This window comes from Alosa sapidissima, chromosome 4 (genome assembly GCF_018492685.1).
Source record: "Alosa sapidissima isolate fAloSap1 chromosome 4, fAloSap1.pri, whole genome shotgun sequence".
Taxonomy (NCBI): Eukaryota; Metazoa; Chordata; class Actinopteri; order Clupeiformes; family Clupeidae; genus Alosa; species Alosa sapidissima.
Genome location: NC_055960.1, coordinates 11,544,912 through 11,689,090, shown reverse-complemented (window position 1 = coordinate 11,689,090; position 144,179 = coordinate 11,544,912). Strand labels below are relative to the sequence as shown.

The window sequence follows — 144,179 nt, the reverse complement described above, 5'->3', positions numbered from 1 at the left end:
TGATATTGAAGTATTTTTTTTTTAAGCGGACAATTTCGATAATTGTAGGCACAATTTCTTGTTAAAGAGATCAATCATCAGCCTAAAAATGTTTTATAATGTTGTATTGTTTATGTGGTCCACTTTTGCACACTACCTTGCAGAATATCTTTGCTTTTTGGCACCAAACCCTATGCTATAATACCAGCAATGTGAGGTTTATGGACAAAACACCAAATTTGACCTTTTCTGAATTTGACCTTTGGTTTGGGTCCTTCAAAACCTTCAAAAAAATGGAGACATGTTTTTTTTTTACTCTTAAGAACCCCTAGAACAAAGATATAATACTCTCTTAAAATGAACATGCGAATCCCACAAGCCCCCAAATTAGACAAATAGGCCCCCCTACTATAAATGTGTGTGTGTGTGTGTGTGCGCGTGTGTGTGCGCGTGTGCGGCGTGTGTGTGTGTGTGTGTGTGTGTGTGTGTGTGTGCGCGCGCGTGTGCGGCGCGCGCGCGTGTGTGTGTGTGTGTGTGTGTGTGTGTGTGTGTCGTTGTGTGTGTGTGTGCGCGCGCGTGTGCGGCGTGTGTGTGCGTGTGTGTGTGAGCGTGTGTGTGTGCGCACGCCCAGGATTCTCTTTAGCCCGATACCTGTGAGTACAGCCACTTTGTGAAAAGTCTGCCATTTAGACGTTGTCAATGAAGCCTGTTAACCAATCCAGAAAAGACAAGTGAATGCTCAACTGGAGCAGAGAATGGGATGATTGTGTTAGATCTCACAATAAGGTGCCTGATTAGGGGATACTGTTCCAAAGACACCAAGTCCAACCTCAGGCATACAAAACAGAAATCCATTTTCTTCAACCCAATAAGATACAAAGTGCAAAATACTATTCTGTATTTGAAATACGTATTTAAATACACGTATCAGAAATACTGCCCATCCCTGGTAGTTAGTCATAAAAGTACAGAGAGAAACAAATTTATCTTTTTTTAAATGGTTGTCCAGCATGGATTTTGCAAATGCATTGTACTAAATCGTTTGAAAGGAAACAAAAACATTTTGTCGTGAGTGACAGTTGATAAGAACACAATAAAGTATACTTTATCTTTTCACAATCAGATCTCTGGCAAGCATCAGATCTGACAGCCACACAAATCTTCCACCTTCACTATGGCAAATCCAGCTTTACACCTTAGTGTTCGACAAAACCCATAAGACCACAGTGTCGCACAGCCCCCCCCCTCCCAGATTTAGTACACTTAAATGGCAAGGTTGCTGATTCCATCTCCCTTCGCCAAAGCTGTGATCGGAATATGTTAGCGCTAATTATCACCCCCCAGGTTTCATCAGCTGCAGGTAGCGCAGCTGAGAGGCTGCTGGAGACTCGGGCACAGAGGCCTCTTTTGACAGCCGTGACAGAGATAGGAACATGGGGACCACCAACAGCAGGAGGGTCGGAAAGAGTCACCCAGCTGGACTTTAATTTGAGCAATCTGATTAAATTCCTCATTTAATTACTCTGCTCTCTGTGGGGCTGTTGAGGATTGCTGCATGGATGTGGTCTTTCTGTGAGTGTGCACTCAGCCATCTGCCACGCGCATCTTTTGCATGCCTTCATTGTCTTTCTCTCTCTTTCACTATGTCTCTCTATCACTCTCTCTCTCTTTTTGTCTCTTTCATTGTGTCTCTCTCTCTCTCTCTATCGCTCTCTCTCCCTAACACACACACTTACAGCATTTACAGCATACATACATTCACTCACCACAAACAAACACACACACACACATACACACACACACACTCACACACACACACTTACAGCACTTACAGCATACATACATTCACTCACCACTGACACACACACACACACACACACACACACACATCAATCTACTCATATCCAGAGCTGATGCCCTGCAGCCCTCCCGTGAGACATCCCAAAATGAGATACAATGACCTGCATATTTTCCACACAAAAAAATGCTACACGTGCCCAGCAGTTCCAGTCTCCAGACAAATGGTGTGATATTGCATGGTGTGCCCTGGCAGACTGTTTGTGATGTTCAAAGCACAGCCTCGTGATTCAGGGTGAGGTTTATGATTCAATGAGCCATTCCTTGTTTCTTTGATTTGGTTTAGACTTCTCCCGTGGGAGTACAGTGTCCGACCTTCTTCTCTGGGTTACAGTGAGCTAGGCCGTCCTTAATAGTATCTGGTTAAGCACTCTGTGACCCGGTAAGCAATTTAGCTTTCAGTTCTCTGTCATTTTTCACCATTCATCCAAATCAGTCACGGTTACGACTTGAAACGATCCATCAGACAACCAAAAGAGAGATCCCTTCCCTGAAAGTTCCCACCGTGATTTTCAAAAACACAGGTCGATAGTCCTGTGGTTAACCAATCAAAATGTATAAGTCATGGGCTCAGCATTCGCCAGGCAAAAGAGTGACCATCCAATTTGTTATTACAGTAGTGCACTGTCCAAAAGCTAGCAGCTATGATGGTATTAGTGCCAATGGCATGGGCAGCTTGCACATCTATAAAAGCACAAATAATCAGCATATTCTGCCATCCAGACAATCCAGTCATTTTTAGGAAAGACCTTGAATATTTCAGGAAAACAATGGCAAACTATATTCTCCACGGCTGTGTTCTGTACGGCTTCATAGTAGAAGAGTCCAATTGCTAAAATGCCTGCAGTCCAGACCTGTCACATTGGGTGCATCATGGAATGAAAAACACACTTACCACCACAATTACGGCCATACGGTTGAGCACCTGAAATCCTATATCAGGCAAGAATGAGACAACATTTAATAAGTTCCAGCAACTAGACGTGGGTGTGTATGTATTCACAGGCTTATAGACCCTTTCAACTGCAGAAACAAACGTGCGCTAAGGCATTTCTGGAGTCACAGAAAACAAATGGTGACTTGGGGACAAACAAAAAATAAAAAAGACAAGGTTTATGTAAAGTCAACCACTAGATTCATTTTAATTTCAAAGTATCTGCATTGGTTCTGAACATTTCAACCGGAAATCCTCTAGGATCAGTAGGCCTATAGCCTATACACGGGTTTCCCGTTTACCAACAAAACTAGATGTGCGCGCAGCCGTGGGGCAGAAGACGCTTGGTGGCCGTCCACAACGTTATAAACTTAAAGGAGAATTCCGGTGTGATATTGACCTAAAGTGTATCGAAACATGATACCGAGTGTGAACGTACGTCTCATAGCCCATCTCGACTTGTCCCCTGCACTCCAAAATCTGGCGCTAGTTAGCCGATGCTACCAACATCTTTTTCAATAGTGGTGCTTCGGCATCGGGCTAGCCATGCAAATAAATCACTGTTTTACACCCATTTACGAGGCTCAATGTATCTCCACACTTCATTGGTAGACTTCCGAGGGCCCTGACATTTAAAACGAGACATTGAGAACTTTGAAAAAGCACTGGTAGTTTACTTACAAGACGATTTATACAGACAGTATCTTCACGAAGTTTAGCGTTTGCAGCCATCTTGAATTTAGTCACGATAAGTCGAGCAACGAGTAAGAATGAACAGCTATGATAAGGGATCAGATTCCAAAAATAATTCAGTGGAAATGCATGGATTCCAGTTTCTGCAAGTTCTCAATGTCTCTTTTTAAATGTCAGGGCCCTCGGAAGTCTACCAATGAAGTGTGGAGATACATCGAGCCTCGTAAATGGGTGTAAAACAGTGATTTATTTGCATGGCTAGCCCGATGCCGAAGCACCACTACTGAAAAAGTTGTTGGTAGCATCGGCTAACTAGCGCCAGATTTTGGAGTGCAGGGGACAAGTCGAGATGGGCTATGAGACATACGTTCACACTCGGTATCATGTTTCAATACACTTTAGGTCAATATCACACCGGAATTCTCCTTTAACCTCAATAGTCGGCTGCTGTAAGCTACAATCTGAATTTTTTGTATACCCCTGTTGTCTCAATGATATAATAACATCTCATTTCAGGCTATATTTCAGAGTTTGCTGTTCATTTGCATTATTAATATAACATCGTATTTTGTCAATTTTGGCGAAGACATGCATTCTGTTAGGGATAGTGAACATATTGAACATTCTCTAACCATTGTGATTTCGAATTGGTGCAGTTTTCAGCACAAAAACTCATTTTTTTTTCATGGAGAGCACTGATATGCTGTTCTATGGTGCTTTCTGCCTCTTAGTTGCGCACGCATGCATTTGTGACGTTGTATATATTTCAGTATATCTACTCATAGGCCTATACTAAGGCAATGATTGGATGGTGTTCAGTAAAGTAATGAGTGTTGGTACATTGAGGACTGAGTGTGAATAAGTGGTGAATAAGCGTGGCATTTTGATAGGTTGTGTTTGAAGAATGAAATCAGTTTACTTCCTGTTAGATTTTTGTGTGTGAGGTAGAAAATTGTCTGTGGTGTGGTATTTTGCAAAATGTGTTTTAGGAAATTGAAAACTGAGTCAAACACTGAGAATTAGTGTATAGTTTTACAGATTTGGTGTGGGGTTATGGCATTTGAAAGACATGTTTAGAAAAGTGTGTGACAAGCAAAGATTTAGTGTGTAAGCAGTAGAAAAAATGTAAAATGTAATGTAAAAAGCCTGCATACTAGGTTGCAGCGCCCCCTATGGATGGAATTGCATGAAGTCCTTTGTGCATTCAAAGACTGTGGCGGAGATTAAGCTCTCAAATGTCATTAACTCCGGACCTTCAGATCACAAGATATTGGCACAAAATTGTGTTGGCTGCTGCATTTTGATGAGCCATTTGACAGCCATTTTGTTAGTGAGCCAAAGGAAGCTTTATGACAAGTTAGCAAATGTGACCAACCTGTAGGCCTAGTTTGGATTCAGTGTCTTGCATAAGGATTCTTCATCATCAAGGTCAGTAGGGGCTGGGCTCAAACTAGCAGACTTCAACACCCCCACTACCTCAAAATAAATGTCAAGGAAAACTAAATGAACTTGACCAGTGCAGATAGCAAAAATAAAACATCAAGTTTTATTTTTAGAGCGCATTTAACATGTACATAGTGCAACCCAAAGCGCTCCACAAACAAGACACAACAAGGCAAAAAATGCTGGACGGAACGGCGTAGTCGCCAGCGTACCCGTGACACCAAGACAGACAACAAAACAAATAAACAAATAAAAAGTAAAGAAAGAAAATATATTTAAAAAGGGGGAAAAGTGATGTTAAAATTAGTCCAATTTCCAAACCAGCTGAAAATGTCCAAGGGCAATGATGATCCGTGAAAACTGCGCACAGAGCTGTGTCTTCACAACCGATGCAATGCCAACAAAGTTCTTTAGCAACTGACCAACCCGGTGAATTCACTGGCAGTCTGGAGATTAACGTTAACGTTAGGCCTTGTAGACTGCAGTCTGGAGCACAGTTAGGCCTTGTAGACTGCATCACTGGAAGCAGTCTAAAGTAGTGGGCCATCGTGTAAATCCGCAATTCGGTGGACTTTTAACAGCGACTGTTTGTTGCTCTGTGAGATTGCAGCTCTTCACCGTTAACGTTTGTCTGCAGTTGGCATGGCAGCTCGCAGGTCAGCAACAGCTCGGCGGCCACGGCAAATCTTTCGCAGAGTAGCTAGGTCCAGCTGTCCCGAGAGATCCCCTCGACCAGACAGTGAAGTGCAGCACCGCTCACAGATGGATGGAAGGATGTCCGATGCCCAGCTAGGGCAAAAGCTAGCCATAGCAAGCTCCCAATGGACAAACGTCAACTACATCAGCTGACTTAGAAGCAGTAAAAAGGACTAAGAGACTATCAAAAATAACGTAAATAAATAGGGGAAACATTTAACTAGACAAACCAATACAAAAAATAAACATGACATTACATAAAATTACATACCATAAAACTTCAAATAATAGCCGAGTCCCCTGTCTTTTTTTACCCTTAGAACCCGATTGACGCAAAGTGCGTCAAAAAACACACCCTTTCTTCTCTGTTAAATTGCTCTGGATCTGTCCATCGCAGCGAGATGAAACCTTTATTGCATGACAGAGCAGAAGTGGGGCTTTCCAAGGAGATTACACACTTGTCTGTACGATCAAGTATGGAAATAAAAAAATCATGAAATTAAATCAAATTGCATCATATTTACAGTCTATACTTCTCTGCGTTCACCTGCGCACCCATTACTCTCGTTTGAATTACTCGCGGACCCGTGATCGGATAGATTATGCCACGCATGTCAGATGAAAGAGGAGACTCAGAGCTATCATTTGATACCAAGTACATCCTTCTGGGTTATAAAACAAACGAAGCAAAATAATAACTTCATATAGCTGGACTTACCCCATGTTTTTGTCTGTTTTTGTGGCAAAGCATGTTTATAATCCAACGCTATCGTGTGTTTCTTTATGGCAAAGCATGTTCATAATCCGGTTTTGAGATCCTAGCAAATTCCTGCATGGCATCCAATTCAAGGCTCACATGCATCCCAATTTATTCAACAAAGAAACACCTTTTTTGCCTTTACTTTGTTCATGGCAATGCAGTAAAAAGTTTAGAATCATTATGAGTGCATAGGCTACACCATAGGCACGCAGGCTAACACACAACCTCGGGTCAAGTCAGGTCAGATCAGTTTGTGTCACAGATATGGAGCGCAAAAAAGGTCATTTTCCCTCACTAAATAAAAAATGGCATTTATTTCCGTAAATCACACACCACATATTTCTGTAAATTGCTCAGCCCCAGAGTATCCCTCCAAAATGGCAATTATATTGCCCGATTCAGGACAGCCCTACACACACATGAAATATACGTAGAGCTATGAGCTTGCTGTAGTGAGATAGGCCTACATGTCGAAATATAAGAATTTTTATAATACGCTTTATATATTTTAAAAATCAAAATAAAATCAATGCTAGTACTAATACATGACATGATCTGGATAGCCTGGACTCTGCTGAAAAAAACAATATATAATATGTGTGTGTGGCACTTACAATGACCAGAAAATCCTTATGAATAAAGGTAGTGAAAATGCCCTAAAAACAGCTTAGGGTTCTAAGGGTTAAACGCCTGGCGTGGCGTAAATAAATAGGGAAAACATTTAACTAGACAACCCAATACAAAAAATAAACATGACATTACATAAAATTACGAACATCACATACCGTAAAACTTCAAATAATAGCCGAGTCCCAAAGAGACGCCTGTCTCTTTTAAACGCCTGGCGTGGCTACAGGTTTGGGTTAAAGGCCGGTCTCCAGTAGAGGCCTGGTCGGTTTTTTAGTTTCGTGTTGTATTTAATCTTTTAAAAACCCGTCAGATCGTCTGTTTTAAGCCCAATTCACACCAAAGATTCACAATGACACGAAACTGTTACAGAAAGGTTAGGCTACACGGTGTGAATTAGATGTTGCACGTCATTGCAAGCCGTCGCAAAGCATTCATCATGTCTGGTCACAGTTGCAAGGTTTTAGAATGTTGCATCAAGTTGCTGGTTAATAGAATGTTGCAGCTCATCTCGTTGCGAATCTTGGGTGTGATTTGGGCTTAAGTATGGCGCAGACTGCGCACGTTATGATTAGATGGCAGTAAAGGACTGCGGTAGGGAAAAGCTAGAGTTCCAAATTGTATAACTTTTTTTCAATATGAACTATGCTTATATGTCCGACTTCGTCATCGTTCAATTCATCCCTTGTGTTTAAAATTTGCGGATAGGCCGATGGTAGCTTGTTTTTATGCTGGCAACAAAACCAAGGGTTTGCAAACGTTATTCCTTATTCTAAATGCCATGAAGATAAAGAGAAAGAAGTAAGAAAGGGTATTTACCTTGGACTAGGCTATATCAGAGCCCGTCTACGGATATTCTCTGGATACACCAATCCGCCGCGAACTTTATGGGCGCTGCCATCTTGCCTGTCGCCATTACTGCGTGCCTGCAGAGTGTGACGGTGTGACACTTGCCAGTGCCTTCTAATGGCTTTTCAATGAAAGCATCCTGTCAAGAGAATATCAAATAGGAGATCCTGCTCATGAAAAAATGTCAGGTGAAAGGGAACATTGGGTAGATGTCAGGCAGTGGCCAAAACTTACCAATGAAGGTAATTTATTGACAACATAATGTATTAAGACGTGTATTAATTAATGACAACATTAAGCCGAATGCTATCATTAGTAGCTGTGTTGCTAATATCACAAGCTTCAGAAGTTGCAAATAACTATTAGCCACGACCACTTGTAGCAGTTAAATACATGTTCTTACAGGTATTCAGGATTATTTTATTAATCGTATGTATTTCATCCACTTTTAACGCACATCTTGGTCCTCCACTTGACAAGGAACTCTGTGTAATCCATAAGCCTGTAAACATGGGCACTCAATGTGCAACAAAGGTTTGTGAATTTCACAAACGGTTTAATTCTAGGTCTGTATATTCTTACTGTTGTTAAAACAGCCGACCACACAACACGCTTTTCCTGGCATCACTGGACAGCATACGTACTAAATAAAAATTAAGAAAAAGAAGATTTCGCATCTACAGCTAACGTCTGCTACAGCCGCCTACAGGACCAACACATTACTTCGCTACTTCCTTAGCAGCAAGGCAACGCAGTAATGGCGGCGCTGCTTTACTTCCGTGTTTCGCCGGATTTGTGTATACTGAAATAGGTTAATGATGTAAAGTCAAGTGCGCTTCTATGGGACTGGTGTGTGCAGCGCACAGTTTTTATTGATAAGTCGGAGTGGCAAGTGCTGCGCATAGTTGCAGTGGAATGTGGCTGCCCAGGGCATTATAAAACTTCTCACTCTTAGACCTACTCATACACGGCGCTGAAATGGCGTATTTAGCTGTCTAAATTCGAATCATATGCTGGGGGAGAAATCGTCGGACATCCATGATTATTTTGTTATTCAGCACCCCTGGTCAAAAATATGTTCCCGTGCGCCTGGAAGTAGGCTATGATTTGAAATGTAGACTGTTGTCAAATTTGACAAATACAAAACGGGAGAAACTATATGGTTCATGCTCTCTCATGCTGTTTCATTCTTGCCGAAAAGGAGGCAGAATGAAACATTACGCACGTTCCACTTTTGCATAAATAATTCCTGAGCGGTTTTGGTCAGGGCTGATAATGCAACTATATTTGACAAAGGACCGATATAGGCTATTTGCTAGTGACAAAATATGAGCTTTCAGTGTGATACGATCTCTTTGTAAATTATGTTTAACTAAAACGTGTTTCATCTGTTCTGGCTATCCCCGCTATTTGGATACTGTATCTCAATGAACAACATCTCAACACTAAATGAATGATGATCCGTAATTGTCTTCAGATAGCCTAGTCATATAGGTAGACATTCAGTGTGTTTGAAATAATTAATTCGATAATATTTTTGTGTAAAGGGAATTAAAGGCCTTTCTCATATAGACGCCTGTCTCTAATACTAGCAATGCAGTTTGGCAATTTGGGAAAATAAAAGCCCGGGTTATTATTTGGAGTTTTACAGTAAAAACAAACAAAAACATGCTGTTCATTGACTTTAGTTCAGCATTCAACACGATAGTACCTCTCGCCTTGGTCACAAAGATGAAGGCCTTAGGACTGAACACCACCCTGTGTCTCTGGATATTTGACTTTCTCACCAACCGTTCACAAGTGGTTAGAGTGGGGGGTCTGACATCTGACACATTCACCATCAGCACTGGTGCTCCCCAAGGCTGTGTTTTGAGTCCACTGCTGTACAACATCTACACACATGACTGCAAAGCCAACAGTAGTCATACCTCGATCATCAAGTTTGCAGATGACACAGTGATCTTGGGCCTGATTAGTAACAACAATGAACAGCTCTACTTGGATCAGGTTGATGAGGTGGCACAGTGGTGTCAATCTAACAGCTTGACACTGAATGTCAATAAAACCAAAGAAATGGTAGTGGATTACAGAAGGCAGCAGCAGAACTACAGTTACACCCCACTAATGATCAGCGGGCAACCTGTAGAGAGAGTCACGAGTTTTAAATACCTTGGTGTCCACATTACTGAAGATTTAACATGGACTGTTAACACTCAATATGTTCTGAAGAAGTCCAGACAACGACTCTACTTCCTTCGTCAGCTAAGGAAATTCAAAGTTTCTACATCCATCATGAAGGCCTTCTACACTTCAGCGGTTGAGAGTGTTCTAACTGGTAGCATCATCACCTGGTATGGGAACTCCACAGTTAGAGATTGTAGTACTCTGCAGAGAGTAGTGCGCTCAGCTGAACGTACTATAAGAACTCAACTCCCTGCTCTACAAGATATCTATTCCAGAAGAGTACTCCTAAGAGCTCAAAAGATTCTGAAGGACTCTTCTCATCCTAACAATGGATTATTCCTACCGCTGAAATCAAGAAGACCCCTATGTAGTCACAAAGCCAGAACTGAGAGACTCAGGAGAAGTTTTTATCCCCAGGCCATCCGAACTCTGAACTCACACTATACGGACTTTGCACACATTCACTCCTCAGCACTCTCAAACATTTCCCAACCCTGAACTCACACTATACTGACTTTGCACTCATTCACTCCTCAGCACTCATGACCCCCCCCCCCCCCCTACATGACTTTTAGCACTTTTACATCCCTCTCCCTATGCTACAGACCTTTTATTTATTTTCTTATTTCATCACACGTCAAAACACACACACACACACACACACACACACACGCACACACATATCTGACTTTCTCCAACTTTTGCACATCTCCATAGAACTTTTTATTTATTATTTTTTATTTCTCCTCCATCTATCTACCCATCTCCTTGATTGCCTAGCCTCTCTGCCGTTTTATTTTTAAAAACGGAGGGGATATAGGCTATCAGTTTTTTCCTAATAGCCTACCCTACTACCTATCTCTTAGATTTCGCTAATGAGTGTTGTAGGCTAGGAGTTATTGACGGCACTAACTTTTACAAAAGACCAGAAAACAGTGTTAAGGCATTTGTGGAGAAGAAGGATGGTTCGTGTGTTTTCTACCTACACCTCATGGTAAGCTATTTCATTGCTCTGATTGGTTAGGTCAATGGAGCAGTATCAGACTCATATTCTGACTAGAATTGAGTATGACTACGTCAGGCTATAATAGATGTGTCTGGCCATAGGTTCTGGACAAGACATTTGTATTTATCTTGAATAGTTTTTCCTACAACATGGATTGTTATCACATTACTAATTCATGGTTACTAATTGCTTGTCAAGGTGAAAGGTAATAGTCTAAGGTAATCTGATCAATCATGACTACACACACACGCACACACACACACACACACACACACACACACACACACACACATTCATATCTTATTCCTGATGGCGTCATTCATAACAGGAACTCTTTTACCTCCCATGCCAATACCATTCCCTGTCCACTGATGTAAGCTGCCTGGTTCATCAGTGTATTATACCTTCGGTACTGTTCAGGGGGGCTCCATTCTCTAAAATATCAACTCAATAACACTGCAAGGATGAAGCACATTTAGGTCAGAAAAATGGTCTATCTGAACTTCAAATCTGTAAACAGCATGGGGGACAGGCAATCAGGGGAGACATCAGGATTAGAATGAATTGCTACATGCAGGTAATACAATAGGAACGTCTAGTTTTTATGTCCATAAGTTCTCATTAGCCTATGAAATGGTAAGATTTTCAAACCAATGGGAGAGGTTTAAAAGCATGATTAAAGGAACGTTCATGAAAAGTGTCTGGAAAATCTCTTGCTGTTTTTTTTTTTAAACAGCAGGTTATTTCTACACTTCAAAAGTGTTTCCATTGGATGACAAAAGACAATGGTTTTGCTAGCGGATTATGTTTTTATATGAGATGTTTGATGTTGTGGAGGTTATCATATAAAGTAGGCTGGAGTGATGAGTTATTAGAATGGTGAATGGGCCTTTCAAATGTTCTCGTTCATATGGATGAGGTTAGCGTATGCGTACAACACACAATAATACCACCCTTCGCTACTGATCCAAATCAGTGAAACATTTGATGTTCTGCTCTAATCAAAGATGTCTGGGCCTTTGTAGCACATGCATCTCTGTGCCCTGTAATATGGTGCCCTTTACCGTCTAACACAGACCGTCTGCAAAGATGATGAAAGGTACAACTGTGAAACACACATAGCAGTGAGAGCAAGCTTTCTGGTGTTAACACAAAGTTGGTTACTGTAAGTATTGAAATCCATGTCTTAATCTTTGAGAATAATAATTCTCAATGTCACTTTTCAATAATCATAGTATTTCACAATATAATAATACTTTTCAGCCTCTTATCTGAACATAGTTATTCGCCAGGTGGCTGATTTGAAATCCAAGAAGCCTCTTTGCGAAAAACATGGATTATGTCTTCAGAAGATTTGTTTAGGTGTGTTTGAGCCACATAATGAGTGTGAAATACCTTCATTCGTGATAACAAATGGGAGACAGTCTGCTGATAACATATAGATGGTCGTGATTATACAACTAATCAGAAACATCAGTGAGTCCTGGCATCCATGACAATGAGGAGACTCATGTAGCATTTTGACAAAGCAGGTGTCAAAACAGTGTGGTGTTTTCATTAATATGCAAGTAATACCTTATATCCCAAGAGTTACCTGTCAGAATAACCAGTCAGAGTCATTCCATGTGGCACGCAGATACTAATTACAGGATATCCACCAGCAATGGAAATGTTCATGAAATGAAACAGGAGCATGCTGGCACTTGGTAGTGTGCAAGTTGGGATAAAAAGCAGCGTGAACTGAATTTCAACGAGGGCACGGAAATAATGGTAAGAATAGTAAAAGCCTATGGTACTGGCTTGAGTGACTCGTTTAATAATAATGCATTTTTAGAGAGAAGTCAAAGATTTCCTATCCAGATAGAAAATGACATGATTATTGCATGCTGACTGTCTTCTTGGTTTAGTTTATAGCACTTTATGGTACATTAAAGACAAAACCTGAAAAACAGTGTTTTGTGAAGCTTTAGGTGTAGCTTTAGGTGTAAGCTTTTAAGTTAGCAAAGATGCTTGAAGACACACAACCCAATGCAACATATTAATTGGTATGCCTCTGCCTGCCATACCTCATATACCCTGGACATAACTCAACCTTGACCTTTGATTCCATGGCATTGAGCCCTTCATCATCTCAACGTAGCATTTATGATGAGAAAATATGTGCACAAAGTTGAAATCCCCAAACATAGATTGAAAATTTTTAACAGAGTTGCTTAAGCAATATTGCATGCAACGTTGACCTTTGATATTATGACCTCAAGTACATAATCAGTTCATTGAGCCCTTAGTAGTTAGCATGCCAGCTTTTATTAGGATCCCTTGACCTGCCCAGATGCACAGCATGGACGCACACAATGCTTAGACAGATGACCAAACAGTACGCCTCCCCCTCCTAATTGATAAAGAACTGGGGAGCACTCCGACCATAGGAACTCACAAACTCAGAGGGGGGCTTTCTGAAGTCATACCTGGCACAAAGCCAAGTGCTCCATTTTTATTTGCAAAACAATGAAGCAAGACCATGTTTGAAGTCTTAAGTTTTTTTGGCAGGAATTGAGTCGGCTGCTCAGACCATTTTGCTCCACCACTGCATCACTGATGGGCTTTTAGGAGTCCATTTTTACAGACTTCCTGATTTGTCTTGTAGAGCGCCCGAAAAGAGTCATAATTTGTATGGTGTGTAGGTGTGTACGCAGGTGGGGTTGAGGTACAGTAGGTGTTAGCCTCTAATTATGAGTTTATGAGTGTATTGCAGTGAGAATCCTTGTTGGTAGACAACACACTCCTGCTGGACATCTGAATTTCCCCTGTAGGGATGAATAAAAGTATCTATCTACCTATCAAATTTCAACTCTGTTATTTACCAGGGTGCCATCTCAATTTTTACCCTTCACATTGGGTGCACCCATCCACCCATTTTAGGATGTGCCTTGTACAGAGTGGTTGGCTGTTGAGCAATCCATTTTGAAACATTTTAATTAGACGAGCAACAGGGGACAGTCTCTGGCTCATTCTAGTGGGGATTCGTCCACAACTGGATGATTAAACTTGGAGAAAGTGTGGCTAGAATTCACATCAGCCCTTCCGCCAGAGTTGCCAAGCTGGGGCGAGTCCCATGAGCAGTCAAGCGATCATGTCCTATGGTTTGATTAGCAAGTGCTAAATAATTTACCAAACAAATACATGTAGGAACACAGTTCATCTCCCCCATGGCCTTGTGTAGGAGGAGGGAATGCAAGTTGTCTGGGTGGTGGTGGGTTGAAATCAATATTTAAGATGCCATGAATGGTGGATGCCTAAGGTCTAAGAAGGATGATCCTTTAAATGCTTTTGAAATTTACCCTTGTGCTAACTTGCTAAGCTAACCACGCTCAAGCATCCAGACAAGCACCCAGTGCTGCCCCCTGCATGCCTGGAGGCTTCCAAGGGTAGTCCTCTGTGAAGTTCATTGTAAGGTCATTGTGCACATCTCAGGTGCAGAACAAAAAACTGTCAAGAAATACTGAAACAGAGGGGCGCTGTGGCACAACTGGCTACAGTGGCAATACCACAATTTGGCCCAAGTACCCATCGGAACCCAGGTCATTTCCCAATTCCACCCCATCTCTCTCGCACTCATTCGCTTCCAGTCAGTCTCTCTCCACTGTCCTATCTAAAATAAAAATAAAAGTCTGCACACTTCTCGATTCTTTCCTTTTGTGTGTTATTTTGTCATGCTTGGCTTGGAATAACGTCTCAAATTCACCACTGTGAAGACACTACAGCTGATAATGTATCTCTTGTTGCAGTCTATATAGAATGCATGCAGTTTATGGATCACAGTAATGAAAACGCCATTTTTCAATTTCAGAAGTATACTCCTACTTTGTCTTTGGGAACATGCCTTGTAATAATGGTATATAGCCTTGCATGGATACTTCTTCAATATATGGACTGAAATGTATCCACTTTTGACTTGAGAGCAGAGCACGCTAACCCAACATCACACCTCCCACCATAACAGTCTCATCTCTGTTCCCATTCTGTAAATGATTCCAAGCTCAACATTGTCTATTAAAAGAGACATCAGAGGTGATACATTCTTTGCCGTGTGTAGTTCCAGGTCCTAAATGCCTTTGTAATGAATTCCTTGAACACTTCATTCATTAACACTGCAGACCTTCCTGGCCCTTTAGGAGTTGCAAAGTGCTGAAACAGGCACCGGTAATGTGCTCCAGTGCATTTGGGGAGAGTATTAGGTAGATTTGGCCTGTGGGCTATGGGAATGATGAGGGCCATTTATGAAGAGTTTTAATGCTGCAGATAGTGCAACTTCTGAAAAGACCAAATCAAATTCTCTCTCTCTCTCTCTCTCTCTCTCTTTTTTCTCTCTCTCTCAAAAAGGAAGAATGCTGACCTGGTTAAACACAAGTTATAACCTCAAGTTAGTTTAAAACTTATTGAGAGTGCAATAATATCCACAGTGATGATGAAGATGCATGGTCTGAGGGACTGAAAGTGGAGATGAATCAAAATTGAATACGGCAAATAATTATGCAGACACACCACTCTCACACCACAGAGATGGCTGCACGCACAGCACACAGAGGCAAATGAAATAACTTTCAGAACCCTTCAAAATGCTTAAAAGTTTAAAGATTAAATGTCAAACCAAGAACACAGGAGGGCATTTTCTCTGTTTCATCATTCATCTGCATGCTTTGATAACAGGGAGGCATAATGTGGTTTTCACAACTATTGATAATTGGAAATTAATGAACCTTAAGAAACCACATTTATAAACTATTATGAATGGATGAACCTTTCTACAGCAAAAGGGGACAAATTTGTACAGATGAACATATATGTTCTATTCACTCCCACAATCCATTTGTCAGAATGATCAGCATGCTTTCTTAAGAAATTAATACATTACACCATGCCTAACTCACAGAGTATCACAAAGCATTGCCTGTTACATACATCATTTTTCTGTACGCTTCAATGAGGCACACTGACACACATTTGCCAACATGAGCAGAACTGAGCATAACCCAATCATTTATTCTGGAGTTCTAAGGCATTGGTTGTTTGAGAAAAATACAGAAACTCTGTCATAACAGCATGTTGCAGGATGTGTAAGTATATTTACCATATGACTTTGTGGGATATGAAGTGGTTTTATTATTTCCTTGAGCGTCATTGTGAGTGCCAAATAATTTGCATTGAATTGAACAATTTTTTTATTTTTTTCATTATTTTAGGTCAGTGTGTTTTTTTCAATGTGTCTTTCATTTTGTACAGTATGCTCCTACTGCCTGTCGGCCGGGAAAGGCTTGAGTGACCTTTCCCACTGCTATGAATTTCACACAGATTTACACTTCTCTCCCTAGTCCACCAACACTTGCCGATTTCCAATACAGAAAAGGTCACAGCATGAGCCTTTGAGAGTTACACATTCTCACCCTGCAACTGTTTGTTGCTATATCAGATGTGGTCTGCGTAATCACAATTCATGGGATCTCAGAATCTCTGTAGAACCAATCTGAATGCATGTCAAACACGGCTACATTCCACAGAGCTCAACCGCGTTGCCGAGGGGAATACCTTATTTATAAGGCAAGGAGACAATGAATATGAGAATGAATCATGCAAATAAAATATCAAAATAATACATTGAACATCCAAATGCATCACCATTTTATTTCTCCAGGTTCTTCACAAAGAATATTTGATTAATTCATACTAATTCAAGGTCCTCTTTTAATCCAGTGCACACAGAAGTTTAGTGCCAGGAGTATTGTGTAACTCTTATGCAACGATAATGTCTTTTTCCTCTCACAAGTCTACCATTTCATGTTAAAGGTCCAAGTTTGTTATTGTTGTTGTGCAAAGTCATGGAAGATTTTAAGCAGTTCCCGTGTGACTATCTGGAGTACGCTGTGTGTGAGGATTACTTTCTCCTCTACCCTATTGTGGTGGAAACAAGCCAACCAGAAGCTTGATCGGTTTTTTTGGAACGCTGTGAAAAAAAATGGTTAAATCCGGAGAAGATATGAAGGAAAAGGAGCCAACACCCCAGTTTGAATCTCGTTAAGCCACAAATTCACTCCCAAAGCCAAGGCTGAAAATAAAACAACAGCCTTTTATCTCTGTATGCAAGGAGAGGTGGGACAGACCATAAAACAAGGTAAAGCAGAAACATATACACTAACAGTTTGCACTGGAGTGGGAGCAGAATTTTTTACAATTACTGCAGGGCTTTATGTTTTGTGAAAGAGGCAATGTGACCAATTAAAGTTATTTGTATCTCCCCAAAATAAAGTAGAGAATTGCAAATTGCACTGAAAGCAAACAAGAGAGTAGCATTTCAGCTAAGTAATGATTCATGAAAATAAACCTGGAGGCCAAACCAACACTCAGTTTACAACAGCAAAGTGTTATGATGTATGTAAGTGATCGCCACAACATCTCTCTCTCTCTCTCTAACTCTCTCTCTCTCTCTCTCTCTCCCTCCCTCTCTCTCCCTACATATGGGATGCTTACATTCTCAGCCTGATATGATAAAAATGCACAAGATGCAATCTCATTGCCCACAGCACATCACTCAAGGGGACAGTGCTGTGGCCTTTCTGGAAGCTAACGACCCACAGCTTTTAGCGTCCTGCAACCATCAGCATAATTAGGTTCAATGGCGGTGTATGACCCTCTTTTTTTACATGTCCTTGAAAGTAGTGACGCTTATTGGTATTGACAAATGAGAGAGGTGGATGGAAAGTGATGCAGTGGCTTGGATGCATGGCATCGAAGAGTCTCTTACACTTATGATTGTACTCCTTTTCTACGCCCTTCCTGGGGCCCTCCTAAATAAAATAATCTTTTTGATTGCCTTTCAAATCTGGCATGCTTGCCTGGTAATTGCAGGAGGGAAGAAGCATAATGTCCAATAGGATATTGATACTGTTCATTTACTAGGACTGCTTTGCAGCATGTTCTCCTTAGTGTGTGTGAGGTGTGAGTATCTGGAGGGGAGCCCACAGTTCAGGCGAGAGCTTAATCTAGCAAATCAGCCTAGGGCTTTCCGGGTAGAAGGTATTCATCTACTGCTACTCGGCCGACAAGGACAGCATTGGTGCAGTCCAGTTTTTAATTTTCTGGTGCATGTTCACCTCTACTTACAGATTCCTCGAGCAAAGTAAAAGGTATTCCTGGGCTGACCGCTACCCTGGCCTCTGAAATTCTGCACCTGAGGATCCACTTATCCTTGATTTGGTGCTCGTCAGGGACAACCCCAAGACCCTCATCCATATGTATTGGTTCATGCATGCAGCACTTTCACCAAACCATCATTTCAGGCCTCAGAATCTGCTTCCCATGAATATAATGCTAGGAGGGTGGCTTTGACTTGAAATGTGGTTAAGGAGTCAGTTGTAAGGGACTGTACAGAGTAACAATACAAAAGTAGCATGTTTTATCTAAAATGTCGGACATGAGAATAAAAGACAGAAACATTAAATGCAAATATGTGTGAATTTACACTAGGCTAAATATGTGTAATATTTCTATGTAATATTTCTATGTTGTATGTTTTGCATGTTATATGCACAATGTTTGTATGGCTCTCTATGGCTCTCATCTCCGATTGGTTGAATTAAACTGTTGCAGTCGTTCTAAATAATGGATTCTGAACCTAAGTTGGGTTTCCCATCTGGGTTCGGAAAGCAATAACATCTATTAACACCTCATGCACAAATAAGAGTGAGATCGCTTTGGGGAAGACAGTCACTCACAATGAATATTCACAGGTGGTAAAAAAAAAATCAACAACCACGCATTTACAAGACCGTAGCATACACAAGAAAGAAATCTTGCTTCTGTCTGATTAGCAGTGCTGCTGGTAGTTCGAGAAAATGCTCCTTTTCAACAAGGGATAGTTCATTAATTATATGAATGAGAAAGACATCTCTTGAACAAAATGAACTAAACATATAGTTTTACCAGTCACATAGGATAAGCACAGCAGTACAAGCCTGAAAGTAATTTGAAGATGGAAACAATGGATGGAGTGATAACATGGCCACTGTCTGGGGTTAGGGTCTGGTCAGTCATGGTTGAAATAATCACAAATTTGACTAAATCTCCATTTCATGGAAAATATATGTTCATTTGAATTTGATACCAGCAACATGTTTAAAAAAAAGTTGGGACGGGGGTAACAAAATGCTGGAAAAGTTGTGCAATGATAAAGAAAGCAAAAGGAGGAATGTTTTACGACTAATTAGGGTAACTGGCAACATGATTGGGTATGAAAAAGAGCATCCCAGAGAGGCAGGGTCTCTTAGAAGTAAAGATGTAGGGGTATTCATCACTCTGTGTAAACCTGTGTGGACAAATGATAAAACAATGTCATTTGAATGCTTCTTAACATGAAATTGTGAAGTATTTGGAGAGTTCATCATCTATATAATATCATTAAAATATTCAGAGAATCCAGAGAAATCTTTGCAAACTAGGGATAGAGCTGAAAATCAATATTGGATGGCAGTGGATGGCTCAATTCAAAACCCAACATCTATGACGGTGTGCATGTGCATTAGTGCCTACAACATGGGCATCTTGCACACTTGGCAAGATACAATCAATTCGGAATTATGTATACAGGTTTTGAGCAACATATACTGCCACCCAGGCAATGTGTTTTTCCAGGGAAAACCTTGAACATTTCTGGGAAACAATGGCAAAAAGAACATATTTCAACAGTATTTCTCCAGAGTGGAAGAGTCCAGGTGCTAAAATGCTTTGTCTGCAGTCCAGACCTGTCAAATTACTGTAGGTGCGAAGACAAAACATGATAAGAATACCTCATACTGTTGAGAAAGTGAAATCCTATATCGGGCAGGAATGGGACAACATTTAATTCTCAAAACTCTAACAACTGGTCTTCTCAGTTGCTAAACATTTACAGAATTTTGTTAAATGAAGAGGTGAAGCAGCACAGTGGTAAACATTCCCTGTCCCAACTTTTTTTTAAACATGTTGCTGATTTGCTGCTGAATATGGGTTGCTGATTTTGCTGCTAAATATGGGTTTATAAGACTTGTATGTCACATTCTGTTTTTATTTGCATTTTACACGTGTTGATGTAATTGATATTGATATAGTGAAATAATGAATTTGGCAAAAGTATCGGCATTCATCATTGGTTATTCCATGTTTAATACAAATTAGACTTTGATTTTTACTTGTCAATCAACAGAATAAAACAAATAAAAATGCTTCTGTAACTCTGAATGCGACTTCTGCATCTGTCAACAAGTAGTGTTGCCCACTCTTCCTAAGCAAACTGCTTCAGCCGTCTCAAGGTTGAAGGATGTGCTCTGCAGATTGCATGCTTCAGGTTTTTGCAGAGATATTCAATGGAGTTTAGGTCTAGACACATATAAAGCCATTTCAGAATAGTCCATGTTTGTTCCTTAACCATCGTGGGTGTTTTTAGCAGTGTGTTTGGGTCTTTAACCTGTTGGAGGAAGCGTGACCTGCGACTGGCACTAAGCTGTCTGACATTGAGCGGTACGCTCTGCTCCAGGATGCCTTGTAGTGTTGAGATTTCATTGAACCCCATTCAGATTTAAGGCCTCCTGGGCCAGAGGCAGCAAAGTAGCATCAAAACAACCGAGCCTCTTCCAATTTTCAAAATAGTCATGGCGTTCTTTTCTTGGGACACGTTCGCTTTTTCGTCTGTGGACAGAGAGCTGGTATGACTCGCCAAAAAAACACTTGCGTTTTATCAGTCCAAAGGACATTTCTCAAGTCTAACATTTTTTTTATGTTTTTCTTTCAACAGTGCAGTCCATCACTTGAATTCAAGAACACAATACATCTATAATACCAATTAATAAGTTGAAACAGGTAGTTTAAACATCACTATTATCCAGTAATTGAGCTTTGTTAAGGGTACCAACAAATCTGTCCAAGCCATTTTAGAATGTTTTGTCAAATAAAAAACAAATGATACATGAAAAAATTCAGCCATGATTGTAAAACACTGGTTATTCATACAGTTATGTAACCTGCTCGAAGACCACATATCCTTGCAGTTTTATAACAAATGACAGTTTTTTTTTTTTAATTTCAAATAAATTGTCCAAAAATGTACACCTCACTCACAAGTCATATCTGAACACATAGAAGCCTTAGTAACAACAACATGGGAAAAATAAACAAGTGTTTAAAGTGTTGAAAATAAACTAAGGTTAAAGGCTTAACAGCAAAATTCTAAACATATGCTGTTGTAAATATTCTGCCACATTGCAAGACACATTGCAAGAAAACAACTTTCACACATATTCACATTAAAAACATTCAGACATACTCACATGTTCATGGCATCCATCACAGTTGTATAACATGACGATGGATTACAATGCAGCTAGTAGTACCAATTGATTTCCATTGCAAACAACAGGGCAGGGAATGAACAAGAAAGTAGACAAAGGCTGATGGCTCTTCAAAGGCAAATGTTGAAATGGGTACTGGACAGCACTGGCAAAAGGTCAGATAGATATCAAAGAGGCAGCAGGATCCCCTCTCTCTACTCAATTGTCCAGATGGACCATTGAACCATTAGCCAGTCATTTCTCATTCCTTTTGTTGTGGTCACAGTCAACTGAAGCTTCCGGAGAGCTGGGATCTTCCAGATTATCACAGGTGCTGCTCGGAAGTCAAAACACGCATGCAAAAAAACAACCTGCTCAGTTGGCATCCAATGGTTATGGGCCGTCTACACTTGAGTTTGTATGCATGCAGAAACTATAATATGGATATGGAACCTCCACAGCCTGTGCATTGTATGGATCTTCCTACCTGAAACCTGAAAGTTGCTAGGCTGGTAATTGCCTACACAGGGCCACTCAGACAATGGCAGAAGTGCCGTTTGTCATGTTATGATTTATGTGCCATCAAAATGATTTTGGAAACGTTATGTTAAGGTCAAAAAAACTGTTAAGGGGTGGCTTTAAGTGCCACTGAAAGCCTTCTGTGTTCACCTTTCATATTTTGGCCTATTTAAGAGTCTGAGGCTGAAGGAATAGCCCAATTCAAAAATTCAAAAATGCACAGATGTCAATTCCTTTGCATTTATTCAGTCCTGAGATGCAGAAATATTTCTGCTTTCTTCAACAGAAAAACAACATGACAAATAATGAAAGCACAGTAAATTGGCAACAACCCATACTATTCAATGCAATGCCAAGCATTTTCATATCATGCCATATTATAGCAATATGCAAACATTTCAACACAGCAGCACAAAAAATAACTAATCAGTTGCCATATCAAATCAGCTAGGCTACCTAATGGTGTCAAATACATTTTTGAAAATATTCTTTCACTATATTTTCTCCAATTCATCTGTGTATTTTAGACAGGTGTCAATATTGCAAAGTGTGAAAACGTTTATTTTTTATAAAGTGAAAGTATGGCAAAGCAACCTGCTCCAAGCATATGGCTTCTGGCAGGTTTAAAATTGAAAGACAAGGTGATATTTCACTCCATAGTTCTTCCTTTTGGCAAATTCTGTGTGTGTTCCACTAGGTGTTGTTTACTTGTATCTCTTTGGGAAGGTAATTTGACTAGTTATTAACTCAGGCATTCCTTTCAAATGGAGGAGTAAAGCTACAGGCAATTTGCCCACACAACACTCAGTTAAAACATGCACTGCGTTTTATTTAACATCTGAGAAACATGATTGAGGTTGACCCCCTGGTATTAATGCATTGTATCGCGCATTGTGTGTCATGTAAATTAGAGTGTGTTGATTGTGAAGCAGACACCTATCATGTTCTGCACCACACTGCCAAGTGGCCTGCAGATAAGGCAACAAAACAGAGGTTTATTAAACCATAATAGTGGTAGGAGATATTTTGCAATTTAGACAAATGAGCAACCACTTTAAGCTATATGTCCTCATGTAGGCCTAAAATTGACAATACCAAGGTACTGCACCATCAAACAGACTACAGTATAACACCTTACAATTACGCTGTTGTCAAGCTATCAACATGTTCTTACACAGCTTGAAGTGTATGTGCCATTTATGGGTTTTTTTTTTATCGGTTTGCCTTCTTTGATCAGCCACTCTGGTTTTATGTCAAGCTAAAATTCGACTGAAGTTTTTCAGGTCCACTTGCAAGTCCTTCAAAGTCAGGATCCAAAGAGGAGACTCTGTCGACATGTCTTTGTTGTGACACTTCTGAGAGTTACGTTGGGATGAACCACATCAACCTGCTTAGATAAAAATGACAATTATTGGCTGAAAGAACAATAGGTTGTTTTTTTTGCTTTTGGGAGTCAAACAATAGGGCATAATCAACGTTTTTTTCAACATTCCTTTCCTTTCATATTGTTGTGTTTGTAGTTTTTGTTTGTCAGATGACGACCCAGTCCCTAAAATCAGGGTGAGGAAAAGTTGGCTTTCACATGCCAGCTTCAAAACAATTAGCAATTAGCACTTCTTTGTCAGTCTTCCAGGCAGCAAAACAACCTCATAAATGATTTGGTAATGTTTGGCAGAACATGCATCTAGACTTCATTTCACCACTGAAGCACTGTATTTCAATTTGAAAGAATGTTTTAATATTGATTAAATCATAGGCTATAATAATTTGTATCAGACAGCTTAACTTCGTGGACTGGAGTGTAGGACATCACTGATTGCATTAAGAGTCTTCTACAGTACAGGCTGAGAGACAAACATGTCTCTTAAATGAAGTGATATGTGTGAACAAAAGAAATGTTCTCAAAATGTATGTGATATGTGTGAACAAAAGAAATGTGTTATCCTTGACCTCTCTCTGCATTTGCATTCATCATTTGAATCTAATGTCTGACCTCTGGACCTAGCCTGCATAATTGTGTCTTGAAGGCTGTCTCTAGCTTATCAGTAAGGACATGAGCTTTTTTTTCTCAGAGATAGACTGTTCTTCCTTGTCTTAGCCATATCTGATCTTCACCAAGCTCTTTGAGATGTCCTTTCACTCAAGATACCAACCTTAATCTAATTTCAGACACTGAAGCCTTTATGGAAGGTAATGTGCTGACGCAGCATGTCTAACATGATTTATGAGCAGGGTTTAATTGGGTGTTTTGCTTACCTTTACAATATTGAGAGGTTGACTCATTTTAATTAGAGAGCAGGGATGAGAAACTAAACATGTCAGAATTCCCACACTTTGCGTCAGACAAGTCAGACATCTTTCAGGCATGTATGGATGCTGTATATCAAGGCACAGGCCTACCGTAAATAGTGATGAAAAATGTACAGTCAAAAAAAAAACACACACACGTTAGGTTTCCCCAGAGGATTATGCAACAATTAGCTATTTGGGTCATGGCGAACTCTATGAATATGTAACTTTTACAGTAGGGCCTCTCATTTTACAGTAAAATAATGGGTGCCTGGAAGATCACAGGCATGCGTCTGCCTCCATTCTGCACTCGTTTGCATACTGCATATCCGAGGGGATAACATGAAACAGAGGGATATAAAAAGGAATCAACGAACGGTTTCTCAGACAAAGATTCTTCTTAAACATGAGCATGAAACTAGAGAGTCAAATGAGAAGGTTCTCTTTGTTGGCTTCAGCAAGGTGATGTCAAAGCTTTGAATGGCCTGTTGAAACGTCAGTGTGTGTGTGTGCACAGTCTGCCTAGGTCAGTTTGAAATGGTCATCACATCAAATGCCCTTCATAGCCAGTCAATAGAGCACAGCAAACGCGGGGCTCTGGGAATCTGGGACTTAATGACCCTCCCACTCTCACTGAGGATCAGCAAGACTTGAAAATAGCCGCCTATGTTTTGCACAACTTTGTTCATTCTTTTCTCCCAAGCAATGGCCACTGACCACCAATGAACCTGTTAAATACCATTTCAAAACCTCAACGGAATTTCTTATACTACTGCGAAAATTCTGAAAGCAAAGGAGCAATGAAAGCGATATATTCTGCGTCACAGAAATGTTTGACATGATTGTGAATGCAGCAAGGAAGTAGGCCAGTAGAAGTATTGACATAGTTCACCCTGTATGGACATTTCAACTAAACCTGTGAAATGAAGCTTTTTAGTTCATGTTGTCGCATACTGTATTCAATCAGCTCAATTGGTCTCCACCAGAAATTCTTACTTGCAACATAAGAAGACATCTGGGTTTTAAAGGCATAAAGGAATCACATACCTGTCATGCTTCTTTCATGTACGACTGCTACAGTGCAGAGCCTTGCTGTTATTATTCTGTTTAGGCTAGAGAGAGAGAGAGAGAGAGAGAGAGAGAGAGAGAGAGAGAGAGATACACAAGCTGTCACTGAGGTGTTATTGACTGCACAGCAGTGTATAAAAAAGTTTTGCAGACTCTATCAAACCAGATGTCTTTTGAAACATGATGCTCGCAGCTTTTCACACCCACAAACCTTTAATTCTTTCATTTTTTATGAGAAAAGGTACTGTGCAGCTTTTTCTTTTTTTTGGTTAATAGATTCAGACTTTGGTGTGATGTTTTCCCTCCTACCATGAAAGACTGCCAATGGCCCAAACAGTTAGAAGCACTCTACTAGGGGAGATAGGACACAACCTGCATGTCGTATTCAATATATGAGTGTTTGAAAAAATACAGCTGCAGTTTGCAATCATTTATAACTACTTTTGGTATTAGGAATACTGGTGTGAGGTACAGTGTAACATCAGAATTGAACTATGACGAGACTGCGGGATAATGAAATAATAGGCATTTTCTTGCATCACATATTGGTTAAAAGGGCAGTCTAGTATGCAGAATATAATTATTTTTGCTCAAAGAGATGTATAAATAGCAATATTTATTCTCATGAACTTAGATGTGGACATCAAAGGACACCCAATATAATAATAAAACTTAAAAGACACTTCATATCCTCCACTTCAAAGACAGTGGGGGTTTATTAGCACTTCTCTATCCTCTTTGCATTAAGAGACTGAAACATTGAGCTGGTCAGCATTCATTTAAAAAAGAAAAAACAGCATTTTGGGAATTTTCTTCTTCTAAAAGATTCTTAAGCCCTGTAGCCTACTATGACTAACTATTAAAAATCTCAGTTTCTATGGCAGACACTGGATGAATTTCAACAGATTCAAACACCAGACACCTTCAACCTAGCTCAGCATGTACAAGGGCCGACACACTCTCCATGGCTACACCCTCAAACTTGTCATCACAAAGCACCACAATGTCTCAGTAGCCATTACTATTTCTGTGTATTCTTTGATATGCCTATGTCTATGTCTATGTCTATAATAATAATAATGATAATAATAATAATAATAATAATAATAACAACAATAACAATAACAATAATAATAATAATTATTATTATTATATTTATTATTATTATTATATTTATTATTATTATTATTATTATTATGTCCCCCACACTCAGAGGTATGGAAGTAGGAAAGCAAAATATTAATGATGAAGAACTCTCTTTCAGCAGGAGCTTTCACAGACCTCAAGTCAACTATCAGACGCAGTACCAGGGGCCTGTACTACGAAGCGGGGTTTCTGGCTTATCTGGGTAACTTCGAGAGTAACTTGATCACGTGTGGCGTAACTTCCCGATTAACCCGTACTACGAAAGGTGGATAGGTTTTAACCGATGGTATGCTGCCATGGCAATTTACGCTTCATCTCAAACCTGCTCCGACCAGGTTATGTTCTTGGTTAACCCGAGGTTTCCGTTAACCACACCCTTTATAAGTACCACCCCTCCACTAACAATTTCTCCCGAGACATGTCGGCGTACCTGGATGATCCATACGACATTGGAGCGCAAATCGTGAGGGACTCTCTTCGCAGGGCGAGGGGTTTTAGAGACCGCCAGAAAACATATATAGCCTACCCGGACGATATTCTCTATGAATATATAGATTGTCAGCCGAGGGAATTCGTTATCTTTGTCAGATGATCTAGGAAGACGTCTCATAGCAATGCCCGTACGTGGACATTCATGTATTCAATCGGTGATGCAAGAATACTGTATGTCCGAAAATAAATCGGACATAGGCCTACAGTATGCTGAACATCTGAGCAAGAATAGCCTAAAATAAATCGGACATAGCCTACAGTAGGCCTAATAAATAAAAATCACCATTTTAACAAACTTGTTGAATTGAATGTCATATTACTGTAGCCTACCCTGCACATAAAGGCTACACATTTCCACAGCACCAGAATCCGACCGAATGCCTCCCTCAACCCCCTCCATAATCGGCCTTCCACTATTATTTGCGATGGCCAACTCCTCTGCTACTGTAAAACACTCTGGTGCCTTTCCTCCTACAGTAGTGTTCGAAGACACTGTTTCTTGTTAGCTGTAAAACAGACGCCAAGTGAAGGCTATAAGCTAGGCCTACATGTTTTCATAATTAAGAAATATTAATGCAAGCTATAACTATATAAACCTACTATTCTGAATAATGTTTTTGTGTTTCATTTTCACCTGCTGCCATGTGCGTTTGGCAATGGTGTTGCATCTGAAATGTTCACAGGATTAGGCATACACTAAATCAGTCAATGGGGGCTACTTAAACATTCAATTATCCTTATTACTGTAATCTATATGCCCACTTCTGAATTGGGTTGCATTTGTAGGCCTTTCTATGAACTCAAATTAGGCTATTTAATTATTTCAACTCATTTCAGACATTCCGCAAGCTACTAATCCTCCGTAACACATATTTGAAGAATATGTGGGAATAAAACTTTACTTTTAGGCATTTAGGCTACCCGATCTGTAATACGTTGCCAACAGCCTTGCTTTGCTCACTGCCGACGTATTTGATTTTTGTCGTAGATTGGTTTTTAATTCCTCATAACTTGTCATAATAATTGTGCATTCCTCATCCGTAAAATAAGGTGATAGCGTCATCATTGAAAGTGGTGACTTGCGCTACAACCCGCCCCTTTTATGTGAACGCGCACAGGTTAACCCAGGCTCAACAAATCAACTTCATAATCAGCGTCGTAGTACCGATTAACACCACTTAAGATAACCAGGTTTTGTCAACCCTGGTTTAACAAAGTAACCCTGGGTTACATCTGGGTAGGTTAAGCTCCCTTCGTAATACAGGCCCCTGGTCATTTTAATTATAAACATTATGGATGACATTGCCCCATTACAATTCAAGTCACTGACAAACAGATACCATGGAAACCTACTGCAACAGTTAACCCTTAGAACCCTAAGCTGCTTTTAGTTGTTTTGGTCATTGGTCACTGGTCAAGTGCCACACACACATATTATATATTGTTTTTTTCAGCAGAGTCTAGGCTATCCAGATAATTTCATGTATTAGTACTAGCATTGATTTTATTTAGATTTTTAAAATATAAAAAGCGTATTATAAAAATTCTTATATTTCGACATGTATCTCACTACAGCATGCTCATAGCTCTATGTGCATTTCATGTGTGTGTAGGGCAGACTGTCCTGAATCGGGCAATATAATTGCCATGTTGGAGGGATACTCTGGGGCTGAGCAATTTACAGAAATATGTGTGTGATTTACGGAAATAAATGCCATTTTTTATTTAGTGATGAAAAATGACCTTTCTGCACTCCATATCTGTGACACAAACTGATCTGGGCCCACTTCCCCGATAACGACGGAGACACGCTCTTAAGAGGGTTTTCTACGATTCATCTTACGATCGTTCGTTTGGTTTTTCCGACTGTTTCCCGAACATGCTCGTAGCGTGAACGCACATGCACTGCTCTTAAGATGCTCTTGAGGGGAGCTGTCCACGTTAATAGTTCTGAAATATCCTCTGATTTGACGGTGATGTCAGGTGACTGCACGTCACAGCTATAGGCCTACCATTTAAACTTCGGATCTACACATTAATTCACATCAATACGAAAATAGAAACACTTTGACATCTGCATGTAAGCATCCGGTTATATACCACACAGAGACATACATAATTATAATTAGATTGTTGCACCATGCAATACTTTTTCGCGGTGCCACTTAATAACACGTTTGAAGATAAGAAAGAAGTCGAGTAAGAAAGAGAGGAAATGTGTAGGCTTAGATTTTGATGCAGTAGGCTACAGACTAAACCACATGTTGCTTTCTCTGCTTTTTACCTCATAGGCCTAATAAAATATAGCCTTCACTTAGCAAAGATAATGTCAAACTATTCTGGCAACGTCTCGTTTAATAACCTGATTGCATTTTTGTCCGCTTTTCATCACATTATTATGACCATTAAAGGAACCATATGTAAGATTGTGGCCAAAACTGGTACTGCAATCACTTTCAAAATACTGAAGAGCGGTGTATCCCCTCCCCCTCCCTCCTGACTCGAGGTTGCCAACCCTGATGGCGAAACAACACTACCCTGACTTCGTGATTAGTAGATAGGTGGAGGGTGGCGCATCAGGCCAAAACACAACATGACATGACAAAACACAACATCAACATCAGTTGAGGGCTGCAACTTCACTTTTTAAATGACAATATCCTGGCCGGACTACTGTTGTCAGTGATATAAGTATTTGAAATGAACATGATTTCTTATGTCTAGTGACATATCAGGGCCATTTTATGATTAATTGAAATATTTTTCTTACATACGGTTCCTTTAAATGTAGGCTATTTTGCACGCTAAAATCTGATTCATCACAGGTAAACACAATAAAGAATGGGAACGTAAATTGGATTATGTATTCTAAGTTGTAATTCCTCTGTATGTCCTGTTGGTGACCTCAGTGAGAAGTACTGTTAAGACGCTCTTAGCCGGTAACGAGTACTCTGGAGCACTCGTAGATCTACGAGTGTTTTCACGACGCTCTTAAGCTACGATGGTTTCGGGAAACAGTCGGCAAATCTTAAGACGTTCGTAAGAGGGACTTTACGACGCTCTTTGGCTTAAGATGCTTTCGGGGAAGTGGGCCTTGACCTGACTTGACCCGAGGTTGTGTGTTAGCCTGCGTGCCTATGGTGTATGCACTCATAATGATTCTTAACTTTTTACTGCATTGCCATGAACAAAGTAAAGGCAAAAAAGGTGTTTCTTTGTTGAACAAATTGGGATGCAGTGTGAGCCTTGAATTGGATGCCATGCAGGAATTTGCTAGGATTGTTGGATTAGGCGTTGGATTGTTGGATTAGGCGTTGGATTATAAACATGCTTTGCCACAAAAACAGACAAAAACGTGGGGTAAGTCCAGCTATATGAAGTTATTATTTTGCTGTCACTTTGTTTGTTTTATAACCCAGAAGGATGTACTTGGTATCAAATGATAGCTCTGAGTGTCCTCTTTCATCTGACATGCGTGGCATATCTATCCGATCAAAGGTCCGCGAGTAATTCAAACGAGATGGGTGTGCAGCTTGATTTGTGTACATGACGTTATTATTTTGCAGTCACTTTGTCTGTTTTTATAAGCCAGAAAGATCGATATACATGGTACCAATGGATAGCCCTAGACTAGATGAAACCAAAACTTATTGTGAGGGGAAGACGAAACCAAAACTTATTGTGATAAACAGAAGCAGCAACACCTGCAAATGTCAAACATTCAGTTGGAAAAATGCAGAAATGTATTTACAGCATAGGTAGACCCACATACATTGTATCCTGACTGTTGGTGCTGTTTATTGTCAGTTTGTAAAGTTTAGGAGTAGGAAGTAACGTTAGGAATCTCTGATCAATGTGATTGGTAAGGCTGAACCAATGATTTCAAAGTTAGTGCCTGTCGCGAAGCAAGTGTTGCAAACGTTTCCCAATCGAGAGTTACCAGACTCTATTCACTTTGTGAATGAGTTTGGATATTTCCAGGCTAGAGACCCCATCATGAAAATCACCTTTTCTTAACTACAAAATGCAATTCAGTTCAGCAATGCGCTTTCAGTTAGGTTCTGGGCCCATCATAGCATTGAAACAGCTGTTATCAAGGTTTTAAATGACAATTACCTCTTACAAATGCAAGCAAATCTTCATTCCTAGAATTACTGGGCCTTAGTGCAGCTTTTGCTACAGTTGATCGCAACAGTTTTCAACACAGACCAGTGCTTGGGCTGGGTTCTCAGGTACAGTTATCAACTGGCATACCTTTAGGAAAGGAGCTTCTCTATTGCCATCGGGGACTGTATTTCTACTCCAACATCCTTAACCTGTGGTGTCCCCTAATTGTTGATTTTAGGGCGACTTATATCCCCCCCCCCCCCACCATGTTCCCACTTGGACAAATTCTCCAGAACAACACTCAGATTTCTTATTGTAGCTACGCTGATGACACCCAAACCTACTTAGTCCTGTGGCCTAATGACTATGGTCCCCTTGATTCTCTCCGTCAATGCATCAACTACATCAACAACTGGATGTCTTAAAACTTTCTTCAGCTAAACAAGAACAAAGTAATCATATTTGGGGAAAAAAGGAAGAAAGGCTTATGGTTGCCACTCTTCTGGAAACCAAGCATCTTAAAGAAAAGGACACTGTTAAAAATATTGGTGTCATAATTCACATTGATCTAAACTTCAACAGCCAAATGAAAGCAATAACCAAATCATCTTTTTACCACCTTAAAAACATGGCCAGGCCAGCCACAGGGCAAGATCAGACAGGGGGTTTGCAGCTTGTAAAACTTAAGATGCACTGTGTTTGAATAAAAACGCAAATGACGTTGGGCACTTTACTGCTTCGACTTTAACTTCTTTCAATTCGAGCAGGCAAAAACGCAACAGGCACATAAACCACGAGGCACCCAGTGCGCTGAAGCCACAGGCAAAACACCTACAAAAACAACAAACAACAAAACAACAGAAAAAAAGATGCCTCTCACTGCAACAACAGTGTCCTGTCTGATCATGCCCTCAGAAGTCTAATGGCACGACGCGACTTTAAAAAATTATTCATTCCAGTAGGGTTGACTACTGCAATGGGCTTTTTACAGGATATCCCGAAAAGACAATTAAGCAACTCCAAGTGGTTCAAAATGCAGCATCGAGGGTCTTATGACCTCTCAGATCACATGAGAGACAATTGTTAGTAAAAACCCTCTGTCAGAACAAAACGTGGTGAAGCAACAGTTAGCCAACGTCCAGAAGACATAAAATATGCTCCAGTTATGCTACCAATTGTAAATTAAGATGTAAGACAGAACTATTCACAGTTGCTTTCTCCTAATCTGATAAAATGTATTTATTTATTTATTTTTTATCTATTGTTTTATTTGTCTCTCATGCTTTCATTTCTTATTGTTTGCTACCATCTGTTTTGTGACGGTGTAAAGCACATTGAATTGCCTTTGTGTATGAAAGCACTATATAGGCCTATATGAATAAAATGGCCTTGCCTTGCCTAAACAAAGATGCTGAACACTGTCTAATGAACTATCTAAGTGTGATGGATGGCTCTCAAATGTATTAAGTGATAGAATTGCCATAGCAAATTACATAATTTTTCTTCATTTAACTGAGTTATTCAACCATAGTGTGAACACTTACTTGAAAATTAGCACGTTTAGTGCTGACATAAGTAGTGGCGTAGAGTTTTTAAAAATTGGCCCAAAGGCCGGAGCAGATATCTGCTGTGAGAATATAGTTGTGGTGTCAAGGAGTATTGAGGACTGATACTTGAATAAGATTAAGCAGAATCTGTTGCAGAGAAAGAATGTGAGCAAACTTTACAGAGAAAGACTTCCATTTTTGCTTTTCTATAAAGATGAGATTACTGGGTGTCTGTGAAAATCATCTGAGACATTGTTTGTTACAACACAGTGTGGGAGGGAGGGGTCGAGAGTCACACACACACACACACACACATACCTAGCACATACACACACACACACACACACACACACCTTTCATCATTGAATTATGTCTTTTTGTCTGTCAAGTCAAGGTTAAAGGGTCAGACGCTTTTCTTTAGATTTAGACGTTGTACATTGAAGAGTGTTTTTAAAGTGGCACATAATTAGCAACAAACCAGCCTCACAGCTGAATCTTTGCGCATGGTGTCTGTCGTTAGATTTCTGAAAAGATGTTCTGCCTTTTCATTCCTCAGTGTTCCGTCATTATGATTTGATGGATTTCTTTTTCTTTTTCAAACAAAAATACATTTATCTCTGCATCAACATGATTCCTGTTTCGTTGATAATCAAACCCTGTGCACCTTTTTACAACTTGCTATGGTAAAAACACACGTTGTTATTGGCATCTCAGCATTTCCATACCAAATGGTTTGGGCCCCGGTTTCACCGGAATTTGGCAGAAATCCAGAATCGTCTGTGGCTTGCTGTCAGTGTCTGAATTAATAGATTCATCTAAACATTTACTCATATACATTTGGTTAATGACTACAGTAAACATATATGGGACTAGACCATCTGGCCTAATTAACATTTCATTTCCAACCATTAAGTGTCACAAGTGCTACATGTTTTGGCTTTGGGAAACCGAGATATTTGTGAATGTGGAGGCTGTTGTATGGAGTTTAAATAAAATCTTTATCACTTAGGAGTTTTCTCGATAAATACCAGCTGCATATGGTCACCGTCAGCCTTGCCAAGGGAATTCACGGACCATCAGACAAGCCCAGGTGCTGAAGCTCTATCTGTGAAGATGAACAGCTTGGGCCTGACCTGTTCAGCAGATGGAGAAGAACTCTCTCTGGGTAAACAGGAGAAACTAACAACAGCCATTACAATCTGGAGCCTCCTCTTACGAGGGCTTCGAGTGTGTAGGAAACAGGTGCAGATGAGCATCTCTGACAGAATCAAGACAAAGCCATCTCATCAGCTTCCTTTATGTTGCCATCATATTTCTCCTTATGCAGAGTTTCTTTACTCATCCATATGCATACCATGAGAAAAGACAAATGCAGGTGAATCACTGACGAGGCTGTGCAGTGTGCACTGGCCCCTTTTTAAGGGAATTCGGCCAATATAGCAAAAAGGAAGTCAAGACATTGCCCACTTCAGTCAAAATGTAACAGCAATCCAATAAACTGTAACCATAATGGCCAATTAAACGGAATTCTTAACCACATGTAAAAATCTAGCAATTAACACTGACCTTAGTTTAATTGAGCATATTTGTAATCTTCACAGTCAACAGTGAGAGAGGAAATATGTTATTTATTTGTAATGGTCCATAAAATAAAGTTGGGCAACTGTATTTAAGGAAAGTTTATGACTAAAGACAAAGCAACTGACCTTTCGACATTTGCGGCTGGCACAATGATTTCTGGCCCTAACGAAATAGTTTCACACATTGAGTTGTATTTCTCTTTTGTGTTTCTTGAACAAAATTTCACAGCTTGGTTTGACACATTTTCAGACTGCCCAGGCCAGTGATATGGGAGCATGCGGCACAGATGAAGTTGCTTCTGTTCTAATTGGAGTATTTCACTATTTCACAAATCTTTTTAATTTGAACTCACAAGGACAAGATTAAAGCTTTTTTTCAATTGTAAGTGCTAATCAAAAGCACTTGGGTTAAATAATCCCAATAGTCATGTTAACAGATTGAATAAGTAGGGGGTAGATTAACTTAATGAGCTTCCCAAATAAGCACACTGTGCACGGATTTCCAAGATTGCACTCTTTGATGTATAGTGAGTCATTAGAAACAGGTAGAGGGATACTTAAGCTCATTAAGTCATGGAGAGAGAAGCTTTTCTAAACTATTAATAAACCAGCTTTTTTTCTAAATAGGCCTAGTTGCGGAGCTTCATCAGCAGGTAGGTGTGAGAAGTCAGGTATGCTTGCCTTTCTTGTACTAAATCTTTCTGTCATAAATAAATTGTATTTCATGAAATTCTCAATGGTTATATAGACCGTTTGAACAGCATTAAAAAAAAAGTGTGTTCCTACAGCATTTCTGATAGCACAAAAAACAACATTGAGCTAATGGTACTTGGGGACAAAAAAACAAACAAAAAAATAAGGTGACATTTTATAGAGCATTTTGCTAAAGTCTGATGCAGTTTTTATTTCAAAGTATCTGTGTTTGGTTTGAAAATTTCACAGGACGCAAAGGCTCGACAGGAGCAAAGAGGAGGTCAGAGATGGAAACTCTAGCTTCAGAAGGCCAATTATGTGTTGGTTCTACCCAGAACTTCACTAGTTAGCTGATCTAACTGGTTGTAGAATTGTGCAAATTAGAACCAGCTGGTTTAGTGAATGTGTGGAACAAATACAGTATGTGGTAGGATTCTTCTTTCTGAAGCCCGAGGTTTTCACCTCTGAGTGAAATGCTGTGTGAAATGCACTTTTCTACTGCAAACTGATGCACTGCAGAATGAACCCTTCCACCCTGTGCCTCATGCTCTGCCTCTGGTGATTGGATCCATGGGCTCTTACGCAGATGGCCTCTTCTGTCCAAGAACAGCCGCTGTCCAAGGTCCTGAAGCCGGCTGGAAGACTGCAGTGCTGAGCCTCCCTGAAGTGAGAAAGGAAATGCTGGAGCGCAGATGACAGGACTCTTAGGCACAAGGAGTGTTGTTGACCACTGAGTCCCACCACAGCCGTGGCCAGAGAGGGAAAGCGATGGTTCGGAGTGTTCCGAGGGAACTCGGCAGGACTCAGCGACAGCTCTGAGAAGAGACACTGAGAAAAGTTCCCATTATCATCCCACAGGCGCTCAGGAAAAATGGTCCATAACAAACGAGTGTGTGACTTGCCCTGATATATGGGCTGCGTAAGGAGGTTATTTATCCGCCTAAGAGAATGGAGCACGGTGTGTCTTTTGTGTGGTCGTTCTTGGGGGTTCTGCAACGAAGCACTTAATTCACAATGTGCTGATTATACAAAACATAATGGTGCCATCGGGAAAAATCATTAATCATCCTTTTACAAAGCCAGAAATACCAGCGATCTGAATTACATTGAGTTATCTTAATCACCTTTAGCTAGCTGTCTTGTGTATTCCTGTATTTCCAGGTGAGGACCGCACTGCATTGTTGCAAGTAAATCTAAGCATTTGTGCAGCAGCAATTTATAGATTTTTATTTATCTCTGAACGTCGTCTCCCAACTTTACATACTCTTTTTGTTTCACTTGTTTCACAACGTTGTTTCTCTTCAGCTTGTTTTTGCAAAGTTTGGTAAGTAGCTGCATGAGCACAATACAATAAGACAATGTAATGAAAAAATGCTATCTAATCCCCTCAAAGTATCTTCCCAAAATATCTTCCATCTTCTCTTTGTGTTCTCTCTCTCACGGAAATGAACCAAGATGATACTATTCCACACTAATGCATATATAAAGCATGATTATGTGAAATGTTTTTGTTTTGGAAGACTTTAGTTTAAAGTGATCCTGGATAACAAAAGAATTATCTTATCAAAACAAATGCAAAAAAAGGGAGATTCATTAGTATGGTAAGCCTATTTCATGCATGATTATGTGACCGACTCAACATGTTGCCATGGTGCTTAGATACGTGATCATGTCTGAATGGATATTTATTTCATTTATTTTCCTTAATCAGGACGTTCTATAACAGGCATTCTCCACACTCTCAGGCAAGGTGTACTGGGGACAGAGTGCTTGAAGGGCATTCATGGCCACTGATAAAAGTGATGACCAGATGCCGCATTCCTAAAGCGGGATAAGACAGATTGAAGGGCAGGCAGATAGACAGGCACTCATGGACACGGATGGTCATTTCAGGGAAATTTAGATGACATGGTCAATAGGGCTGCCCCTCACCCATCGCTTGTCCTTTAAAAAAAGAAGAGTATGGTCAGGACAGTACAAGTAGAAGATTACTGGAAAAGATTGTTTTAATCTAAGCATTCCGTTTTTGGCTCCTTGTTGCATGACTACCTGGTGAATGGTGAATGCCACAGAGGCATGAGGCGGTAAGCCATCCATTGACATCAGCCTTCCTTAATACCCCAACTCTACACATCTCAAATACTTTTATTTCACAAAAATGATATCATTAAAGAGAATAAAAACATAAGGGAGAGAATCATACAGTGCTAACTCGTCAGGGCTCTTCCATTCGTAAGAGAGAGACACATGCATATGAAGCACTGTTGGTGATGCATATTGTTTTATTATACTGTTATGAATTAGAGCTGTTTTCTATGAGACTATTATGCAGAAAAGGCTGTATCCACCGCCGGCTCAACCTAATGTACAGTCAGCCTCCCAAACAGCTTTTCCTGCTGTGAGTTTGTGATTGATGGGATACAATATTATGGATGCATCACAATGCAGAACACCCATTTCAGAAGACCAGAATCTGTATTTTTTAAAATGTACTTTCAGGAAACGGGAGCTAAAAAACGCTTATGTGTGTGTGTGTGTGTGTGTGTGTGTGTGTGTGTGTGTACAAGACCTGCCATCAGCTCACATTCCATATCCTATGGCCACTTTATTCAGGTATAAATAACATGTATAACCTCAAAGCTTTCATCAACGTTCTCCTTGTCTTAAATAAAATGATTTGTTGTGAGGTGACTGTCCGCGGTGTGCTACCTGGCCCTCTCGCCTTTATTGACTGGTTGTCCTCAATGAACTGGAGCTCTGATTGATGCTAGGAAAGTGGCTGCTGTGTTGACTGAATGCGTGCCCTTTGCATTCAGCTGAACTAAGCCAAGGTTGAGCGAAACGCGCGCTGAATGCTGCTTCATCTGCCGATGGTCACGATTCAACAGCAGCTTTGTTCTCATAGAAGCCATGATACAGTTCCACGTTGTTGCCCAATGAAAGGAGTGGATGCTAAACAAACAGAGACAGACAAACACTCTGCTGCCATGTGATATCATCGGCACTGGATTCATATTGTACATCCAAGAAAATGCTGAAACATATTAACAGCTCAGCATTATTCATGCTGGGGGATTTCTGTTCCTCTGTACTTCATTTTGGCAATGGGATGCTTATGGGATTCCAGTTGTCACAGTAAGGGTTTATCAAGAGCAACAAAAAACAGAATCTGTCACATAGCCTATCTGGTCAAATTAAATGTTTATCTAAAAATATAAATAAATACTAATTGAGGAAGAACGAGCCAGCAATGGTCCCTGATTTGTATTCAAAACAGAATCTTATAATGACTCATAAACCACAAGCAATCATATCCACAAGCACGTCTTCAAAACCCAAGGGCATCTCAGAAGCAAATACAGTAACAGGAGGTCTCTCACTGCTTCCCTATTATTTTATTTCTATACTGGAACAGCAGCATGGAGAACAGGCAAAAATGAAAAGACCTTCGATGAAAAGGTCTCGCTGTAGATGTCATGTTGATGGTCTGCAGAATGCAAAAACAAATACACAGGGTCAGGTCCATGGTGGAAGGCCACAGGCTCTTCACATCTAAGGTACAGAGAGAAAGCTAAAGGAAGCATAAAACCTACCTAATCCTTGAATACTTAAGGACCTGGGAAACATCTAAGCCTCTAAATGCAGTGTGTTAAACATGAACACGATAAATTATTAATAAGGCAGACAAAAATATGATCTGATAAAAAAAAAAAATACAAATCCTTTCCCCCCAAACAAGGCTAATTCTCTACTGCATTCTCAAATGCATCTCCAAACATGCCTATAGACTTTCTGGCTCTCGGTTTCAGACAGAGAGGAGATTAATTTCAGTCTATTTAATTCAGCTGTTTTCAGGCAACGAGCGACTACAGTTTCCCCTCTGACTCCTCCTCACACCGATCACAGTACCTTTAAATAACAAACACTGCAAATGGAAATCAATGAGAATCATCCCCTGCCGAAATTATGCGCTGCCTCTGAAAGAGGGGGGGGGGGGGGGGGGGGGGGGGGAGAGAGCCCTGTGCACACTGCAATCACAATCTGCATTTAGACACATCATTGATTACACAGGCCTGTGGATAGTTGATACCACCGGGAATTGGGGGCCGGAAAAAACGAAGAGTGAGAGATGGAACAAACAAGATTAATAATAGCCTGGCAGTAGTAATCCCGTGGGCCGGGGTGCTAACTACTTTTGACAAAAAGGAAGGGTTCTTAGCTGCAAATGAATTGTCTATAGAGGTGATGCATGCTGGAGAGGAGGGTATATGGGGGCAATAATGAGCTGAGGGAACAGTGGGGCAGGAGCACGTGTTCTCTCTCTGGCTACATAGACCACACAGGGGAGACTGACATATGCAAATCAAATCAGCTTGTGACAGTCTCATCCACACCTTTACATTGTGTCTCAGTCAGGAGAGAGACATCCTCGGGGGACTGTTTTTTTTTTTAGATTAGATTAGATTGCGTATGTGATTGAAAAAGGAAAAAGGAAAGACAAATGCTCACATGGTCTGATTTCTGATGTCATGATGCAGACTGTCTGCTTTTACACAATAAAACAGATGTTAGGTTTAGATTGAGTCATTTCAATTTCACACATGCACACCAGTTTCCCACCACTGGCAGAACAAGACTGCAACCATCCATACAAGATCATGTGTACATAATGCATTTGCATTGTCGCCGCTCTGTTCACTGTGCATGCATCACGAACATCAGAGGGTAACTATACGGTGTAACAACTCAACAAATAGCTCAGCAGCTGCATGAAAATACTGCAAATGCAACCTGGACCCAGGAAGATGTATAATGCTTGACAAATCTGTCATGATAATTACATACGTAATTGGACCAGCCATACACAGGTGATTTGCAACATTACAAAATAATACAACTTGTTACATTACATTAACTTGTTACATTACATTGTTACATTAGGTTAAAGTAAAGCAGTACAATGCTTTGGCCATGTTTTTCATTCAACCATTGACTGCAAGGTCCTTCCCAAGATATAATGCTCCTGCATTCTCTGTAGATATTTGTATTTGTGTGCAGTTGAAATCAATGTCTTTGCATGGCTGACACAGTTATCACTCAAATACAGTTTTCTTTTTGTGAGGTACTCATTTTCATGTTGTGAAGGCTACTGTCTCTGACATTTCGACATAAAGGACAGCTCAAACCTTCCAGAGTCTCAGAGGGCAAGGCAAGACAAGTTTCAATCGAAGATTTCATATGTGATTTGATTTACGTGAACAAAAGCGAAAGAAACTTTAGAATTGTATGCCATTTGTTGTACATGTGTAAAAGTAAAATCATGCACCACTGTAAACCCAATGGGTTTTAACACTACAACTCCAAATGATTTAACAAATCCGAAATGGGCAAGTCAGATTAGTCACGATCATGTGTCAACCTTCCAAGCTAAACTGTTGTTTTTCTCTTGTTTTGCCCACCTCCAGGTCACTATATGTGAAGCCTTGGGGTCAGTACCAACAACTTTTCAGATTGAGCCACAAACGCAGATATAATGCAGTTACTCCATGCCGCCTTATTTTAAATCATGGTCTGTGACGTTGATCACCAATGATCATTGCAAAATCTGAAAATTACTTGTGCCCCCAAATGCACTCAAATCAAAATCTAATGAGACATTAATACTTTCTAATTGATTGAACATCATCATGTATTTATTTTACGAGACTATTTGGCCTATTGGCTGTGGAGTAAACAGACTCAGAGCGCCTGTGTTGTGGATTAAAATTAAGAGATCAAACCTCCGGCCAATTTAGCCATGCAAATGTGCACTCAGGAAGCAGATCAAACAGCATAAATCAAAATCCGACAGCACTCAGTGGCACGTTGGCTAGTTATGTCACATTTTAGCAAAAATAAGTCTCTATTCATGGGAAATACACATTTCATCCACACATGGAAAAAATCTGAATTTTGACCAATTTCATGTCTGACACATGATGTGAACTTCTGGGTACTCAGATTAGTCTGACACAGACCTTTTGTGCCAAGTGGTTGTTCTCTGGGTATTTCTCTTTGATAAAGGCATAGGCTCCAGTGGAGTGAATTTGTTGATCCATCCTGAAAAAAATTGCCTAGAATAATATAAATAGCGCAACATCTGTTCCTCCTGTTAGGTGTTTAGAGCTAATGTAAAGGACATTTATCCCCATTGGTCATTTAGCCGAAATGAACACCAGTTCATCATCCTCTATGGCTGAAATATATGGGCTACATCTGTATTGCTTTATGACGTTTGTGCTAGTTGCATGTGTAGAGTTCCGAGGCTATTTTTGTTTCCATGTTTAGAGGCTGCTGTAGATGTACTGCTATTGGTGTCTGCCTCGGACAGAAATGGCAGCTGGTGAGTTGTTCAAAACTCGACCTGTCAAACTCATTTAACTAAACATATGTTGTCAAGAACCTTATAGGCCCCACCACGGACCTCTACGTACACATTCAATTTAACTGCATGCAAATCATGCTTTTATATAAATACATGCTGTTTTTACAAATGTAACTTTATTCAATGCTTGTTACTGATTGTGCACAATGTTTCATAAGTATATTGGCTCTTTGTTGATGAGCAGCTTAAATTAAATTAATTTTGTTGAGAAGTTCAGGAGTTGCTATGCTATATGACATTAGGTAAAGTCAAGTGCTCAAGGCAAGAGATGCATATGTCATGCTGACGTCTTATCAAGAACAGAAGAGAAAGTCCACAAGGTTGACAATAAAATATACAACTACCACTTATGAAGAATCTTCTAAAGCTACACTTGATGCCAGGGGGAACAGTGTGAATCGTGTTATTTCGGTGTGATCCCACATTTTCAATTAGCATGCAGTTTGGATTACAAGCTAAACTCTATTGTACTGCATGCACAGCTGGCTTCATAACTTCAAACCGCTGAGAGTATATCTGTTCATACGGATCAATGTCCACTGTGGGTAATAATTTGAAGTTTCCAGAGGTTTGCCACTAATTAAATGGAAGTGCTGAGAATTATGAGCTCAAAAGGTGACTTCACGTGAAGTCTCACACAGGAAATGGAGCAGTTTCACAGAAAGCTTTCTGTAATTTTAATTATGCAACAGTCTGGATTGGCTTTGTTTGACTGCTAAGTAATGCAAAATGCTTTATTTATCTATGGAAATACCGCTCACACATGCAAACTAACTAACCCCTTGCAGGTGTGATTTCACAATGTTCTTGCTTAAAATGGAATGACTACTGGACCCATTGCAGGTAAAATATCTTTCCTGTTTCACTGCCTCTTGAGAAAAATATTATATATGAGAAATATTTTAGTTTCTTCTTGAAGAGCAAGTTGGTGAGGTAACTTAATGAATATTTTATCCTCTGTCCCAGTTTTACATTAATGCAAGTGCACTGTACACTTATCTAAAATGTGCATAAAATAGTACAATTAGCATACAGTATTTGTATCTTTAGCTCTTTAGTTTAGGGGCTCTATAGTGTGGATGTTTTTATTCTGTCTTTATTCTGACTGAAGTATTTCTGACACAACATTTCATTTCATTAGATAACTCATATATTTTGCTGCTCACCACACATTAGGCTATGCAGCCTCATATGTCTAATAAGTTCTTGGCTCCAAGTCTAGTAGGTTCTAAGTTCTATGTCTAACTTCCACGTTTAGCCAAGTTTAACTAAGTTCAAAGTCAGAGAGGTTCCATGTTGATAATGCCATGCTATGATCTTTTCAAAGTTCTCTTGAAAGATTGAAATATAGATCCATCAGAAGGCTCTATGACTTGAAATCTTTCCTGCCTTACTGAAGACACTCTTTGTAGAGAGGAGACTATGAACTATGAATATCTCTAGGCTAGCTGTCTGCATTTTGACAACTGGTCCAGCTGTTGATATCTCATATGTTGCTTTCTACCACTACCACAACTGATCGACTATCAAACCCGATCAAAACCACTAGTTTGACATACTTAGTATTTCAATTTTGGGGAAAACATATCTTTCTAGCAATTGGTATGACTGTTACTGTCTGGATCTAGTTCAGTAGTCACACTCACTCAAGGACACACTCAAAATACTCATGTTTTTGTAAGTTTACCAATTCTAAGATGGCTCAGTATTTGGGCTAAAACATCTATTGGTTTGATTGTCTTTGGCTACATATCCAGCACTAAACAAAAGCATTTTTGAAGGGAGGCATAAAATGGTATCAATCAAGGAAAGAAACACAGGTAAAGGGACTAATCCGCAACTGAAAGGCTGGAAGAGAGACAATGGGTGCTTTCGCTGTGCATTTTTCGAGCTGAGCCAGCACCACATCCCAAGTGACTGTCGCTTCCCAGAGCCCAGTAGATAAAAACTAGAGGCTCATTATCACTCCAAAGTTAATTAGACTCTTTCAAATGAAGCTTGGCATGGCAGACTGTGATGGGTAATTGTGTATACTGATTAACAGATATTGTGCATGCCAAAAACAAACACTGGATCATTGGTGTGTGTTCTCTTGTGCATATGTGTTTTGTGTGTGTATGTAATAATAAAAAAAAACATCTGATAAGAGGCCCTAACAAAAGAAAATTTGTCACATCATTAGCAGCTTGATTTAGATCAGGTAGCCTCTTACAACACCCTTTTCATGCGTTTAATTTGTAAATTAAATTGTGCATAGGGAATAGTTTACGCTGGGAACTGGGAATTGAATCAGCACTGTAGTTGTATGATCTGAGCTTTAAATAAAATAACATTACCGGTACATGTCGCAGTGAAGAACTCCACTGATGGCTCATCAAAAGGAATATGAGACATACAGTGTGTGATTGTGGTGTTTATTAAACAATAAAACTGGCAAGGGAACCTCATACCTGATATACAGTAATACACTGCTGCTTCCAGCTAATTGAATGTATTCACACAACCATACAAAGTGGAAAATTACTGGGCATGAACACCAACAGCACTGAGCTGCTGCTGCTGCTGCGATTCTAAAACAACTCACAGCGTAGACCTCTGGGAAACGGAGTTGCTCTGGTATGTCTGATATGCTGTTTACCATGTGTGGATGCAGACAGAGTACTAGACAGAGGTTGAGAAGTGCTGTCGGATATTTGTGCCCATGGGAGGCTGTGTTCACTTTGAAACTAGAGCAAGATTGTCCCTCGGAGTCATATTGGGTTTTGTCATTTTCAGGGCGATTTGTTTATTAAATGTCACTTCCCATTATTTTCTATGGCTTAATGATCTACGACAGCAATTAACATACTGAATTTAGGACAACAATGTATATGCAAAAAGGAATTATGTCTGCATGTGTGTTTTTGTTCGGTTGTGGCGGGTGTGCTTGCTAGTGTGTGGTCACAGTTCATTAAGGACTATGCAGACACGTTTTTTAAAAAGTGCGTCTCAACATACAAAAACAGAAGAAAAGCAGATGCACTGTGCAATTAATGCCACCTCCCTATCGCAACACAACGCTACAATGTGAGTTTGGGAAAAAAGCAATTGTGGGTGGTTTTCATAGCCCATATTCCCCAGGACATAGATCAAGGCATATTCAGCGGTTCTCTGTTCGCACAGAGAGCCAAAAAACAGTAATGAAGAGTTGATCAGACTGGCAGCATTTGCAGCGAGGGTTGGCTGTGGGTCACATCACACCATTCTAGTCAAACACACGCCTGCCTGGGCCTCAGCCACACAGACTGTGCCTCACACAGACCCACTCAACAGACATGAGCACTGGCAGAGGCTGAACCAGAGGGCAGGACACACACACACACACACACACACACACACACACACACACACACACACACACACACACACACACACACACACACACACACACACACACACACACACACACACACACACACACACACATACCCACACAAACACACCCCTGCATTCTCTTTGGGTTGAAGCTGTCACAGCCACCACCAGACAGAGTCTTGATGAGTCTGCAGGGAGGAGGAAGCTCACAGCCAAATTAACATAATGTGACAATAAATAAATTATTTTCTCATAAATCACATCCTATTCAGGGCATCACTGAATGCATCTACATAAATTGTTTTACACTGGTGATGATGGCCAAGTGCAAATAAAGCACCTAATGGGATATCTTTTTAAATAACAACAATGTCTAAACAAGTACAGTAGCCTGTGTGAGGTGCTCATTTTTGAGTCAGACATGTTAATTGTAGTATCATTCTAAACATCACAACAGTCGATAAACAATGAGAGCCGAATGTACTTTAAAACCAAATGGTTAGCATTTGGCATCTCTGCTGGAGAAACAAAATTATCTAATCTGCTGCCATGAAGGAAAGTTTTGGTAAAGTAGAAATGTAATGATTTGTGACACTGTCATAGCCAATGGCTCAGTTAGAGTCTTCTGCAGCTCAAAAGCAAGACAGACGGAGATGCAAACTTTGAGCATATGCTTTTTGTCACACCCTATCTCATCCTGAGCACCTTTCTTAGCCTGGATGGCACACTAACAGACTGGACCAATTGACAAAGGGATGTCTACTGTACTGTAGACCTGCGCCATAGACATGTGTTGATGGAAACAGACATCTAAGCGACTGCATGGACTGTTTGTGGCTCTGGGGATGTGGTAGTCCTTTGGAATTAAGGGGTTGTGAATACTTTAAAGGGAACTCTACTTATTATTCATGAGGTACATAGCACCAGGAGAATCAGTAAGAGGGCTCTCTCTCTCTCACACACACACATACACATACACACACACACACCATGCACAGACACACTCAATAAATGCACACACAATACACTGATGACGTAACCTATCGAAAATCAGACGTGTTACGGGGTTCTCATTCGACAGTCTATCAAATCCTCAAGCGAGCGGTGATGTAAGAAGACTGTAAGCTTGCTGTGTTGTGTTTTATTCATTCATTTCTTCTGACGGCTTTAAGAAACCATTTGGTTGTATTGATGTTGCCTCTTTTTTGACTGCACATCCATTACGAAGTGATTATATGCCAATATGTTCATTCAGCCGGGGTGGAGATAGATTCATCCCACACATCATTTCATTCTTTCTTCCAAAATATTTGATTTTATATACAGAAAACAATCAAAATCAATTAACAATATAAAATATGCAGAATCAGTATTACCGTATTCTAAACTGCAAAAGAACCTAAACATATTTTAAGGCCTGTTTGTATGTTAACACCATGAGTATTCACACAGCCTTTGGAATATGTTACATTCACCATAGCATTTATAAGTATATCTTTTCCATAAATATTCATTAATAGACAGATGACCTCTAATAAAACAATAACAATGTTAACAAAAAGCTGTGTGATTTCACCCCATTCCCAACCGGATTTTGATGGAGAAATGGAGAAACAGTTGGTTTTGTGGTGAATAAAACACTCCTTTTCTCCAGGCTGTCATGGCAGTATGTATATGATGTGGAAGGATAAAGGCAGTAAATAAAGGGCAAAAGGCCCATCCCTCAGTAGGAGGGAGTAGTGGACACAACGGTGTGCACAGTGTACCTGAAGAAAGGGGGAAAGGTTTCTGTTGAAATAGAGGCCACTCTCTCTTTCTTTTTTTCTTTCTCAGTCTCTCACCCTCTCCCTTGACTACAAGCCCTGGAGGTCTGCAGTCTGGGGAATTAGTCATTGTCTGACTGGAAGAGTGGGACGCAGACACATGACGGTGGCGGCAGCGAGGGGAGGGAGTAGCGGGTGAGAGGAAAGCCCCTGCCTGCAGCGCTGACTGATGGTGCTCACACTTGACTGAGCTTGCAACAAGACGTCCATGCCATGCCATTTCCTAATGCACACACACACACACACACACACACACACACACACACACACACACACACACACACACACACAGCTCTGTGTTTTGCCAACAAGTCACATAACTGTGCCTCCCTGGGGGAGTGACTGGGTCACGCTTGGTAAAGAGATTTAATTCTCTTGGAGGTTCCTCTCGTCCACATTTGTGGATTTCCCTCTCACTGGGTTCAAGTACACTCATGTCTGTATTTCAATGTGACACAACAAGTTAAGCATGAAGTTTTTTAAATATGTGATACTGATTTGCCGTGCATGTTTAAGCATGGATTTATTTACCATGCTGCATGCATTATAGAAAAACATTACATTGCCAATACCCAATGTGCTTGTATGAGAACCAGGAAATTTCGTTGACATGCGTCTGAAATCTACTTTTTGGAAATTCCTGTGCTGCATTTCACTGCCAATACAAGTGCAGATTCATGCCAACTTTTCCCAGCTACAGTGTATATGATCTTATGGACGATCACAGAAGTCTGTATGCAAATTATAGGATTTACCAAAGCCAAATCAAAGGATTACTGGTTGAATTGTTGAACCCCCCTCCTTTCCTTAATGTAAAATTTACCCACAGTGTGTTTAATATGATAATGCATGAATTCCATGTAGCTAAAATATTTATTCGGTAACACTTTACTTGAGAGTATCGACATAAGAGTGACATGACACTGTCATGAACACATGCCACTGTCATAGCACATGAACCCTAACCCAAATCCTAACCTCTAACCCTAACTTGTTATGACAAAAACTGAATGTCACTTAATAACAAACGTTATGTCATAAACATTTATGACTTGTTTATGACATGTTCATGAAAGTGTCATGTCACTCTTATGTCGATACTGTCTAGTAAAGTGTAACCCTTTATTCTTTCTTTCATTTGATTATTACTAGAGCAATTTTAAACAGTCAAAGCAACACATTACAAAATTTACAAAGCATTGTTAATTAGAGGAAATGACGCAGTGATTGTATGTTCTGCATGTTAACATGCTAAATAGACATCATCAACAATGCACTCTTTGATCCCCCCTTCTATTTTACACTCCAAAGGCAAATTACAAAATGGCCATCCTTATAGGGGCATTTAGCATTACATCTGAAATGTGGCCCTTTTTATGTAATTCTTTGGGCTGAATTATATTTGCAGAGAGATTCTACCTAAAGGTCATATTAATTCACTCTGAGAATTCGTTGATTAATGTTTCATCTATCTATTGGCTTTGGGTGACCTTTACAGCATATTCCTCCACTCAGACAGCCTATTTACTGTGGTATTTGATTAATCATTCTGATATACATCCCATGCAATAAAGAGACATACAGTACATACACTGAGTCTGCACATATGTGACAGTGTAACTAAAGACATCTATGGCAGGAAGGTAGGGGACCTAACTATTTTGTTTTTGTCAAAATCATTAGGCTTTACAAAAAGTACCAAATTACCGTTAGAGAGCCAAGTGTCCATGAATTCTAATTCCTGATGACCTGATGAAAAGAATATGGTGTCTTTAAATTATAAATTTAGTTTGACTTTTCAAACATAACTATATTGCCTTATCTTTAACGAAGAGAATATGCCCAACTGTGCTCCTTGTTGGTGCCCCCCCCCCCCCCCCAATTCCAATCCTCCCCCACCTTTCTTATGCAGCCCTTGCCACTTAATCTACTAAACCCCTCTTCTACTGCACTTTTTACCCCCCCCACTTTGCACAAATAGGCTGACACCAGACATAATTTCACTGCATTTCTTACTTCCAGTAACTATATGCATGTGACAATAAACTTCCTTGTATCCTTGTATCCTTGTAACTGTATTGCGCTCAGTAAGGGAAGCGACAGTAATCATCATCATCAGCAGCAGCAGCAGTTGTCTAAATGAGACACACACCAGCTCAGGGCTCTCCCATGCTCCACTCTGTTCCACGCCACATCCCTGAGTGTCGCACCGCATCCACGCTGACCCTCAGTGACCCCATGTCCACGCGTCACCTCTCCCATACACTGCTGTCAGCGCACACAAATCGTCAACACATCTCTACTGACAGTCACAGAGGCAACACGCCGCCACAGCAGGACACCACACACTGGCCTCGCTCTTCACACACCTCTGTCAACAGCCCTTCACTGAGCTGTCTCCCACAATGTTTCTGCCAGTCTCCCCTCCTGAACAACATGGGGGATTGTGATCAGCTTTTGAAGTGACTTCTCCACCGGAACAGTTCGCCCTGATGACTGTTGTGGACATACAACGTCCCAGGTTCCCCAGCAAAAGAGCTGTCTCACAGCGAGTGGATCTTGTTGTACGTCACTTATCCACAGGCGCAGGCATCCATTCAGACATCTTAGCATGGTAGCTGCTTTAGGATTGCTTGAGTCTTATGCCTCGAGCTAATCCTGAAGATACTTTGGAGATATATTAAGTCTGCCTCATAGGAAACATCTTGTGAAACTCAAGCGTCAGTGTTTGACCCATTTGCCTGGGTCCAGTTATCCAGTTACAACTTTTTTGATTTCACTGTCCACAGTGTCACATTCAGCCTGTAATTCACTAGCATCCTTTTCAGCATCCATCTCAAAACATTTTGTTCTAACTCAAGGCATGCTACTTCAAACATAGCTTATTAAAATGGCCACCTCTTAACATCCTGGTAAGTCCTTCAGCTCAGCCAAGCAACACTGTTCAGCTAGAATCCTAATTATAACCACCATAAAGACAGTGTACTTGTTACTCGCTTGTGACATCCATCTTCAGTGCATGCTGTGTCATTAATTAACTTCTTTGTGGAGAACACCTTATTAGCACTTGAATACCATTGTTGACTACAGCTGTTTTACTTCTCTCCTTCTAACACTGAGGCGATATATCAGGTCTTGGAAATGGGGATTGCATTACAGGGACACAAGCCCACCTAACTTCTATACACGATTTCATTGGTCTGATTAAGTTTCGATTTCTGGAGCTCACAAGCCAACGGAGAGTTGCTAGACTAGCCCTGGCAGCAAGGGGCGCGTCTAGATTTCTAGGCTAGATAAGGCTAGGCCTATATGAAAAATATAAATGTATGCATCTTAAAAACTTGCCCGTTTAATATAGGCCTATTTCATTCAGCTATTCAGGAATCATTCACACAAGGCTGTATAGTCACAGTGACCTATTGTTATAGACCTCCAAGGGTATGAGGTTTATGTATTAATACTTTGATGTTTTTTTTTTCACCTTACAATTTGGGTAGGCCTAAAACATGGATGCCATATGACTGCATAACAACTGCAGGACAACAGTGGCTGTCAGTGTTGCATTTTCTAAGAAATGGTTTCACCTTCACCTTGACTTTTAGGACTCACTTAGTAGTCTGCATTAGGGGTATGCATTTTTGTTCCCTAAGGTACCACTTTTGGCCCTGTAACTTGGATCAGAATTGAGCCCCAATGTACTAGGCTAATACGTACCATTTCTGGACCATTGATGTACAGTGGCCAATCAACAACTAAGCCTATTTATCATCCGACACAGATTGTCAACAAAGAAACATCACAAACAGAACAGCCTTTTAGAGCTTTTCATTGGGGTTATCATACAGGCAACTTCCTTTACCTGTGTTTCATTGAATGAAGCACACAATAACAGAAGGCTCAACAGTGGTGTCTGGTGTCCTAGACCCACCACCCTCCACATTGTTGATGTCAATCATCTTCGTTGCTGTGGCCGTTTATGATCCGATCAGCAACATAACCAGACAAACCGCAAGCCTTTGATGCAGGCACCCTAATTCCAACTAATTCTTCAGACAATCCTCTTCGTGCAGTGGTCGTTTATGATCTGATCAGCAACATATCCAAACAGAGAAATAGCAAGAACCTCTTTCATGAAATTAACAAATATTACTGAAAGCAAGAGGCTCACTTCACTTGATTGATTTTTTCACTTCCTGCTTGTCAGTTGATTGCCCAATCTCACACCAGCCTGTAATGATGAATCTGATGCAAATTATTCACTGTCAAACCGGCAGGTCTTATTCCTATCTCAGATTTTTTGAGATTGTACTAATTTGAGACAGGCATTCCCCTGAGAAATTAATCAACATTCTCTCATATGACAGGGGTGAAAACATAATGGCTTTTTTCCCTTCATTTTCAGCACTATGTCACACTGTGACATCTTCTGCAATTATCATTATCATGTCTCTCTGTCTCGCTCACTTTCCCTTTCTCTAATTCTTTCTGTTCAACTGCAGTACTTCTGCATGCATTGTGGTATTATATGTTTTCTTTTAACATATGTTTACCTGTCTTATCTCGCCTCATGCTGCATGTTCTTTCATATTTTGCATAAGAGAAATTTGTGTCAGTTTTTTAATTATAGACCTGTTAGCACCCTAGTTCACATCATCAAGCATCACACAGACTCCTTTACCAAGGCCTCTGAGGTTTTTGTGATTAAACTTCTGCTTGTCACAGCTTGGCTGCATCTACCAGAATAATACCTTTTTGTGGGTATCTGATTAATATTAATGTGAGGGATTGACTTCATCTTTAGGTTATAATGTGGTTATGTCTCAGCGACTGCAGCAGAAATGTAAAATCATCAAGATTAATGTGGATTTGTGGAGCTAATGCACATAATCTTATAATGTTAACGTTGCATTTTAATTTGGGTTCAGTCTCGCTTTTAATTTGTTTACAAGATGTTTCAGATTTCATGAATTTTCTGGTGGATTTAAAGTGGTTTTAGGTCAGACAGACAGCTCAAGTGTTTCCACTGTTCACTAGATGGAAGAAAGTTTGAGCAGATGTGTTTGAACAACAGCATTATCACTGTTTTTACGGCTTTAGTTTGTGTGTGTGGCAGTTAAGTGAATAAATGTAATGGTGTACATACTGTAATCCAGACTGTTATATACTAATGTAAATTAATTCATTTTAAAGCACACAGCATCATGCCACAGAATACAACAGAGCTCACACTTACAAAGTCAAGCTAAATAAGCCACATAATGACTGTCAAATGATTTGCCTCCACATATAGCTTATGATGTAGATACGTATTATATCATCATGTGTCCATCGAAGAAACATATAGAGAAATGAAGACAGATAGAGGCAAACATTTTTAGAAGGCTTTCATTTGTTGCGCTTCCATAGTAAAAATAGCCTGGCTTCTGATATGGCACCTAATTATGAATACTATGCTTTGCTATCATCCAGCATCTGTACTTTAAATTAAATGCCCTGGGGTTTTTTTACCTGTCATATCCTTCCATATATAACTGGCAGATAATGTGTTGCTTTGCTTTTTTTACAAAGCACATTCTGAAAGCATTGGCAATAAAAAACAAGATTGTATTAGTGTATTGTATCTCCAGAGTCTTTGGAAGCTGTGTAAGGAAAACACGAGGGTGTTCATAGAAAAAATGATGTTTCTAAGGTTAATGCACCTTTAATATTTATTTCATTAAAAAGCAGTCACGGAGCTTGTGAAAAACATACTCCGGGCACAGACCTTGTTGACTGAATCCTGAGCTTCTCAAACTCTTGTCATATATATTGTTTCAAAGTCCCTCCTACACTCTAAATTTAAATGAATTGGCCATCTGTTGTTGTTCTGTATGACAATTAAATATCCCCCTTGCCTGGGATGGCTCTCAGTGGCCTATCCCCATACCGATACTACACTTGATTGGTGTTATTGCACCACAGTTTGTTTCCTGCCCCTGGGAGAGGTCACAGCATGGACCTTTGAGTGTTATATTGATAAGATCATCATGTTCACATATGTGGAATATGATGTTCTCAGACAGGGTCAACTTTAAATCCTTACAAAGGGCTATACAAAAGACGACCTTGCAACACTGTAAAACAAATGCATTTAATTAGACAAATACTCTCTTGCTTCTCAACCAGAAATTGTTAAAAACAATATAACAGCATACAGATGTAATATTAAAAGTCTGACCCCTTTGTTGTTCTGATGACAATGTAGCTTTGAAGGTTTGGTGTCATGTGATACATTTGCTTCCTTTTCTTCAGACTCACTAGATGGAGAACAGTTTTGTCCCAACATTTTGTCCAGATGTTAAAAGAGCCTACTGTAATGTGTCCAAGGGCGTAGGTTTGGTCTCAGCTTTGGTGGGGACACATTCCCAACTCCTGCTGTCACGATACCAACAGTATTGTTTCAGTACCAATACCAAGTGAAGAATCTCGAATATTGAAATCTCGAATACAGAAATATTGAATATTGTGTGATCATTCACATCAGTGGCAATCATATAATTTGATTGACCCTCCACACACACACACACACACACACACACACAGAAAGTGATGGTTGTCATAGGTTTCTATTTCATATTTTGGAATTCATATAAACTTTATATACTGTAAATTGTTAATTATTTAAAACATTTTATGATCTGCATAATTACTAATAGCTAAACATATTTGGTAAATTGAATACATCTACAGATCTACACTTGTCTTCAATATCATCACATTTGTTGTGTGCAAGTCTAATTGTGTGCCTGTCACTTTAAGGAGAACGTGAAAGCAATTAGCTTTCAGACTCACGGTTTTAGGCTAGTGGAGAATAGTTTTGCATAGTGCAAGGATATGTGGATTCAATTCATCATGTTTGCTATGTCATTAGATAAAACTAGAATGTAATGCCAGAGGAATTACAATAATGGATGGAAATCTGCTGTTGGTGGGGAAATTCCTTGAAAAAAAAAACATTAAATCTCTTAATCTTTGAGTTCATACAAACCCTCATACCAAAAGACCTTGTGTGTCAAGGCGCTCTTGAGATATAACACTCAAGGTGTTTTTCACCTTGACATTTGACCTCTGACCTCCAACATCAATTCACTTCATCTTTGAATCCATACAAATACTCATACCAAATTTCAGGCATGTATGTCAAGGCATTCTTGAGATATCGCACTCAGAGTGTTCATTGACTTGACCTTTGACCTCCAACATCAACTCACTTCATCTTTGAGTCCATACAAACACTTGTACCAAATTTGAAGCACATGCTCCAAACCGTTCTGGAGATATAATGCGCAAAGCATGAGATATGGCTGTGACTTTTATTTTGACACACGGGAAACACTTAAACAGGATGTGTAGTTTTAGGGAGCACCAGATTGTATGCATTAGAAGCTGAGACCATAGACATATGGCTGAGAGTTGATTTCACAGGTGACACCTGTGTCAGTGTTCTAATTAGCCCGAGAACTACTCTGGGAGCTTAACAAGCGCAGCTGCCTTTAGGCCATTATGACATCACAGCCGTTGAAGTCTAAGGGGGGAAAATTAGCTTTTTAACATTTTTAACAAAGATTGTTAAGGCGGAGCAAGATGTTTCATCAGGAGCCACTTCCGGGAACCCGGATCGCACGAGGGGGGGTCAAAATCCCCCTTTATGCAGAGCAGAGGCAGCGACTGCTCCATTGAAGTCTATGGGCATAGCTCAGAATTTCACCACATATGCTAAGGTCTTGGTTCTATAGAGTTAGGAATGTGAATTTCGGGCACGTTTTCATGATCCTCAAACCTTTCTGAACATTTCAGGTACATTTTTAGCATTTTTGAGCATTCCAGTCTGGAGAAAATCAACCTTATATCAGGTGTGCGCCGGTTATTTATGCAGCTGCTGTTGGCCGGTTGCAACGTACGCTCGTCAATACGTCATTGACACGCCTCTTTATGCAGACAGGATTCGATCCCCATTTCGCGCCCATAGACATGAACTACGACGAAGTATCTTGCTCCGCCTTAACAATCTTTGTTTTTAATCCCCTATTTCTCAAAAAGTATAAACTTTAAAAAAAATCTGAAATAATAACTTATCTTGCCCCACTCCAGACCTTCAGAACGGTTATTTCAACATGTCTGTACGTTAAGCGGTTAGAGTCGCATTAATTCTTGAAAAGGTAAAAAGAAAAAAAGGTTATAATAAGAAGAAGCCAGGAGATTTCAATATAGTGGATTTCATCCACTATAATAAATGTTCAAAAAACGAACAAGTCAAAGAAAATCTTTCTTGAATGAGATCATAAAAGGAGATACGCAATGTTAATTTCGATGAGTAAGGAAACGCACCATAGTTTATCTTTTATTTCTTTGCACTGTGCAGGCTACATTCACGAATACATTAGCCTACATAAACAGAATATAGGAACAGGAAAATGTCTAAAAAAGATTGGTAGCCCAATTAACAGTCAGTGACATGGTGACTTCTATTGCGACTGTTCATGCGGCACACCCTTATTCAACATGACTTCTTGGTTGAAAGATTACAGAAGATGAGAAGAAGTCTGTAGTTACTTTGCCTACTTAAGACTCTGCATAATAAAGCTTCGAATGTTCCTTTTCTTCTTTGGTGGCATAGCTGATCTACAAAGCGCAAAAAGGGGCAAAATGTGCATGCTGAAGGGCAAAGGGAATATTACAATGTTTTACACTGGCCTTTTTTGGGTTATGTATAGGCCTTTATCACGGCAGCCCACAGGCAGCTGAAGCAGGGCTGTTGAATTTCCTGTTGGCAGGCAAACCACAGGTGTTCCTAAAAACATTAACGAGGCCTCTGGTTGAAGTAACTGTGGCCGAATCTGACACTTAATTAGAAACACCTGTGCTCACACAGGAACAGGGCTGTTCACTTCCTACTTTGGCTGCAGTGATAAAGGCCTATTAGTAGACATCCCTGATCATTTGTGTTTAATTACGATAAACCCCCTTCGGTTTCAGCCAATCAAATGACAGTGTTTCTTTGACTGTCGTCCTGGCCGTCGGAATTATAGTCCAAATAGCACAAAGGAGTTCGCTAAAATATTGGTGTGGACAATTTTATCATCTCAAAATTTTAATTGGAACTAGTCACTAGCGTCCCACCCTAAACCTACGCCCATGGCATGTCCAGATAGCCTTAATACAAACCTTACAGAATTAATGATCACATACGAAACGTTAGCCTTTATGCTACTTTCTGAAGAATCTGCTGCTGCCCATAATAAAAGTGAATAGTCTTGCACCTGCACTGTTGTTCACCAAGCACATAACGCACAAGACACATTCACGCGTGCGCGTGTGGATGTTGTCTTGTTGCCTTGACGACGTCCAGCGAGCGTTTGAGCTTCCATGATTAACCTCACCTTATCTAACTTGGAAACAGTTTTACCTTAAAAACATTTTCATGCAACATGATATTCTTAACTTAGCAGCATTCCACATTGGACTTGGCTGGTCGAATTCAGGTGAGACTTACAATTTAGTCGAGCTACCATTAACTTGTGCACTTGACTTTACACGTGTTAGGGTAACTGTTAGAGCTGGTTGAATGTGTGAACCTGACATTACATTTTAGTCCGCCAAAAAGCTCGTAAGCAATCCTTGCTGTCTGGTAGCGTCAAGCACAGTAGCCTACAACTAACTGTAGGAACTAATATTTGTCATTCTGAAACCATAACATTAAGATAAACTACACTAATCTCCAAAATCAAGTTCAAGTCTACTGAATTCTAGCCACCTTCTAATTCGTTGAGTTTCAGAGCAGAAAAACAGCCTAATTTAGTAGCCTATTATGTGATATACAACACGGATAACATTAACGTTCATGTCTAATGTTGTGTCTACATTTCAGCAGTTTCAGTCATCTTGTGAACCACACACATGACCTCGGAAGGAGTCCAAACATATCTTCAAAATGTTTAAAAATGAATACCAGGTGATAAGTTATGACGTAGGCTTTTGACTTGTGGTGCGTTCATGGGGTCTGGGAATAATGGGAAGGTTCTCAGTGATGACATTTAGGTTATTTTCCCCCGTCCGACAAAGTCAAAAGAAGCCCAAATCTGGCAACACTGTCCGTTAGACGCTCATCAGAAGACTACACTGGGCGAGAGGGGATGTAGAGCTGTATCATGGACTCCAAATAAGGTGCAGATCCAGTAGGCTACAGTACATGTTGTCTCTTTTTAGACTCATTTTAAATAAACAAATAGTTGCATGTGAAAGAAGGATATAAAAGCGTCTATGCTTTCAAGTGATAAAAACTGTAAATGAAGTTAATAGGAAAATGCCAATTGAACTACAAAGTGACAAGTCAACAAACTGTAGCAAAATCTTTCCCAAGTTTGGCATTTGGCGGAGGTGGCGTTCACAAGTACTTTTCCTCTGGGAAAATGTATTTTCCCATTATTCCTAGATCTAAATGCACCACTGGACCACTAGGCTATCTAAATTGTCATTGGACAATAACTTCAGTTCTAGTAGTCAAGTCACCTTTTTTTAATCACAGGGAGGGCCTGTGGTGGAAATTTTCAGTGCACAAGGAAAAGATCCTGTAGCAAAATGGAAACTCTCTGGCGGACCTTCAGGAATAAGTAAAGTATGATTGTACACATTGCTTTTTAAAGTATGATTATTTGCTTTTTATGATGAATTGAGACCTGCACAGATGTTAAACTTCTGTCAGAGACAATCAGAGCGGGAAGCTCAAACAGTAGACTTCGACATATTTTGCACGGACATATTTTGTTGCCTAATCCTGCAATACAATACAATTCAGGGTATCCAAAGTGCACAATATCATATGGATGTTAAAAAGAAAAAGAAAGTCCAGTACACCACTAGTGTTTTGTCTAACAATCAGTGAAGGACATTGTAAATAATAGTGAGGCAGTGGTAGGTTGAAGTTAGCATAATGACTATACCAGCTTGGCAAGTCAGTAACATTTATGGATATTGTCCCCATTTTCACAAAATGTTTTACAAGGTGAGAGTGTTATATTTGGAGCAATTAACACCAAGACTAGGAAATAGACAAAGGAATAACAAAAACTGGATAATATTTATCTTGGGTCAGTTCATTTATCCACAAGGAAACCATGACTAACTGGTCCAAACCAACCCTAGCGTTTTATTGTAATTATACACCGTTGTAGCAGATACAGAACCTCAGATAGAAGTGGTGGTTTGAGGGAAATCTAAAGCATTATTTGGATACTTGTTTACTAGTATGCAAATGAGAGTTTATTTACTCACTAAATTAACTCTCACTTGAACATGCGTATGTTTCTACCTAATGTTTGTAAACTGCCATGCGTTTATGGCTAGGTTAGTGGTTCCCAAAGTGGGGGTCGGGGGTCGCAAGATGATTTTTCAAAATAAAATGTTTTTTTTTTTTTTTTTTAAACTATTAGAAATAGCATATTTTAGCCATAATTGTAACAAAAGATACAATTGTAGTTACATTTCAAATAAAATATTTTCTATTATGGTATTATTCTTGTGTTTCGATAGGCCTATTAGTGTGTGTGTGCTGTTGCGCGCAATGTTTGTATACTTCTACCACCTCCAGGGATAGTAGAGGTCGCAAGTCACTGGCACCGTTATTTTGGGGGTCATGGCCTGAAAAGTTTGGGAGTCCCTGGGCTAGGTGGTAATTGTGTTTGTGTTGTGGATAGGAGTTTGGGAAGCCCTGGGCTAGGTAATTGTGTTTGTGTTGTGGATAGGAGTTTGATAAGGAGGTGAAGGGATTTGTCTACTGCTTGGAGGGCAGCAGTCAGACCAACAGGATGCAGATACCACGTGATAGCAAAATGGCTCGTGAGTACTGTATATCCAACAGCTATGAATGACAATACTAATCAAACCCAACAGGGATTTAATTGTTTATTTTTTTTTTGGTTTCTGCTTTTTTTCTTCTTTTTTTTAGTTGGACTGGTTCAGAAGTTCTTAGTCCTCCAAGTCAAGGTTCCCCTTGGTAAGGATTTTTCTACAGAGCTTTTGTAAGTATCTAGCTACCTATCTGCCCCTGTACACACAAGTGAAATTGAATCTAGATATGTCGTGGATAGGCTGTAGAATGTAGATATATATATGCTTATGATCAGATTGTGTCGTATCAGCACTGCAATCACTGATTAGTCCTATATTAATTGGTCTCTTTGAGTAAAAAGAAAAAAAGAAAATTCCACTGATCTTTCTGTATGTATTGGTCTGATTAGGTTATGAGTAACATTTTGGCATGCTGTCTCTTGCATAATGAAAAAAAAAACAACAACCTCTTGTTCACTTAAGACTATTGTTCATTACAATGCTCTTTGTATGTAGTTAGATTTAATATTGTCTAGCCTACTTTGGAATGCTGTGTGAGCATGTCTTAAGTATAACACTGTGATTGATAAAATGATCAGTGGCTCATGTAGGATGGTACTGTGGCTGCTAAGGCTTTAGGGACATATTACACTTCTAAAAAGGCACATCCACGCATCTAATGATGATATACTTTACGCAAGGAAACCGAATGAATCAGGAGAAAATGCTGAAAATGTTTTTAAACCACACGGTATAACAAGAAGACCGGAAATAACGTTTTTATAGATGAGAATAAAGGACTTCTCTTGACTAAATTATATATTCGCTATTCATCCTAACAGTCAAATAACAATCACCGACACACAGTAGGAGGATTGAGTCCCATTTATCTTCTGTTTGTGTTTTTTTTTGTTTTTTTTTACCTTGAACACTTCTTTAGTAACTCTGGTTAGAGGTGTGATGTTGTGTTGAGAATTAGCATTCATCATTGAGGAAAGACTAATGCTTCTCTCTCTTTATTTGACTTTAAAGGGGATGTAACTAATCCAAAACTAATCCATCGCTGCCATAGCCATTAATTCACCATCATGACGAGTTGATCCTTTTTATCCATTCTCTAATCCAACAGATTGACAGTTAGCATTACGTTAATTTTCTTTTGAAATCTCACAAACACAGTAGGCATATAACCCCCATCTTACTGCAAATTATTCATGTATTTCCTCTCATTTCACCTGGCATAATCCTAACACTGAGGACCTTAACGATTTGCTACAGCACTAGTGTCAATCTCAATTTTTATGGGTGTATTAGATAGTCTGGTTGAAGTTTACTGTTCAACATCAAATCTGCTAATGTCATATTGTTTAAGCCATGGAAATATCTGTGTGTGCATTACATTTCTGGATTTAGACAATTGTCTTATAGCAGAGTGAGTTGGAGCTCAATGAGCATACAAATTTCTCCTAATGTAATAAAATTGTATAATAGATTTCATCCCAATTCATCTCCAGTTTCAGATCCATCAAGAACCAAACTTATTACTGAGTTATAGATTAAATATAAACCACTCACCTAATACCACAGATTTTTTTTCCTGTCTTGCAGGATAACTGATGCAGGTCATCTGAAGAGAAGACTGTACTTGTCAACAGTACACAAGGAGGTTTCTGCAACCCCCCTTCATGCCAGAATACCTCTAACAAGTCTAGCCCGTAATGTTGTGAGTGTGAATGCTTGGATTATCGGAAATTAAAATGACAGCATCATTACTTTCAAAAAGATGCCTTGTATTGTACAGTCATAGTTGAATTTGTTGGTACCCTTATTAAAAAAAGGCTTACATTTTCCCGGAAAACTGATGAAATTCAAAGCAATTGTCTCATGTATAGCTGCATACCTTTAGTGGCTCTTCTCCCACACCTGCTAGCCACTCAGCCGGTATTGGCGTCAGGCTTGTCTAATGCAGTTCCTGGGAAAGTGAATGTCTGGGTTACAACTGACCCTTACAAACACCGGTAGGGACCAGACCTATTACAATGTCTGCATTCTGTGCGTGTGCTGCGGCATCCTGCAGTGAAATATACAGCCTAGCAACAGAACGCTCAGTGTCAGTCGCAGGTCATGTGTCCTCCAACAGGATAATGACCCAAACACACTGCTAAAGGCACCCAAGAACGATTCAGGAAGGAACAGTGGACTATTCTAAAGCGGCCTTCTATGATTCCAGACCTGGTGCCTCATTACAGAAACTTCCTAACTATGAAACCCTATCTTATCTCAGTTTAGGATGCTATTTAGGATATTTGGTATTACAGAAGCATGTTTCCTAACTGCATTTAGGGAAAAAATCCTATCTTAACTTAAGATAGGAATTTGGCCATTACAGAACCATCCTAACCATCCATCAAGAATTTCCTAACTTCCTAACTTAGGATGGCACAGACCCTGTCCTAAATTCAAAATAACTGCCAAAACTGACTGCAACAGTCTTGTTGGGCTGTTGCATGACAAGATGAGAAACACGACTATTAGGGACACAAAGCATATTTCACTAAATAAGTTAATTAAGTGAAAACTTTGACAAGCAATATACAATGTATAAGCTATGTGTTATGTGTAAAACATTTTTAACATTTATAACAAATAAATAGTCATCATTATAACAGAATATTAGGCTATTATTTATTATTATTAGGCTAATATGTTTTTGTTTTTCATAATTTTAACCTGCACATCAAATTAATCAATATTAACACACTCTTATGTTTCCTACATGAATATAGGCCTAACCTATTTCTCTTTGAAATTAGGCGGGGATCACATTAGCAAGCAGCAAGCGGCAGGTTTCTTATTGTTCTCTATGGTTTGGCAACGGAATGGTGGCAACACTGGCGTAACGCTAGCATTGAAGAAGCTGAGCGTTGAACTTGGTTCAACTTTCAAAGCGCAACGCAAGCGTATTCAATTGACAAACTGTTTGTGTTGCTTAGGAACAATATAAAAGGTATTATGGTCTGAGCGTTGCGTTACGTTTGCCGCTGCCGGTTGCCGCTGGCTGATGTGATCCCCGTTTTATGGTTCCCATCTTGAGCAACCAACTACAAGATTCTTTAGAACACCGTCTTTGCAACCTGACATTCTAATCATAGATACAGGCAGTCAGGTATACATTCTAATCATGGAAACAGGCATGACAGGACGTTTGCCGATTTAAAAATCTAACTGACAGTTACAGTTAGGACTTCTTAAGATAAGATAGGAGGTCTGACATAAGATAGGACACAGCCATGAGTTTAAGAACTGCTTCTGTAATAGGAAGATACAGTAGGATTTTTCCAATCTTTGAAACCTAAGATTAAGTTAAGATAGGACAAGCAGTGAGGATATTTTTCTGTAATGAGGCCCCAGAATCCCATTGACCATGTTTGAAAAGAGTTGAATCATGTAGTCTGCGGAAGGCAACCTTAAAACTTGAAACGACTGGAACAGTTACTCAGGAAGAGTGGGCAAAACTACATGGTTGACAGATGCAGCGTTCTCATTTAGAGCCACAGAAAGTATGTGTTGGAAGTGATTGCATTTAAAGGTTTTGCAACACACTATTAGGTGAAAGACACCATCATGTTTGTTACTGTAATAGCATTTTCGTTGTTTTTTTCCCCCAAAATGTACGATTGAATGAATTGTAAATCAAAATCAATGTCTAAACATGTCATAATCAATGATGAAAGCCAACTGTCCAATTGTCTGTTTCAAATTATTTCAAAGAAAAGGGTTTTTTTTTGTTTTGTTTTTTTTACCAACAATTTCAGCCACGACTGTATTATGTTCTACTCTGCAACACTGTCTTTTATACTGACTGTTGTGTTGCCATATGGACATTTTCCTGTAACAAAAAAGTGTGTCATTTCCATTACCTCCTCAATGCCATTGTCGGGGTTCCTTTTTTACAGTGGTGTAACATGTGCATAGATGTGGGTTCGTTCACCCAAGAGATGTTCAAGGGAGCGGTGTTTATGCATTTGGATTCCATTAGCATATCAGCCTCATGCAAGGTCAGGCGGATCTTCACCATGAAAGCTGAGCCTGCGGACTCGGACAGAGGTGGGAAGCATGGCCTGGAAAAATTTGACTAGATGATGAATGGAATGTATCATGAGAATATCTCCGGAGTGTGTTTTCATGGAAAAACCCCGGTGTCTCAGTGCCTGTCTTTCTTTCTGAATAAGTGACTTTGTGAAATTGGTGAAATCAGTGGTACTCCCTTGAAGGTATACAACCAGACTAATTAAATGAAGGACATTTGGGATTTTCTAGTAATTCACGTGTTGTTAGTGTAATAACATCATTGTATTAACTAAATTCAATCGTGAACACATTCTCATCTACAGTCTGTCCATACCCTTCATATTAACAAATAAAAGACCATCATGTCCACAGTGAAGAGCAGCGAGTACTTTTGAAAACACTAAAATGAGACGCCATCACATGCCATTGGGATTGATATCCCTCTATCTATCAGTGCATCAAAATTAAGCGTGGTTTTGAGTTTCTTGTGAACTAGTGTAAACTGCAGGTCTATTTAGCTATCTTTGAACTGCCAATGAAGTTTGGGTATTTGCATTTTCATAATAACTGATGGCTTACTAAATATCATGAACATTCCTAAACTGCTATGTCAGTAACTCACAATAGCTTCATCACTGCTGTCTGTCTGGATTTATGTTTTTGTTATGTAACCACCACTGAGTCTCTGGAGAAAGCTAACTTTTTAAACATGAAAATGTCTTGCCTGAACTTCTCATCCCACACTGGTGCTTCCTTTCATGCTCTATTTTATATTGTACATCTGTTTTGTCCTGCAAAATAAACTAATTATTAGTTATTAGTATAATTAATCATTACTTTCATTGTATGTCTCCCAGATCTCTACATCTATAGACATGGCAGACTGGATGAAATACCCAGGGCTTGCCAGTTTCCAGTTGAGGTTCAGCACATCACCCAAGTCATCAGCATGAAAACCGCGTCTGCGTCTGACGTTAGAGCTGGCTCTTGGAAAACAGATTCTGGTAAATCAGACAGAAAATTATAAACCAGGCTGATGTTGCTCTGTTTTACCTTCACCCACTCATCAGTGAGCAATTTTGTTGGGATTGGGCTTTGTGTTAAAATAGGAAGCAAAATTGGCCTGGAAATGAGTTTTTCTCTTATAACAGAAAGCAGCTCCAGTGTTCTCATGTTAAAATGGAACAGATAGTTCCTGTGAGAGTTTGTGAAGAAATTACGTAGAGTATGTAGAGAGATTATGTAGAGTTTTCCATTTCAACAACTAACTAATGTTGATGTGATTCCAAATATTGCTTTGTGTGTGAAGTTAACTTTTCTTTTTCTTTAGTCTCATGTAATGGTGGCAACCCCAAGTAGTGCAATGTTCAGGCGCCAGGCAGGCGTATTTTCCTGCCACAAAGAAAACCACCGTCAGCTATTTTAAATAAAATAAAGAAAAAATAATGAGGAAGACTGAAGTGTTCATTTTTAAGAGTTCACAGTAGCACTCGTTTACTGAATTATAACAAAATAAACATCACATTGTAGTTAACTGCTTCCCCCTTTAATCTTGTTTGCAGCATAAGCATGTTTCAATTGAACTCTGAAATTCACCAAAAACACGAAATATAACAAAACAAAAACAAATGTATGTTTGTTGGCTTTGTGTGAGCCTGTTGTGTGTTGTGCAGTGTAGCCTACGTATAGTGTGTGAGACTGGAGTTTGGCGTGAGCAGTTTAAAGATGTTGGAAGGACGAGCATGGTGCGGTTTTGTCTGTAACTCACAGCTGTTTTCCAAGATATTCTGGCCAGGTCCTATGAAGGTTTTCAACAGAAACGCTTGGCTTTTGGATATCCTAATCCATAAGAACTAGTGTGGCTATTCTGTAGAATGATAATTCCTCTTAACGTTTCAAGTAACCTACTCCATGAGAATCAGTGTGGATATTCTGTAGAATGGTCATACCTCTTAACATTTTTGCGTATCCTACCACGAAATACGAATCCTGTGTGGCAGGCACGCTACTGAAATGTCTCTAAACATATAAGGCTTAAACGAGTCAAAAGAAACTTTGTGAACTCGCAAAACAACAACTATTATAAACAAAAATCCGCTCATTCAGGCTCGCTCCAATGCTCTCTGCGTCTTGCGTCTCTGACTCTGTCTCTCTCTCATTTTGAATGTGTGCGCACTTCCTATATACTGAAAGTAAATGTGGGTGGATATAATTACTTGACAAAAACACAGCAGACTTCGGCAGAATTCCAGATATCCAAGTTTCAGGCTTTACTTTACAATAACGCGCGTCAAGGGAGAATACAGCCTTCAGCTCAGAAGCATCGACTACCATTCTAAATACTACCGGAAGAGACTGGCCTTTTATGCTCAATTTGCAAGGGTGTGGTTCAAGAGGACGTCATAGGTACAACGTCCTGTGATTGGCTTTCTCTTCCCGCCATTCAGTCAGCCACACCCAGACACACCTACACAGACCTACTTGCCATTAACATATTAGGCAGGCTCCTCAGGTAGAAATGTTATACAGGATGTTCTAAACATTCTTACACTTAATTCATTGTCCTCCTTGTACTGAGACTATACAAATGATACCAAACATGAGTACATTTAAAGTTAATAACACAAACATATAATTCAGCTAAAGTTTTAACCCAGGGTCTTTGTCTACCCAAAAATAGAACAAAGGAGTTTGTGGAACAGATGGTAGAAGCAAAAGGTGCCCAGTGGGGAGCATTTCACACCTACATCTGCATTGAATAGATCAAAGCAAGAAAGAGAGAATATACTTTCAATGTAAATGGAGCTAAGCCTCCATCTAGTCTGGGGCAAGAAAATGTCATAAAAATAATTCCCATCAATACACAGGAACCACTCCCACATTGACGTGACGGGAGAGAGTGAGTTCCATTTCATTCTGACATTACTAAACCAGTGTGAAAAATACTCTGAGTTAATCATTCTGCTACATTTCCCCTCCCATGGAAAGACAACCCATGGTTGGTGAAGGGCAGAGCTAATAATGATGCTAAAAATGAAAATGAGCTAAAACCGTGAAAATCCTCCTCTTCGGAGTGGTCTAAGAAAATCTCATACAAGGTTTGCTTTTCTTGTTTGTCGACCTCATCCGCAGTAGTGAAGCAAGGTTTGAGGTTATTTACATGTATATTGCACAGATCTTCTCCAGTGTCCTCTCTCACTACTTCACAATTGACCGGGCCTAACTGCCGTAAGACTCTGCCTTTTCCACTTCGGGGCCAGCTTTACAGAAAAGTGTTTTGCTTTGCAAGATTGGGGATGATTGCGCTCCCACACCCTATCTTTTGGCAAGAAAGTTACATCTTTTCTGTTTTTGTTATAGTTTCTAAGCTGTTTTGCTTTCTTACTGCTGATGTGTGCTTTATTTTGCAGATCTTTGATGTGTTGTGTTATGTATTGGCCGTTCCTCAGACCTGCACGAGAGCAGACAGCACAATGTCACACACATCCCCCATCCACAAGGGGTGCCAGCTACTTCCAGTCTTATTGGTGATTGACTATAAGACCTGCTTAATGGCAGTCAATCGAGAGAGGCTCGAAGAACTGAGGAGCTCAGCTGCTGGGCCGATGCAGTGAACCTCCAGGCTGCTTTGCCGGGCGGCACGTGAACTTTGCACCTTTTCAGTATTCTGTTTGGTTTATTGGAGAGACTGGAGTGAGGTGGCCCGTCGGGACGGTAAGCATGCCGCCCCCTGGCTTCTCATTCATCTGCTAGCTCAAACATACTGACTAACACGTCCTCTGCACACATTCAGATAAGGGGGTTTAAGGTCTGAGGAACGTAGTAATTTCCCCTAGACGTGTAACGCCGGCTGCTTGACTAGAATTCCCTAATAGTTGCAAAACATAACCAGAGGTGTCAGGGGAAAGACTTTGACCCTTAAGTACAGAAGTTTATCCATAGGACCCCGAAGCTTTCGTCCCAGTTGCAGAATTTAGGGCGAATCGAAATTCAGGTAAGTATTGATTCAGGTAAGTAATCCACGACAAAGGATGAAATCATGCACTTCAAGTTCCGGTTTACCCTTTCCTTTAAGTTTGTTTGTGGATGGTAAGCTGTGGTCAGTTTGGGCGTTACTGTCCAGGTCTGACAAACGGACTTAGGTATTCTCTAAGTATGTTGGACACAAATTGAGAACCTCTATCTGACAGGAGGAAATATGGAACTCCCCAGTGACTGAGAATTTCCTTGTGGAACAAGCAAGCAATGACTGGTGAAGATGCTGTACGCATGGAGAATAGCTCTACCCAGCGTGTATAGTAATCGACGAAGACGAGCAAGTATTAATTTCTTTCTGGGCTACATGGTAGAGGCCCCATGATGTCAACTCCCAAAATTTTAATTGGATATCTTATATCCAAATATCGTATATCCAAATGATGGAATTTGGATATAATGGTCTGTTGGAGTTTGCCATTAGGTTTCTCATTTTCTCCTTTGCAAGTCGGACATACCACGCAGGCTCAGACATAACTTCTTACGCCATCCCACATTTTTGGCCAAAAGGCCACATCATGGAGTCGTTTATAGGGTTTAAACATACCCTGATGGCCATACAAAGGGGAGTCGTGGTAAAGTTGCAAAATGGAAGGTATGAGTTTCTTTGGCATCCATAGTCGATAATGATATTTGTTATCTGACAGATGAATTTTACTGTAGATCATATCTTTGATCATGGCATACACTACTTTCCTTTGAGGCTTTGCATCCCTCAGCTAAGTCTTTGATGACTTTCTGTATCTCTGGATCTTTGTGTTGTTCCTCCCATAAGGTGGTACTTGAACATGGAAAGTCTTCTAACTCTTTCTGATTTGTTGTCATCGATACAGGAAGGTCCAACAACAGGACTCCTAGAAGGAGAGTCAGGCTCAACATTGAGTTATCCTTTCCTGTACTCAATGACGAAGTGAAATTGTTAGGTTTTGTGACTATCTTGGCCACTAGGGGTCACTCTTGCATCCTTGCCATGTTTGTTTTGACAGCTAGATTATTTGTGTTTGTTTTCACAGCCATGTGCCTCTTTTGTTTTGATGGTCATGTGATTTGTGCCCCACCTGTTTTTGGTTAACTTTCCCTCCAATTCTTAATTTCCAATTCTGTGGTGGTCATGTGATCAATTACCTTGGGTATTTATTCTACCCTGTGCTTTGTTCTTGTCACTGAGTCTTTGTGTTGTTTGAGGGTGAGTCACTCGTGTACCTATTGGGAAAAAACTTTGGAATTACCTTTTTGCTTGCTTGGAACTTTGCGTTTGTAAAACTTTGGATCTTTTGAGACCACTTTTGTGAAACTTCATCCTGGAACTTGCCACTGGAAGATGTTTGTTTGGAACTTTTGTGTCTTCTGAGCGTTTGGATTTTACTTTCTCTTTTTGGACACTTGATTGCCTTGACTGGACATATCTTCATTGCAAGCTGTGGATTTTCCTGGACTTTGCCAATTAAACTTTATTGAACTTGATCCTTGTTGTCGGCCCTCTGCACTTGAGTCATTTCTCTGTTTTGCCTAGTGGGTGTTCACTGGATTAGACCAGTAGCCAGGGTTCCAGTCCCAACCCAATCTAACAAATTTCTGAAGGCGAAGTGCCCACTTCAGAAGACTGCTTGACATTTTAGTGCTATTTAACACCTACTGCAGAGAGGCGTGGTCAGTCACCACAGTGAACAATTTGGGTTCTAAGTAGTGCTGCCATTTTTCTAATGCTCAGATGACTGCCAGACATTCTTTTTCAGTTGCTGAGTAGTTCCGTTCTGCTTTATTTCAGGTTTGACTTGCAAAAGCAACTACTTCCTCATTGCCGACTCCCTCCTTCTGGGCTAGCACTGCACCCAGCCCTACATCACTGGTATCGGTGTTGGTTGTCGTGAGCACGATTCATTGGCGCTTGCATAGTGTTTGGCCGTATGTCTACGTGCGCACCTGCCTACCATCAGGCTACTCCGCTACGAGTAGAGAATTTCCCCTGTTTGTATATTCACTCCAAGTTGGCCTACCATAATTTACCAACTCTGCACTGTAGACCATAAATTGGCCATTTATATTTTTCTGTGAAATAACCAAATGTATTTGTTCAAATTTATGAAGCAGAATTACGCACTAGGCTACTTGGAACGTAACACATTTTTGTTTGAGCAGGAGAGAGAATGACGGCGATTAACAAATTGCACTTGTTGCTGGTTACTAATAAATATTATATATTTTTGCAAACAACAAAACCAGAAAGAATGGAGACCGCAAATGGGCAGGAACAAGGTCAATTGGTAGATATGCTTGTCAAAACGGAGCTGGATGTGTGGATGAATGAAGCACAATTATGCTTTACTAATGTTAAGCATGCACACTGTTTAAAATTACACGGTAAACCAAAGGTCAATTTAGCTTTTTTAGGGCTGTATAATGTTGACCAAATGAATATAGGCTGTTAGGCGTGAATAAAGTAGGCTACTTTGTTGCTACTACTGCAACCCTTCCAACATTAATGGGGACATATGTTAACATTTTCCCGTATTCTGGGTGAGAAACCCGGATAATCTCCCTTATTTTCAATGTTCAGCTATGGAACGAAAGAGAATGTTATTTGGCGCCAGAAATCACATTCGCTCTAGAATCTTTGCTAGTGCCTAGATGACCCTCAGTCTCCACTGAGTCTCTATGAAAGCCACAGCGTGAGGCCTTTATTTTATTTCCTAGGCTACTCGGCAAGAAAGAAGGAAATGAGGGATAAACGTGGTGTACAGTGGGGTTCCCGAAGTGTGAAGACTGAGACTGAGAGTTACATGGAAAATATGCACCAAACAAGCCGCTTTGAAATTTTGCTGATTTCATGAAAATAAAAGTTGGGTGAACCCCCACCCCCGAGAAAAAAGTCGGATTTAGGCTACTAAACGCAAGGCTTACCCAAGTTCTAGGCTATTCTGTCGCCACATTTATAATATTGCTATAAAACCTTCGTTAGTAACAGTCAATACTTTTGCCTGCATCAAATCGTGCATTCGCATTCAGTGGGCTACCATCGGCTTAACATGAGTTCTAAGCGTCTTTGTATGCTTATATCTGATTTCACTCGACTGTGAATGCATGTATATATGTTGTAAGACATGTAAAATAAATGAATGACACTGGCACTACGCACAAATTAATGTAGCCTAAACTTACACCGCACTTTCCTAATAACTTAAGTTCTCTCGCGTCACTGACAGTAGCTAGAATGCATAAAAAAAACACCGGGAAAAACAGTGTTCAGTCCACCAAGTCATAAGCTATCGGCGCTGCGCAGCATCAGTTGTGATATTTATCTTAACGGAGTGTAATCGTAGGTAATGTCATGTATGAAAACTAGTATTGTTAGGCAATACTATAAGTGCAAGTCCAGGGCAGCTGAGGTGTGGCGATGACATCATCGATACGCAAGCAGGATGTGCGGTTTCGCTGTCTAAACAAACTCAAACGGGCTACGGTTTCAGATTTCTCCACTCTGGGACCAGGTTTCAGAAAAGTGCGGTTTCGTGCAGTGCGTTTACAGGATTCGTTTGGACGCTCGGCCAAGACGAAGCAAAACCTCTGCGTTTAACCTAAAAAGCGTCTCCGTGTGGACAGGCCCTAAGATGGCTCTATTATCCCTTTGTCAAGCATCTCCTTCAGATGTTTTCTACTACCAGTTGTTTTTCCACAGACATCCTGTAAGGTTTCTGTTTGATTGGTACATCATTGTTAGTGTATATGTGATGTTGCAACAGATCAGTTTGCCCTGGCTTCAAAGGACACAGGTCAGGTTTGGATTCCAAGAGCTGTCTTAAACTTGCTTTTTCCCCATTCCTCCACAACAGCATTTGATACAGCAAGGTCAATGTAGTCTTGCGACGTCAGCACAACAGGTTGAGGGGACAAGCGAGGGGGAGGAACCGAGGACAAAAGTGTAAGTGTAGGCAGTACACCACAGTTAAGTGTTGGATCTTCACTCTGTTGGAACAGGTAAGTCTCTGGTCTGCCTTTAAAACTATACTGACAGTCGGCAGCATGAATTTGCAGTCCACTGTAAAACAGATAGTCCAGGCCAAGAACAACTCTGTATGCTAGTGATTTTAGGGACAAGACTGCCACCGGCAAGGTACAAGCATTGTGACTTCAAATAAAATCAATGGTCACTTCAGCCCATTCAAGAGAGGTCTCCGTTTTGCCATTTGCTAAGAAGAGTGGCCCATGTACCAATGTCTATAGGAACTACCAGCTGTTGAAGTATGTTGCAATCACCAAGTCCTTGTTTTTCCACAGTTCTGGTTGTACGCGGTTTCCTTGTAGCGCCACGAGAGATAGATCCATTTGGCCACTACCTTGCGGTCCAGTCTTTTGAGGTCGAGACATGCTCTTTGATGGTGTTTGGGAAGATTGAGGACCTCCAGCAGGGGATTGATATTGAGGACATGAACCAGGTGTGTGTTGACCTTTACACCGCCAACAGGTCACAGTAGGCTTCTCCAGAGGTTTAGAAGTTACCTTCTGCAGAATCAACCCGTCCCCAGAGATAACTAGCAAGCTGAGTTTTTCAGGATCATCTTCACAATATCTGAATCAGAATTCCAGGGCTTGCAAAGAGCATGGTAAGAAATAGCAAAATCACGAACAGATTCACATTCTCCTTGCCTTCGACTCCTGACTCGTTCTGCAAACTCCTCCTCGTAGTCTTCAGAAGAAAGCAGAAAGGAAATCCTTTTCAAAGTCAGTCCAGGTCATAACCCAGGTCCTGGCAATCTCCCACCGCTGTGCCATGAAGAACTGTTCTGAAAGTAGCCAGAATCTCTGGATCAGAAAGTGGGTGAACAGCCAGAAAGTCATGACATTTAGACAAATACCAAACAGGGGCTGCATCATCATTTGGTCTTCCATTGGTGGGGAAAGACAATTTGATATGATCAGTTTTAATACCATGCTGTAACCCAGGTACTGGCACAGGTACAGTGTAATTGGACAAGGGCCTTGAATGAGAAAGAAGGGAATTAGTGTTAGAGAAACTGTCCTCTATCTTCTCAAGAGCCTGTATCTTCATTTTGTTCGCGGTGTTTTTGCGAGACATGTAAATTGCCCACTGAGGTGTTTAACTGATCCAACATTTTGACGCAATGATCCATTTTATGTGACAGATGTACAGTATACAGTTTACATTTACTGTATGATTGGCAAAAACAGTTTGATGGTCGACTTCCTGTTGTAACTGTTCCACCATAAAGCGGACTTTGTGGAGTTGTGCAAGGTCCAGTGGCCGGTTGCACAAAGTTACCTTAAGTTACCTTAAGTTCCTCATTTCCTCACGCAACCAATGTTTTCATGCCCTTTAACCCTTTCGTGCCCGTGGTGAACATTCCATTTTTGGTGCTGACACCACAACATCATGTTGACACTGATGAGAAAGCATATTACTGTCAAATAACATGATTTAAGGACTTCAAATTAAGATAAACTATAACTATAGAACTGATGTAAAAACAATATTACCTCAGTTTATCCAGCTGTGTGGTTTCCAGTCGAGGTAAACTCCAACTTAAGTGCAGGTGGCATCCGGCTGTCCACGTCAAATGCACCGACTCAAGTGAAAATATTTTTTCAAGACTCATCTTCAAGTATCCAAAACATTTCGCGCCATAAACCCCTTAACCAATCATATCAAATTGAAGCTTATGTTGTCAGCATTACGGGGAAGACTTCAGAACGGTCAGGCTCGTAAGGGTTAAAGCAACACCAAAGAGTTTTTTGTACCTTAAAATAATGTTTCCAAAATCGTTTCAGTGGTTCATCAACTTGTAACAGGGTGAACGGCACTTCTGCATTCGCTTTGCGGCCCTCTATCGGCTATAACCGCACTATGTAAGTTTGCCAGATCGGGTAGCGGGTCTGTAGTTCGATGGAAACTACAAATTTGACTTGCATCTGATGTCGCAATACATCGTACTTTCATAAATCGTGCAACATATTCTACCTTGTCTGTGGACATCGTTATTTGCAAAGCCGGTGCTGGATAAACAAATAGCGTGCGTGCGACAGAGGGTTCTTTGGTGTTGCTTTAACATGTTCTCCAGTTCATTATCCAATTTGTCTTTGGTGTCTGTAACAACTGAAGTCAGATTTGTAAATTGCTCTTCTGTTTTGTTTGAAAAACAGTTAGGTTTAACCTAACTTTTCAAAAACCAGTTGTCAGTATGGCTAAAAGAATGCAAAGCCAGGTTTCCTAGAGTTTTTCCAGGTGTAGGAAGGGCAGAAGGTAGATCACGCTGTGTTTCAGCAGAAGAAGCGGATGATGGAGTAGCCATATCCATATCTGATTATTCAGTGTTTCTTTCAAGGTATGCTGGTGGCCGGGAAATGCCTGCATAAAATATGCAACCTTGGAAGTGTAGAAGAAGCAAAATCAGACATCTCTGAAAGTTTGGCTAGAGTTGGTGGGCCAATCAGGAGGTTGGGAAGGGAAATGTTAGCATCTATGGGATCGCAATATGGGGGATGAACATATTGAGTGGACACATCAGGTGGTGTGGGTGGTGAGTGTGTGTGATTAGACTGGTCTTGCACAGACATGGTTTAAGTAAACACAAAATGAGTGCTAAGATTAAACTAACTTTGCAAAGATGCGCACAAGTGAATACCAAATAAATTAGCAAAAGAGCATAAAAAAACTCCTTTTCAAACCCACACAGTATTCAAAGTGTATTCAATTATGCAGAGTTCAACAAAACAAAGCTCAGCACATTACACAATGGGTTTGTGATTTTTTTGTAAAAAGTTCAGAGTGCAGAACAAGTTCAACAAAATGTCTCAGGTTGGGAAACTGAGTCCCACAAAATTCAGTGAAACAAGTTTTTTTTTCACAGTTTTGTTAGTGTTTAAAGTCCCTGTTCAGGCGCCATTCTGTAAGGGCTGATTCAGACCGGGTGCATGGCGTGAGCGTGGCGTGTCTGTTGCATGTCAGTTGCGTGGCATTTTCTATGTCTTTGCACACCAGAAATGTGTCTGATACTGCGTTGCGGCGGCCTCTCTGCCTATTAAAACATCTCTTAATTTTTTTTCTTCACTGTTTTGAATGGAAACGCTTCCAACACGCTTGCGTGTCATGTGAAAAATAGGCATCGGTCCTATTTCTAGCATGCACGTGTTTTTGGTGCGGTTTGAGCCGCGCCTGAGACGTGCATGTCACGCAGGCAGTGTGCAAGCTCTAACCTGTTAACATGGGAGCCGAAATAAAAATGGACACGCCACACAGCTGACACGCTCACGCCATGCACCCGGTCTGAATCAGCCCTAACGGTGGCGACCCCAGGTAGTACAATGTTCAGGCGCCAGGCAGGCCTATAATCCTGCCACTAACTTAAGAAAAGCACCGTCAGCAAATTTAAATAAAGTAATGAAAAAATAATGAGGAAGACTCAGGGCCAGATGTACTTACATTTGCGAACGTAGCGTTATCAGCGTCATGGACACACTGCAGATTGCGAACGCTGTCAGACCCAAGTTTCCGTTGTATTTATGAATCATTTAATCCTTAGTGTAAACTGTGCCTTTCTCTGCCTTTCTCCGCCCATAAACGCAATTTACGAACGCCCACAACTGAATGGCAGTGTGTAAACAAGCAGGGAGATAATAAAGATCAGTAGTTCTACTCAAACTACTTGTGCACGTAGGCTATGGAAGATTGGTCAAATCTAGCAAGTAGGAAAGTTTAAGTGAATGACGTGAAAGTGAAAGTAAGACATTCGAAAGGTCAACGAAAGTTAAGGTTGCTTTTGGTAGTACAAATACTTTTACCACAAAAACTGGTGTTCTAAATAGCGATTCTGTTGTCTTTGAAAGGTTCTCTTATTGACGCATTGAACTGCAATTTGGATTAACACCTGCTTTTACAAGGAGGAAGTATTTAGGCGCAGAATAGACGTGCGCTTTCAGGAGCAGTCTTTGTACATACTGCGGAATACATAATTAGGCGCTCTTTACTCTTCCCCTCCCATCTTTTTACGCTAAACTCCCACTTTCCCCTGGATCCTCCCATGAATGCATATGCATGACATGACAAACGCAATCTGCCACTTTCAGCTCCCGCGACAAACAGTTTGCACTTTTACATCATTGCGGCCTGTTTGTACATACATCCCAATGATTTTACACACATATTGCGAAACAAATACGCCTGAAGTGGGCGCAAAAGCGTTAGTACATCTGGCCCTCATTTGTTTGTTTTTAAGAGTTTACAGTAGCACTCGTTAACTCAATTATAACAAAATAAACATCACCTTGTAGGTAACTGCTTCTCCTTTAAAACTTGTTTGCAGCATAAGCATTTAACTAGTTTCAATTGAACTCACCAAAAACAAAACAAATGTATGTTTGTTGGCTTTGTGTGAGCCTGTGGTGTGTTGTGTAGCCTATGTACATGTATGTGTGTGTGAGACTGGAGTTTGGCGTGAGTAGTTTAAAGACGTTGGAAGGACGAGCAAGGTGCAGTTTTGTCACAGCTGTTTTTCAATAGATTCTGTCCAGGTCCGTATGAAGGTTTTCAACAGGACGACAATTCCACTTGCCGTTTTGGATATTCTAATCTGTAAGAACCAGTGTTGATATTCTGTAGAAATGATAATTCCTCATAACGTTTTTGGATATCCTACTCTAAGAACCAGTGTGAGTAGCTGAGAAGTTTCAAAACGTAGTGTAGGCTACCGACGTGCCGGTTTTCCGCTTGGGCTTGCAGGTGAAGCCGGGAAGACATCTCCCAGACCGCAAAATGCGAATCTTGTGTGGCAGGTACGCTGCTGAAATGTCTCGAAACATAAGGTTTAAACAAGTCAAAAGAAATGTTGTGAACTCTCAAAACAACAACTACTATAAACAAAAATCTGCTCCTTCAGGCTCGCTCCAATGCTCTCTGCGTCTTGTGTCTCTGACTCTGTCTCTCTCTCTCATTTTGAATGTGTGCGACTGCGCACTTCCTATTTACACAGGAACCACTCCCACATTGACGTGATGGGAGAAAGTGAGTTCTGTTTCATTCTGTTATTACTAAACCAGTTTGAAAAATACTCTGAGTTAATCATTCTGCTACACACTGCTAAATCACCAACACTGGAAAAAAAATCGCTGGATTTACTTGATTTTATCATATACATCTGTTGCACATGAATTAAATGTCTAGAATTAGTCCAGCATTTCTTTTACAAAATTGATTCATGCTGTGATAACACAATTTGATCAAGTAATTCCAATGAAATTGATTAGGCTTAGGCCTACAGTACATGAAATATTAATGTAATTTCAACATGAATGTGCTATACAGGTGGCATGTACTAAGAGTAGGCATTCAGATGTACTTAGTATTGCAACATCAATGTTAAAGCTGCAGTTGGCAAGATTTTTTTGATCATATTCACTGAAACCGACACTGCTCCGACAGAACAACATAAATCAGCCGGTTTTAGAAAAAATCTCTACCTAGAGCCTGTTATTTGTTTTGCAAAATTCCACAGCTCCCGGTTCTTCTGGTCCAATCAGAGCAGGGCTGTGTAAGATCTGAGTGTCAATCTCAGTCTGGTGCAGTCTGGTGCACACTGACGAGCACAAACTCGATGAGAGGGTGCGCGATGGTAGTGGGGTAGGGGCTTGAGAGTTGTAAACATTTAAAATTTTGGCTAAGTCCCCTAAATCTATCAGACTTGCCAACTGCAGCTTTAAAGGAAGATAACTTTGGTATTTAAGACTTCAAGATGAAGTTTTAAAATGAAAATGTGTCATGACACCACTGATACTTTGTGCATCCTCAATGCCTAACACAAAGCATGATTCATCTCAAAGCAAACTCAGCTCCAAATTGTACTTGTCTCTAGGCATAATCCTCTTTAAGAAAACTCCAACACTGGTCACTACTGTTAGCTGCGTGATTATCTCAGTGTTCTTGCAAAGACTCATGGGAACACAATGAAATGGGGACACCAAGGCATTCCATGTGTTCATTTGCCTTACTGGTTCAGTACTTAGATGCTTCACATTGATCTTACACGATTCTGTTGGATAAATTCATTGGTGTGACTATGTATCAGTTCAACGTAATAACATTTAAACAGTTTGAAAGAAAACATGAGCTTATTTAATTTCATGTTTTGTGGTTTAGTAACTGTGACAAACCCTCTTTTCCTTTCTTCCTTACCTTATGTGATCCAATTAGAAAAATGGATTACTCAATTAAAATGACTATTTTTGTGTTTCATTCAAAACGAGACTGTTTAATTGTAACATAATATAGTTTCATAAATTGGACAGCCCTGACTTTTCCTTTTTTACAGTGAAGATGAAGTGATTTTTCAACTGGCAACATTTGTGCTTTGTGGGAGTTAGAAGTCCTTTATGAAACATTGCTTTGTATTTTCGGTGTAGCAGTGTGTGTTTAGTTTACTCTGACCTTGTATGCTAGTCTTTGTAGCTCCTAGCACTCTTTGGGTTGTTTGTTTTCTTTGATCTACCCTAGAAAGAAAGCGTCTTTGAACACGCTGCTTGTCTGTTAGTGAACTTTTAATTTTCCTGCTGTTCTTCTGATTGAGAGCCTGCCAACAGAGACAGCACACAGTAACCTCACACACCCTTAAGCTCTCTTCTAGAGAAAAGATATGAGCCCATTCATTTCTTTTGTAATTCTGCTTTCATTGTCAGTTGTATTTTTTACGAGCATCTGTTTATTTAGGCCTGTGTGCAGTGTTATCTCAGCCCTCTCAGCGGATGGTGAGAGCACGTACAGTCAGACGAGGGATTGAAGAGAAACAGCTGTGTCAGTTGACATTGTGCTCAGTTGTTGATAATCAGGAAATGATATGAAACTATAACGTTTTCAGAGCATCATATTTGAATTGACATAAAGAGGAATGCATTTTTTTTTCACAAAATGAGCAAAAAAGTGTGGATAGGATTTTCAAAATGTATCAATAACAATGACATAGCTGAAGTTAGTTTTGCTGGCATTGGGCTTGTGAGAGCTAGATTGATAATGATCAAAACTGTGCAGCATAAGTGTTTGGGGAAAGAGTCAAAACTGATGTTGGAAAACAGAAAGACAGTGATTATGTATGTTCCTGTCTGACCATCACTACAGAGCAGACAGGCCCCCCGGCTAGTGCACGCAGTACCAAGAGCCACGACTCCTCCCATGTGGCCTTTGGCTCCAGAGTTGCACGTCCACCCCCATCCATTGGGAAGAAAAACAACCCAGCACCCAGCAGGCAAGGACAAGAGGACAAAGGTACGCACCACAACAGGCTCTCAGGTACCCTCCGAGGAGGGCCCCGCAGCTATATCAATGCAGACCAAATAATGTCATAGCGTTTGGTGAACGTCAGGTGACTAGCTGGTATCTTGCGGGATCAGTTTTTGCTGTAGAATGCTGGCTTAGATAATATTGATTGGAACAGAAGATTCCCTATGTGTTGCATTGAGTAGCTCAGAAAGTTGCATCTGAAACCAGATCAGAAAGTTGCATTGAATGGATTTTGTTAGTCTTCGCCAGCTCCTGTTTCCTGCACTAAACTGAGCAGAGCTGAGATTTATGTGTGTTCCTCTACTTTCATAATTTTCTTTTTCAGTTTGCCAAAAACTAGAATCTACCCTCTAGTTAGTGCTACTGGATAAATGATTTTGTAGCACAGAAACTTTGTAGTGTGAGTGAACATTTAAAAAAACTTTTTTCTTTACCACAGGCTCAAAAACCCACTCTGTTTTTACCCATTTGGTGCTTTGAAGAGATGTAGTGCAACGATCACTTACAGTATGTTTCCATGGATACAGGCAGATCTCGGAAGTTGCAGCCTTGTCCGCCTCCAGACAGGCCAGCGTCTGAACAAACTCAAACCAGGAGGCCTCAGATGCACAGTGCTGGGAGGGAAAGGCCCAACTTAACAGGTTACATACCGGATCCCTAATGTGCATGCTGTATTTTTCACTTTCCCAGATGTCCGGTTTTAGCATTTCAAATGTGTTCTCTGTTTAACATGCATTAATGTAGGCCGTACAAGAGGCACTTCATGTCTAATTTGGAAAGGGCTTGATTAACGTTGAATGTTGTTATTATAAAGCTCTTTCGAAAAGTGTTCCCTCTCATCAACATTTAGCTTTGAGCAGGGAAACACAGTTATTATTATTTATTATTTTGCTGCGATTCTACCTTGCATACAGAGTTGCTCCAAATAAATAGCCTGTCGTGGTGTATTTTCTCTTGATTTGTTATACCTTTGTTCTGTTGTAGAAAGAGGAATTGTACCTCAGAAATGGGAGGTTGAACAGGCCCCTACTCTTCATCCTGTCCAGCCTGCCATCGGCCACAACAGAGCAGACGCTTCAGAAGGTAGGAAAGAAGTAAAGTGAAGGAAAAAAAAATGGGCCAAGAGTGTGTAGCCTAATGTGTTTTGAGACCATGTTGTGTAAGGGATAATGTATAGAACGCCGGTCATTATTGGGTAAAAATAAGTCCCGACAGGACGAACGGGACCCCGACACGCCAGCGGAGTGGTCTTGCTTCGCCCTGAAGGGACTTATTTTCCCAATAATGACCGGCGTTCTATACATTATCCCGCTTATTATACGGCTACTTACCAAAACGAAAAAATAAACTCCACGATATGTCTCTTTACATTTATTTGTTACCGTTTCGTTGTGCCTTTTGCTGAGAAACAAATAGTTCGGAACACACGCTGAACTTGAATCAAACGTTCTTTAGAACACAGCTGATCAACCGTCTGCCTTCACTTTTGAATGAAAATCTGTTGCCATTGACAGCGGTCATTATTTGGAGGTAGAACTTTGGGAAATCCCAATTAAGTCAATGGAGCGTTCTACTTGCATTGTGAAGAGCCGTATAATAAATAGTGATTATAGTGAATAGTGATAAATAGTGATACACTATAAATAATAAATTGATTGATTGAACAAAAGTCCTGATCCCTAACCACTACCAGCACCACCCTCTATTTAAGATGTTTACATACTGAAATTAGAATTTGTGACATCTATCTACCACAGATTGGTTACAGCAGCAACAGAAATGGGTGGTCTAGTCACTGAATGGCAGAGACTGAGAAGGTGTTTCTTGAACATTGGCTTGCTGTTGAGTTCAGAGACTATACTCTGAAAAAATGCATCATGTCAGCAGGTGTCATGATGTGCACTGAAGATGGCACAGCTGTGAGAATATTTGTGACAGATTTAGCAAATGATATTTTGACATTTAAGAAGGAGGAGGTCAATAAAATGATGTATTGCTTGTGAATAATAATCTTGCAAAAATCAGTCAGGTCATGCAGGTAGGGTCAAAACACAGGTTAATTTTTGGCCTCCGTTCTCTATATTAAAATCTGCGAACTGAGCCGAGCACTAAATTGGATAAGCTAAGACATGATGCATATGGATGAGGAGCAGCAGACTGCTGTAAAGCTGCCTGGCTGTAAATGTAGGCACTGTAGCAGCACTGCTGTAATATGGGTGTAATTACTAGACATTGTATTCAAATGTCTTTAATAGAGAAGCGCCCCCTGTGTTTAAGCCCCCCCCCCCAGCCTTTCCTCCAGACCCCCTCCTCCCAACCAGCCTCTCGAGAATGAATCAGAAAGCACATTAAGTTCACCCTCCATTCCAGGAGGCAATGAAAGATTCCTCGTGCCGTCTGCCGAAAGAGGGAAGTTCATTAGCAGTAATGGGACATTAAGTATACTGTGTAGGTCATAGGGAAGTCTCCAGGGTTGGGGTAGAGGGAGGGGTTCACGCACGCTGTGAGTAATTAGGAATGGTGATTATGGCGTGACGTTTAAAAAAAAGAAAGAAAGAAACAGAAAAAAAAGACGTGCGTTGAATGCCTTATCAAGCCGAGGAGCTCTCAAATGGCTGGCTGCGGCTAACATTGTGTGAAATGAAACAAATGACTAAAGTGCTGTTTTATTTGATTTCTTTTTTTCAAAAAGTTCATCTTTTTGTCCCAGAGTTTATATATCTATCATATTATGAGAATACTTGAAAGATGTTGGAGGGACTCCTGCGTCTCCCTGCGATGCTGTGTATTTTTCAGCAGAAAAAGCCCATCGTTGGGCTGTGCATAGTGACGCGGAGCTCTGCTGGCTGTGGCTGTGACTGAGCCATAGTTATCGGCTCCCTGGTCTCTGGTGAGGCTCTGGTTCGGTTCCAGGGTATTTTTGTTCTTTAGCGCGAGGACACACTGACCCCAAAGTCGCATACATCCACACGACGCTCCCATTGTGATTCAGCTGCCGCATCGCAGCCGCTCTCATAATGATGTTATTTGTGTGCGGATGGGAGAGCTGTACAGGAACACCAAACTGCCGAATTATATCCTTCCCCATCCACCCCCAATCACATACATACACACACAGACACTCACACAGACTGTAGCAATATAAAAATTTGTTCCTCTCCAGTTTTTCACTTTTGCTTATGTGTTTTTTGAAACACTCATTGTTGTGCAATTACATTACCTTGGATTGAATTCCTGCTTAATTCATACGATATGTCTGGTAAATAGGTTCAGTACTGTAATTACCCTGCTCTGCAGCCAGAGATGAGGAAGCAGATGTTTTTCTTGTGACACATGAGTTGCATTATCTTATGCACTGCATTTAGCTAATCCCATCACTGCCATTGGTCTGTGCCGTGTTGCCAAGTCAATGATGGCCTCTCAGAGAAGGAGTTCTGCAGGCTTTTGTGTGCTGTATCCACCTAGGTAGAGTGGCCATTGTCATTCTTATTGGCTAGAGCAGTGTTTGTGGTTATTTTTGAAGTTATTTTGGAGCAGTGTGGGGGGACGTTTACAGTAATAAATTATATATATATATATATATATATATGTAAATAATAAATAACATAAGATCATAGAGGAACATGTTTTTGACTAGTTCAGTGAGATTGTAGCTATATGTGCGTATTTGAGCCAGATTGCTATGCTTCAGTTGTAGAATAACGTGGTCTGGGATGTAACTATTATTCAGTGTTGGCTAGTTAGTTTTTTCACGGTTTTGCAGGGATTTTTTATGTGTTTTCCTCTGCCTTCATTATGTTGATGTAATTGTATTGTCTCATTATCAATTTATGACATTCTTCTACACATTGTGTGTTGGCTGCCTAAATTTCCATTAAATGCAATGCATGAATACAGAACAGTCAGGAATGATACGCTTGGTTCATACGCGTCTGTCACTTGGTTTACTGTTAGCTGTATAGGATTGCTCTAGAGTTATCCCCCAAGGTGTCACTGTAGTGTCACTGTCACTGTAGTGATCAATAGAGACAGGCAGTGTGTCTTTGTCTTGTTGTGTCAAGAACATAAATACTCACAGTCCTCTTTCTCATTTCGGTTCCACAGATGAGGTGACATCGCTTTGCTCTTTAGAGGACGGCTGTCTGGATAGCTCTGACCAGGAAGCTGGCCAGCTCGATGATGAGCCCGACCCGCTGTCTGTCCCCTGTGAGTCGCTGGCGCCTCTCTCCGCCCCCCTGGCTCCAGGGCAGCGGGGTGACAGTGACGTGAGTGACAAAGAGGAACCACTGCTCGTCTTGGAAGAGGAGGGGGAGGAAGAGGAGGTGTTTACTTTCTCTTCGCGGCCACACTCAGCCAGGCGGGGGCAGGGCCTTAGTAACAGCGTCCAGGAAATGACCTTTGACCCGACCGCTCTAGGTGAAGATGACGGAGGCATGCGCAAAGAAGCGCGACCCGAAGATGACTTTATTGGCAGTGAGAGTGAAGAGGTATGTGACTTAAGATGCAGTCTAGCAACAAATCAATCAATGAGCACTTCCTGTTGAATAGCATTGTGTAGGACTAGGAACTTGGAAAGCTTAATTAAATAGGTAACATCTGAGAAAATTGAGACATGGTTTATCTCTGGTTATAATTCTTTTGGTTGTTCTTTTAAAAGGATACACTGGTGGTGACTCATAAATGATAAGCATTAGCACAGGGCAATTCTCCTGTGCGTCCTTATGTCTTGCACACCTGAGGCACAGCTGAGGTGCCCTTGAGCAAGGTACCCAACCCCTCACTGCTCCCCGAGCGCCGCTGTTGTTGTTGCAGGCAGCTCACTGCACCGGGATTAGTGTGTGCTTCACCTCACTGTGTGCTGAGTGTGTTTCACTAATTCACGGATTGGGATAAATGCAGAGACCAAATTTCACTCACGGGATATAAAAGAGTATACTTATACTTATACTCAGGGCTTAATTTGAGCCGGAACACGCCGGAACATGTTCCGGCACCTCCGACGTTGGATCCGGAACCTTTTTTATTGGATCCTCAGCTCCTACGTCAATATAAAAAATAAATCGCCTAAACGAAAAATAAATAAATTACTGTTTGTGTAGTGTTCAATGTTGATATCTTTCTTATTAGTCTTTAGAAATAGGGGAAAGACCAAACAGGATACAACAAGCTAATCGAGGATTTGAAAGTGCTTTATCCACAATATTGGCCACAGGAGGGTGACGCGCTGTTCGGGGAGAGAGAAGTTGAGACGCTCTGCCAGCAGTTTTGCATCAATAGCCCGCGGAATGTCATCAGGGCTTTCAGGGAATATGCTACCACCTCTACCATCTCCTCCCTACTTTTCATTTGCCTTGTCGGCCCGCCGCTTGCCCGGTTCAACCCCTTTCCTTACGTGAGGTCATGGATTTCTAAAGGACATAGGTGTAGATCAGCGTTTCTCAAACTGTGGGTCGCGGAGACATGCCAGGTGGGGCGCGAACTGACGTGAAAAACAGGATTTTTGGGGGCCAAGCAGCGAAGCTGCAGGACCCCATTGTGTTTCTATCTTTTCTTATTATTATGCAGCTTCCTCTTTCTTCTGCCATTGGAGTCTATGGCAGCCCATAGAACCGTCTGGTAAAAAGTTGTGAAATTTGGCACACTAATTAGGCACAGTCCCATGATTAATTTCACCAAGTTTCAAGTCGGCACCTCAAGCGCTCTAGCACCACCAACAGGCCAAAGTTGGACTTGCGTCACGCACGTAACCTTTGACCCGTTGGATTGATTCTCAAAAATGAGGTATCATTGGAATCCTTGGATCAAGCCGAGTTCAACCCTATGACGTCATTTTCCGCCATGATGGATTTTCCGCCATATTGGATTTTATCGAAAGTGAAACTAAAGTTTCACGCCTCACATAGTTTGTCCGATTTTCACGAAACTTAGTACATATGATCTTCAGACCAAGCCACACAAAAGTTATCCAACAGATTCTTCAAATTCAAAAACGTTCGCCCGTAATATCTAATCGAATTTGGCGGCGAAGCCGCAAAACAGGAAGTGAGCTCATATCTCAGCAACCCTTTCATCTATCATAACCAAACTTAGTAAATGGACTCATGAACCCATCAGGAGGACGCTCAAACAAATCTGTGACCTTTGACCTCTAGGGGGCGCTGCAATTAAGAAATATGCCTTTTGGCCTGTAGCACTAGTGGTGTCTGACAATACTGTGGAAGGTCCTTAGGTCAACAGAGGACAACTTGTGACATCAAAATAATTGATTTGACCGGCATATTGGATTTAATCAAAAACATGAATAAGTATTCACAAGTCACAAATTTCAGCTGATCCTCACCAAAATTGGCAGAGACCATCTTCAGACCATACCTTATCAGTGTATTTTTTTCTGGAACAATTGACAGAAGCGTTCGCCTGTAACAGCCAATCGAAATGTGCGGCGAAGCCGCCAAACAGGAAGTGAGCTCATATCTCAGCAACGCTTTCATGTATCAAAACCAAACTTAGTACATGGTCCTCAGGACCCATCAGGAGGATGCTCAAGAAATTTGATGACCTTTGACCTCTAGGGGTCTCTGTAATTGGCAAAAATGTATATCAAATGTATAGTTGCTGCATTATTCTGCAATGGAGGTCAATGGCAGCCCATAGAACCGTCTGGTTCATCCTGATGATGCACAAATAATTTGGTGACCTTTGACCTCTATAGGGGCATTGAAATCACAGCAAGCATGATCATATCTCAATCGATCTTTTATTTTTGATGTGAAACTGATGACAGTGAGTTCCATCCAGTTAATTCTAATGCATGCATGCAAGAGTGGGGCAGGGTGGGACGGGCAGGGGCGATTGCGGCAGTGGATTGGCTGGGTGAGGGGGCGGCGACACTCAGCCCTGGTTCAGCTCCACAAAATCAGTTATCAGGGCTTAAATTTCACTGCGGGATTGCGGGTATTGCGCATAATTTGTTCAAGTCCCGCAACTCTAGCCATCATAATGCGAGAAATTCCCGCATACACTTTTACAGCCTGTCTGATGACGTTAATATAGCCTAATCATTAAGTGGCGTGAATGCGGTGCTATTGACCGGACTGATCAACTACCGAGTTGAATTGAACATAGCCTCATGCAGACGCACACACACATGGAGAGAGAGAGAGAGAGAGAGAGAGAACCACTTTGCGCTTACGCAAATAGGCTACGCTACCATGGCAAACTTTTACATCTGGAAAGAGCTCCTTGGTAACTATCCTGCTAGCTCAGGTCACGTCAACACTTGATCCCAGAAAGATTGTCTTCGACATGTCAACATTTATTGTATCTAATGACATAGAAAACATAATGATTTGCATACACATACCGCACTATGCACAACTTTTATTCACTAGCGACTACAGCCTAAAACAGTCAGGTTGAAGGGGGGCTAATTACTCCATAGAATTACTCTCAGGTATTTTCTTAAAGTGACAGGCACTCAATTACACCTACTCATCACCAATGTGCACTCAATTGGACCTACACACCACATTAAAGATATGCCTAAGTGTTATAGGTTAAACGTCAATATGAGGCATTCAAATTACTAAATATGTTTAGCTAGTAGTAATTACTAGTAAAATGCTATACTTTAAAAAATGCATTATTAAATAAATACACTCTATATGAATTCAAAAATATATGATAGAAACATATCACATAAGCTATCATTTTCAGTGTGTGTTTGTGTGTGTGGAGAGAGTCAAGCAGAATCTAGGATGTCCACTGTTACAAGGATACAAGGATACAAGGATACAAGGAAGTTTATTGTCACATGCATATAGTTACTGGAAGTAAGAAATGCAGTGAAATTATGTCTGGTGTCAGCCTATTTGCGCATTAATGGGGGGGGGGGGTAAAAAGTGCAGTAGAAGAGGGGTTTAGTAGATTAAGTGGCAAGGGCTGCATAAAAAAGGTGGGGGAGGATTGGGATTGGGTGGGGGGCACCAACAAGGAGCACCCAAGAGCAACAGGGGCAAGGAAAAACTCCCTTACCAAGGAAGAAACCTTGGGCAGATCCACGGCTCAAGGGGCTAACCCAACTGCCAGGGGTCTTGGTGTGTGTGTTGGGGGGATGACAGGGGAGATGGGATAGTGTGCTGTGTATGTGGGGAGAGGGCAGTGTGCAATATGTGTGTTGGAGAAGCTTCCTCATGAGACAATGTGCTGTGTATTGGGGGGGGGGGGGGGGGGGGGACTTACTATTGCAAGCAGAGTACTGTATGTAATGTATGTGAGTGATGACAGTGAAGATGTGTGTGTGGGCGGGAGGGGAGTGGAGCAGTGACTGTGTGTGTGTGTGTGGGTAGGTGGGGGCAGTGTGCTGTAAGTATGTAGAGGATGTGTGTTAGAGAAGATCCTGAAAACAATGTGCTGTGTATGTGGGGGGGGGGGGCAGTGTGCAGCAAGTATGTAGAGGAGGCTTACTGTAGCAAGCAGTGTGCTGTATGTATGTGAAGTGATGACAGTGATGATGTAAGTGTGTGTGTTGGGGGGGGGGGGGGGGTCAGGGACTTACTATTGCAAGCAGAGTACTGTATGTAATGTATGTGAGTGATGACAGTGAAGATGTGTGTGTGGGCGGGAGTGGTGAATATACTGTTGTGAATGATCCCACTACAGTATATATTACTGATGACGTCAGGGTGGTGGGGGCCCCAAAATCAAACACTTTTTTTAAAAAAGTATCGAAGTATTGAAATCGCAATTCTTGACTTGGTATCAGAATCGACCCCCCCTCCCCCCCAAATTGTGTAAATCCCCCCTACATGAATAACCTAAGGGGGGAATTCCCCCCCATTTTGAAAAATGAATTTTAAGCCCTGGTTATGTTTTGATGTGAAACTTGACCTTGTAACTCAGCCAATCTTGGGTTGTTTGGCATGGAACTTGCTGTGACTGCTTAATGCTATATGCCTGATGCCACGGCATTGAGTTGCATGGCAAATCTGGACTGTTGAACTGTCTGCTTGGCCCCCACATTGCTGCTTGTAGCTATATTTTTAATTTATTTTTTTATCTGTAGCCTGGGCCCAGGTAGCACCCGATGCGCAATGGACGCACTGTGTTATTCACAGGGAAGCGCTCGTGTCAAGGCAGCTTAGTTAGCCCCGACTTACATGAGATTTTGAACGTTGTTGTGAGAGTGGTGAATTTCATCAAAACCCGGCCCTTAAAAGGCGCCTCGATCGCGACAGTATTATGCCTTTGAGATTTCTGAGCGAAATCGCTGAAACGTCTGATTGGGAGGCACTCTTGTGATCCCATGTATTAAACCAGTGTTTTTCAACCACTGTGCCGGGGCTATGATTGCACTATTTGTGGTATGCAGGCATTGTACAATGGGGGCCCCATATCCAGTTTTCACAGAATCATCACATATCCAGTTCATAACAACAATTAAATTAGATATAGTCACCTACAAATGAAACAGAGGGCGCTTGTTTTATTGAACAGGTCTTGCATAGAAGCCATAATAAGGCCATATCTGTGTATTATTTGAAATTGTATATGGCTATTTTTTCTTCACACAGGATGTTAATGTGCCGTGGGACATTTTAAGTGTCAAAAGTGTGCCGTGGCACAAAAAAGGTTGAAAAACACTGTATTAAACAGTAGCCCTACATCACATCCCTGCAAAGTTTTTTTCAAAAATATTTCCCAACCAGCAGTGCTAAGTATGACTGGATTATGGATCCATTTAATGCAGCATGTTGGTATTTCATTGAATATATTGTACAATGCTGTAAAATGGCCTATGCTCTATGCTTCCTAATATGTTGCTGGAAAACAGAAATATGTGTGTTATGTATTTATTTATTATTATATCTGCAGCACCAGCTGATTTTAACTCTGTTGAAGAGGATATATGTAGAACTTGTCATTATTTCAATAAATTTTACAATTTTAAGCTTGACCTACCACTTTCTTAGAGCGATGAGGGACAGGTGGGGCTCGAGAATGCCCCCTTGATCAAAGTGGGGAACGAAAGAAAAAGTTTGAGAACCACTGGTGTAGATAAAGAAGCAGGGTAATGGAGGCCGAGGGTCTGGATGCTGTATGGGCCATTTTGGACAAGTAGGCCTAGGCTACGGTAGGAAGAAATCGTGCTTCCACGCTGTATTTAGTTGATCATTGATTACTGGGTGTGGGTGGTCATCATTGCAATATATAGCATACTTTAGCGCCGAGGCTATTAGCCCCTTGTTGGACTGTTTCGTTGGTTCCCCTGTATCTCCTGTTTTCCCGGTCTGTGTGTGTGTGTGTGTGCGTGTGAGTGTTTGTGTCTCCCGCTCCCTCTCTGTGTCATATTATGTGTCAGTTCCGATGTGTTTCGATTGGGGGGAGGTGTCCGGGGGGCAATAGGGGTTCAGATAGGTATTCAGATGTGTCAATCAGAAATTACTAATCATTCCACGCTGTATCTAGTTGATTATTGATTACTGGGTGGTCATCATTGCAATATATAGCATACTATAGCCCAGGGGTCCCCAACCTTTTATGTTCCATGTTCCATATGTGTTGTGCATGCGCATTACTTGAAAAGAACTAGCTCCAGTTATGCATGAACAGTGAAGGTAACGATCTCTTAAACATGTGAAAAAAGTGAACTTGAAGAAGTGAAAATTGAACAATATGAACTATGAATATTGAACAACTTGAAGCTACATCTATAAGTGTGAACATGCTTAAAGGAGAATTCCGGTGTGATATTGACCTAAAGTGTATTGAAACATGATACCGAGTGTGAACGTATGTCTCATAGCCCATCTCGGCTTGTCCCCTGCACTCCAAAATCTGGCGCTAGTTAGCCGATGCTACCAACAGCTTTTTCAATAGTGGTGCTTCGGCATCGGGCTAGCCATGCAAATAAATCACTGTTTTACACCCATTTACGAGGCTCAATGTATCTCCACACTTCATTGGTAGACTTCCGAGGGCCCTGACATTTAAAAAGAGACATTGAGAACTTTGAAAATGCATGGATTCCAGTTTCTTCCAGTAGCAGCAACTGGAATCCATGCATTTCCACTGAATTATTTTTGGAATCTGATCCCTTATCATACCTGTTCATTCTTACTCGTCGCTCGACTTATCGTGACTAAATTCAAGATGGCTGCAAACGCTAAACTTCGTGAAGATACTGTCTGTATAAATCGTCTTGTAAGTAAACTACCAGTGCTTTTTCAAAGTTCTCAATGTCTCGTTTTAAATGTCAGGGCCCTCGGAAGTCTACCAATGAAGTGTGGAGATACATTGAGCCTCGTAAATGGGTGTAAAACAGTGATTTATTTGCATGGCTAGCCCGATGCCGAAGCACCACTATTGAAAAAGCTGTTGGTAGCATCGGCTAACTAGCGCCAGATTTTGGAGTGCAGGGGACAAGCCGAGATGGGCTATGAGACACACGTTCACACTCGGTATCATGTTTCAATACAATTTAGGTCAATATCACACCAGAATTCTCCTTTAACAAAATATGGGAACAAAACATGGGAACTAAACGTGCATTACAAATATAATCAGTGGGAGCCCTGTGCATTTTTCCCTGCAACAAGAAGGTTCCATCTGGGGGTGATGGAAGACAGTGACACCCTCAGTGTGTTTGAAATGTCCAGTCGATTGCGCAATTTGGTCTTAGTTGCAGTCATTGCCGAAAACCCGGCCTCGCATAGATACGTGGTGGGAAATGGTAGCAACGTTTTCAGCGCTTTTACGGCTATCTCGGGATATTCTGCTTTGGTTTTGATCCAAAAACCCGCCAGAGAGCTTTCCTTATACACACTCTTAAGACCACCGTCATTTGCAATTTCGATCAACTGCTCTTCCTCCTGCGCTGACAAGTTAGGACTATTCAATATTGACAAATGGGTTGCGGACCCACTCATCTCACTCGACGGTCCACCTGTCGTCCCCACAAATCAAGCTTGGCTTTAAATTCAGCGACTTTATCTGCCAGTTTAAAGACAGTCGTCATTCTCCCCTGGAGTGACATGGTTGAGGTCATTAAGCAACCTGAATATGTCGCACAGGTAAGCGAGTTTTGACACCCAGTCCTCATCACTAAAATGTGCAGCTAACGGTGACTTTTTTCTGTAAGAAATCTCTGCAGCGGCTCTCGCAACTCAAACACTCTGGGGGCCGTTTCTAGAAAAGTTAGCAACGACGTTGCTCAACCACCATGGTACGACGCAACTTGCGACTAAACAACGACACTGTTACACCTGTTTCCAGAAAGCATCGTACCTGTGTCGCAATTCGCTACCTCTGACGTTCGAACACCATAGTTCCAACAACGTTGTTGATGATGCAGCGATACATATCATTTAGGGCTGTCACTTTTGTGAAAAAATCCTGTTCGATTTTTGAGACATAAGTGTTCATTGAATCGATTGTAAAATCGATTTTTTATGTCTAAAGACGTTTCCATTTTCAACGCCAAATATAGGCCAATCCACAAACAACTGCATTAGGACGAACGTAAAGAGGGCGCTTGTAGACGCAAGCCAGCAATATTTCTGATGATTTATTGGCGTGAAGTTTCGTGCACAATGACAAACAGAAGTGCAACATTCTCGAAAACCAGTAAGCCGAGTGGACTGCCATTACATCAGTGACATGACTGCAGGCTTCAACCTAGCTGTGTCTGTGTTTACGATTAGAAATGTCAAACAAATTTCGCCTACGTAGAACTCGATTGCACAGTTTGCGTAGCCTACCGCTTTGTTCTTCTCCATAGTTTGATATACCAAAAATCCGAAGTACTTCCACATCAAACTCCTCAAGTTATTAGGGCCTATCACTCGTCTCTCTACATGTCGCACAGGTTGATCGCGTTGTCCTCCATTTTTTGGCAAAACACGAGCAGCACAGCAGCTGATTGAAACAGCTGTTCCCGGTGCGTAAAATTGGTGGTAATTTTCTTTTTAGCGTTCGCAATGCTTTCTGCACTTCGGAATTATTTTATATTTGGTTAAAATCGATTCCCTATTTTAGTTTTCGAAACTTGTGTTGTTTGGTCCAATCGATTGTGCAATCAATTTTCGAATGTAAAGTGACAGCCCTAATATCATTGGTGGAAACAGTAGCAACGTGTAATACCCCACCCCCTAGAAATGTTCTGTCACGGCCTATGTCGACATGTTTCTAATTTAAACCGAGTGATTAATGCTGGTATAGTCATTGGCATCAGCCAAAACCTAAACCTATTGCAAGCATATAAAACAGTTAACTTAAGCAGACCAATATGAGTCATTATTTGTGTTAAATATCTATGTGTTGGAAAAAATATATAGCCTGGACAAATACCTGGGTATCCCATAGGTTATCAACTGTCTCGTGGCTTAACGGCAGCGCGTTGGTGCACTGCGCGCTCGGCCGGAGTTCGCATCCTATCTCTTCTTTTCATCTCTGAGTAAGAGTAGGCCTACGAGACACAACAATAGGTTTTGACCATACATATTTATGTATATACATATTTATGTTACTCTACATCGAGAGACCATAGGTACAATACATCAGTCAAAAACAATTGAATCTACGTGTCACACTAGTTCACCTGCAGGTAGCGAGAAGCAAAAGGACAATCTCACATCATAAGAAAATCGAACCTACAACGTTGGGATAATAAGTCATCTGCTTTAGCCACTACACCATTTAACACTGCTGTTGTTAGGGACTGTGAAGATTATAATACTAAAAGCAAGGCAATACTTTAATTAACATAAATAGCAAGAATGAGCCAAGTAGGGGAGCAGTGTCTTAATCAAAATTAATCTACAGGATAGATCAATCATTGAGTCACAAGATAAACATCCACTTCGCAAATGTTGGTTAGGCGGTTGTGATTTTTTGTTAGGCGCTCCGGACACCAACAGGAACTACCAAGGAACGACACAAGTGCGACTGCCTAGGGGCAGTAGTTCAAACGACCAAACTTTGCGTCCTTGTTTGCGATTGAGAGCTCGAACTACCCTTTCTAGAAACACCAAATCCAAGAACGATGGAGCGAACTACCAAGGTTGCGACACAAGTTAGCAAACGATGCTTTCTAGAAACGACCCCCTGGCTAGTGACCTGCTAAAGATGCTTTTTTTTTGTTTCTCATTCTAGCAGTTTAGCTAACTTCGTGTGACACTACCGTTCGCTAAGAAGGTGAAGTGAGCTGACCTGAGGCTGCGCAGCGCTGAAGGCAATATGTAAAAGTGTTGAAGGCGGGACAGACAGACGTAAGAAAATAGACCTTGCAAAATGCAAACATGCGTGCAATCAAGCAACTGCATATAGGCCTATGTCATGTAAAAACGTGACATTATTGTGAATTAAATTCAATTTAGTTTGCATGCATTTTTTTTTTAACTCATGTCGTAGGCTACGGCCCGGTTAGGAATGTCCCGCGCCCGGTACCGGCCGCAGCCCGGTGGTTGGGGACCGCTGCTATAGCCTATATGTTTTTATTTCGAGTGTTTGTCTAGTAATTGCTGTTTTTCTTTTTTTACATTTTACACCCATGGAGTCCAGTGTGTTGCAAGTTCTGAAGTTAATAAACATTGCCCTGGTGTAGCCTACACACCGCATAGTTTTTTTAGTTAGAGCTATGTAGACTACGCAGGTTTTTTTGTTGTTGGTCCGTAACCTCAAATCTTCTCAATCTAAATGTATCTTTCTTGTCTGAATAAAATTATACAAAATTTGACCTGGCGTAATTTCACCTGGCGTTTGACCGGGCAGCTGGCAAAAGCAGCGTTAGCCAGCTGATCTATAAAGAAGCGGTTTTATGCACGCAGCCTTACAACACTGTTTACTGCTCTTCAAATCACTGTAGGCTACAACGTCATTTTTGGTACAAATACAATATAAGATATCCAAATGGGATGGGTGCTTGCGTTTCCTTAGGAATCCGCCGTCTTGGTTTTGTATAAAAATAAATATTAAATTGTAGTGAATGTGACAGGCATAATTCACCTTTGTTATTAAGTATTGGTTCTACACACCGTTCATATTAAACGCAGCACTTTGTTCTGTCTGTAGTTACTTCATGTAAGTATAACTGTTCAGGGATCGCGTTACCCTTTAAATGTTATGAATGTGTGATGACGTGTAGCCCGTGTAGACACAACACGACCATGACCGCGAACGCTGTTACCCTCAAACTCCCCGAATTCTGGGAATCGTCGGCGTCGGCATGGTTTGCCCAGACTGAAGCGCAGTTCGCGTTGCGTGAGATCACTGCGGATACAACAAAGTATTACTCGTTGTGTCGGCTCTCGGAAATTCAACAGCATCCAGAGTGGTGAGTCTTCTTAAAAACCCTCCGGCAACTGAGAAGTATATAGCACTCAAAGCCCACCTGTTGAAAACTTTTGAACTGTCAGACACTGAGAGAGCCAGCAGGCTTTTCTCCCTTCAAGGACTGGGTGACAGCAAACCATCTGAGCTCATGAACCGTATGCTGGATCTCTTGGGTGAGCACAGACCCGATTTTCTTTTTATCCAACTTTTTCTGCGTCAGCTACCTTCCCAAGTCATGGCTGCACTAGCCAACACCACAATCACTGACTGTCGGAGACTGGCTGCAGAGGCTGACAAATTCTTCCTGGCAAGTCAGGGACATTGTGTGGCCGTGCTTTTTCCCGCGCACATCGCTCCTGTGACGCTGGACGATTCCACACTCATCGCTGCAACCACTTCTCGTCTGCAGCAGTCTTGTGGCCCCCAACAGTCTTCAGGCTTGTGTTTTTATCATGCCAAGTTTGGACCCAAGGCTAACAAATGTCGTTCGCCATGCAGTTTCGGCGGGTCGGGAAATGCCAGGGCCGGGGCCTAGTAGTGGCCTTGAGCGTCGGCCGCGTAGGCAGGCTGCTTTTCATCCGTGACAGCATCTCCGGACGACGTTTCCTGTGCGACACGGGAGCACAGAGGAGCGTCCTGCCTGCATCCTGTTTGGACACCGACAGCCACGGCCCCCCTATAGAAGCTGCCAATGGTAGCCCCATCTGCACGTATGGAACGAGGTACGTTGAATTGTGTTTCAGAGGACAGCGGTTTGGCTGGGACTTTGTTACAGCAAAGGTTGCCGTTCCCCTCCTCGAAGCCGATTTTCTGTGTGCATATGGACTGTTGGTAGATGTAAAGAACCGCCGTTTGATTGACGCCATCACATTTTGTTCTTATACGTACACGCTCAGCGGGACTGACTCCATACGACTGTCTAGCATGCTCTCAGCCTCAGATGACTTCCACCGTCTACTTGCCGAGTTCCCAGTGCTAACTCAGCCCACTTTCTCTGCATCCGCCGTGAAGCATGGTGTGGAGCACCATCTCGCCACTACTGGTTCACCCGTCTACGCCTCGACACAACCAAGCTTGCCGTTGCAAATGCTGAATTCACAAACATGGAACGCCTGGGTATAGTCCGTCGATCCGACAGCCTGTGGACATCACCCCTCCACATCGTCCCCAAACCGGGTGGCGGCTGGCGCCCGTGTGGCGACTACCGGCGGCTTAATGAGGCAACGACACCTGAACCTGAACACTTTTTGACACGGGCTAATTGTCAACCCCGCCAAGTGCCAGTTTGGTCTCTCCACTGTTGACTTCCTGGGACACAGTCACTAAGGACGGTGCAGTCCCTCTCCCATCAAAAGTGGAGGCAGTAACACAGTTCCCACGCCCGCTCACTGTCAAATCCCTGCAGGAGTTCCTCGGCATGGTGAATTTTTACCACCGCTTCATCCCTCGAGCTGCTCAGCTCATGCGGCCCTTGCACGAGGCCTTGAAAGCCCAAGCAACTTGTGGACTGGTCAGAGAGCAGGGACAAGGTTTTTGCTGCCACTAAGGCAGCCCTGGCGAATGCCACCATGCTGGCGCATCCTTCTTCAACAGCCTCCATCGCCATCACCTCGGACGCCTCGGACTACGCTGTCGGTGCTGTCTACGAGCAGAGGGTAGGTGGGGACTGGCAGCCGCTGGCTTTCTTTAGCCGTCAGCTGCGTCCCAGCGAGCGTAAGTACAGCACTTTCGACCGGGAGCTGCTTGGTCTCTACCTCGCCATCAGACATTCTTGCTTCGTTCCGTGGCGCAACTGGCTGGGGCACCTGCATCGTACGCCAGCAACCCGGGTTCGATTCCCGCCCAGTGGTCCTTTCCGGATCCCACCCTGACTCTCTCTCCCACTCACTTCCTGTCACTCTCCACTATCCTGTCGCATTAAAAAAAAAAAAAGGGAAGGGAGAGGGAGAGAGGTCTGTAATTCTTCATCAATTGTATGAAGTGTACTTTTTTTAGCAAAGACATAACCCTTGCCTGTTTAAAAGAAGAAGGAACTATTCCAGAACTGAGTGTAGTAGTATTAAACACATGCATGACTGCTGGCAGAACAGCAGGTGTGACAGACTGCAAAAGAATAGACGGGACAGGATCCAAAGGGCATGTTTTTGGATGACTTTGCTGAAGCAGTAGAGAAACCTCTTCAAGAGGAGAGAAAGAGTCCAACAATTCACAGGCAAAGCTCTCCTAATGGGCTCATCAAACTGAGCACTTATCCTGTTGTGTTTGCAGTCAAATATGACCGATTGACAATTCTTCTCTCTAAAAAATATTGTTAACTTATTCTCACTACCATGAGGCTTCTTGGCTTTGTTAACACAGGGCATCTGAACACACAAAACAAATTTTGATATTTTGTATAACAATTTGAGTGTTTTATTTAACTTTTTTAACTGTTTTATAGAACACCCATGTGTATTTTCGGTCAAAAATGACTGGCCATTAGAAATGAATGGGTGAAAAAATGGTCAGTGTATAAAATTGAGTCCAGGCACATACTTATTGATCAGATGGACTGTATATGCACTTCTGTACATTAAAACACACACACAAACACACCCTCACTCCCCCTCTTTGCTTCTATGCCAGCCCCCATTGGAACCTTTTCCCAATGGAATCTTCCCCTTTCTGACTTGCATGAGCTCAGTGAGGCCTGCAGGCCATAAATACCAAATGGAATTTTAAAACTGGTTATATCCAATAGAACACAAGTTTATACAAAGGTCTATCACAACATTAGATGATAATATGTGTGTTACTGTGTATTTATAACAAGTTGCAGCTGTCATTTTTGACCAGGAACACAAAACTACACAACAGGAGGGTGAAGCAACTTTCAGTGAAAATGTTGCAGTCATCTGCTGACAGTGAGGTATGGCAGTGGTGGAGGCTTGAGAAGAGACTTGAAAGTTTTCTACTGTTAGTTGCGCTCTCAATCTTGCTCTGATAGAATGTCTTTTTTGCAAGTGTAACAGTGAATGAAAAAGATGATAGCAAAGACTGGTAGTTACTAAGATCATTTCCATCTCTGGATTTACGTCATTTTCTCTCAGAAGCTCTAAGTATTACTATCATTAATATAGCAATAGTAACAATATACACTATCTAGCCGAGTGATAAAATAGTATTTTTTGTAATTCCATCACCTTTATGGAACTATCTTGTTTCTTATATCAATTAACATGTCAACATTTTTTAATAGAAAAAAAAACCCTCTAGCTTAGCCAAAAGTGTAGACCCAAACATTCACCATTTTGGGGATATTATTGAATTTATATTGAGTTTTTGTGAAAATGTCTAAATGCCATATGTTTTAATCTGTTTAAGTTAAGGTACCCAATTTATTTGAACTGTATTTAACCTGTAAGAGGCTAATGATTTTTTTAATGATTTAAAATTGTTAGAAAAATACTTAGGGTTTTAAAATCATTAGTTAACCTCTTAGTCCGGTGGACAGCCCATAGAGCCCCATTGTGGACCCGGAAATGTTAAGTACACCAAAGTTTTTTTTGATGGAAATATATAGTATGGGTTCCCAGCATGCAGAAACTGCCGGATGCTAATTTGCATATGTTGGGCAATTTGTGTAATTGAGCTAATTAGCACAAATTAGCATAATAGCCTATATTGATCATATTATAAGAGCTGCTTGGCCAAAATGGACAATGTTAGTATGTTTTTAGGGGTTACTGGAGTCCATATCTGACATTTTCAAGATTCAAAATCACTATTTTAAACTTGGTACAATTTAGACAGATTTTTGGAGAATAGGGCTGTAGCGATACACAGTAGGGCTGTAACGATACACCAACCTAACAATTCGATTCGTATCACGATTTTTGACCCACGGTTTGATACGAACCTCAATTTTTCTTTTTTTGGAGGGGGGGGGGGGGGGCTAGACATTTCAATAGCCTACCTTAGAGTACCAGAGGATTACAATGTAATATATCTGTATTATTTTATATCCTGATATAAAAAGAGAGAATACTGAATGTCTGATATTTATGACAGATTAGCCTATAGCTTAGGCCTACTATTTCTATTACAACTCTACCACATTCAGCTGTCTGGTTGAAGCCTGGAAATATTGTAAACAAAGTAGCATAGTTGGCTAGCTTATCCTAGTCTACTGATTGGACTGTTCAGTTTCCTCATATGTGTTTAAGGTAATACTGTTCTCCTTGGGACAAGCCTTTTGGGAAACATTGGTATTGAGATGATCATTCAGTTCTCCCAGAATCCCCAGCGCGAAACATTGTGGGAATCTCAAGCACAGTCCAGCACGCTGGCGTTGCACAGCTCCCCCAACAAGCCATTGCCTCCTCGGCGCGGGCGTTCCCACATTCAGTCCAGCAATTAGTCTCTGGCACTGCCACACAGCAGGTGGGGTGCACACACCGCAAGAGCCCTACTCACCCTGGGGAACCACAACCACCAGCGGCCCAATGCGGGGCGTGCTAGCAGTCACCTGGTCTGTCGCCTCTCGTCCCCAGCTCCCTTCAGAGAACGCCCTCAGGTCGCACTTTCGCAGTGTGCACCACCGCAACGTTCCTCCAACACCGGGCCTAGCCTCCACAGCCACAGACTCCCCGGCGCTGAGCACCGTAACTGGCACTGCACCTCCGATGCTCCACTCCGTCGTCTCGCCAGTCGGGGCAGCAGACTCCAGTTCCATCGCAGCCGGACCACGCTGCGCACAGCTACAGCTACCGACGTTGGCGTCCCTCCTCTGCTGCCTTGTCGCAGAGCTGTTTCGGCCACTCCACACCGCCACGATCGCACCAAGGCCTAGACCTCTCTGGCTCGTGCCATCGGATTTCACACAACAAACTTTTTTCCCCCTTATTTTTCTAAAGAGCACTGGCGAACAGGCCGACTCGAACAGGCTCCGCCAACCGTCCATCCTCAAGGCACCACCTCATTGCTGCTCCACCTCTGCTCTGCTCCGCAGCCAGGGCCACCGCCAACTCCAGCCTAAAGCTGTCCGGCGGGGGCAGGGGCTCAAGGTCTTCTCTCGGTGAAGTCAGCACCCAGGCCAGCGTCACTACCTTATTTTCCAAGGCCGCTTCCTCAGACCGCTCTCCCAGTCGCGTGAAGTCCTTCTCCACCGTGGCCACTGCATCAAAACCCTCTTCAGGCAAGCATTTCTCCCGTAGCTAGGCCCAGGCGATGGCTGGTCTCCTCCTGCGGCTTCTACTGAAGGCCTCTGTAAGCTATTTAGTACCCCTTACAAGGGTTCTCTTCGGATCCTTTTGCTTGGGCCGCCACCTAGCGGTGAGCATGGACGGATTATGAACTTTCGGGCCCCTGGGTCCAGATGCCCCATTAATTGTCGCATATGTGGAAGGGGGGTTTGGAGGTCCTTCCTCAGAAATGTTTTAATTTGTTTGATGTGATTTCCTGTATTCTGGTGCATTTTGGGGATGGCCAATACTAAATTCAATCAGATTCATAGCCTACATCCTGATGTGTTGATATTGAGGCAATGATTTCATGCAAAGGCTTGGGCTTCAGGGCTCCCTGACCCCTTGGGCCCCTTGGGCCCCTGGGCCGGGCCTGGTAGGCCTGTGCAGTAATTCATCCCTGGCGGTGAGGTCTCCCACTCCCGGCTCCTCCAGCACTGAAGACACTGTCTCCTACAGAACGCAACTTGCTCCTCCATGGAAAACGTGCCCATCTACAGGTGCTGCTTTGGAAAGCAGCAGACCGTCCTGATCCACCGGCTGTGGATATAACCGCGTTTGGAGGGAGTTAGAAGACAGGTATGAAGAAAGGAGAGGAACTTGCCCACCCTCGATTCAAGTCCTGTTGCTCCTCCTGATTTGTTAGATGTTATCAGCTGTAACTGCAAAGCTGGGTTAAAACTGTGTATACATGTATCTGGAAAGTGCAGCTGTGCAGCTGCAGGCCTGACCTATACTAATTATTGTTTCTGCAAAGGCAGTGATGTTACATGTGGCAATACATTTACACAGCAAAAACAGCAGAAGGACAGGGATGAAGAGTCTGGAGAAGATGGCGTCAGGACAACGGATGAGGACAGTGAGGAGTAGTAGAGGCTAGTTCTTCCCTTTGTTACTCAATTGTGAGTCACAGCAGAGGGCCAGTGAATAGCTATTTCCAAAATGATTGTGGAATTCAGAAATAACTTGAGGATCCAAATTATTCCTAAACACTGAACATTTTTATCCTCCAAAAATCGCCCCCAAAAACTCTTAATGAGAGTAAAAACGAGACCAAACCAAGTTTAAATAGTGATTTTGAATCTTGAAAATGTCAGATATGGACTCAGCATCTCCAGTAACCCCTAAAAACATACTAACATGGTCCATTTTGGCCAAGCAGGTCTTATAATATGATCAATATAGGTGGTTATGCTAATTTATGCTAATTAGCTCAATTGCACAAATTGCCCAACATATGCAAATTAGCATCCGGCAGTTTCTGCATGCTGGGAACCCATACTATATATTTCCATCATAAAACTTTGGTGTACTCAACATTTCCGGGTTCACCTTTCTGTCCAATGGACTATCTGTAAATATGTATTTGATAGAAAAGGACAGTTTTTTGCTAAAATGACACTGTTTTTACTGGAAATGTCCCCATGTAAAAATGTGCCATTTTGAATACGGTGGCCATATTGGATTTTTGGACAAAATTCAACATGCCCCAAGTTTTAATCTGTTCCAATAGGGGTTCTGACCAGGGCCCACTTCCCCGAAAGCATCTTAAGCCTAAGAGAGTCGTAAAGTCCCTCTTACGAACGTCTTAAGATTTGCCGACTGTTTCCCGAAACCATCGTAGCTTAAGAGCGTCGTGAAAACACTCGTAGATCTACGAGTGCTCCAGAGTACTCGTTACCGGCTAAGAGCGTCTTAACAGTACTTCTCACTGAGGTCACCAACAGGACATACAGAGGAATTACAACTTAGAATACATAATCCAATTTACGTTCCCATTCTTTATTGTGTTTACCTGTGATGAATCAGATTTTAGCGTGCAAAATAGCCTACATTTAATGGTCATAATAATGTGATGAAAAGCGGACAAAAATGCAATCAAGTTATTAAACGAGACGTTGCCAGAATAGTTTGACATTATCTTTGCTAAGTGAAGGCTATATTTTATTAGGCCTATGAAGTAAAAAGCAGAGAAAGCAACATGTGGTTTAGTCTGTAGCCTACTGCATCAAAATCTAAGCCTACACATTTCCTCTCTTTCTTACTTGACTTCTTTCTTATCTTCAAACATGTTCTTGACACCGCGAAAAATTATTGCATGGTGCAACAATCTAATCTTAAAATAATTACAATTATTTATGTCTCTGTGTGGTATATAACCTACTTGGGATGCTTACATGCAGATGTCAAAGTGTTTCTATTTTCGCATTGATGTGAATTAATGTGTAGATCCGAAGTTTAAATGGTAGGCCTATAGCTGTGACGTGCAGTCACCTGACATCACCGTCAAATCAGAGGATATTTCAGAACTATTACCGTGGACAGCTCCCCTTAAGAGCATCTTAAGAGCAGTGCATGCGCGTTCACGCTACGAGCATGTTCGGGAAACAGTCGGAAAAACCAAACGAACGATCGTAAGATGAATCGTAGAAAACCCTCTTAAGAGCGTGTCTCCGTCGTTATCGGGGAAGTGGGCCCAGGAATCCATGGAGAAAACTCTGACCAAAAACTAGGGCTAATGTTTCCAGCAGATAACCTGTCTATTAGAAGCCATAACTCCAGAGGCACCTCAGGCGGTCAGTTAACAGCGTGTGTAGGCTAAACTCAAAAATACCGGAGAAATGTCAATAGCGACCTAGCCATTTAAGTGTGTCAAAATAAAAGTCTGGTGATCATGTATCCACCAACGCAGTATTATTTCATGTATGAAGGTTATACTGTAGCAGGTGTCTCTTTAAGAATTGCGGCCGGGAGAATATAGAACGGCCGTCGACGGCCGCTATGGGGTATAGAGGGTTAATAGCCTAAATGAAGTGTTCAGAACTTATGGTGGACCAGAATGAGTTAATTAAGTGGTGCAAGTTACTGATTATTATGCTGTATTACGTAGAATGGGAAAAAACAAGAACTTGAATTTGGGACACTGGTGGTTAAGTCCGGGACAGTGCCAAGTAGAATTCGGGACAGCTGCGGGACACTGAGAAAAAAAGTTAATTTCGAGCCCTGGATGAACATGAAATCTGGAAGGTAGAAGTGAGTATGATTTTCTAGTTCTGTTTTAATGAGGAAGTGACACATCAGTGCCGCTGCTAGCCATTTCGGTGCCTTAAGCGAGTTGTTTTGTGGTGGGAACCTCAAAGTCGCAACCTCCTGTAACCTCGCCTTTGTTGCCTTCATGGTTTCCGTTTAAAAGTTTCTTATATTAAAGCAACACCAAAGCACTTTTCCTGTTGCACGCACGCTATTTGTTTATCCAGCACTGGCTTTGGAAATAACAATGTCTACAGACAAGGTAGAGTACGTTGCATGATTTTATGAAAGTATGATGTATTGCGACATCAGAAGCAAGTCAAATTTGTAGTTTCTTATGTCTCATTCCATCGAACTACAGATCCGCTACCCAATTTGGCAAACTTGCATAGTGCGGTTATAGCCTATAGACAGTCCCCCAACCACACCTTACTTATTTACACAGCGCCGCGCAAGGCGAGAGTGAAACGTAAAAATGAATGTTCTCTGTTTCCGTTTATGATGTGATGTAACAATGTGTGTACGCTCTCATCTCTTTTTTAACAGACGTAATATGTGTTTAAAATGCTGACATGCATTGTGTGACGGAGTACCGTTAGACACACCTGTTAGTGGTCATGTGATTGAGCCTACATGGAACTAAATCATTGATCGTTGAAAACAAGGTTTTGTTTTGTATATCTTGAGAATGCTGTTATTAGATCTGTGTTTTGTTTTTCAGGCATTTTATAAAATAGTTATTAAACTACCAGCACAGAGCCAAAATACATCAATGTTCTTTGATTAAAAGAAAAAAAACACTCAGCCATCAAAAGCAATTCCATTTCCAAGTAATTAAAAATTAACTTTGTTGTGCGCAAACAAAGCAGCAACAATAGAGTTATTCAAATTTCAACAAAAGTCAGGCAAGTTTGTGTGTGTGTGTGTGTGTGTGTGTGTGTGTGTGTAAATTGTTTGTGCTGTTGCTGAATAGTCAACTCAGAGACTGTTTGAGCATGACATGCATGCACTTCATGCAGGCACCTGTACAGCAGGCCTGGCAGTGTGGCCTCGTCCTTACGAGAGGAAAGAGAGGGGCTGCTGACACGGTGTACAGAAATACTGTATGTTGAACCAATAGCCCAGCTAACAATTTATGGTTCCCAGAACGTTCTGGGAACCATAGTTTTTGGTTTCGGGAACGTTAGTTTTTGTTTCCCAAACGTTCCCCGAAGGTTAGTTTTTGAGTAAGTTTTGGTTCCCATGGAAAGTTTGCTGAATGTTCCGGGAACGTTAGTTCTTGGTTATATAAAACGTTCCCCTAACGTTATCTAAATCTGGAATTGGAATGGGATCTGGAATTATTTTTTAATACCTGTGACTGTACATTTGCTTACACATCTTCATGATATGGCGCACTAACAGATTACAGTTACAGACCAGTACCACCATAAGAGCACTTTTATAGCAATCTTTTGTTGTGTGTCTGTTGTCCACAAAAAATAAAATAAAAATCAAGCACCTTGGAGAATATATTGAAACTAACACGTTAACACATCATATTCAGTGTTGTTGCTGTGGTTGTAGTAAGAACTTAATTCAAGGATAGATAAAGAAAAGTAGCCTTGGCACAAATACTGTTGAACATGAAAGTTGGTTTGGAATGTGCTATGGCCTTACAAATGTAAGAGGAAAGGAAAGGACTGGTTTAAATGAAATAGTCACTCAAAGCTGCCACCTTCCCCATAGCACGAGGAACAAATTTGAACATGTCAACCAGCATTAACTCTTAAAACTAAAACCCTTATTGTATAAATTGTATGCATACAGTTTGAATATCCTGTGCTTCACTGCTTATACTCCTTTCGGTAAGTTTAAAGAGACACAATACCAGATGTTAAATCCCCTGTGCGAGCAAGCAAACAAGTAAAAGACAAAGAAATGTACCAATGTCAAGACAACCTAATTACTTCACCATAAAATGGTGAATCTCAGGAAGCGTTGCAACTGCTGATGAGACGATGTTTTGTTGAAGTTATCCTTTTAAAACCAGCGGTAATGACCCCCAAAAAAGGACTCAGAATGCCTTCACTCTCTGTCTCCCTACTATCATTTTCACAAACCATTAATTCAAGACTTAGCAATATGGTGTGATATTGAACACTAATAATTAATTTGTAAAGATATTCCAAATGAAATATATTAAAAAATCAGCCTAACCAGAGTCTAATTTTAACCAGATATTAATTATTTAGATTAAGGACTTTAAATCATTAGTGGTCACACACTGAGGGGAAAAAAGAAAGAAATACTGAAAAAAAGTAAAAAATATAATGAGGCTCTTTAGGTTTCCCTTTTTAGCTTGGTTTGATGTATCCCACTCATTATTTCTTTAAGCTTGGCTCTTTCCCTCAAGTTGCGACTTTGTCAAAACGCTGGCTACTTCTTCTTCTAGGTCAGTGATTGAAGCAGACTATTAGGTTCAAGGCTTTGAAACAGCATTAATATGCTCAGAAAGTGATAGTGTGTGTCAGCCCTAACAACAGATCCTGACACAAAGCCCATCCGTGTATCCTTTCTATGGAAATTCATCAGCTCTGTCCAGGAGTTCTTTTTGGCTAGCACAAATCAAAAGCCACTGCTCCTTTTAAAGGATTAACATAGCCTCATTCAGTTTTCATGGTTACTACCATTGTCCGACACATCGATGTAGACTTGTGATTTTTTACTGGATCTACTTGTGTCCCTATACAGGAATACTCCTGCCAAGCAATCAGTACTATTGTAGTAGCAGTAGTTTTTCCACTGAAATAGCCTATGACTGCATCTCTCCTGTGGAGCAGTGCCTGCACCATTCACGGCAGTTAGACAGTAGAGATTTATGTGCGCGTTGCCAGGAATGTTGCAGTATTTCACTTAAAGTCTTGACAAGGCGCTCTGTGGATCTGTTGTCTGTTGTGGAAGAATCACTTAGTCCTTTTTGGAGTTACTTTTTCCTCAAACAAGACACTGAATCCACCCTCTTGTTTTGTGTGTGTGCTTGTGTGTGTGTGTGTGTGTGTGTGTGTGTGTGTGTGTGTGTTTCCTCAGGGAAATCAAACCCGTCTTCAGGATGCATATGTTCTGCACCAGTTAATTAGGCCACTTTGATTGATGTAGTTGACAGCTTGATGCATGCTGTATAGCACCTCTGGCTTCTTGCTCACTGTAAATACTACCTCTGTATATCTCAGATCAGCTTTTATGCACTGGCCCAGTGCTCCGTGCTTTAAAGGCATAGTTAAAAGAGTAGGAAGCGATGCTAAGCCAACACACTTCCTGCCAGATTCAACAAATAGCTCTGCATGATACGCTAGCTGCATTCTACCTGCACACTAAACAGTCTGGGCTCTGTAAACTGGAAGTAAACAGAGAGAGCACATCCAAACATCAATAGTGCACTGAAGGGAGGGGTATATTTGTATATCTTTCTCCAGTATCTCTAACCCTACCTTTAACCACTGGATAATCCAATTCAAAATTGAGGCTCTCCCAGTGTAGATTCACCAACCACAACCAAAGATACAGTATTTGTGCACTCAGTCCCACTGAAACTAGGTTTTTCTCTTCAGCAGTGGTAAACAGTAGTATTTCACCCTAGTTCTGACAAGTTTGGATTTTACACATCTGACTTGAGAAGCTTTGGCTTGTTGCCTGTTTGAAACATGCAGGTTCTTTCAGGTGTTTTCACAACCATACTTTAATGATATGCATCATAGATGGAGGATTTGAATGGGAGCCGATAATGTTACATTTTTAATGTGTTCATCAAACAAAGACATCTGATAGCAGTAGTATGCACCTTGGAGTATGGTGTAGTGTGTGCGCAGCTCTTTTATTGCATTTTTAATGAGAAGTTAAGACAAGGGCACACATTTCTGTTGCTAAAATAGTGAGCAGGTTTTTTCAGTAAAATAAGTGTTCGTCATAAGTGAAACACCATGTGAATTGCCGCGTCTGCAGTGTTGGTCAAGTTACTTGGAAAAAGTAATTAGTTACTGATTACTTATCAAAGAAAGTAATCCAGTTACTTTACTGATTACTTATTTTCAAAAGTAATTAGTTACTTTACTAATTACTTTACTTAGTTCCTTTTCAAAAACACTATACACAACCTGAATACGCTTTTTTAAAACTTGGTTTATTAGTTTCAAACTTAACTTTTTGGTGTGTATACTCCTTCATTCGAATAGATGTAAATAACATACAGCAATAAAATAATTAAAACCAAAGTCTATTAACATTTAAAAGTTAAAAGTTGCAGTGCAGAGAGGAGTAATGCATTTACCAAAACAGAAAATGCTGTTGCATGCCACATTTAGGCTGTTCTAATGTCAACATATGTTTGAACTGTGTGTGTGCAGTGCCGCTGCTGGCAATTTTGGTGCCCAAAGCACAAATAAAATGATATTGTAATATATATTATTTAAATTATAATAATGACAGTCATTTTAGTTTAAAATATTTCTTAAGAAATACTACTAATTTGATAGCCTGATGAGCCAGACCCACATTAAAATGTAGGGTCTGGGCACTCACCGTTCGCAGTGCTCAGTCCGAGGGGCGGGATAATCAGTTGTCTTTCAAATTCCCTCTGCACGCAATAGGACAGCGGCAGCGCTATGAGTCCCATGCGTTTCCCACCAGCGGAGCTAGTTGGCTAGTTCAAATGTTTGCCAACTTAATAAAAGCTTAACTCGTGTCACACTGTTCGCCAACAGCAACATCCATCTTATTTGTTTTCAAGTAGCAGGGAATTCAAGCCAAACCGTTGCAACTCTGCCATCAATCATTATGTTAAGCCCACCTAACGACTCTATACACGATTTCATTGGCCTGATTGAGTTTCGATTTCTGGAGCTCACAAGCCAACGGAGTTGCTAGACTAGCCCTGGCAGCACTAAAAACAGTCTTACCTACTCCAAAGGACACTCGAGGCAAATTCCAGACAATCGATGTAAATGTCTGTGTTGATAGAATAGTGTAAGAAATACAACTACCCTCGCATCGCGTTGCAATAGTTATACTTTGTTCCCTGAAGTTGGTAGTAGTCATTTTGCATCTCAGCGGCGGACTGATATTACCAAGGCTACTACAACGGTCTCCACTGATAAATATCACACTTGCTTACATGGAAATGAGGTCCTATGTCCAAAATCCTGAACCACCCCTTTAATGGGGTTTTTTTCGTAATGTCTGAACTGCAATGAATTAAATGCTCCATGTTCGCGCTCTCTCCCGCACTTCATGTCTTGCACACGTGTGTCTGTTGTTTACATCTATGTCGCAAGCTACGTCATTGTCACGAGTTAAGTGCGCCACATACTCGACGCACCCGACCCGATACTCGCGCGTCGTGGTCACGACACTAGTTGCAATATTCTCCTGAACAGAGGTGTCGCTGTTGTGAAAAGATTAACGCTAACTACGTTACACAGCAGAAGAAGCTGCATTAAGAAACACTAGTAGCAGAGAATGTAAACGGGCTCTGCTATTAGCTAGCCTCTGTGATGGTACTTCAGACTTTGGTTGCTACTATTCACAACTACCACCATCATTATCATCTAGTTTCCAAGGTGTGCGCACAGGTAGATAGATATAGATAGATAGATAGATAGTTTAGTCATCCCGAGGGAAATTTTAATAATTTAAACAGTTTAGTTAGCTGGCTAGCTAGCTAGCAGCTGGCTGAGTTTGTGTAATTTCCTGAAGTGGAAAGAGATTTTGTTCAGGCCTTAATAGATATCCTTTGTTTGAAAATAAATCGTTTCTATTCTTTCCTCTTAATTCCATGTGTTGCAACTCTCGCTGGTAACTTTATTAACTTATTCAGCAAACTATTACAAATTCACGACTGTAACAAAACACTGCAACTCTCGCTTGCCCTCGAACTAGTCCATCTTCCTGTTTCCGCTTTGTCGCGCTCGTCTAAAAAAAAATGAGCGGTGCGCTACCTCGCGCTGCCTGGCTAAAATCCCAAAAGCCCATCTTTATGCAAATGAATCCGTTGAACGCGAGGCGACTCTCCAATGAAAGGACGAGGTTGTAGGTCCTTTGTTCTACCACAACGGTGCCTGTGAAACTTTGGTTCCGCTTACAAGACAAATAATGTTTTAACGATCTCTTCCACGACCACCTAGTAGTCCATAAAACAAACGAAACTAGGATTTGGATGAATATATTGACTGTTGGTGTTTCTGGTGAGGATTTGAGATTGCATTGAGTAGTTTAAATAAAACAAGATTTCCAAATGGCTTGCATAGTTTGTTTAGGCTATTAATGTGTTGTACATACTGTTAAGTACATGCCTAAAATTGTGGTCTATTTGTGGAAAAACACTTAACATACGTTAAAACGAGTTAAAGAGTATGAGCTGGTAACTGACATTTTAAACAAAACGCCCACCAGAAACACCTACAGTCAATATATTCATCAAAATCCTAGTTTCGTTTGTTTTATGGACTACTAGGTGGTCGTGGAAGAGATCGTTAAAACATTATTTGTCTTGTAAGCGGAACCAAAGTTTCACAGGCACCGTTGTGGTAGATCAAAGGACCTACAACCTCGTCCTTTCATTGGAGAGTCGCCTCGCGTTCAACGGATTCATTTGCATAAAGATGGGCTTCGCCCAGCTTTTTGATGCGCGACATATTTTCAAATGCAGCGCTGCCTTCCCGGAATGCTTTGCGGGCGCGATAAAGTCGCTTGACGTCACCCATAGGACTAGAGTGGAATGCGTGTCGTGCAAGTGGATCGGTACCGTTACGGTACCGATGAAGTGTCGTGCAAGTGGATCGGTACCGTAACCGATCCACTTGCACGACACGATATATGCATGGGGTCGCGCTGCCCCCCCTCGTTCAGTCGTGTGTGGGCGTTTTGTTTAAAACAGTGGTCCCCAAACTACGGCCCGCCACCTCAATTTAGGTGGCCCCCCAAAACATGTCCGAGGTATATAGGATCCGGCCCGCACGGGAGTAAGACATCGTCAAACTATAACCTCCGTAATTTCCCCCATTCATTCTCTATGGCGGGTCTTAACAGTACACATGTAATACTTTTTTGTCCACTGGTGGTTGTTTTGGCGCTGTTTCGCGTTTGCCATCGAAAACGGAATGAAATGTATAGTAGGCCTACCTGCAAACAATGTAAGAGGCCTCTGCTGACTGCATCAGTGCTCAAAGTATTCTAAAAATGTATCAATTAATTGTTAATAACTAACTAACTTCTATTCAAGTCATAATTCTGGAACTTTCTGGTATAATTATTTATATTTTTTATTCACTCGTTCAAATGTTCATACAGAGTTCACAAAGTTCTCATCAGGTGAGTGAAAGTTAGAATGGTGGATGTTTCTGTCACCACTTCATAAAACTCATAGTTTGAGAACTTTAAATTATTTGTAGGATATTGCTTGTTCACAACTTGAGCTGTGTAGCCTATGCAAAGTTCAGAGTTCAAAATATACTTTTGGGACTCCCTGCTTATAGTTTTGAGAATGCTATTATTATTATTTCATTTGAGCTACATTTTACACTGATATGGCAATATAAACACAGATAACAATGGTATTAAATTGCAATAGCCTATAGATTAAATGTAATGGAATATTCAACTAAGGTAGACTGCCTTTGTTCACAGCGCTAAGCTATTTATGGTTACTGATATACTCCGAGTCTCTGGCCCTCTCTTAGAGCCAGGCATAGTGAGCTGGCCCTCGGAAGAAAAAGTTTGTGTCTGTGTCTGTGATTTTATATGCAGTTAATTTAATTAATGACTATTTCTAGAGCTGTAGAGTTTGGTACTTTTAGAAATGGAATCCTCTAGCTACCCTGACATGATAGTTATACATATAGTGGCCCATCTCAATAAAACCGCACACCACTTTTTGTCTTTTTCTGTTACTTTCCTGCCACCCATCTCCAGCAAACTAGATCATAGCTTTGAGTTCCATCCAAGCCAAAGTACTAACAGATGGCTTATTACTGATTTTTAATACACTCATATGGCTCAAAAGACTGCAACTGATACCAGGCAATATGAGGCTCTGAAAAACTGCAGGAAGGTTTTTGTTGGAACTCTATAAAAGGAGGAATCTGTCCAAGTCCGCCTGCTTTATCATCAGCTAGCCGGCCATCATTAGCATGGTAGCGAGCTGGCTGTTAAAGGACATTAACATAGATCAAAGCCAATTCAGATCCTCCTTACTAAGCGAGAGGTGAGTGAGGCAGCGCCTTGTCAAATGTGCTGTCGTCACCGCTAATTGCAGGTGATGTCTGATGTAACTCAACCTCTTAGCAGGCAGTCATACTCCTCTGCGGTGGTGGTTTATTAATATGTTATCTTCTGTGACCGTGTCGGCATTTGCTGCCTCCCTCGTGACTTTCATTGATGTTGCGTCAGACTCCACCCGCCCACCCCATCCCCCCCCCCCCCCACACACACACCCATACTTTGTCCTCTTACATTTTTATCCTGAATTGAAAGCTCGTCTGAAAAAAAAAAACTGATACGTGTTCCAATACGAGCTGAATCAGGACCCAAATGAGTAAAAGGTTAATAAAGACTAATGGTTAACGTTGTTATTTATGACATTTCATGTCTTAAAGATTTGGTCTTTTCTATTCAGAGGATATCTGTGGATTTCTGTGGGTTTGCTGTGGTAATTGCAGAACATCTACAGAGACTTGATTTGCATCACATTGTCTCTTTTTACTCAGTATTAGGCATCAAAAGCAGTGTTTGAAACGGAGCTCTTTTATTCGCTGGGTATTATTCGTCTTAAGGCTCAGAGTGTGTTGAGCTCTCATCCAGCTAGAATGTTCTCACTTTTGTGTTGTCATATGTGGGTTGTTTATTGTTTGGTTGGTGTTCTATATTCGATCCTGGTATACATTTTTGAAGAGTGGGCAGATATATGTGTATGACTTTCTGACCTTTCCATTTTGTGGCCATGTAATAAGAGCTAATCTCCAGTTGTGGTCTGCCTCAGGACGATGCCTACGCCAAGTTCCTCCTTCAGAGAGGTGCCGTGCAGTCCAGCCCAGCTCCTTGTACCTCTCCGGAGCCGTCCCACTTGGCATCGGGGTCAGGCTCCCACCGTAAGTCTCCTGGCGAGCCGCGCCAGACGAGTCCCAAAGCAGCAGGACCAACTTGCTCGCCTGGGGTCAGTGAGGGGTCAAGAAGACCTGACCACGGCAGTGTGGCTCCGACTCGCTGCCTGTCCCCTGGGGCTCCCAGGCTGAGCTCCCGGCTGGAGCGTCCAGGAGCAAGGAAGAGTGGCCCGGGTGGGGACTGTAGGACGTCGCTCAGCAAGAGGTCTCTCCGAGAAATACCCCCCGAGGACTGGAGGATTCAGGTAAGAGAGTAGCGACTCGTTAGGATAACAGTGACCCTGTAGCTGTTGATTGAGTTGTGTTCTCATTTGCTAAATGGGTTTAACCTAACTTCACCTTACTCACATTGATTATATCCTGGAGAATGGAAAATTAGGACATTTAAGCAACATGCTGCTGAATAGTGGAATAGTTTCACATACAGTATAATAGTAAGTGATGTGATTTGAAACAAACTGGAGGGAGGCTGAGATAATTAATTAACACTGAAGCACTGTCTTTTAACACACAAGCACACACACACACACACACACACACACACAAACACAAACACAAACACAAACACACACACACACACACACATGAAGCATGGGTCATTTTCTCTCACACTAGAACATCCATGTTCAGGACTTGACTGTGCATTGTGCAGTGCATTGTGCTCCTTCCATTTCGTCTGTCAGAGTAAATACAGCATTTTGCTGAGCTGAATTTCAAACAGCTAGCCAAAAGAGATGGCAGGATGGAAGCAAGCATGACAAAGAGGGAATGGCTGGATGTACAATAAGGTAGTACTTGTGCACCATTGGGTCGCCTTGTAGTTTAATAATCATAGACTTACTGCTGCTTGCTCTAGACTGTGGTTTTTAACTTTTTTTTAAAGGCAAGCAGTGAGTTTTTATAGGAAGTGATTCAGAAAAGCTGTCAGGGTAGCATTGCATTGGACTCTGGCTTTAAGATTGACACTTTTATCACAGCGGAAGTGGCCTTTCATACGTTGAATGGAATATTCCTATGTGAACATACCCTAATAACTGTGTTAGATGAAATTTTTGGCCGCTTCAAGTTCAAGGGAGCCTTTCTGAAGAGAACTAACTGTATCAACATCAAGGAGCGTGACTCAGCATGTTCCGCTGTTCTTAGCTTATTTTCCACTCCTGCTGCTCTTTTGCAAGACACTTGCCCACAAAGCTTTGTCTGCAAACAATGTACGGCCAGCGTTCTACTTTGTCACTATGCAAGGGCCCTGCAGGGTCCAAGTGATCTATGCCGCATACATACATTTCCTACCCTCCAATTATAAGTGACCGCATGACTACAACTCTACAAGGGCTAAAAGATCATGATAACAACTACTGTACGTGTCCGTGGTTTACCCAGCTGTCTGTGCCCGCATCCGCAAGGGAGTATTAATTAAAGCCTGAAGAAGACTTACAGACACAGGATGAGAGTATCGCAGTGAAACACAATTGTTACCGAGGCCCGTTTGATGGGGAGCTACCGCTCACCTCCTAGTGACCTTCTTAAGGAAGCCAGCACTGTAATTAAGTCTGAAAACATCAGAAAAGGTTTTTTCTCCCATGAGCTAGGAGCTCTGGAGGAGGAGAGGTCCTGAGTGTCAAACTGCTAATTTGACGGTGCATATGCTTGGCTACTGCTAACAAGGTGTCAACAGTTTCAAACCCCTCTAGTGCCTTTTGCCACAAAAGCCTTTTTAAATCCCTTTCACTCTTTCACGTCTGTAACAACGATTAAGTGCGGTACTTGATGTCAATTAAATAATTACAACAAATGTTGCCGTTAATTGCACCTTATGTTTCTGGCAACAGATTTAAGCGGCTCTGCAATCTGTTGTAAATGGGTGGCTTTTGCCGTCACAAAAAAAATGCTAAATTGTTTTCACGGTCAACTGTTTTTTGTTGGAAGCAGATGTAGCTGTTGTTTTTGCAGACTTGGTATTGTAAGATGATCTTTATACCAAATGTAGAGGATGTGATGTAACAGTCATCAAAAACAGATAGTAGTATCGCCTCAATTAGAAATGCTGGAAGCATTGAAGTTCACCTCAATAGGAGTCACTGCTTTTCTAACAGTGGGGGATGCTCATATAGAATACTTGGCAGGCAGGGATGTTTGTATCTTTTAAAGCATTATTGATGAAATTCTGGTTTCTTATTACATAGCCAAAGAAGGTCTTAAAAGCATTTTGTTCCATCAGTGCATCTGTGTTTGTGATATCATAGTGTAGAATCAGTTGTCTGACTAAGAATGCAAAACCTTCCACCTCAGCTCTGTATCGGATCGCCCCCTATTACCACCAGTCCCGTGTTTCCGTCCTCTTACGTGTATGTCACTTACTATTAATTTCTTTACAAACCAAGACGGCGGATTTCTAAAGAATACCCACACCATAAGTGTATCTAAATTAGCTATGTATCAAAAATTACATATTACCGTGACTCGAAGAGCTATAAACAGTCTTGTAAGGCTGCGTGTACAAATCAATAAAAATCGGATATTTCGGGCAGTAAAAGCCCCGGTAACAACCACAACAGACTTTGTTCAAATCTACACACCTATGGCTACTAAAAAATTTACGGTTCATTTATCAAATGTTATTTTGAAGTATTAAAAAACATTGTCGTTTTAGAATTTTCGGACGAAATGGGTGGTAAATGGAGGTGTTATGATAGCATGACATACACTGGGCATCTTACACAAAACCTATGTATGTTAACAATTTTTATGCAACCCCCCGCCCCCCCACCCCTCCATACCCACACACACACGCATATTCTGCCTTAAGGCGGGCGATGGCGGCCGACGAGCTGCCCTGGTCTCGAGTGGCGGTGGCCTGCCCAGACCTGGGGACGCGGAGGAGGAGGAGGAGCTGCGGATGTTGGCCAGCCTGTGCCGAGAGCAAACGGAGGATGACGACGGCAGCGGTGGTGGCGGCCTCAGTGCCTCCCAGCGGCGCCGCTGCAACGTCAGCCTCAGCACCAGCAGTGATGACACTACCACCTGGACCCAGTGCTACCCTGTGGTGAGGAGCCACATCACGGAGGGCTTATAGAGGCCCCTGTACAGGCAACATGCAGAATCAGCTCCCACTCCCTGGCCCCCATTCCCCCTTTCTGCTGTTTGTCTCTTGGTTTACATGCTGTAATTCTGGTAATTCTCCTGTATGACTTCTGTATGACTGTATTATGTTCTGTATTAAGGGTATTTTTATGTAAGGTAGCCTGATAAGAAATCTCTAACATATAGTAAAAGCAAAGCTCTAAGGCCTGATATTGAATTGAATTGCTATCTACTGTATCAAAGCCAGCAGTTTAACATTAGATTGATTTATGAAAGCGTAGCTCGTTGAACAAGGTCAGCTCATGTCATCACCTTTCTGTTGACTCTAGCAATGTTCAGTCGATCCACTAATAATTCATCAATACAGTCAGTGCAAGTGACAATGCATTCAGCTTATTTTCACCATCTAGCCTTGAGTGACCATTTGTCACTAAACATGTCTCAGAGCAATGGCCAATGTCTGCAAATACTGTAATACTTCAATACAATGAAGTCACAACACAAACTAGTTAAGTGCTTTGATCAGATCATGTGAAATTGAAAATAACCAAACATGTTTTTGACCAGCTTATTATCAGAATTCAGATGGCAAATTTGTGTCCATGATCAGCTGGCATCCTTTCATAGCCTACCCAAGAACCCCTGTGCTATAAACAAGGGATGTGCCATGACCCATTGCTCATACTTACATATAGCAAGATAGGCTACAGTGCTGAAATTTGCCTGGAAATATACCAGATTTATGCCATGCAGACCATTGTGTCCATAAAATGGACAGATGCTGGTATAGTTAGTGAACTGCTTAATTTTGCCAGAAGATCAAATAGAAAATAGTGGTGAAATATCCACTTACTTTATTTTGGCAGACGTTGGTCAGTTGTCCACTGTCATGACTTACTGAGGGGGAATTACAAAGAAGAATGGCTTGTAACTTGTATGAGCAGCTTCTTATTATCCAGCACCATTCAGACACACTAATTCATATTCTGTCGGAAAGGGACTGGAGACTTGAGTGAACTTCATTTACATCGTCAAGTATCCTAATGGACATATTCATGCAAGTCCATCAAAAATAATCATTACGCCCACAAATTTAATTCATAACCCACAATTCATGCAGCTCACAAGTTCAAAAAGAGAAATTAAAATTCATTCTCCCCCGTAAGCCATCATAAATTAATACCTATTATGCTTGTCTTCTTAACATTTCATGTGACAAGACATTTTTTAACGATCATTCATCTCCTTGTTCTTTTGGAATTACTGTGCCTTTTCCATAATGTGTGCACAGTGAGTTTGAAGGCATTTCTCTTTATGAAATGGAAAATAAATCTACATTTTCATTATGTGCAGCAACAGTGCCCCCAACAGGTGAGCACTGAGATCTGCTTTGAAGACAATAGGTTTTGATCATCATGCCTGTGAACGTGCTACATTTTGTGTGAAGTGTCTATTTATACTTAGTTGTAGTGCAGAAAGACGGATAATATTGTGTGTAAAAAAATGTAGCAGGTAAGGTTAGGATGTCTATAATCTAACAGAACTGTAATCCTAATCTGTCAATAATTTCCAGCCCGACAGCCAGGGCCAGTACTACCAGAAGGAGATGAATCCTCTTCTCCACTCCAATCCCAGGTAAATACTGCCCCATAGATGGCCTGTGAGTGGCAGATTCAATTTCACCAGCTTCAAGTTATTCACCATGTTATATCATTCAGAATCAACTACACCTCTGTTGGAAAACAAATGTACGATAGGTGTTTGTTTTGAGAGAGTATTATCTTGGCATTGTCTGACTGTCTTATTTCGCATAACCAGACAATATTTTTCTGGAGAAAAAATAACTTTATGAAAAAAACAATGTGTGTATTGGTGTGTATTTCAAGCATATTGACTAGCACATAGAGCCAAACGGAGGTGTTTACCGATTATATGTTGTGGTGGGTAGGGGGAGCGGAATACCCGTGAGGTCTGAATTTGTCGCCAAGCTGTCACAGGTCTCAGCGCCGCTCTCCGGGTGGTAGTCAGGGACGGCCCTCCCCTTAGCGACGGGGATCCTATCTGTTGTGGTGGCAGTATGACTGTGCTTTGTGCGTTGTGCTCGGGTGGAGGGGTATAACCTTTTCCTCTGATGTAAATGCATGTCAGAGTGGAGCAGTAGGAGACCTGTGCTCTGGACAAGAGGAAAAAATGGTGGGCTACATGTAAATTGGCTCTGTTCTCTGATAGAGGAGAGAGTGAGTGAGAAGTTGTAATGATTGTGTTTAATTGTTTTGTTTCATTTTGTCAATGAAAATAGTACAAACACGACAAAAGGAAATGTTCTCAAAAGACAATTTGGTCGTTTAATTATATTGTTTCTGTAGAAAACACATCCATGAGTCTCGGTAAATGAACAAGCATGTCCACAGGATCATTTTGGTACAGGAAAGGGACTGTATGGGAGACAATAGTACAGGACAGTTTTGTGTGTCTCAAACCAAGGAAGCAATTAAGAGGCCACATATTTACATAATTAGAAAATTAGCATTGGGGTTGTGCAGAATGGAAACAATGTGGAGGGGAAATACAAAATATTTAGTCAGTAAATACAAATTTTGTTAAGTTCCATACAGTTAAATTGGTGGCAAAAGATCTGTTCTAGAAGCAGAGAATGTATTGTTTGAAGTGGTGGGAGTGTCCGCAAGTTTTTCCTTTTTCCAGTTGAGTTGGTGGCAAAAGATCTGTTCTAGAAGCATAACATATATTGTTTGAAGTAGATTTGAGTGGTGGGAGTGTCAGCAAGATTTTCCTTTTTCATTTGTCTTTGTAGGGAATGGATGGATGTACTCAGCCCTCCCGTCATCCCTCCGAGCCAGCAGAGGGCAAAGGGCAAGGATGACCTCTGCAAGGTCACAGATGAAGGTATTGGCTCATCATTGTCTGGCTTGTTGGTTTAGTCACACACACACACACACACACACACATAGATAGAGACACCACAATCACACACCTTGGCCATTGCACTCCTTGTTGAAATGCCATTTGTTTGCTTTGATCACTTTTACTCAGAGCATTAGTTTTAGCTGGTCCAGGGAGTTGATTTATTTGTTTATAACTCAGCATCATGCACTTTCAGACATTTTTTACTTTTAAAATTTTAACATTTAACTAGTTGTACAATTTTGTCATTTATATTGACATAGTGACAAGATTTCTTCTAATTGTTGAACTCTGCAATTTGGAGGTTATTCATTTGAATATTTTGCATCTTTGTCTTGCAGGGGCTGATAATAGCTGTGATGGTGAGGAGTTTCTCAACTTGCTCTACGATCCAGGTCTTAGCTGTTACTTTGATCCACAGTCTGGGAAATACTATGAACTGGCCTGATTGTAACTCTACTGTTTATAGTTTGTATCATATTGTATTGTATTGGACGGCATATGTAGTCTCCCCATACTGTAGAAATCCAATGTTCACACTGATACTGATATAAAGTTACGAAACACATGCTGAGTAACTGAATTGTATCAATTCATGATCAACTTGATATCAAAGGATAGGAAGCTCTTCCTTTCATAATTTTGGTTTGTAACATTGGGCTGGATTGTTTTTCATTACTGTGTTGTTGTAAAGTGTTCAACTCAAGCAAGAGCACCTTTCTGCATGCTGTTGTATTGTATGGGTTGATCACCAGCGGGAAGTGTTTTACATAAGAACTGATTTAAAATAAAATGTATATATAAAACAATATTTAAATGTTAAAATGTTGAGCTAATAGGTTAAATGAAAGTGTTTAACTCTTCAAATGAGGATAGTGTTTAATAAAGGCTATAGCTGTGCATCTTTTTTGAGCATCTTTATATATATATATATATATATATATATATACATATACACACACACACACAGCAGCCGTGGCCTACTGGTTAGCGCGGAGGGTTGCCGGTTTGAACCCCGACCAGTAGGAACGGCTGAAGTGCCCTTGAGCAAGGCACCTAACCCCTCACTGCTCCCCGAGCGCCACTGTTGTTGCAGGCAGCTCAATGCGCCGGAAGCGTGTGCTTCACCTCACTGTGTGTTTACTGTGTGTTTCACTAATTCACGAATTGGGATGAATGCAGAGACCAAATTTCCCTCACGGGATCAAAAGAGTATATACTTACTTTACTTACCTATACTTGAAGAAATGACTAATAAACAGCTAAATAAAACACATAGTCTGTTTATTTAATGTAATATGTTAATTATGTAACTCGTTTCACAGTAATCAATGACCAAACAAAGTAGGGTGGCTGTGAAATAATTTGCTATGGACCCTTTCAAGAGAGTTCCATTATCAGCATCATAGTTGGCCCCACAAGACTAACATTCCATATGTTATCTTAATGCAGAGGAAGTAGATTGGGGCCCAAATAGAACGTTCAAGCATTGTTTTTGTTTTTATTGTTGAAAGGGTCTATAGGCCTACTATTATGGCAAGCGATTTTAACATTTACCCGCTAAGTTTGACTATCTGGAATTAACATTGTAGATATCCACGTCTTTCTGACTAGTCGCAATTACATTTTAGATAGTTGGAATTGTCATTCAAGATATCTATAACGTAATTGTGACTAGTCGAAACGTCAGATAGAGATATCTGTAATTTAGTTTTGACCAAGCAAAACTGAATTACAGATATCTGTCATCACGTCATTGAAAACAACATTCAACTCGTCACACATCTTAAATGGCAATTGCAGATATCTTTAATTCAGTTTTGACTAGGCAGAATGAAAGGTGAAGATATCTCAAACGTCATTATGACTAGTGCACATTATTGTGCAAGACGTTGCTCTTTAGTTCCGTAGCAGAGCCCATCTACTTATTAGCCTAAACATTCTCTGTCCGTAGGCTAATTTCCCCTCCCCAACATAATCGAAGAAAAAGTGGGCTTATTTCCTTATTTCTATGAATGGAAGAAAAATAAGCAGCCATGGCTGTAATGTCTTGTTGACATCTAAAATAACTAAAACTCAGGGACAGCGTGTGGTTTATTAGACTCACGTTATCAACTGGCTTGATCTCTGTTTCGTAGCCTACATAAATTAGTAGGCCTAGGCTACTAAATGCACCAGCACCATCTACAGGAAACTCCATTCATAATGGTGTTGGCTGTAATCGAAAAAATCAAAGCAACATTGACTCATCAATTCTTGCTGCCAGCTCCTGTCTTGCATAGGCTGCAGCATTAAAAAGACGATTAAAAACTCCTTTGCCCTCTGGCTGCTCTGACATGGTGCTAATTACAAAGTTAACAGTTATAGTCCATGAGCCACAGGCCCAAAAAGGGGCATGTCACTACCACTTGGGGGGGGGGGGGGGGTAATTCTCACTATATTTTTCTGAAAGCTACATATCTCTGGAGTATAAAATGGTATGATAGCAAGTTGGATCTTGTAGCTTTGTGGCTGTACAGGCCTTCAAAGTTGACCTCTGATTTGAAAAAAGTAAATTCCATGTGTGGAATGTTAAACCACTCATAAGAGCCCAGAAAATAATCCAAACCTCATTATTACTGATGTGGTGTTTGATGTTGGCATACATATTTTGAATCATTATGTGATTTTGCCCTTCATTTTGGTTGATAAAATTCAAGATTTATGTATAATAATGATCAAATCTACGTTTTCAGAGACACAGCGTGTTGCAGCACTAATTGAAATGGCCACTACCTCACTAATCAATGTATTTATACCTTCCTACCTCCCAGCAGAGACTTGAAATACAATGATTACATAGGTCTGCATTGCTATGCTATTTACTATTTGTAAATGTACTATTCAGAAACACCCCAAAATTCAGTAAATTAGTATTTCATTGAAACTACCCATAAGAGATATTCCAAGAGATCAAAACATCATGATCACCAATCACATATTACCTTTACATTCAAGGAATACCATATGAAAATTGTTCACATCACCACATGTACCCAGCTTAACATAAATATTATAATTTTATAATGTCCAGAGCACATGAAATACATACAGTAATTTCCTGTGTATTAGCCGTATTGTGTATAAGCCACAGGACAGTGTTTTATGCAAGTTAAAAGAAACAAAACCATATACCATATTAATTGCCCCCGTGTATTAACCTCATAGCTGAAGAAATTTTGCAAAATCAATGTATAAGCTGCAGCTAATAGTTGGGAAATTATGGTAATTGCATCACAGGTGCTAAAATGATCTACATTATACATTTCAGTTGTACTTTTGATTAGTAAGAATGTGGGAATGAGATGTAGATGAACTGGTTGGTGAAAATATTCATACTTTACACATCAACAGGCACAGGCAAGGAGGCATCAGGCGGGGGCGGGGCGGGGCGGGGGGTGATGGGGGGGGCTTAGTTTGTTGGATGTCACCGGGATGCAGAGCCTAGAGTTTAGTAGGGTGACAGCCGCAGGAAAGAAGCTTCCTCTGAACCTGCTGGTTCGGATGCGGAGAGACCTGTAACGCCTCCCGGAGGGGAGTGGGGTGAACAGTCTGTGGTTGGGGTGAGAACAGTCTTTGATGATGCGCGCCTTACGCAAGCATCGCTTGCCCTGGATGGCCTCGATGGAGGGGAGTGAGGAACTGGTGATGTGTTGGGCAGTTTTCACCACCCTCTGCAGTGCTATCCAGTCGTGCAGAGCAGGTGTTGGTGTTGAGAGCCAGGTTGTTATCAGTGCACCACAATGTTAGGTGCTGGACCTCCTCCCTGTAGGCCGTCTCATCGTTATTGCTGATGAGCCCAATCACCGTAGTGTCATCTGCAAACTTGACAATGGTGTTAGAGCCATGTACAGGTGTGCAGTCGTAGGTGAAGAGGGAGTAGAGGAGAGGGCTCAGCACACATCCCTGTGGTACACTGGTGTTGAGATGTTGTTACGGAGGTGTGATCGACCTGTCAGTTTTTTGACAGGTGGACCACACCTCCTGCATGCCAGAGTCATTAACCCGTTTAATCCCAAATTTTTCCCAGACTTGAATATATCAAAATCATGTGTCTTGAGTAACCCTTTGAAGTAATCAATTACTATTTTTTCAAATTTTCCTGAAAAAGTGGGTGAAAAGGAGTGTTTTATGCTTGGTCACAATTGTGACCGTCCGATTTTAGGGATTTTCACACATTTCATTATGCAATCATCTAATTTTCAATAAATTCCAGTCAGAGATGATAAGGGGACATTGTCCCAGGTCTGTTCTTTACTTTTAATTTTGTATCACAATACAATACTCAACATTGCCTCTGCAATTCTCTATTATATTATAAGTGTGCCGATTTTTACATAGAAAAGGCATTATATCACACTATTATGACTATAGTGTAAACAACAGCAACCACAAATGTTTCAGAAAGTGATGTTGTTTGTCTGTTTGTTTATTATTGTATTATATAATTTTATAATTAATTAATTAATTACACAACAGATTGTCCTGCAAGTCTACTGCCATACTTCCAATGCCATTAATTGCCTTTCCATTGGACCAGCAATTGGTCTCCTTTGCTCAGTGGTATTGTTAAGGTCACTAAATGAAGTGAACCTATGTTACCTGGTCCCTATGCTCCAAAGGCCTTATATTCATAAGGCCCTATGTTCCCAGTGTCCTATGTATCCTGGAACCTATGCTCATTCGGGTACCTATGTGCTTTATAAAGCTGGAGGACCCTGGAAACATACAATGCTTGACCTGGGAAACACAGGACACCTGTCCATGATCCCATCACATATAAACCTGAGCAGCATAGGAGCCTGCTCTGACCTCAGTTATTGGCCTAATCTAGTGTCAGAGGGGTGTGATATCCACTATATTGTTAAACTTGATTAATTTTACCACTGAAGGTTCTAAATGCATAATAGGAAACATTCTGTAATTTGGACATACAATAGTGTGAGAGCAGATTCTTGAGACACTTGATCTTTATTTTTGATCACATGAAGCTTTGCTCATGGTTCGTCTGACTGGTCCCTGTGGCAGAGGCCCTTTACTGTACATAAGTGGAGGGGTATTGTTGGGAAAAGGGGTGGGGAATACATTTTCTGGTAAGGCTGTTCATATCTACTGCAAGTCTCTGCATAAATTCAGTCAATATGCCTTCAACAGGCTGACTGGCAAGTTGTTTATACCCCCCACCACCTTGTTTATATGTGACATTATGTAATATAATAGTCAATAAGTATAATGATTTACTGTTTTTGAGGTGTGATTGTAAAATCTGGGCAGTCAGTTAGATCTGATATGTGCAGGAAGTGACTGAAAGTGAAATTAAAATAAAGAACAGCATAGAAAATCAGCTATTACAATAACTATGTATAATAGTGTGGTATAATGGATTTTCTATGTAAAAATTGGCACACTTAGAATATAATAGAGAATTTCAGAGGCCATGTTGAGAAATGCCATGTGATACAAATTTAAAAGTAAAGAACAGACCTGGGACAATGTCCCCATATCATCTCTGAATTGAATTTAGTGGAAATTAGATGATTGTACAATGAAATGTGTGTATATCCCTAAAATCGGACTATGTTTTTTCCCAACGGTCACAATTGTGACCGTCATCATGTTCACTCATGCTATGAGAACACTGAACAAAGTTCATATATTTCAATTGCATCCCTTCAGTATAAGTATAAGTATAAGTATAAGTATATATACTCTTTTGATCCCGTGAGGGAAATTTGGTCTCTGCATTTATCCCAATCCGTGAATTAGTGAAACACACGGTTACTAGTCCGAAGCGCTAACCAGTAGGCCACGGCTGCCCCCCTTCATACTAGACACCTTAAAGATGATGTGTACCAAAAATCTTTGTCCTATGTTTACGTAAACATACTTTTCTAAGCTTTAGTTTGGGAGCTTTTGGGTGGACATTTTCTGGTCAGGGTGCAACCAAAACATAAGCAGCTCTGGCCATGTGACAAATTACACTACACATTTGGCACTGTACATATTTAACTGAGACCCTTTCAGGTTTCTATTTTTGGGAGAAATGTATTGATAATTCATCCAGTAACAGTTTTAAAGGCACAAGAGCAAGATTTTTTTGTACGAGGTGTGTGGTCCACCTGTCAGTTTTTTTCATCACACCTCTGTAACAACATCAGCTGATAAAAACGTGTCACACTACTCCACCGTGTGACCTTCTGATGAAGATGGAAGTATACGTCGAAACATGTCAAGGTCAAGAAAAAACATCTACCAATATATGTGTATGTGATAAAAAAAAAAAAAAAATATTTATTTCAAGTGTAGACACAATGAATGCAATACAAGTAGTCCAGAATCCAGTTACAGAAGGAGGTATTGATGCCCAGTTCACTGAGTTTGGTGATCAGTTTGGAGGGGATGATGGTGTTGAACGCTGAGCTGAAGTCAATGAACAGCATTCATACATAGGTGTTATTGCTATTGTCAAGGTGGGACAGGGCAGAGTGAAGTGCCATAGAGATGGCATCCTCTGTGCTCCTGATGACGATGATGAATTCAATGAATACATTAAAGATCCTTTGTACTCGTTTCAGCTACAATTTAAAAAACATTTGTACTGCAGACCTATGTATGTCATCATTTAACATTAATTTCAACTCGCAATTGAAAGTAAGGAAGGTAGAATAGTAATGATCAATAAGGTCTGCATTCAGGCATTGCCATAACATGTTGCTGAAAACTCAAATTAGCTTTTTTTGCACATAAATCTTGAATTTTATCAACCAAAATGAAGAGCAAAATCACATGAGTGAAAATATGTATGCCAACATCAATCACCACATATGCCTCAGTAATAATAAGATTTGGATTATTTTCTGGGCTCTTATGATTGGTTTAACCCCCCCAAGTGGTAGTGACGACCCCCTGTGGCTCATGGACTATTACGTGCTATGTGATTTGATGATTTGAACAACAACACACTCTGCTCCCGCCTAAAGTGGGATGCGGGCCTAATTTGCATAGCAATATCTCTAACGTCATTTCGCCTAGTCAAAACTCTAATTCAAGATATCTATAATTACATTTTGACTAGGCAGAATGAAAGTTGTAGATATCTCCAATTTCAGATATCTCTAATCAAAACTCATTCAAGATATCTATAACTTGATAATAGATATCTACAATCAAATTATGACTATCCCTAACTCCAGTTTGAGATATCTACAACGTCATTTTGACTAGTCAAAATTCTATTTACAGATATCTACTTCGCCTAGTCAAAACTTAATTCAAGATATCTGAAAAGGAACATGTAGATATCTTGAATTGAGGTGAATTAAAGATATCTTCAACTGGAGTTATGACTAGTCAGAATCCAATTGTAGATATCTCTAACTGGAATTACAGATATCTACAATTCAATTGCAGATATCCACTACGGATATCTGCAATTGAATTATATCCGTAATGATAAACCCCATAGAAATGAATGGCAAATGTGGCGTCATTTGTCCTAGGAAGAATGTCTTTGTGGATATCTGAAATGACAATTATGGATAGGAAGAATTCAATTGCGGATATCTAAAATGTTCGTTTTGACTAGGCAAAACTGAATTACAGATATCTGCAATACATATCCAGTCTAGCAGGTAAATGTTAAAATCGCTTGCCATATACTAGCTTCTTGAAATAGGCCCGTTGAACTGGCCTAAAGCCATACGTATATCATCCAATTGCTATACACAGCGGCAGTGACGTAGTCAGCCAAACGAGGAAGTAAACAATCATGGCTACTTTTGCATACTCAGAGAAGTCGACAGTAAAACTCATAATATCAGTTTCTTGTGTGTATGTGTTAGCTATTTTCTTGGGTACAGTCGATGCCTTTCCATCGAGTTACCACAGTCTTCAGGATACTTCAAATAGTCGACACCAAAGAGACATTAGCCCGACTGCAACAACTCAACAGGTTGGTACGGTCACATGATACCAAACATGAAAGTGAACTGTACTAACTAGTAACTTTCCTTTCCGCCCAGTTAACGTTACCGTTAAGTCAGTAGTTTTAGGAGCGTGAAAATGGAAGTGATTTGTTCATTGTGGTCAGTTAGTATAAGGTTTTGTATAACGTCGTGGGTTACAACCATAGACAGTAAAAGGTCAGGCTACAACAACATGAATTTTTGCAAATGTTTACTATGATTCAATGCAGTTGCCGCCGGGTACTGTGGAAAAATAACTCATTTTTACCAACCAGGTCAGGCTTCATCCGGGGGTTGTCGCAGCTGTGGTTATCGTTTCATTGGCTGCATTGGTGGCTGCAATATATATCATTCGGAAATACTGCTTCCCTCAAAAGTAAGACATGCCAGTCATCAAACTTGTGTGTACCACGTCTCTGAACTAATCCGTGACATTATGACTACCCAATTGTTGAGAGGTATGAAAAGTTATGGTTGGTTTTCAGTGATGCCGTATACAGGTATTCAGTCCTGAGACAGATGGAGGAACAACGCACAAGTGCTACCGAGGAGAGCCGACTATCAGAGGAGTCTGACGAGGTAAACTTGTTTTTGGATATTATGGATTCTGAATCTTGATGAACTTGGAGATTAACTTGCAGATGAGTTTACACAGGCTTTCTTATGTCTTGTCTCTCAGGACCTCTTGGAGTAGCCACCACCTATGCCTTCACTCCAAATGGTCTCCACTCCACTACTATTGGCCTTGTTGAATGTGTTCCATTTGATCTGTTCCATTTGACATGATGTAGGCCTACGGTTGACAGGAAACACATGCTCTTGTTACCCCTTATTTTTAGCAGCTGGCATTTTGAAAGAATCACACAGCACTGGTGCTAAATAATGCAAGGCCCACACTTAGACGTAGCCTACACTGAATTGAGGATAACTTTCTGAACGTTTCTGATAACTTCAGGCGCAAAACTTTTCCTCACTTCAATGGAAAAGGTCGCTTTAATAGAAGAAAGTATAGGAATAATAAGAGTATAAGAACAAACCGAGCAGCTCCTGACTATACAAATAGATGATTATTACGTGTGATGGTGTGAGGATTTGTAGAGTCTTATATAGTGGAGATACAAACTCAGGTGGAATGTACAGTGTCGACGAGTATTAACTGCTGTAGGGGTGTGTGTGTGTGTGTGTGTGTGTGTGTGTACGTGTGTGTACATGACTCAGAATTAAGGTATGTCACCAAGTAAGATATCTCAGGTGTAGGTCACTTGTGCTATATGGTACCCTGTTCACACTTAAAAGTGTGTGACAACCATTTTAAGAGCTTATTGTTGATGCTGGATGATGATTACTTTGGTTTTTGCTACCCACACTCCTGCTTTGCATGAAAGGAATATTACCATTGTCAGTGTGACAAAATCAGTCAATATAAATGGGATGGTGAGGGGCACTTGTTTGTGTTTTTGTTTTGTTTGGATTTCATCTAAAAGGACTTGGCTGCACTTTTGTTCGGTTTTGTGGTTTATATCTGTGACTCTTAAGAAAAGAAGTCCAATGTGGTTTTTTTTCCCGCTGATGGAAAACAGTAATCAGATCATTGAAAGCATAAGCTTTGGCTTATGGTTTTAGTCAGTGTCATAATTATTACATATTAAATTATACATAATATGTTACATATTAAATGAGAACATTAGTTTTCATACCAAACACAGTTTTGTAAGGGGGCAAAACTTTATGTTTTTATTGTATACCTCAGTCCACACACACCATTAAACCGCTCAGGGTAATTGTTAGGTTATCAAGTAAACCAAACTAAATATTTTACCTTGTGATACATTCAAATTAAATATGGATTGACTACTAGATGAAAAATACCTTGTTAAAGAATATAAACCATTAAAGGGAAACTGTACATCAATAGGCCTTTGTAAAAATACTGAATTTTCCTCAACAGTTTATAACGAAAAGAATGTGAAATTTTACCTGCTGTGCAATACTTTTGTAATTTCTCATTATAACACTGCATTGTTGTGACATGGATATACATGATCAATAATGACTATTCACTTCACTGCATTTGCAGTTGATTTTGTTGTTGTTGATTGTTTCTAATATGTGCCTTTGTTGATATTGTCTGATGGGTGCCTAATTGTTACATATTTTCTCATTTTAACTTTTTAATGTCTCCAATATGTCAATACAAATGCTCCCACTTAATGAATGTTCTTTTTAACCCAAGAACCTTGTTGTCAGATTACTGCCTATGGGGGGGGGGGGGGGATTATTCAATCTCATAATTTAACATTATGAGATTGAAGCCTTCAAAACATTAGTTGCACATCTCAGCCACCAGGAGGCGTAGCATCACTAGGAAATCACAGGTTCACCGCTCTTTCTCGTTTTTTTTTTTTTCCTTTAGAGAAAGTCGATTGGGGGAGGCGTTTAACACACATGTGACTGGTTTGTTTTATGGGAGGTGACTGTTTTGTATCCTTATTGAGCACTATACCCTGGCTTTGAGATCTTTGGAACACCTAACCAACCCATGGCAATTAGTTGCCTAATAAGTTACTTAAGCTAATTTAAGTAAAACAATTAAATATATATATAAGAGTATGAAAGGTAAGAGCACATTTTAAACATTATCCTCTGTTTATATTTTTTATATTTGTGTGTTTAATCATGCAGGAACCTTGTCAATGACAGTTCATATGTGTTTACATGTGTCATTCTCAGGGTTGTACTTAATCACTGGAATATGTTTGGTCCTTTTCATTGCCTGTTGCATGATTTATGTGCAGAAACCTGACTTACAGCCCGTACACCTGCAAGGTATCTGTCTCCATTTGATTACTGCACACTAAAGAAAGATATGACTGTTTTAAATGGCATAGAATAATTGTTTTAGTTTTGTGAACTACTGAAATATTTTAAAGTTATTGTACTTGAATTTCAGTGTTATTAGTCCAGGCAAACTAACTAATTTTGGAGCCAAAAATAGAAGTAATTGTAAAAGATTTTTTTTCAGCATAGATCATTTCTATGAGGTGTCCAGAACAACATACTAAAAGTCCTAAGAAATCCTAGTTGAGGAAATATGTTTAATTCTCATTAATCCCCCAATGGGGCTATTTTATTCCCTTTACTCCTATCAAAATAAAACTTTATATAAATAAAAATATATAACTTTATATATATATATATATAACATATCCATGAAAAGTAATTTTTTTGTATTACAAGTTTCTTGTACATTAATCCAATATAGGCTACCCAAAATATACCCGCATAGGCTTAATTTTTTCCTTTACTCCTACCAAAATAAAACTTTACACAATGAAAGTCTACATGAAAAGTAAAACATTTTGTATTAGAAGTTTCTTTGAAAATGAATTTGAATATGTAAATGAGCAATATACTAATGGAATATGCCCAAAATACACCCTAATGGGCTTATTTTTTTCTTTACTCCTATCACAATCAATCCTCACACAGTGAAAGTATACATGACAAGTAACATTTTTGTTGTACAAGTTTGTTAGAAAAATCAATTTTAAATATGCAAATGAGCTTAACACTAGGCTTAATTGACTTATGGCAAGTAGAAAAAAAGTTACAAAGATGAAAAATATATAGCAGCTTTGTCCTATAGAAGACCTACGTTACAAAGTTGGAATAAAGTTTCTACGTGAAACGGTTCAAGCTGAATAGCAAAAACCAAGTCATCAGCGAAAGAAGAAGAAGCCTAGGAAGAACAGAACAGTGCATTTCACTGTAAAAACAGGGACCAAATAACTAACACATTCATGTCCATTCAAAGTTAACCTATGTATAAACACAATAAATCTGAAGTCTCTTGCCAAACTTACCTGGGTCAGGTTGAAGGCCTTGCCACAAAAAGACTTATAGTGACCTTAAGAATTGATTGCACAATCTTACCTCCAGTTGCTTTCTAATTTTTTTATTTTATTTGTCTTACCTAATGACATTCCCCCACAGATAACATCAGAAGAAAGTCAGAATAACCATCCCATCTTAGTCATTAGTAACATGGTGAGATTACATTTTGGGCTGGTAGATTTACAAATGATTGGCACCACTTCTGGGCTGGATTCTCATACAATTCTATATATTATTTTTACATAGAGAAGGTTGGCCTCAGGCACTGGAAACAGATACAGTGTGTGTGTGTGTGAATGAGTGTATGTGTGTGTGTGTGTGTGTGTGTGTGAAACAAGTAATACTAGATGAAGTCCGCTGTAGTTGCAAGAAAGGGCCCTTTGTGCTGTAGTCCATCATGAGATGTACAGTATTTTGTTAGCCTAGAAATCTAGACGCACCCTAGCGGCGGCAAATTAATTTGCTCAGCCTGTACGTCTAGGATCAAACCATAGGGATTTCTATTGGCTGACACCGTGGACTTCATCTAATCACAGCGCTCTATTTTGTTAGAGAGTCTTAAGGCGGGCTTAACAGGATAACGACAGTCCTGCGACGGTGAACAACAAGGAAGGTGGCTATGGCGAACGAAGAGCGGTTGTTTGAATCGGCGTTGGCGTCAACTTTGGAGGAGTTGGACTTGTGCTTTTCTTTGAAAGTTGAGCAACACAATGCACTTAAGTCATTCCTTTCGAAGAAGGATGTATTTGCCGTTTTGCCGACCGGATACGGATATGGTCGTAGCGCTGGCCTATTGCATGCCTAGGCAGTTTGAAAGACAATTCTCTGCCCGCCCCTTGGATTAAGCGAGGTGAATGGTTCGATTCCAGACTATACATTTCAATGATATAGGATGGCCCGCCAGGCTAGTATTTTGTAATATCTTTATTCTAAAAATAGGGAGCCACAGAGAAGGGGTCGAGGATCCATGCTGGATTAAAAAAAAAAAAAAAACATAAAAAAATGTTACAAATAAAAAATAAATAAAAAACACAAAAAAACCCTCCCCTATTGTTGCTACCTTGTAGTGGTGGGGAGGCGTGTATGCCTCTGTGACCCTGAAGACTATACCGGCGGGGGTTATATCCCTGGCAGGTACTACCAAGCCAGGCAGTTTTCAGTTTAGAGGCCAGTCTAGGCCGATGTGTTTGTCATACATATGAATGGTGTTTCTGCCTATGCAAATTGTTACATATTCAATAAGTGTGGAGCTCATGCATATTCAAATTCATGCAGCTGTGCATATTCAAATTAATTTCAAAAGAAACTTGTAATACAAAAAAAGTTAAAGGAGAATTCCGGTGTGATATTGACCTAAAGTGTATTGAAACATGATACCGAGTGTGAACGTATGTCTCATAGCCCATCTCGGCTTGTCCCCTGCACTCCAAAATCTGGCGCTAGTTAGCCGATGCTACCAACAGCTTTTTCAATAGTGGTGCTTCGGCATCGGGCTAGCCATGCAAATAAATCACTGTTTTACACCCATTTACGAGGCTCAATGTATCTTCACACTTCATTGGTAGACTTCTGAGGGCCCTGACATTTAAAACGAGACATTGAGAACTTTGGTAAGTCGAGCAACGAGTAAGAATGAACTGGTATGATAAGGAATCAGATTCCAAAAATAATTTAGTGGAAATGCATGGATTCCAGTTGCTGCTACTGGAAGAAACTGGAATCCATGCATTTCCACTGAATTATTTTTGGAATCTGATCCCTTATCATAGCTGTTCATTCTTACTCGTTGCTCGACTTATCATGACTAAATTCAAGATGGCTGCAAACGCTAAACTTCGTAAAGATACTCTCTGTATAAATCGTCTTGTAAGTAAACTACCAGTGCTTTTTCAAAGTTCTCAATGTCTCGTTTTAAATGTCAGGGCCCTCGGAAGTCTACCAATGAAGTGTGGAGATACATTGAGCCTCGTAAATGGGTGTAAAACAGTGATTTATTTGCATGGCTAGCCCGATGCCGAAGCACCACTATTGAAAAAGCTGTTGGTAGCATCGGCTAACTAGCGCCAGATTTTGGAGTGCAGGGGACAAGCCGAGATGGGCTATGAGACATATGTTCACACTCGGTATCATGTTTCAATACACTTTAGGTCAATATCACACCGGAATTCTCCTTTAAGTTTCATGTATACTTATACTATGTAAAGTTTTATTGTGGTAAGAGCAAAGGAAAAAATTAAGTCTATTTGGGTGTATTTTGCATATTCGATTAGTGTAGGCCTATAGCTAATTTGCATATTACAATTTTTTTTTATTTTCATGGATATGTTCATTGTGTAAAGTTGCATTTTGATAGGAGTAAAGGAAAAAATAGCCCCATTGGTTAGCATTGTTGCCTGATCTTAATTGTCACACATCTCGGATTGATGAGAATTTAACATAATTTCCTCAACTAGGATATCTTAGGACTTTTAGGACACTGCTTTACCTGGACTATATGGTTAGGTTAGTAGTGTAGTCTTAAATGCTAAATCAAATGCAAAACCCATGTTTATCCTGCCCATGCTGGATACATAGTAGCCATTAAGCTAAACATGTCCATTTATTCATTTGGCAGAGGAGTTTATCCATATACTTACAGCAATAGAATAACATTTAATCATTTTAACATTTCATCTACACAAATACAGCAATAGAATAACATTTAACAGAGCAGAGGAGACTGGCTGGGAATTACCACTGCATCTGTCAATACTAGTACTAGGATTAGAGTGCGGTTCGGTCCGACAGAGTTGCGTCCGAACCCGACCCGAGTCCGACGCAGATGAGGCCTCAGTTATTCCCATGCTAGTGATTAAACGTTCACGTTTGTGGATAGCCTGTCTTTTAGCCCATTAAACGGAACAAATTAAATTGTCTACAGAATCAGATAAGCGTGCACGCACGCAGGTCACACACAACGCACTAACACAAGAGGCCCACACAGCAGTAGACTCCTAGGCGGATCCGCCTTCAAGTCGGCAAACCCGCGTGACTGTCGCATTCGTTTTGGTGCCGCACAGAGGATCAGCTCCGCCTTCAGGCGGCCCCGTAAATTCTACTGTCAAACAGCGGATCCTGAGTGGACCCTTGTCGGATCCGCGGGCGCGGACGCGCCTATACTGTAACGGTTGAACATGACTGTACACCAAGAGCCAAGAAGAGTCATACTAGTGGATATTTTCTTTGCTGGGACACGGTTGCGCTGAACCCTCTCGAGTAAGTGATATTTATTAATATATTGCGACATTCACAATAGCTAAACATTGGCCTTTGTGGTTTTATAATCATCATGTTTATTGATTGTAATGACGTTGTTTGATATTAGGACTAACGTTAACGTTAGTGCAACCAGAGACGTTGTCATTTTGTGCAACAGTTTGTGCAAAGTTAACGTTATTGTTAGCTGTGATGCTCATATGAGTCTGTAGCCTATCTGATTTAAAATGGGATAGCAATTTCGGCAGAATATGTTATGGTAGTGTGATTTAAAAAACATACATTGTTATTTAACATTAGTCTGGTCTTGTCTGTTTTAATGTGTAGCTGTTGTCCATATAGTGCTACTATGCTAGCGGCATATAGCTGCTAGCTAGCATGCTGCTAGGCGCAATTGCATAAGTTATTGCTAATGTCTATTAGTGCTATACATATATTGAAATCACGTTTGCGATGCAAACCTTGATTAAGGTGATACTGGCACTGGTATTTCAGTCAATGAAGTCAGTGAAGCACTCGTCTGCTATGATAGCTACCTACAACTTTAGCATGTTGACTCACTGATAATGGTTTAGCCCTAGCCTCTAGCTAGCTGTGCATTAACTTTTGCATTTTGCCAAGTTTGGAATCATAACATTACGTAACTTTAGTTTCTATCTGCCATCTTTGTAATGAAAGCCTCGGCATTTTAATCGCTGTTTAAGTCGGTTCAGACAACTATTGGCATCTGTTTGTGATTTATTATGCTAACGTAACTTAACTGTATGGAACTTGGTCCCCATCTTCTATTTTGTTTGTTCTGCAGCGTCAACTTTTATCGGCTGGATTCTAGCATCTAACGTTACGATTGCCTCTGTTGGGTTTGCTTGATCAAGTAATACTTTCTGGGTTGTTAAAATGTAATGTGAACACATTCCCGTAGCATTCCAAAATAGACCAGAGATGCTTGTACTATATGTATATTTGGAAATTTTGGGATTGCAATAACCATAATGATATCGTTATGTAACAGCCATCGTTTCGGGGACTCTGATGACCGTGAAGAGCCAGAAAATGGTGACTTTGCATCTCTGAGGTACCTTCCAACTCGCCTGGTATATCAGTTGAAGCCTCAAGCCCAAGCCTATTGCACTGGCAAAGTAAGTAATACTCTCTTAACATTGAAATAACTAAATCATAATATTAATATTAGAGATATGGTTAACATTCTTAGTGCTAAAGACATTCCCCTCTCTTTGTATCTATTCCTCCAGCTCCACCATGTCGCCGAGTGCCAGGCAGCCGAGTCACTACCCCTCAACCTGGAGAAAACTGTTAAGGTAAAGACTGATCTCTGAAATAATATTGAATACAGTGGCCCCATCTATATTAACACAGCAGTAGTCACTGCATTTCAGATCAACAGATTGCATCTGCATTACCATCTCAGATTTTCTGCATACTTTATCCATTACTTTCAAAATCTCAGCCAAATATTTTGTCAGTTAAAACATCTGCATTCATGCAATATTGCCTGAAAAGTTCATTCATTATTATCAGATTGTATTGAAACACATTGATTTCAATGTCAATCCATTCATGGAGTTGATATAGATAGTGCATACCAAAATGTTGAAACATACAAATTCATGTCCAGCATGACCAGAGATTTGATTTTGTTTGCCATTGTTTGGCCCTGTAGCTCTCAGCCTACCATGGTTAACAGTTCACAACCATTTATCTCCCTTAGCACCTCACCATGGGGCAGGACCGCAACACTCTTCACCACCTCAACTCCCTGCACCTGCACCTGCATTTAACATACGGAGAGTTACTCAAGGTAGGGACTGATCTCTGAAATATTAGTGAATAGAAAGGCCCCATGTGTATTATCAGTCATGGTTAACAGATAACTACCATTTAATACAATTTTTTTCCCCCTCTCGCACACCACCCACCTCACTATGGGCCAGGAACGGCAGTCCCTCCTCAACTCCCTCCACCCCCACACCAGCCCTCAACGTGCAGCGAACAGAGGAGCTTTGTAAGTCATGTTTCTTTTTAAATTTAATCTCCTTAATACCTATCTCATATATTGTATTGTGTAGGCATACTTGGCTTTGGATGCTACATACCATAAACATAAACATATCTGTCTGTTTGATTACAGGTGCTGTGAGGAAAAACATGGTGACACGGTCTGCCACGGACACTGAGGTCACCAAACACGCAATCAGGTGTTTCAACCGGCGGTGGATCGGGCAACGAGGAGATGTGTTCCGCCTCCATCCACACAAATGGAGTAATAGGAGAAATAAGCATTAAACAATCTTTTTATTGAACTTCTTGTCATTCACCAGTTATTCATTTTCTGATATTTTAGCTGTGCATAGCGCAGTATTTCATTGAAGTTGTAGCCTATTAGATAAAATATTTCATGTCTGCACTGACCTAGGCCTATAAAGCACTAAATTAGGTTTTGACCACAAAATGAATGTAAAGTAGCCTAGGCAATGTAGGCTACTTAACAAAAACAGAATAGCTTATAACCTGTAACTTTCCATAAATGTCCATTTTATATTTCCATTGAGTAGTGATCACGTTTGTACAGTAAATTGATGTCTTGACTTAAGCCTTTTCTGTTAGGTTTATTGACAGTATTGTTAAGTTAAAAATATGAGGCAATGCAGATTAATCGTAGGCCTATATTGCTGTAGTAGCCTAGTGATAGTTTTACTTTTATCCTATAGTTGCCTAGTTTTATCCTACAGCAAGAACAGAAGGAATTTTGAAAATGAGATAAACGGGTCCAAAACGGACCCGGGCCAGATGAGCCTTTGAGTCCGTTGCGGGTCCGCGGCGGATGTATGTATCAATTTGCGGATCCCAAACGGACCCGCCGCGGAGGTAAGGTTTTAATCGCGGATGCGGAGTGGATGCAGTGCGGAGCCACGGCGGGTCCGCGATTCGCCTTCGTAGCGGATCCGTTCCTGAGAGCATCTGGACTCCGATACGGGTCCGTTTCGCGGGTCCGTTCCGGAAGGCGTCATACCTCCGCGGCGGATCCGCCGCGGAGTCCTTTTGCTGTGTGGGCGCCCAAGCAAGCATAGCCTATTGAAATAGAATTCTAGTCTTACCATTGACGAAAAGTCTTGAAATGAACTCCGACAGTGAAACTACAGTGCCTCTGTCACTGATCCATATGCAGCATCAACGTTAATTGGGGCAACTCGAGAAAATCCTCATCCAGTTGAACGAGACGACCTTATAGCCTACCGGTATGTCTACCACAGTATGCAACGCAAATAATGCAAATAATCTTAAAATCTCCTGATAGGCTAACAACTTTTTTTTAACGTCACCCAAGACATGCCGCCTGAAATGCACATGCGTTGTTGTCACGGCTAGCCTACATAAACAAATCTTGCACACAGGAAGGAAGAGGTTAGGTCTTTTTTTACATTTTACTTTATTCTCAAAAAACAAACGTTTGGATCACGTAAAGCAGACCTGTTGGTTAGGCCTACCCAACATAATAAGCAATTTTAAATGTAAAGCTTCCAATGCATATCGCCCCCATGTGTCCGAACCGAACCCGACTATAATTTCTAAATATTTGTCCGAACTCGGACACGTCGGGCTCGGGTCGGGTAGCCACACTCTAGGATAGGACAGCCGAGGAGGGAAGTAGAGAAGAGGGAGGTGGGAACAGCGCCCCTGCTCCGATGGGACTTGGCAGAGAGCAGAGCCATAGAGTGGCTCTGGCAGAGAGCTAAACTCTCAAGGTGGAATTTGCATACGCAGGATGACTATGGCTGCTGTCGGGGGGGGGGAAACCTTGTAACACCATATTTATTTATTTATTTTTTGTTTGAAATATTTTCACAATACAAGACCCCCCCCCCCCCCCCCCCATGTTTTATCAATGTATTTGGAGCTAAGAGCTTTCCACCCGACACCAGCGCTATACCGAAAAGAGCCCCTTGATTAATGCAAAAGTAAGGGAAGTTCTATTATTATTGTACTATTAGCCTACTGGGTCTGTTTTTATTCCATCATCACATTCCTAGACACTTAAAATCAAAAGCCGTCTCTGCCAATAGCCTACAATTAAAGTGGATCATGATCGGATCATCTGTTAGGCTAAGTCAAAACAGATGTCCAGATCAACACAAATGGTTTAAAGAACACAAAGTCAAGCCTTCACTAAGTATAAATACTCTTTTGATCCCGTGAGGGAAATTTGGTCTCTGCATTTATCCCAATTCATGAAACACACTCAGCACACAGTGGACACACAGTAAGTGAAGACTAATCCCGGCGCAGTGAGCTGTCTGCAACAACAGCGGCGCTCGGGGAGCAGTGAGTTAGGTGCCTTGCTCAAGGCCGTTCTTACAGGTCGGGGTTCGAACCGGCAGGCGGCAACCCTCCGGTTACAAGTCCGAAGTGCTAACCAGTAGGCCACGGCTGCCCTACTACTACTGCCATCTCAGTCCCCTAATCTGAACTCTCAGAAAACTTGTGGGGTGATCTGAAGTGAAGAATGCAGTAGCAAGGAATCTGGACTGGAGAATGCTTAATGTAGCCTATAGGGATCCCTTGCGGTAGGCTATGGCCTATATGTCACAGGTGAAAACTACAGGATCTGTTTATTGGCCTCTTGATGGCCACTTAATTTCACTGCTGGTTACAATGTTTTACAAATGAGGAACAAATAATTTAGTAATAGTTTACGAATGCTTACGAAATGCTTAATAGTGTGTAGTTATTATAACATGTTACCAAAGTATTATAGGCTAGTATGTTAGGACATAGCCTAGCCGAGTTTCCAGAGCTATAGATCTGTTATTTGGTCTGCAGCAGGCAATTCTTACAATGTTTCAAACTTTGGTCCAGTTCGTTTTCACACACACACTATTTCTAGGCGGACGTGGGAATTGAGCAGACAGCTCCCTCAGGTCTTTCTTCCCACTATTTCGTTGTAGGCTACCCCTCAAAAAATACTTGTAGCCTAGGCTACTTCTGAATAGGCCTAGCCTACTTCTGTATTTCTAAAACCAAGTACTTCAGTACTTCAACTTAAGTAAAAATCTGACTCAGCGACTTTCATTTGTATTGGAGTAATATTTGACATGGTGTATATATAGCCTACTTCCAATAAGTAAAGGTATAGTAGGCTACTTCGTCCACCTCTGCACATGATAGGAATGTGGTAGGGTTATGTCTTCCACTCCACTCTGAGTTCATTAGAACTGCTGTCATGGTAACAGGTGTATAGGTTGGGAAACACATTTGGAAGTTATATGTATGTAATATGATGCTGTTGTTTCGTCCTGATTTTCATTTTTGTATTTTCATTTGACTTGTTCTTCCAGGCAATGTAAATCCAATCTTGAAATGCCCCTCACATAAAGGCTGCACCTTCGACCAGTTTGCATTTTACATCAGGAGTGGGGTGGCTAATGTGGTGCCACCAAAGATCTGCTTTCAAGGCAAAGTGTAGGCTAACATATTGCATTACTACTAGTGACATTTCTATTATCATATGGGTTCCTAGGGTGACTTTTTGTAAAGACATTAACACAACTTTTTGTTTCTCTTAGCATCATAAGTGCAGCAAATATGAACACAGGCCCAGGTTTAAACATTGCGCTGTTGGATAGTGAGTGCCTTAGATTCCCTTCTCTATAAATTATGTGAATCCTATTTGCCGTGCATTCAATTGTCCGAAGATGTGTTTCCACTGTAATGGTCATCACCCGTTACTGTGTGTTGTTAATTAAATATAATCTAGTAAATAAAATAGTAATCCAGATTTCAGTTGATAATCACAATATATATATTATCTGCCCTTCACCTCTGTTTTTATGATTATCCTAGTTGAGGCACACAAAACTTCTGCAACTTGCTGTAATTCAGTAATTTCTGTTTTCCTTAGATAAAACTGGCAACGTTGTGAGCAGTGAGTTCCACTTCCAAGGTACTAATGCTTTCTCTATCTGCTTTCTTTATCATCAATATACGTAAAGGGAATGCAATTGTCCTATACAAATTGATGAACAGATGTTCATGTTTTCTTTTTTGAAATAGTGCTCAATAGTCTTACATAGCCCTGTTATTCCCCTTTTTGTATTATTCTATCTAATCTAACTTAGTCACGTCAACACAGTGCATTTCCCACCCGCGTTAAACTCAAAATATAACAACAACCATGAGTATTTATCTGTATCTCATCTAGTTATCTACTTACTATTGACTTCTAACATGGTTTCAAGCCCCTTACCTGTAAACATATATGAAAATGGCAACAGGTGAATAAATCGTGCTCACTCCAATCTCCATCGGCTATGCATCTGAATAGCGCCAGGTCATAGGCCAGAAAGTACTTTTCAAAAATAAATAGTTTACCCTTGTTCTATTATTTATACAGGTTAGTAATCTGTCTTTTCCTAATCCATTCTACTATTTATACTGTCATGAACAAACAATCAACATTTTTAACAAAAACAATATTTGCGGTTGCTACATGTGACCTACAAACTGTACAAAATGTTAAAAATATTTATTTCTATGAGATTTTCCTTTTTCTCAAAATAAATGTACTTCCCTTCGATGTTGGATTTTTCCTCATTTGTTTCATTATAAATCACCAACAGATTATTTTTCATACCGGTTTTTAGTCAACTTTAGCAGAGGTGCCAATAATTCTGGAGGATACTGTACATGAAGCAACTTCTTGAGCAATGTCGCTGGAGCAACCACATAACTGGTTCCACTAAAGTTCAATGGGAAATTGCCAAAACGGCAATACTCAAAACAGCAGTATTGCCCAGCATTGTTCAAAAAAGTAGCTTGTGTATCATTAGCTTTAGAATTAACATTTAGCAATATCAATTAGTACTGGTAATCATCGTCACTTTTGTTCCTAAAGAATCAGATTTGCTGGACTTTCTGAGAGGAATTATGCCGGGACATATCATACTCATCGCTTCATATGACAATCCAGCATCCATGCAAGTTCTATACTCTTATTTCTTTTTTCTAATTCTCTCTAACTTACAACCATGCAATTATTCTGTGTTAAAATGATCAATTTCTTGTCGTTTCTAAGGCTGACAGGTGAAATCCGTGAGATCTTTATGGGACTTGGAAGCTCCATTATTCAAAGAGTAGGAGCTCGTGATAGTTGGGTCTTTGCGGTTCAGAAGGGTTCGAAAGAAAGACCATTTGAAAAGGTACATTTCTCATTTTTCAATTATTTCATTAGTTTCATATCAAGCCTTCTAAAGCCGTTGTATTCATTGATCTCTGTAATCACATCAGTTTTTTTCAGAGATGTTTTTGTTGCCCGTTTAATAGGCTGCCAGTTAGTTCATTATTTCATTATCATGATCTTCATCTTCACTGCATTGCAGTACATTCCTAATGATGAGAAGACCAACACATACAAGGAGTGGACCGACTATATAGAACTGTCAGGATGCCTTTCCAAGAGGATCTGAGAGAACTTCCCTTTGGTGACGCCAACATCTATTATAGCTTCCAGGCATCCACCAAAATAAACTGAAATGGACATTGTTTACAAACTTGCAAAATGATGAGTGCAAAAGAAATGTGCTTAAATGTGAATGTTTCATGTAGGGCTGTCAAAATAACTGATTAATTTCGATTAATTAATTTGAGAACTTGAGCAAGGCACCTAACCCCTCACTGCTCCCTGAGCATCGCTGTTGTTGCAGACAGCTCACTGCGCCGGGATTAGTGTGTGTGCTTCACCTCACTGTGTGTTCACTGTGTGCTGAGTGTGTTTCACTAATTCACGGATTGGGATAAATGCAGAGACCAAATTTCCCTCACAGGATCAAAAGAGTATATATACTTATATATACACTTATACTCTGTGGTGGCCAATCCATGTGTGAAAATGATGTCTAACACTCCCTGAACCACTCTTTCACAATTTGAGCTTAATGAATCCTGGCATTGTCATTTTGGAATATGCCTGTGCCATCAGGTAAGAAAAACTGATGGAATACGTTTCATTCAGTATATTCAGATAGTGATCTTACCTATTTGCTTAGTTAAATCCAGGTAGTGACCATTTTTTTGGCCAGGCAGTGTATGACAATTATGTTACAAGGGTTTCAGTCCAATTAAGTAATATAAATAATTTTAGTAATCCTTTTTTCATCCTTTTGTCAGTGGATACTAACTCTTGTTGTTCTGCACATGAAGGATGTGAAACCATTTTAGACCCTAACATGATTTGATTTCTTCATGAGCCATGTACTGGTAGTACAGAGTTAGTGTCAAGTTGTGCCTAGTGTTCTGTGCAAAATCCTCAACTTGATAAATGGAAGGACATCTATGGAGATTAAGAATGCTGGATTCCACTCAATGACTTGAGAAATAAACTGTGCTTTGTTTCCTCTTTTTGTTTCTTTTATTTTCTTTGAATTTAGAGGCAGGCATATGCAGTTACTTCACATTCAGCAGTTATGAACAGTCATTTTTCACCAGGTGAAAAACCTTTAAAAAGAGACAAAAAAGTAGAGAACAGACAGCATGTAAGATGAGGCTATACACCCAACAGTAGACATTTAAATAAGTGCAATATCCCACTAGATATGCAGAAAATTACATCTCTTTCAGCAGCATTTGATGTCTAAATATAATGAATACTACTTCATATTTCCCACGTGTAACATACGGAAATCACTCAATAGAGAAAATAGATTAAAATGGCAGTTTAAACATGACAGTAAGTAGCATGGGTAACCAGACATTTAGACAGGCGAAGAATGTTTAAATATAAAACTAATTTAATAGAAAAATGTATCTACGAGTGGAAAAATATCTCTGAGTAGACACAATATGTCTAAGTAGAAAAATAAACATTACGAGTAAAAAACACACATGTAGCCCATATTAAATTACGTAGAACCCAACAAACATCCCACAACTGTAGCTTAAAATTTCACAGGCCCATTTGCGCACACTATACAATACAGTACAATACAATCCAGTTTTAGCAACGTTGCTTAAATCGCTAGGCATATGTGTAACCCTGTTGAAAATGTATACATTAATAATTAAGATTTAAATACATAATTTCATAGTTAATAAATAGTATGTAAGGTTAAAAAGTTAAGATTCATTGACCAGCAATGATGTTATGAGTTTGCTCATTAAGAGAAATGCATATTGGGTAATGTTCATGTTTACTGAAAATAGCATTTAAAATGTTAAATATTTGTTGTTTAATAATATGTTAAAATGCTTTAAAAATGCCTGTAAGAATAGAAAGAAAGAGTTACACAAATGTTTTGTGAATTTATTTTATTTCTGAAAGTTTTGTGAATGAGCCAATCACATTCGAAGGACAAGGAAGTGAGTGGTGCGGGAGAGAAACGTGAAGACAACGTGAAAGAGAGTTGGGAGAAAGCACGAGAGAGTACGAGTCGAGAAGCATGTTTGTGGATAGAGAACTGTTTATGTAATGCACCAGTTTAGTAAGTGTTCAACCAGAACTCTTATACAAAGCGTAAATGGTGATAGTTTATGTCCGGTTGAGTGGACGACTCAGCACACACAGACAGAAAGAAGTTTAAGCTAGCTGCTGACTTAGTGGCTAGTGCTTTGCATGGACTTTGCTAACAAGCTAGCAACCAGTGACCTTGACTAGTAAAGCCTGTGTTAAACTGCAAGAAGAACGACAAAGACCCGACGGAGCCGGATAGCGTTGCCGAGTGGTGGACTTTGCGAGGTCGTCAGCTGCATGAATCTTCTCTTCAACTGTCTCATCTTCATTGTGAATCTTCTCGTCATATCTCCTGCTGCTGATCCTGCGCGCGTGAGGCTACATTCCTTTGAGTAAAGGTACCATTTTTCTTTTGTTTTTGCCTTCGTGGTGAAGCAGCCATTTTGTTTAGGGCTACAACGCACCCGAGCTGCATTCAGGCCTGCATCACTTTTGAAGGGTATTTACAGTTAGACTAGGTTATTGCCGGCTATTTTATTTTCTTGGGCCCTTAGGTTTTCAATGTGAAAGTGTATGCATTTATGATTTGAAAAGTGATTTTGAAAAGACACATTTAAATACTTACCTACTTTTTCTAAGTAAATCTTTTATACTTTTTATAAAACACTTGTGGTGAATGACTATTTTGATATTTTAAGTTAATTAAGAAAGAGTAATTTTGGTCAAAAAGTGAAAGTGTTTAAAGGATAAAGGTAAGTCTAAGACATTTAATTGTATGTTAAAGTGTACATATTAAGGCTTAAATAGTGATTTAAAGGGAAAGAGTAATTCATATAATAAGTTAGTAATTACACACACACAAGTTAAACACTGATTGCACACTGATGACGTTTATTAGTGAAACCCCACTTATTTGATTGATAGTATAGTTAAAGAATTCAGGATAGCCACCTCTCACTATAGCCAAACACGCTAGAGAGGCGCTACATAAATTGGAGGCACCGCTGGGATATTAGTGTGGGTTTATTGTTTTTGTACGCTTTACCAGTGAATATAGCCTATTTGATTTACGTTATAGTGATAACTGTTACAACAATATGGAACGCAGGGCAGACTTAGTGTCAGAATTAAAGGGATGGTGCTGTGGCGAGGCATTAGATGAGGCTCATGCGGTCATGGTGCTCCTTCAAGAAGACGTAGCTACAAGTGCAATTGAAGAGACAATGCAAACGGTGAAGTGTTTGGGGCGTGTGCGTGTGAGAGGCCGGAATTTCAACATGCGGCTCAATAGATACCTGGCCTTGTGTGAATGCAAAGAAGCTGTTAGAGCAGAAAATGTTCCTTTTGATGTGTTTCCAATTGAGGGTGGAGGGCCCTGGCAGGTTATCACAGTACATGAAGCTACACGAGCCAGTACACAAGTTCAGATGTCCGGAACGCAACAAGCTCCAGGTAAGCGTGTTGAAGGCCATCGCCCATTGTCGCCTGGAGATGAGGCTGCTGCCAAGTCAACAGAGGCCATTCTGCGAGCTGTGAGTGATTTACTTAGCAAGACGTCAAAGTCCTCAAGTGAGCATGGAAGCTATCGCCGCCTACGAACTTTCTCTGGGTTGTTGCCCACTCCAGCTGGAGAAGAGCAGTTCGACCACTGGTTGGGTCAAGCACGGCTCATGGTGGAAGAGTGTGACTGCTCTCGCAAAGAGAAGAGGCGGAGACTGATGGAAAGTCTTAGAGGCCCGGCACTTGACATTGTAAACGCAGCACGAGTCAGTGATCCTGATGTGACCCCCGAAGACTGCTTAGAGGCACTTGAGCATGCTTTTGGGACAGCAGAGTCAGGAGAAGAGTTGTTTTTTGCATTTCGTTTACTGCAGCAACAACCAGGTGAGAAGCTGTCTGACTTCCTCAGACGTCTAGAACAGTCGTTGAATAGGGTTGTGCAGAGAGATGGTCTCCCCCTTGGGTGTGCAGATAAAGCAAGACTTGAACAGTTGTTACGTGGTGCGATAGCCTCTGATCTGATGTTAGTTAACCTTCGTCTGAGAGAGAGAAAAGCAAAGCCCCCGACCTTTCTCCAGCTGTTGAAGGAGATACGCACAGAAGAGGAATTTGAGGCCTCACGAAAGAAGATTACTCCTGTCGTGCAAAGTGGAAATGTAAGACAGAATGCTGATGTGAAACAGACTGACATTCAGAACTTGAAGTCTTAGATCAAAGAACTTAAGGCCTTAGTTGCTGCTGTTGTGTCTAAGCCAGCACAAGACACGTCAGCTAGCAGTGAAAACAATTCCCCAAATGTAGTGTACAGTGAGTGCAGTTCGGACAGTGATGTAGCAGCTTTGAAAAAACAAATGAAGCGCTTGCAACAGAAAGTCACGAATAAAGTAGGTGAACCTCAAGCTGCCGTTTCAGCTGTGAATACCTCAAAACCCGTAGCGAGCTCCCCACAACAATCATTCAAAGTGTCGGAGGAACATTTCTGTTATCGATGTGGTGAGAGTGGGCATTTTGCAAGGAAGTGCCAAAGCACAGAAAACCAAGCTAAGGTTATTAAGAAACTTATTCAGGCTCTTAAAGTATCGAAGAACAATCAGCCGTCGAGTGACGCTACGGCTAATGTAGTTAACTGTTCTGTTAGGAAAAGTACAGCTGATATGCCTGAGAGTGTGCATATTCCTGATGGATTAGTTGGACCGCCTAGTCTGGTGCCATTGAAGATTAATGGACAACCGTGCACTGCTTTATTAGATAGTGGCTCTCAGGTGACTATCATTTTTGAACCCTGGTACCAGAAGTACTTGTCTGATATCCCCATTCAGCCCGTATCTGGTCTTTCCCTGTGGGGTTTAAGTGAGTCTGGAGCTAGCTACCCTTACCGTGGCTACGTGGTAGTCGATGTGGAGTATCCAGCTGAGGTGTTAGGAACCAGTCAGACTGTAACTGTCCTAGCTCTCATATGTCCTAACCCCAGGTCTGAAGATAAGACATCTGTCATTGTGGGCACCAATGCGAGCCATGTTAGGCGCTTGGTGAATCAATGCAAAGACAATGGCATTGATGTCACCCGAACACTAGGCCTTCGTGTTTGTGTCAAGGAAGATCAACCTGCACTCAAGGGTGTTGCTATCCCGGTCCATGATGATGAGGCTGGACGTGTCAGATGGATGGGTCCAGGCC

At 40.8% G+C, this 144,179-nt stretch overlaps 2 protein-coding genes and 2 long non-coding RNA genes across 10 annotated transcripts; 2 read left to right on the top strand and 2 right to left on the bottom strand.

Annotated features, from left to right (window-relative positions):
* Positions 1 to 55,803: 55,803 nt before the first annotated feature.
* On the top strand, positions 55,804 to 117,274 carry cfap20dc (CFAP20 domain containing). 5 transcript variants are annotated; one of them, XM_042089413.1, is made up of 18 exons: positions 55,804 to 55,946; positions 56,336 to 56,416; positions 56,527 to 56,628; positions 56,990 to 57,079; positions 58,206 to 58,299; positions 58,409 to 58,481; positions 59,899 to 60,013; positions 62,247 to 62,397; positions 63,219 to 63,365; positions 77,513 to 77,659; positions 78,202 to 78,315; positions 78,659 to 78,757; positions 81,779 to 82,161; positions 110,267 to 110,632; positions 113,194 to 113,430; positions 115,042 to 115,103; positions 116,281 to 116,372; positions 116,732 to 117,273. In XM_042089413.1, exons 2-18 carry the CDS (start codon positions 56,396 to 56,398, stop codon positions 116,836 to 116,838), a joined length of 2,400 nt encoding a protein of 799 aa, XP_041945347.1. In that variant the 5' UTR covers positions 55,804 to 55,946; positions 56,336 to 56,395; the 3' UTR covers positions 116,839 to 117,273. The 5 variants fall into 5 exon arrangements, with proteins under 5 accessions (XP_041945347.1, XP_041945346.1, XP_041945349.1 ...); XM_042089412.1 differs by having other exon boundaries at positions 56,333 to 56,416; XM_042089415.1 differs by lacking the exon at positions 56,527 to 56,628 and having other exon boundaries at positions 116,732 to 117,272.
* On the bottom strand, positions 74,902 to 83,089 carry LOC121707112. Its single transcript, XR_006031241.1, has 3 exons — positions 82,623 to 83,089; positions 76,094 to 76,098; positions 74,902 to 74,911 (listed from the first exon to the last, which is right to left on the bottom strand). It is a non-coding gene; the product is annotated as an uncharacterized LOC121707112 (long non-coding RNA).
* Positions 101,193 to 122,499, bottom strand: LOC121707113. Its single transcript, XR_006031242.1, has 3 exons — positions 122,415 to 122,499; positions 112,071 to 112,074; positions 101,193 to 101,203 (listed from the first exon to the last, which is right to left on the bottom strand). It is a non-coding gene; the product is annotated as an uncharacterized LOC121707113 (long non-coding RNA).
* A 1,672-nt stretch (positions 122,500 to 124,171) lies between these two features.
* On the top strand, positions 124,172 to 139,138 carry si:dkeyp-67f1.2 (uncharacterized protein LOC556106 homolog). Of its 3 annotated transcripts, none has more exons than XM_042089419.1 (11): positions 124,172 to 124,380; positions 124,669 to 124,769; positions 124,879 to 124,972; positions 126,807 to 127,009; positions 127,124 to 127,219; positions 136,897 to 137,020; positions 137,125 to 137,183; positions 137,460 to 137,501; positions 138,453 to 138,534; positions 138,633 to 138,756; positions 138,937 to 139,138. In XM_042089419.1, exons 4-11 carry the CDS (start codon positions 127,003 to 127,005, stop codon positions 139,021 to 139,023), a joined length of 621 nt encoding a protein of 206 aa, XP_041945353.1. In that variant the 5' UTR covers positions 124,172 to 124,380; positions 124,669 to 124,769; positions 124,879 to 124,972; positions 126,807 to 127,002; the 3' UTR covers positions 139,024 to 139,138. The 3 variants fall into 3 exon arrangements, with proteins under 3 accessions (XP_041945353.1, XP_041945354.1, XP_041945352.1); XM_042089420.1 differs by lacking the exon at positions 124,172 to 124,380 and adding an exon at positions 124,393 to 124,570; XM_042089418.1 differs by lacking the exons at positions 124,172 to 124,380; positions 124,669 to 124,769; positions 124,879 to 124,972; positions 126,807 to 127,009 and having other exon boundaries at positions 127,022 to 127,219.
* Positions 139,139 to 144,179: the final 5,041 nt, after the last annotated feature.

Bases quoted from the DNA above. Each gene is read 5' to 3' on its own strand.
- si:dkeyp-67f1.2 (XM_042089418.1), top strand. From the start codon at position 127,087: ATGACAGTTCATATGTGTTTACATGTGTCATTCTCAGGGTTGTACTTA. The intron at 137,184-137,459 runs GTGAGTGCCTTA...TGTTTTCCTTAG, and splicing joins AAACATTGCGCTGTTGGATA to ATAAAACTGGCAACGTTGTG. The intron at 137,502-138,452 runs GTACTAATGCTT...TTGTTCCTAAAG, and splicing joins CAGTGAGTTCCACTTCCAAG to AATCAGATTTGCTGGACTTT.
- cfap20dc (XM_042089413.1), top strand. From the start codon at position 56,396: ATGTTTAAAAATGAATACCAG. The intron at 60,014-62,246 runs GTGAGTGTGAAT...CCTTTTTTACAG, and splicing joins CAAGTCTAGCCCGTAATGTT to TGGTGTAACATGTGCATAGA. The intron at 113,431-115,041 runs GTGAGGAGCCAC...AATAATTTCCAG, and splicing joins GGACCCAGTGCTACCCTGTG to CCCGACAGCCAGGGCCAGTA.